The following is a 107,222-nucleotide window of genomic DNA, read 5'->3' as shown; positions in this document are numbered from 1 at the left end:
AGAGAGATTCTTGCAATGTTTTTCTTTTTATAGATCCATAAAAGCAAACTTAATGTTTTGAGTTACCTGTTTTTAATTTGTGAAAAAAGGCAAGAAATGAAACAGTATAAACTTCTGAACTAGAAAGGGATGAAAGGGAACATTCCCTATCCGGTATGTATATATATATTTTTTGATGGGGCAAAGGAAAATAAGGACACAAGAATCATAGCATTTGCTTGGAGTTGAAGTGGCAGGAAATAAAAATCTTACAACTAGTAGCAGAGGTTCTTTGGTCTGCATTTTCTTAGAATAGGAATACAAACAGATTCAGAGTTAAGGCTTGTAACAAAGTGTTCCTTTCTTAAGTGGACTTATTTTCAGAAATAACTGTTGAAGAACTGATAAATGAGGAGACTGTACAAAAATTGTTTATCCTTCCTTCATGGATTTTTTCCCCTGCATTTATACAGTTTCATTTTCTGGGTTTTTGTTTGCCATGGCCACTGACTTCTTAACTTGGCCTCTGACTTTCTTTTTAACGTTCATTCCTCAGAGTTTTCTAATGTCTCAGTCCTCTACTCCCGGATCTGCCAGTCTGCATGGTGTTTTTCTAGCAGGTAGAGTAGGGCTTCCCTGGTGACTCAGTGGTAAAGAATCTGCCTGCCAATGCAGGAGACTTGGGTTAGATCCCTGGGTTGCAAACCAGTTGGATACAAGTTAGTGACTAAACAACAACAACAAAGAGGAAATAGAGTGATCATACTTCATTTATAGTGTTGTTTAGTTGCTAAGTTGCCTCTGACTCTTTACGGCCCCTTGGACTGCAGCATGCCAAGCTTTCCTATCCTTCACTATTTCCCGGAGTTTGCTCAAAGTCATGTCTGATTGAGTCAGTGATGCCTTCCAACCATCATTTAACTTAAAAATTGTTTCTCTTTCTTTGATAGTATTCCGTTTGCTTAAAGGGTCTTTTTTCTTTTGTTCTATCTCTCATACACTTGCTAAAATGCTCTTCATTCCATATGATACATCTCCTACATGAAAAAACATCCAGACTTCTCAGAATTATTCTCTTTTGATGTACACTTCATCCACCTGCTATAGGAATAATTATATTTTATCTTACTGTTTATTTTTTTGCTTATTGAATGACAGCATAATGTCCAATGCAATAAAAAAAGTGGCTCCTGCCATGGCTGTTTTTATTTTGCCTGGAAGATAGAAACTTATAGGATCAGGACAGAATTAGGGATGTTTGGGCTTCAAGTTGGTGAATACCTTTAGTCTATGTCCTGGAAAGAAAATAATTACCAAATCAAACAAAAATATTTAAATATTATATAAAACCCCCACTTTGTGTTAAAAATCATAATACCTAATAAATGAATTACATTATTGTTTTACATAACCAAGAAGAGTTCAAAATACTCAGTGCAGCAGTGGAATAATAAAATTTTTCCAAATTTTGTCCCTTGTATACTTTTGCATAGCAAAGCTGAGTATTGTAAAGTTAGTTGTAAAGCCACAGACCAGGTTAAAAGGAACACAGCCATGTGAACACACATTCCTAATCAGCCATGTGTCCTGCCTTGGCTCTGTTACAATGAGCTATGTTCCTTAAGCAAGTCCCTTAACCTCTTTATGTCCCTGTTTCCTCTGGAGAAAACCAATGATCCAGACTGGGAACTTTCTAGTATTTTTTTTTGTTTGTTTTTACTTTCTAGTATTTTTTATTCATGCTGCTGCTGCTGCTAAGTCACTTCAGTCGTGTCCAACTCTGTGTGACCCCATAGACAGCAGCCCACCAGGCTCCTACATCCATGGGATTTGCCAGGCAAGAGTGCTGGAGTGGGGTGCCATTGCCTTCTCCAATTTTTTATTCATATGGTGTTCTATTAATCCTAAACAATTCACAAGGCAGACTATTAATGGATATATGGTCTTTATTGTCCTCTGACAATTCCTTCTTTTTTATTTTTTCATAATTGGGGGTGACTGTAGATACTTTGGTGAGAAAGGTCCTGACCAAATGAGTTTGTTTTGTTTGAACAATTTTAATTGAAAGGCATTGGTATAATATGCATATAACCATTAGGACAATTATTAGTGTTATAATTTCAGATCCAATACTGTGTATAATGCTTTGTAACCATCCTCGAGGGTCTAGCCCAGATAATTGATCAGACAGTTGTTCAGCTAGTTTCCAAATTAGTGGAAGAGGGAAGACTTTTAGAAAAGGTTTCAAAGATTTCTTTTTGTAGTAATTGTACATTCAGAGAGGCATTATCATGTATGTTTTGTAAATGAAATTTGATCCATTCCCTGTTGTAGGCACGATGATTGAATTCAACAGGAGTAACACAAAATTGAGTAGACCTCCAATCACATTTTAGTATTATTTGTTTTTGTAAATCTGTTAATTGATCTCCAACCCATTCGATGGCTGTTTTTAGTTCCTGTATTTCATCTTGAAATCCTCATCTATCTGAGCCTGAGTGGCCCACATCGTATGAGCATCTTTAGTCCAATTTTGGAAAAAATTATGTGTTTGAATTGAAGTTTGTAAAGCAACACCAGTGAGGGCAGCAGTTGTGCAAATAGCTATTAATTCCCAAATGCCAAGAATCAGCCATCCAATGAATCATTTAGATCATCAGAGTATTTTAGTAAGTAACTGGGAAGCGAGCCCGGCCATGGGGCCTTCTTTCCAGGGCTGTTGGAGATTTACTGGGAACCATAAATTACATTGAGATCGAAGAAATCAAAAGGTGCCAGAGTCCAGCTCCAGCAGCCAGGGAATCAGCCTGAAGGGATGGGTGGTGTCGGCGAGTCACAATGCAGCCTCTCATTTAGCTTTTTTGGACTTCATCTTTATTTCAAGGTTAAGATTCTCTTTTATACTTTTACAAAAGCATTAGGTCAGAGGTTTGACAGTTTCAGTTCCCCATGACCCAGATTTGTTGTCTCCATAAATCATTGTTGCCCCTCAAAAGGAGTTCCTGCCTCAGCTATTCTATCTACTTCTCATGTGTCCTTGTGAATACATTGTAACTCATGCTAATGCCTGGGCTGCATACCACATTCCTCAATTTATTTCTTATCTTTCTAAACCCTGTTTGCCTCTAGTATCCTGAGCTCACTTTCTCTAAAAAGGCTTCTAACCTCTAATATCTCCAAAATTCCTGATCTCTATAAGCTATAGTAAAATATGCTAACATTACAACATTCCTTAAATCTTTAGCTTCTAACTATTTAAATTATTCCTAAGCCCCACCCAAATTCAGCAAACTCCTTTGCCATAAATATTTCCCTCACAAACAGGTTTCAGATAGCAATCCCTCCCATGGCCTCAAGCTGTGGCCTATGTGCTCATCCTGGAACACTCTTTTGTAAAGGTCCTTGAATGAATGTCAATGATTAACTTTATGAATTATTCTCTGAGCACAGCTGCAGAAGGCTTTGTGTCTTCTCATGCTCCTCTCAAGAACAATAAGCACCTTAATATTCTTTTCAGTCAACCCAGCCAAGGAGAGGGAAAAAAAGTCAGAATCACAAGGCCTAACTCCTTCATCCTGGGTCCGTGCCTGCGGGACAAGGAGAGGGTGTTGGGGCCACGCCTCCACTTTGTCAGTAATGCCTAATGTGGCTCCTGACAAAAAGGGATTCATTTCTTAAGGAAATAGAAGAGTTAAGACAGGTATATAATTTGCAATTTATAGAAGTTACAGAACATAAAATCTTGTTGAATTGTAAGTTTCCTATAGCTATAACAAAAGGAAGGGGAACACAGCTTGTATGAAATATGGCTGATTCCAATGAAAGGAATAATGACTAGAACTGCGACTAGTCTCTGTAAAATACTCAGTCCAAGTTACAAGATTTTTTGGTGCTCGCGGCAAGCTTCCAAATGTCTTATTGTTTAGGTTCAATCCATTTACTGAGGATGATTCAAGGGTGAGGGGGTGCCATTCCTCCATCAAGCCAGCCAAGAAGTCCTTGTTCATGGTAATATTCCATCATAATATTGGTAGTCTTCCATGATACTTGTGCAGCATAATCACATATAGTGCTATTAATATCATCTGAACAGTCAGATAACCACATACCATGGGGTCCCCAATTGACAATGTTGTAATTGGCCACAAACATTAATTTTCCTGATTTGGCTTGACACTTGTACCAATGAACAGGAATATACTTAAAGTTTTTATAAGTAAACCCTTTGCATAATGTTTTTTGTCCTTTTCCTAGAGTTTCAGTAGTGTTGACATGGTTCTCATAAAAAGAAAGGGCAGTAAATAATCCAAGCAATGTCCGAAAGTCCTTTTTTGGAGGCAGGACAAAAGCCCAAGTTTGTCAGCTACCATTTATGCATAATTCTGCTGGGCGCATGCATAAAGGAAGGATTTCATAACCTAGAGAGATATTAATTAGTCTCTCTTTCTCCTCAGAGTGTGAGGGCCCTTTCATGCTCCAGGGAGAAGGCATATGTATGGAATCATTGGTTGATATGATCGGTCCCTTTTCTGTCCATTCTACAACCTGTAATAAAGGGGGGTTGGGTATATAAGCCCAATAAGTATGATTCATTAATTCAGCTTGAGCAGGGGAAAGAAAAGCAAGCAAAACAAGCATAGCAACAAAAATATTTTCTGGATTCTGAGGCATTGCCTGTTGAGAAACCAGATTTTTAGCTTGATTAGTAAGGGTTTTTATCTGTCCCCAAGAAGGGAGATCATAAGGTTGATACCACCAAGGACGGTGCTTTCTGGAGATCTTTAGAGCCTCCATGGTTCGTATTGGAATTTCTTCCTCCTGGGGTTTTTGCTGTTTCGTCTCTAGTTTGAATGCTGTGGGCCCCCTTAGGTCAAATCTTCCGAAGAGGAAGCCATGTGAGTTCGTTGGATCCATCTGGAGAAATACAAGCATACCCCTCTCCCTGTAAGATTAGTTTCCCAGATTTCCATTGATTAGTTAACCCATCTTGGTACCAAATGGGCAGCGGAAGAGATGTGACCTTCAGTTTCTTGAGATGTTTTTCTCCCTGCAGTAAGTTTAAAAAGTTTAAAACAAATAAAGCTGTATTAACAATAGTTATAGGTTTAGAGAATAGCTTATTTTGGAATCTAGTAAAGTCTGTTTTAGATAAGGAAGGTAGTAGTGTTCCTGTGTATTCTCTCCTTTTTAAATTAATTTTTTAATTTGTAGTTTCAGTGTGTGATGTGCTTGTTTGATTATATCTTGTGCTTGTGGATTAAAAGGAATACCTGTAACATATTTAATAAAAAATGATTGTAAAAATTGTTTGAAATAACTTGAAGTATAGGAAGGGTCATTGTCTGTTTTTATAAAACCAGAAGTTTTTATTATAGCAAAACAAGCTAATAGGTGAGTTTTAATGTATTGTGTAGCTTCACTGCGAAGAGGTGTGGCTCAGATAAAAGAAGAATTTATGTCGATACAGATGTGTAGGAGAGAAGAAGGAGAAAGTTTAGGGCAATGAGTTACATCTATTTGTCATAGTTTATTAGGTTGTAATCTCTGAGGATTAATACCTTGGGTAATGGGTCGAAGATGTAGGGGTCTACAAGTAGAGCAATTATTACTATATATATATATATTTTCTTTTTTTTTAGCCTGGTGGTATGGGATTTTTTATAGCTGGTGTAGAGAGCCAGCATTGTTGTGTAACAGAGCATGCTGTTTTTCTGGAGTAGCAAAGGAAACAAATTTATCAGCCTATTCATTACCATGAGTCATAGGACCAGGAAGACAGGAATGTGCTCGAATATGTGTAATATAAACGGGAGAAGTGTGGCTTTTAATAATGGATTGCAGTTTGAAAAAAAGTTGTTGAATAATAGGTTGATTGGAGTTTATGGTGGAGGTTTCTATATTTTTTAATAAAAAAACTGAATATAAGGAATCAGAGACTATATTAATGGGGTAGGGATGTAGGCAAATAACTTTAATAAGGGCATATAATTTGTTTTGTTGAGCAGAATGGAATTTAGTGTAAAAGACTTTATATTCTTTGAGAGACCAGAATAAGGCTTTAGTGTTTTTAGTCTCATCTATGTAGAAAACTTTAGCTTGAGGTATAGGCTGTGGGCTGATAATGTGGGAAATAATAAATTCAGTATTTTTGAAGAAATTTCATAGCTTGTTAGAGGGATAATGAAATGAAAATTTCCCGAAATATTCTAGAAAAGCTAGTTGGAAATCAGTAGAAGTTTGTAATGTATTCTCAAATTGAGATTTATTAATAGGTATTACAATTTTATGGGGATCGGAGCCAATTAGAGTTTTAGTTCTAGTCTATTGATAATGATTAGAGCAATTAAATCAAGGTAAGGTATAAGTGAATTTATTTCTCTAAAATGGGTATAGATCCATTTTATTGGGTATTCTTATTGGGCAAGAAGTCTCATGGAAGAATGAAGAGAGGGGAATACAAATAATTTTAAAGGTAAATCTAGTCTAATGCAGGTAAGAACAAGTTTCTGTAGTTTGTTTTGCACTAAATAGAGTTTCTCTTGTACCTCTTGAGAAAGTGATTGAGGGCTATTTAGATTAGGATCGCCTTTCAAAGTATTAAATAGATTAATTAGTTGATAATTAGCAATGCTGAAAGAGGGCCTAATCTAATTTATATCACCTAAAAGTTTTTGAAAATCATTCAAGGTTAATAATTTATCAGTATGAATCTGTGTTAGTTGAGGAGTAATGTGTTGTCTACTAATAATAAACCCTAAGTAATGGTAAGGTATAGAGGTTTAGATTTTTTCAGGGGCAATGATTAATCCAAAGTTGTTTAAGCATTGTTGAGCTATATCAAACATGTGTTGAGTTTTTAAAACAGATGGAGCCGAAAATAATATATCATCTATATAATGAATAACAAGAAAGTCAGGAAATTGTTTTTTCATAGGCTCAAGGGCTTTAGTTATGTAGTACTGACACATGGTGGGAGAATTTATCATTTTTTGAGGCAGTATAGTCTATTGATATTGTTTATGAGGCCCGATGTGATTAGGAAAAGGGAGGGAGAAAGCGAATTTTTCTCAGTCTAAAGGGTGTAGAGGTATATTAAAAAAGCAATCTTGTAAATCAATGATAATAATGCATCAATCTTGAGGAATAGCGGTAGGCGATGGGATCTCCGGTTGTAATGTACCCATTGGTTTCACAGATGCATTAACTTTTCTAAGGTCTGTTAAGAGACACCATTTGTTAGATTTCTTTTTTATAACAAAAATAGGAGAGTTCCAAGGAGAGCAAGATTTCTCAATATGTTGTAATTCTAATTGTGCTTCCCTGGTGGCTCAGAGGTTAAACCGTCTGCCCGCAGTGTGGGAGACCTGGGTTCAATCCCTGGATTGGGAAGATCCCCTGGAGAAGGAAATGGCAACCCACTCCAATATTCTTGCCTGGAGAATCCCATGGATGGAGGAGCCTGGTGGGCTACAGTCCATGGGATCACAGTCAGATACGACTGAACGACTTCACTCACTCACTCATTCAAATTCTTTAGCAGCCTGTAATTTTTCTTTTGTAAGGGGCCATTGCTCTGTCCAAATAGGCTCGTCATTCTTTCAAGTTATTTTAATAATTGTTTTGTTTGTTAAATAAGCAGTGGCCCCTAGGAAAAATGTGGAATGTATATCTGAGTTTGTCATTGTATAAGTAAATCCCTTTTTATTAGATTAAGGGGTGTATCTATCACATAAGGTTGTAATGTAGCAGGCTGGCCTTCTGGTCCCTCATAAGGATAAATTTGAATACTTTGATAAACTTCTTGTATTTTGGTTTGAGAAACTCCTGTAATTTGGCAAGAAACTTTCAGTATAGGCCAAGATGTGGGCCGTAAGTGTTTTGAAATAATAGGGAGGTCAGATCCAGTATCGAGGAGACCAGAAAATCTTTTATCATTAATTTTGATATTTATATTTGGTCGGGTATATTCAGATACCAATGATATTCATAAGGATTGTTTTTGATCTGTATTACTTGACCCATCTGTCTGTATATCATGAGAGGAGTTAATAGCAGTATAAGGTCAAAGAAGTAATTGAGCAATTTTGTCCCCCTTTTTGAATTGCCATAGAATCTGAGATGACATCATAATTTGAATTTTTCCTTTATAATGTGAATCAATTACTCCAGGGTGAACAGTAATTCCTTTAGAAGTCAAACTAGATCAGCCAAGTAAAAGGCCGAAAGTTTGTGGAGGTAGGGGTCCAAAAAGTCCAGTAGGTATTTTAGAAGGGATTGTTTGACGGAAAAGGAGAAAATCATTTAGGGTTGATATATTGATGCCAGTACAGCTGGATGTTGAGGATTTGAGGGAAAAGATGGAGTTTGTCCCTGATTTTTGTTGAAAGGGACCCGGGGAGTCCTGTTTGAAGTTTCCCGAAATAAGTTTTCTTTCAACATCATATTTAGATTGGCAGTCTTTAGCCCAATGCATCTCTTTATGGCAGTGAGGGCAAAGTTTTGAAAACCTTTTATTATTTTTGTTTTTTCCTGTATGTTTCTTAGGGCAATCTCTTATATGGGTCTTATCCCCACAAGTAAAATAGCCTTCATTTCTCTTTTTAAAAGCAGCAGCCATTGTTTTAGCTAACATTTGCATTTTCTATGTCTTAGACCCAAGATTGTGGCAAGCCTTCAAATAATCAATAACAGTCCCGGTCTCACATATTGGAGTGATAGCCCTTTGACATTCTTGATTTGCATTCTCAAATGCAAGCAGTTTTCCTAGTTGTATATTGGCTTCTTTTCCAATCACAGTATGGGAAATAGCAGTTTCTAGTCTAGCTAGAAAATCAGCATATGTTTCATTAGGTCCTTGTAATATCTTAGTGTAAGTACCTTTAGGTTCTCTTGAGGAGTAATTTGATCCCAGGCTTCAAGGGTAACTTCTTTCAATTATTTGTGCATTAAGGAGGGCATAGTATTGAGCTTCTATTGCCTCAAAGAACAGAGAAAGCTTCTGTCATAGATATCAAAAAGGGGCTAGAAAGAGTATTTGTCTCATTAGTTTAAGTGGAACCTTATATATTTTTCAATTAGTTGTTGAGACTAAGTAAAAAGAATACCTCAATGTTGTAAGAGTTCTGTTAGGCCCTTTCTCAAGACATTCATCTGGTGATAACTTTGGCACAAAATTAGCCAGGGAGAACAGGTTCCAGATAATGTCTCTGGGCAAGATATTTTGTTGTTGTGTAATCAGGGGTACAAGTGTTGAGATACAAGTTCTTAGGCAAGATTTATTATAATTATAATCATTAACATAGAGCCTAAGAAAAGCATTTCCATGAGTAAGACATTGTGCTGTGTAAATCATTAGTTCTGGACCAAAAGAAAGGTCAGTTTTCCAGCAAGATTCATTGTTGCATAGGGTTTAAGGAAAGCATGAGTGAGAATGTTTGTTTCCTCTTTATAGGGCCCTGGACTGTCTGCTTAAGTTTTGAGTCTTTGATTTCCTCCTGCTTTTAGGAGAATATGGTTGTCAGGGAAAGGGGTGGAGAAGTCATTCTGTAACCTCTTCCTGCTGGGAAGGGGCATAGGCCTTAAATTGTTGAGGCAATATATTCTCCTCATCTTTATATAGAGGGTCTCTGATCTAGGGGTCCTGAGTAATAGCTAGAGGAGGCAGTGGAAACTGCAGGAGCATGAATAATCATTTGTAACTTAAATGACTAAGCCATTTAGATATAAAAATCATTATATAGTTACAGATATAAAAAGCAAACAGCAAGAATAAGATGACTACAATTATTACAGTCAAGATAGTTTCCACCATTTGGAGATAAGCCTCTATTTGCTGATGTGAAACTGAACCGTCCCTGAACTTTAAACAAATGGTGAAGTAAAGTAGAGAAACAATGGGGTTTTCCAGCCGTTTGACCTGTGTCTTAGTACTTACCAGCCTCAATAGGTCCTGACCTCAATAGGTCCTGAGTCACTCCGTCCGAAATGCCACATATACCAGATCCCTGTTTGGGCGCCACTTGTTGCGGTCCTTTAATGGACTGGAACCGGGTGGTCCAGAGTCAACGATAAGAAAGCAAAAGAGAGAAAGAGGCTAGTATTCCCTGGGTTACGCAGAGAACCAGTAAAGCCCTAGGACAGGGCTTGTACCTAGGAGGAACAGGGGGTCCTCTCGAAGAGGTCTTGAAAGCCCGGGCAGGAAAGTGAGCTCAGCAGGTTTCTGCACGCCAGAGAATTAACCAGAGGGAGAGAGAGAAAGAAAGAATGACACGGGGACCCAAGTCTCTAGTGGAACGAGGGTATTTTATTAGCAGAAATGTAGGCTTATATATCTTTTGTAAAATGATTACTCAGCCATTACAAAGCCTGCTGCTGCTAAGTCGCTTCAATTGTGTCCGACTCTGTGCGACCCCAGAGACGGCAGCCCACCAGGCTCCCCCGTCCCTGGGATTCTCCAGACAAGAACACTGGAGTGGGTTGCCATTTCCTTCTCCAATGCAGGAAAGTGAAAAGTGAAAGTGAAGTCGCTCAGTCATGTCCGACTCTTTGTGATCCCATGGACTGCAGCCTACCAGGCTCCCCCATCCCTGGGATTTTCCAGGCAAGAGTACTGGAGCGGGGTGCCAGAAATCCCATCAATTGCAACAAAGTGGATAGTCTAATAGACACAAGGTCGCTGATGCTGAAAAGAGTCATTGAAGGGAGCTACTGAAAACAATCCAAGTAGGTACCCTTTCGCATGATCTCAGTCCTGAGAACTGTGTGTGGCTCTACTCATTCCCAGAATAGGGACTGCTAAGGAATAGAGAATCCTTGAGAAATGGCAGACAAAGGAAGAAAAGTGCAACATATTGATTCCTTAAATTTGAATGTCCCCTGAACAATTTATATAACTAGGTCCTTCCCACACTCCCAGTGTTGCACCAGAATGGTGACAAGTGTAGAAAGAAGGTATTAAGAGCATTACAGATACTAGACCCTGTGACTCTGGGAATTTGAAGATGAAACAAACCATTCTTACATGGAACCCCGAGAAAACATTTTCTGAGACAGGCAGATAACTGTGTAAGTGCCAAAATTAATATTTGATTTTATATCTTGGGGAGCAAACTCCCATGAAGTGCGTTCTTTAGTGTAGCTCCATAAGATTTCTCTCTTTTTTGCCTCCTAGTCTTACTATTACAAGTTTTAGTATTGTCCCTTGAAATCACTGCTATAATTTGCTAAATCATTCCACTATACTTAGACATTTAGATTTATTTCTATTGCTATAAATTATAGAACATTTAACATTTTATTTGTACTTATTTTTCCTTCTTTGGGGTTATGTCTATGCTAATTTCTAAGGAATAAAAATGTTAAATCAAAAAGAATGTGCATTTTAGAATTTATGTACATGATCACACAATTTGTGATAAGTTGAAACTTGACTATAATTATTTTGATTTCCAGGAAAGTGGTTTTTTATTTGTATCCAGTGGACACTGCACATTCTTATTTATTGCCAGTATGTTTATTCCTACACCAGCTTTCTGGGGTGCTCTGCTTGAGAATGGGAAAACAGGTTAAGAGCATTAAAACAATATTAAAAATCTCTTTACAAAAGTATTGGTGGTAGTTTAGTTGCTAAGTCGTGTCAGACTCCTGTCACCCCACAGACTGTAGCCCTCCAGGCTCCTCTGTCCATAGGATTCTCCAGGCAAGAATACTGCAGTGGGTTGCCATTTTCTTCTCCAGGAGAAATACAAAAAGGATTACATACTCATTACAGGAATTAGAGAAACTATGAGAGCAGATCGGAGAGGGCGATGGCACCCTACTCCAGTACTCTTGCCTAGAAAGTCCATGGATGGAGGAGCCTGGTAGGCTGCAGTCCATGAGGTCACGAAGAGTCGGACACGACTGAACGACTTCACTTTCACTTTTCACTTTCCTGCATTGGAGAAGGAAATGGCAACCCACTCCAGTGTTCTTGCCTGGAGAATCCCAGGGACGGGGGAGCCTGGTGGGCTGCTGTCTCTGGGGTGGCACAGAGTCGGACACGACTGAAGCGACTTAGCAGTAGCAGCATGAAAGCAGATATAATAAAATAAAATCACTAATAATTTTACAACATGGTGATCATCACTAAGTATTTTGACATATTTTTGCTTTTTTGTACTGACTTTACTACAAATACTTCACTGCTGCTGCTGCTATTAAGTCGCTTCAGTCGTGTCCGACTCTGTGCGATCCCATGAATCTCAGCACGCCAGGCCTTCCTGTCCATCACCAACTCCCGGAGTTCACTCAGACTCACGTCCATCGAGTCAGTGATGCCATCCAGCCAACTCATCCTCTGTCGTCCCCTTCTCCTCCTGCCCCCAATCCCTCCCAGCATCTGAGTTTTTTCCAGTGAGTCAACTCTTCACAGGAGGTGGCCAAAGTACTGGAGTTTCAGCTTTAGCATCATTCCTTCCAAAGAAATCCCAGGGCTGATCTCCTTCAGAATGGACTGGTTGGATCTCCTTGCAGTCCAAGGGACTCTCAAGAGTCTTCTCCAACACCACAGTTCAAAAGCATCAATTCTTCGGCGCTCAGCCTTCTTCACAGTCAAACTCTTACATCCATACATGACTACTGGAAAAACCATAGCCTTGACTAGACGGACGTTTGTTGGCAAAGTAATGTCTCTGCTTTTCAATATGCTATCTAGGTTGGTCATAACTTTTCTTCCAAGGAGTAAGCGTCTTTTAATTTCATGGCTGCAGTCACCATCTGCAGTGATTTTGGAGCCCCCAAAAATACAGTCTGACACTGTTTCTACTGTTTCCCCATCTATTTCCCATGAAGTAATGGGACCAAATGCCATGATCTTCATTATCTGAATGTTGAGCTTTAAGCCAACTTTTTCACTCTCCACTTTCACTTTCATCAAGAGGCTTTCTAGTTCCTCTTCACTTTCTGCCATAAGGGTGGTGTCATCTGTGTATCTGAGGTTATTGATATTTCTCCTGGCAATCTTGATTCCAGCTTGTGCTCCTTACAGCCCAGGGTTTCTCATGATGTACTCTGCTTATTTAACATAAGCAGGGTGACAATATAGAGCCTTGACGTACTCCTTTTCCTATTTGGAACAAGTCTGTTGTTCCATGTCCAGTTCTACCTGTTGCTTCCTGACCTGCATACAAATTTTTCAAGAGTCAGGTCAGGTGGCCTAGTATTCCCATCTCTTTCAGAATTTTCCACAGTTTATTGTGATCCACACAGTCAAATGCTTTGGCATAGTCAATAAAGCAGAAATAGATGTTTTCTGGAACTCTCTTGCTTTTTTGATGATCCAGCGGATGTTGGCAACTTGATCTCTGTGAAAAGAAGAGAAGGGAAAAGCAAAGGAGAAAAGGAAAGATATAAGCATCTGAATGCAGAGTTCCAAAGAATAGCAAGAAGAGATAAGAAAGCCTTTCTCAGCGATCAATGCAAAGAAATAGAGGAAAACAACAGAATGGGAAAGATTAGAGATCTCTTCAAGAAAATTAGAGATACCAAGGGAACATTTCATGCAAAGATGGGCTCGATAAAGGACAGAAATGGTATGGACCTCACAGAAGCAGAAGATGTTAAGAAGAGGCGGCAAGAATACACAGAAGAACTGTACAAAAAAGATCTTCATGACCCAGATAATCACGATGGTGTGATCACTCACCTAGAGCCAGACATCCTGGAATGTGAAGTCAAGAGGGCCTTAGAAAGCATCACTATGAACAAAGCTAGTGGAGGCGATGGAATTCCAGTTGAGCTATTTCAAATCCTGAAAGATGATGTTGTAAAAGTGCTGCACTCAATATGCCAGCAAATTTGGAAAACTCAGCAGTGGCCACAGGACTGGAAAAGGTCTGTTTTCATTCCAATCCCAAAGAAAGGCAATGTCAAAGAATGCTCAAACTATCACACCATTGCACTCATCTCACATGCTAGTAAAGTAATGCTGCAGGTCATGGGGTCACAAAGAGTTGGAGATGATTTAGAGGTTGAACAACAACCACAATCCTTTCCTTCCTTCCTTCTCTTTCCCATCCACTTTTAAAAGATGGTGCTGATGAATTTACTTTCAGGGCAGCAATGGAGAAGCAGACATAGAGAACAGACCTATGGACACAGGGGTGGGGGGTGGGGCAGAGGAGAAGAAGGAGAGGGTGAGATGTATGGAGAGAGTAACATGGAAATTTACAATACCACATGTGAAATAGAGAGCCGATGGTAATTTGCTGTATGACTCAGGGAACTCAAGCAGGGGCTCTGTGAGAATCTAGAAGGGTGGGATGGGAGAGAGATGGGAGGGAGGTTCAGAAGGGAGGGGACATGGGTGTACCTATAGATGATTCTTGATGTGTGGCAGAAAATGGCAAAATTCTGTAAAGGAATTATCCTTAAATTAAAAAATAAACTAAAAATATAATGAACTAGCTTATCTGAACAAGTTCAGTTTACATACCCAGATTTCGGATTTTTAATAAAACAAACAGACATATATGATGATCTCTTGTGATTTTAACTGCCCTCTTGTGGTCAAAGTCGATGATTGCCCTGATATAAGAATTGCTATATTGTCACCCTGCTTGTTTAAGTTATGCAGAGTACATCATGAGAAACACTGGGCTGGAAGAAGCACAAGCTGGAATCAAGATTGCCGGGAGAAATATCAATAACCTCAGATACACAGATGACACCACCCTTATGGCAGAAAGTGAAGAGGAACTAAAATGCCTCTTGATGAAAGTGAAAGTGGAGAGTGAAAAAGTTGTCTTAAAGCTCAACATTCAGAAAACGAAGATCATGGCATTTGGTCCCATTACTTCATGGGAAATAGATGGGGAAACAGTAGAAACAGTGTCAGACTTTATTTTCTGGGGCTCCAAAATCACTGCAGATGGTGACTGCAGCATGAAATTAAAAGACGCTTACTCCTTGGAAGAAAAGTTATGACCAACCTAGATAGCATATTGAAAAGCAGAGACATTACTTTGCCAACAGAGGTCCATCTAGTCAAGGCTATGGTTTTTCCTGTGGTCATGTATGGATGTGAGAGTTGGACTGTGAAGAAGGCTGAGCACCGAAGAATTGATGCTTTTGAACTGTGGTGTTGGAGAAGACTCTTGAGAGTCCCTTGGACTGCAAGGAGATCCAACCAGTCCATTCTGAAGGAGATCAGCCCTGGGATTTCTTTGGAGGGAATGATGCTGAAGCTGAAACTACAGTACTTTGGCCACCTCATGCAAAGAGTTGACTCATTGGAAAAGACTCTGATGCTGGGAGGGATTGGGGGCAGGAGGAGAAGGGGACGACGGAGGATGAGATGGCTGGATGGCATCACTGACTCGATGGATGTGAGTCTGAGTGAACTCTGGGAGTTGCTGATGGACAAGGAGGCCTTGCGTGCTGGGATTCATGGGGTCACAAAGAGTCGGACACGACTGAGCGACTGAACTGAATGGAACTGAAGAATTGCTGAAGTACTCTGTCCAAGGTCATTCAGAGGGTATTGAGTTAAAGACTGCTCTTTCAGGTTTTTGCCTGTTTTATTTTTAAATGACCAATCCTGGGTAGAATCTGTTATCCAATCACTTATCTTGTTTCTAGAAAAATTCTTGTGTCGTTTTGACTTTACTCAGATCCCTGAATAGTGCATTTGTGGTGAATCATTCCCTTTGTCACCAGACATTTTCAAACAGAAATCTAGGATCATTTGATTAGTCAGACTGCTTGTACACTGTATTCAGGTCACTGCCAGTTATCAACTCTAGTCCTGAATGACAGTGACTAGAGTGAATTCACTAGAGTGAATAAGAACAAAAAACCTAACATTAAGTGGCAAGGAAATTAAAAGTATCAGCAGTAGCACGTGTCAGTAATGAAGAAAAGAACAAAAGAGGATAAAACAGAAACACATCATATTTTTAATAGAAAGGTGACAGTTGATTACAGAAAATGAAGCTTTCCAAAAATTAAGAGAGAAAGGAGAAGATGCAGGTAGAATCAAGTGCTAATCTTGGTATCATTTTGGAATGGTTCATAGTCACATGCGCTGTGTCATTTCACTGTATGGCACAGGGACTTTCCTGGTGGTCCACTGCCTAAGACTCTGCGCTCCCAATGCAGAGGGCCCAGGTTTGATTCCTGGCTGGGGAACTAAGATATTACATGTCATTCGGATGGCCGAAAGGTTAAAAAAAAGTGCATCTAGTAGATGGCACAGAATTATCATAAAGCCCCTGATGTAGTGCTAGGTCCCCAGGCTTTTTCTGTCCTTAATAAACGAATGTCATCTAATCCCCTACCCCATTTGGAAAGACAAAAACCATGCTGTCCATTTTTCTGTTTAAGTGCCTTCTGTGTTGGGTTATCCAAGTCAGGAAATGTTAGTGTTCTGCAGAGAACACTAGACTGGAAATCAAGAGCTTTTTCACTATTTGCCTGAAACGTAGCAATGAAGTATTTGGAATGTTAGCTAGCTCTTCTGTTCTGTGCCTCCCTCCCAGGCCTACATCCGGCATTCAATATTCCTAAAACTTATTTTCATTAGAGGGCATTTCATCTGAATCGCTTTTTATACTCTGTGTCCTTATGTACATCACATGGCTGCTGCCAATGCAGCATTTCCTAAAAGAGTGCCTCACCATTGTCTCTGAGATTGGTTGCCAAGCTGACAACCGTTTGGTAGGTCTTCAAGCTAACACTTTTTTGACCTGACTAGGAGTTGTTCAGGGAGGGTTTCAAACAACAACCAGAATTCCAGTTCCTTTTTCAATTGACTCACTGCCTAAAACACTGAGAGATTAAAGCTGTTTAATGGGAAGGTCAATGGGAAAGCAGCCAAGTTCATACATGAAGAAGGAATGTTGACTGCCTGACAGCTATTGTGTAAAACGCTGTGTCAGACTTGTTTCCCAAGATGGCTGCCCGTCTCCCATCAAACATGATCTTTAAAAACAAAGAAGCAAATGCCTTCATTGAGTATAGCTGATGAACCATGAACTACACCTATTTGAAGTGTATATAATAATGAACCACAGGCTCTTTTGTCCTTGCCACTCCCTCATCAAGAACTAGAGTCCATTTTCCCTACTCTTCATTCTGGACTGAATATTTATGGCACTCACCTTTCTTTGTCTCCTCATCATTTATTGAGTTTGTGTACACATGTCTTGTCGGAGAAGGCAATGGCACTCTACTCCAGTACTCTTGCCTGGAAAATCCCAAGGACGGAGGAGCCTGGTAGGCTGCAGTCCATGGGGTTGCTAAGAGTCGGACACGACTGAGTGACTTCACTTTCACTTTCACTTTTCACTTTCGTGCACTGGAGAAGGAAATGGCAACCCACTCCAGTGTTCTTGCCTGGAGAATCCCAGGTTTTGGGGAGCCTGGTGGGCTACCGTCTATGGGGTTCCACAGAGTCGGACACGACTGAAGCGACTTAGCAGCAGCAGCAGCAGCAGCAGCAGAGGAAGGAGCCAGAGCAGTAGGAGAAAATTCAGATAATATGGTATCATGAAAATAAAGGAAAACCAAGGCATGAAAATTTAAGAGGTATAAAAATGAATAAAGATTTTTACAAATTTGGGCAATTGTAAAATTTGTTTATTTTCAGTTTGGGTCAGATTTAATGAAGGATTATTTACATATAGAAACTTAGTCCTTTAGTATATAGTTCTGTGTCACTCAGTTGTGTTTGACTCTCATGCAACCCCATGGACTGTAGCTTGCCAGTTCTCCACTGTCTCTGGGATTCTCCAGGCTAGAACGCTGGAGTGGGTAGTATTCCCTTCTCCAGGGGAGCTTCCTGACCCAAGGAGTGAATCCAGGTCTCCTGCATTGCAGGAGGATTCTTTACCTTCTGAGCCACGAGAGTTCTTTTAATTTTTAATTCTTCTAGGGTTAATTATTACTATTTATTATTTTGGTAAAATACTATAAACTTTCCTGAAACAGGAAATTCCTTGCTTGGAATATTGCTCTACTAAGTCAGATCCTTCTTCTCCTCAGGGGTGGAATACACACTGCTCTGAGTACCACACTGAACTGCAAGACCAAATGGAGTTCTAGTCCTGTTTTTATACTGGATAGTTTATTGAACTCTATTTGAACTCTTATGGTATGCTAGGCTGTGTTATCTAATTTAACACTTCCAATTACCTCACCAAGTGGGTCTTATTATTGCCCCCACTTTAGAGATGGAGTACCCAGAGGTTAGGTCACCTACTGGGGACTCACAGCTAAGCGCAGCAAGAAAATCTGAACTCAGGTGTTCTGGGCCCAGGGCCCCAGCTTTTCTTCACCACTATGCAGCATTGCCTCTTTTGTGTGCTTCTGATGAAGTCACCTTTGCTTCTAACCTAAGCTACAGCTTCCTGAGCACTAACACTGGGATAAGTAGATTTTCATGAGAAGAAGCCTTAGAAAGAACACTGAAGAGTTCAAGACTCGCATGATGATTGAGAATGTCTGGAGTTAGAATGCCAGGGTTCAAATCCTGAGTTCTCTGGTTTACTTAAGATTGCAAAGCCTCACTTTTACATCCTTAAAATGTGGATACTAATAGTATCTGCTCATAGGATTACTGTGAAAGTACAGAAAGAAAGCTGTGTAATATGTTCATGACAGGGCAGGATGCAAGGTGAGCAAGGATAAGTGTTAGAGCACCTCCCTTTTCCCCACCCTTAATAATAATAATAAAACAATAACAATGATAATAATCACTCTTCCCAAGATGTGTTAAGGGAAACAGTTATAAGTCTGCTACTGATATGAATGATGTAGGGAAGAAATTTATCAATCTTTAGACAATACAGCTACTAGATTATCTTTGTAAAGATTCTGTGAGGAACAGAGCTGCTATGACTTTAATACAGATTCTACAGCTTTTCAATACTTATTTCATCATGTAGTTTCTATAGTTAAGAGGAAGAGAGAAAAAAGGTAGAAGGAAAGAAGAAAGGGAAATCAAAGACAAGAAGGCAGGGAAGCCGGAGACAGGAAAATGCACAATATTTTTTCACCTTTTACAGGTTGCTGCATAAAAGTGAGCCTCTCCTGGAGGCTTTCCTGTTTAGAGATGTAATCATTTTCCATTTGTACTCACACCTTCTTCCCCTGTTTTGCTTCCCATAGTGGGAAACATTTCTTATACGCAATTTAGCTTCCTCATTTATCTTGCTTTTTATCTTTCTCCTCACTCTAGAGCATAAGCTCTCTGTTGTTCAGTTGTTCAGTTGCTAAGTCTGTCTGACTCTGTGACGTCAGGCTTCCCTGTCCTTCACTGTCTCTCGGATTTTGCTCAGATTCATGTCCACTGAGACAGTGATCATATCTAACCATCTCATCCTGTCACGCACTTCTCCTGCTCTCAATCTTTCCCAACATCTGGGTCCTTTCCGATGAGTCTGCTCTTATATCAGGTGGCCAAAGTATTGGAGCGTCAGCTTCAACATCAGTCCTTCCAATGAATATTCAGGATTGATTTCCTTTAGGATTGACTGGTTTGATCTCCTTGCAATCCAAGGGACTCTCAAGAGTCTTCTCCAGCACTACCATTGGAAAGCATCAATTCTTTGGCGCTCAGCCTTCTTTATGGTCCGACTCTCACATTCGTACACAAGTACTGGAAAAACCATAGCTTTGACTAGACAGACCTTTGCTTGCAAAGTGATGTCTCTTCTTTTTAATATGCTGTCTAGGTTTGTCATAGCTTAAGCGCTTTAATTAAGCTCTCTGAAGATGGGGATTTTTGTCTGTTTTACTTCCTAGTGGGCCAGAGTGTAGTTGCTCAATAAATAATGGTTGAATGATTGATGGACATGAAACAGAAAGCAAAAGCATTTGCAATTGGAGACAAAATAGGGATGATGAGCTAGAAGGCTTGAACCAATTTTATAAAATGTTAATTTCCTATAACAGTTACGGTATGACTGAAGAACTTACCTGTCTTCCCTTGGCATCCCACAAGTCTCCTTCTTGTATTTGCACTCTATCCAAATAAATTACACAAGAGTACATTTAGCTGCACTTTGCCTGAGTCCCACACCTTCTGAGGACATTTCTTTTGCTTAAATATTAACCTGCTTCAAGTACAGGAAGCCCAATTACTGGATATGACCAATTTTTTCTTCTCAGAATCTGAGCCCAACTATGTTTTGACATAACTCTTTTTACTAGTTTTTAATCAGAAACTAATCAGAATACACAAAGTGAAAAACATAACAAAACACTTTAAAAACTATCATTATCCACAAAGTTATAATTTGTTTCTTATTTTTAGCTGAACTTGATAGTTTAGGTAATTTTTTCATTTTGAAAAATGACCTGAAGAATAAAATACATTGATAATAACTGTCAACATCTGAAAATTAAAATCTTGATCCTTTAATGTTGTTCCAGAAAGGTCTCCAGCTCATTGTCCAGTGAAAATAATGGCTCATTTATTTTCCTGCTAAATTTCTCTCTATGGGGATTCTGATGTCTCTGCCATCCTGCATTTTTAAAAAGGATACATGAAGGACATCTTTTAAGACAGTCAGTCCACAAACATAAAGCCAGTATAGAGGAATTAAAGAAAAAAAACTGGAATCCAAATGCAGGCTTTACTATTTTTTAAACCGTTTTTTCTAAATTGTAAATCAAATTGACTCATTGAACCCTTTAAATGAAAGTCAATTTTTTATTGCCTAAGGGGTTGTATCTCCTCTCGGCCGCCACCCCTAACCTCGGACTCCGGGTAGCTCCTCTTGGCTGCCGCCCCTGACCTCGGACGTGGGGTAGCTCCTCCAGGCCGCCACCCCTAACCTTGGACGTTGGGTAGCTCCTCTCGGCTGTTCCTGCGCCGTCGCAGCCTGGCACTCTCGGCCGCTGCCCCTGACCTCGGACGTGGGGTAACTCCTCTTGGCCGCCTCCCAATTGCCAACATCTGCTGCATCATCAAAAAAGCAAAAGAGTTCCAGAAAAACATCTATTTCTGCTTTATTGACTATGCCAAAGCCTTTGACTGTGTGGATCCCAATAAACTGTGGAAAATTCTGAAAGAGATGGGAATACCAGACCACCTGACTTGCCTCTTGAGAAATTTGTACTCAGGTCAGGAAGCAACAGTTAGAACTGGACATGGAACAACAGACTGGTTCCAAATAGAAAAAGGAGTACGTCAAGGCTGTATATTGTCACCCTGCTTATTTAACTTCTATGCAGAGTACATCATGAGAAATGCTGGACTGGAAGAAGCACAAGCTGGAATCAAGATTGCCGGGAGAAATATCAATAACCTCAGATATGCAGATGACACCACACTTATGGCAGAAAGTGAAGAAGAACTAAAAAGCCTCTTGATGAAGGTGAAAGTGGAGAGTGAAAAAGTTGGCTTAAAACTCAACATTCAGAAAACGAAGATCATGGCATCTGGTCCTATCACTTCATGGGAAATAAATGGGGAAACAGTGGAAACAATGTCAGACTTTATTTTTTTGGGCTCCAAAATCACTGCACGTGGTGACTGCAGCCATGAAATTAAAAGACGCTTACTCCTTGAAAGGAAAGTTCTGACCAACCTAGATAGCATAGTGAAAAGCAGAGACATTACTTTGCCAACAGAGGTCCGTCTAGTCCAGGCTATGGTTTTTCCTGTGGTCATGTATGGATGTGAGAGTTGGACTGTGAAGGCTTGAGCACCGAAGAATTGATGCTTTTAAACTGTGGTGTTGGAGAAGACTCTTGAGAGTCCCTTGGACTGCAAGGAGATCCAACCAGTCCATTCTGAAGGAGATCAGCCCTGGGATTTCTTTGGAAGGAATGAGGGTAAAGCTGAAACTCCAGTACTTTGGCCACCTCATGTGAACAGTTGACTCATTGGAAAAGACTCTGATGCTGGGAGGGATTGCGGGCAAGAGGAGAAGGGGACGACCGAGGATGAGATGGCTGGATGGCATCACTGACTCGATGGACGTGAGTCTGAGTGAACTCCAGGAGCTGGTGATGGACAGGGAGGCCTGGTGTGCTTCGATTCATGGAGTCGCAAAGAGTCAGACACGACTGAGCGACTGAACTGAACTGAAGGGGTTGTATAAACTTCCATTGATTTTGCTGCAATTTTCTCCTTCCTTGACCCAACTGGGTAAAATCTGCCATTTATCTGTAAAGGATTAAGAATTTTATCTAGTGGAAGAAGAGTTTTTGCATGTTCTAATTCAGAGCCAGTTAATTTATTTTATCTGCTCTCTAGTATTTTATTGCACAATACCACATTTTATTCTACCCTTTTAATATTTAAACTGTGGTTTCTAGGTTTTTCTGATAACAATGCTGTAATGAGTGTTCTTGCATAGGCTCCTTATTTACATGTGGGGATTTCTTTATGGTAGATACGCAGAAGTGGAATTGTTACCATACTGTATGTATATTTTAGAATCCTAACAAATTAGCCTTCAAGGTATATATTCCCCTTCTGCAATCTTGCCCAATTATAACAGTGCCAAACTTAAAAAAATTTTCCCAATGTGTATAAATAATGTTTTAATTTGTATGTTTCTGATTACTAAACAGGCTAGGTAACTCCTGTGTTTACCAACCACTTATATTTCCTTTAGTTGTTTCATGTCTTTTGTCGATTTTTCTATTGATTTGTCTTATTCATGGTGATTTATAGCCTTTAAAAGATATATTCAAACACTAATATTTTTAAAATTGAAATACAGTTGATTTACAATGCTGTGTTAATTTCTGCTGTACACAGTGATTCAGTTATATATAGTTTATATATATGTGTGTGTGTGTGTATCTATCTATCTATCTATATATGGTAAAAGGCATGGCAACCCACTCCAGTATTCTTGCCTGGTGAATCCCATGGACAGAGGAGCCTGACGGGCTACAGTCCCTAGGGTTGCAAAGAGTGGGACATGACTGAAGCGACTAAGCAGGCAGGCACACACACACGCACACACACACACACACACACACACACACACACACATATATATGTTCTTTTTCATTATAGTTTATCCCAATAGGTTGGATACAGTTCCTTGTGCTGTACAGTAGGACCTTGTTGTTTATCCATTCTATGCATGTAACAGCTACATCTGCTAACCCCGAACTCCCACTCCATCCCTCTCCCATCCCATCTCCCTTGGCAACCACAAGTCTGTTCTCTGTTAGAGACGAATACTTAATTGTTTATTTGAATTAAAAGTATCCTCTCCCAGTATGTCTTTTGTTTACCTAAAAATTTTTTGACCCTTGTTTGTAAGTTATCTAGGTATATATTTTTAGATTTGAAGATATTTTCTCTCAATATTTTGTTATCTTCTGGCTTCAAGTACTGTTTTTGAGTAATCTGTTCCTTCTAATATATGTTCTTTGTCTTTGTTTTCTGAATTTCACTCTGATATGCCTAACATTGGATTTTTTTGTGTGTGTTTTTACTATACTGAAGTATATAAAGTATAAAAATTGTCATTTCAACCATTATTTAAATGCATAATTCAGTAGCTTTAAGTATATATGCAATGTTGTATAATCATCACCACTATTTTATCTCCAAATCCTTTTTGCCACTCTTAAGAGAAGCGTTGTACCCATTAAGCAATAGCTCCCCAGTCTTCCACCTATCCCCTGTCCCTGGTATCCTCTAGTCTACTTTCTGTTTCTAAGACATCTTCTCTTTTAGATATTTCATATAAGTGGAATCATACAATATTTGTCCTTTTGTTTCTGGCTTATTTCACTTAGCATAATGTTTTCAAGTTTCATCCATGTTGTAGAAATGTCAGAACCATATCCCTTTTTTATGGCCAAATAATTTTCCACTGTAGGTACATACCACATTTTATATATCCCTTCATCATCTGTTGATGGATTTTTGATTACCAGCTTATTGTGACTAATGGTGCTGTGAACAATGGCATACAAGTATCTATCTGATTGAGTTTTCTTTTCCAATTCTTTGGAGGTATATTCTTAGGAGTGGAACTGTCAAATCATATAGTAATTTTATGTTTAACTTTTTGAGGCTCCACCACACTTTTTCACAGAGGCTGCACCATTTTACATTCCTGGTAGCTGTACAAAGGCTATAATTTCTCTACATCCTTGACAACACTTGTTGATTTTTAAAACAATTATAGCCATTTTTGTAGACATAAAGTGGTATCTCATTATGGTCTCAATTTGTGTTTCTCTAATCAGTAATAGTATCAGGGTTCCTTCAGGTCAGTCAGTTCAGTCATTCAGTCATGTCTGACTTTTTGCGATCCCATGGACTGCAGCACACCAGGCTTCCCTGTCCATCACTAATTCCCGGAGCTTGCTTAAACTCATGTCCATCGAATTGGTGATGTCATCCAACCATCTCATTCTCTGTTGTCCCCTTCTCCTTCTGCCTTTAAAATCTTTCCCAGTATCAGGGTCTTTTCCAATGAGTCAGTTCTTTGCATCAGGTGGCCAAAGTATTGGAGTTTCAGCTTCAGCATCAGTCCTTTCAGTGAGTATTCAGGACTGATTTCCTTTAGGATGGACTGGTCTGATCTCCTTGCAGTCCAAGGGACTCTCAAGAGTCTTGTCCAATACCACAGTTCAAAAGCATCCATTCTTTGGTGCTTAGCTTTCTTTATAATCCAACTCTCACATCCACACATAACTACTGGAAAAACCATAGCTTTGACTAGATGGACCTTTGTCGGCAAAGTAATGTCTCTGCTTTTTAATATGCTGTCTAGGTTTGTCATAGCTTTTCTTCCAAGGAGTAAGCATCTTTGAATTTCATGGCTGCAGTCACCATCTGCAGTGATTTTGGAGTTCCAAACATAGTCTCTTACTGTTTGCTTTGTTTCTCTATTTGCCATGAAGTGATATGACCGGATGCCATGATCAAAGTTTTCTGAATGTTGAGTTTTAAGCCAGTTTTTTCATTCTCCTCTTCCACTTTCATCAAGAGGCTCTTTAGTTCTTCTTCCCTTTTTGCCATAAGGGTGGTGTCATCTGTGTATCTGAGGTTATTGATATATCTCCTGGAAATTTTGATTCCAGCTTGTGCTTCATTCAGCCCGGCATTTCACATGATATACGTCACATTTAAGTTAAGTAAGCAGAGTGACAATATGCAGCCTTGAGGTACTTCTTTCCCTATTTTGAACTAGTCTGTTTTTCCATGTCCAGTTCTAACTGCTGCTTCTTGACCTGCATACAGATTTCTCAGGAGGCAGGTAAGGTAGTCTTGGTAGTCCCATCTCTTCAAGAATTTCCCACAGTTTGTTGTTCTTTCAGGTACTTATATGTCATTTATATATCTTTGGAGAAATACCTATTCAAGTGCTTTGACATATTTTAACAAGTCTTCTAGGTGATTCTGATGCACACTAAGCTTTTAAAAATCAAGTGACTAGAAACTAATAAACTACTACCACAAATAATGTATTAACATAATCAGAACCAACTGGAATAAAGGTGTTAGTTTTTTTTTGAAAAAATATTTATTTATTTGTGCTGAGTCTTAGTTGTGGCACACGGGATCTAGTTCCTTGATCAGGGTTTGAACCTGGGTCCCCTGCATTGGGAGCTCATTGTCTTAAGCACTGGAGCACCAGGGAAGTTCCAAGTGTTAGTTTTTTGTTGTAAGACTATTTAATAGATCACAGTGAATATGTGCTATTCAGTTTTCAAAAGCTTGTCTCTTGTCTACTTAAGTAGACAAAGGCTGAGGAGAAATAGATAAACATTTGGGGAAAGGAAGAGGAGAAATCGAATAAGTGGTGGATAAACAGAAACAAGAGCAGGAAAATACTTTCCACAAAACCAGATATGTGGAGTATTTAAGACCCAATGAGGATTATGAAGTAAGATGTCTTTAGTTGTACTTGATATAGTAAGTATTCTTTTTTCTTGTACAGAAGGGCAGGTACTGAATTCAAGGACTTCTCTGTAGCTCAAATGGTTAAGAATTTGCCTGGGATTCAGGAAACCAGGGTTTGATCCTGGGCTGGAATATCCTCTGGAGAAGGGAATGGCAATCCACTCCAGTATTTTTGCCTGGAGAATTCCATGGACAGAGAAGCCTGGCAGGCTATAGTTCGTGGGGTCGCAAAGAGTCGGACATGGCTGAGCGACTAACACATACCTTGAAGTGAAGTGAAGTTGCTCAGTCGTGTCTGACTCTTTGTGACCCCATGAGCTACAGCCTACCATGCTCTTCCATCCATGGGATTTTCCAGGCAAGAGTACTAGAGTGGGCTGCCATTTCCTTTCCAGAGGATCTTCCCGACCCATGGATCAGACCCCGGTCTCCCGCATTGTAGGCAGATGCTTTACCATCTGACCCATCGGGGAAGTCCAACAGTAAATATACTCATGTGATTCAATAGTCAAATAATTTTAAATGGTACTCACTAAGTGGTCTCTTCCTATCCTTGAGAACCTCTGCCTACTTTTTCCTGTTCCTGTAGGTAGGTAAGTGCTTCCCTTTTTGACCGTGCTGGGTCTTCATTGTTATGCATAGGCGCTCAGGCTTAGTTGCCTGGTGGCATGTGGGATCCTAGTTCTGTGACTAGGGATCGAACTCGTTTCCCCTACATTGGAAGGTGGATTCTTAACCACTGGACCATTGGGCAAGTCCCAGGTAAATACATTTTTAGTAGCTTTTTTTTCCCATTTCTGGTGGACATCATTCGAGTCTTAGTTTATGTAAGTGCAAAAAAAAAGGACACTTTATTTCCTTCCCCTCCCATTATTTAAGAGCCTGTATTATGTACCCTGTCCTTTGCTCTATTGTTTTCTCATAACAGTATAATCCTGGAGATATTTCTGTATTGATATGTAGAATGCTTTTTCATTCTGTTTCCAGCCACATATTTTGCCATCGTTTAGATGTTTCCTAATATATTCTGAATTCTTGTGACCACTTTCATACAGTAAACTGTTATACCCTCACCTCCCAGTATTAACTTTTGATTTTTCAGTGGTGTTTACATGAATATAAAAGACATTTATTCTTCAGAAGTAGATCAAGTATTCTATTTCTTTCTCTTTGAATTCCTGCCATAATCATGCAATCAACCTCTGACCTCTCTATCTCTTTTACTGTCACGTCTCCAAATACTTTTACAGAAAGAATAAATAGTTCATGAAATTTGATGTTGTCAAGGTATATCATTCTTTAAAAGTCTGCTGAATTTTAATTCCATGATTCCCAACCAGTAGGCTGGTGGCAGATCTATTTTCAATTATAATTAGATCTTTTCTTCAGGATAAAGAACACGATGTAAAAATTCATGACTCAAGAGCGTCCAGGTCTCTCTGGTTATGAAAATAATGTCCAAAATCCTCTTACAATGAAAGGAAAAGTGAATCGAATTATAAAAGAATTCATACAGAGTGCCTGGTAATTACCAGAATATCAGAATTTGAATGTAGTATGTCAAAACTTGAGAAGGTCATTGTATCTGGAGTCCATCCTAGTAATAAATAGCTTGCAATATTTATCATGTAGTATTACAATAAGCCAAATATGAATCTGTTTGTTTTATTCTTCAATGTAATTTCTCTAAGGAAAGAATTCCAATGTATTCAATTTTGCATCATAGCATGGAATATAGTGCCTGACACGCTGGAATGAATGAACAAATGTTTCTTGAGTGAGTCTTCTTGGTCCAAGGAGATACAGTGATTGATTTGCAACAAGCATACCCTTTAAGTACATTTGCAGTCATGACTTCCATAAGAACAAAGGACTAGACTAAGTGATAGAATTTATTATAATCCTGTTAGTTTATTTCCTTTAGTCATACATAGCATATTGAAAAGCAGAGATATTACTTTGCCAACAAAGGTCCATCTAGTCAAGGCTATGGTTTTTCCAGTGGTCATGTATGGATGTGAGAGTTGGACCGTGAAGAAAGCTGAGTGCCGAAGAATTGATGCTTTTGAACTGTGGTGTTGGAGAAGACTCTTGAGAGTCCCTTGGACTGCAAGGAGATCCAACCAGTCCATTCTGAAGGAGATCAGCCCTGGGATTTCTTTGGAAGGAATGAGGGTAAAGCTGAAACTCCAGTACTTTGGCCACCTCATGTGAACAGTTGACTTATTGGAAAAGACTCTGATGCTGGGAGGGATTGGGGGCAGGAGGAGAAGGGGACGACAGAGGATGAGATGGCTGGATGGCATCACTGACTCGATGGACACGAGTCTGGGTGAACTCCAGGAGTTGGTGATGAACAGGGAGGCCTGGTGTGCTTCGATTCATGGGGTTGCAAAGAGTTGGACATAATTGAGCGACTGAACTGAGGAGAAGGCAATGGCACCCCACTCCAGTATTCTTGCCTAGAGAATCCCGTGGACAGAGGAGCCTGGTGGGCTGCTGTCCGTAGGGTTGCACAGAATCAGACATGACTGAAGTGACTTACCATGCATGCATGCATTGGAGAAGGAAATGGCAAACCACTCCAGTATTCTTGCTTGGAGAGAATCCCAGGGACAGAGGAGCCTGGTGGGCTGCCATCTATGGGGTTGCACAGAGTTGGACATGACTGAAGTGACTTAGCAGCAGCAGCAGTCATACCCCTAATTTCTTTTATATTTCATGACTTAGATTGATCTAATTATAACATTTATTCAGCTCTGAAATGTTGTTTTCTTGGCCTTGTTGTCTGGTGTGGGTTGGAGAGGCAGAATGGTTTGAGGTTATGAGTGTAGACTTGGAAGCCAGACTTCTTGATATTGAATTCTGGTTTAGCCATTTACTCCCTGAATAACTTGGGGAAATTACACCTCTCTGTGCCTCAGTGTCCTCACTTGCTATGAAAGTGAAAGTGTTAGTCACTCAGTTGTGTCCCCAACTCTTTGTGACCCCGTGGACTGTAGCCCACTAGGCTCCTCTGTCCATGGGATTCTCCAGGCAAGAATACTTGAGTGGGCTGCCATTTCCTCCTCCAGGGGATTTTCCAAACCCTGGTATCCTGCATTGCAGGCAGATTTGTTTATTGTCTGAGCCACCAGGGAAGCCTCAATTGTTATAATAATACCTATTTCATAGGGTTGATATATTAATACCTATGAAGTGCTTAGAGTAGAATCTAGCACAAAGGTGATTAACTTTCTTAAAGATTTTTTTGATGTGGACCATTTTAAAAGTCTTTATTGAATTCATTATAATATTGCTTCTGTTTTATATTTTTTGGCTAAGAGGCACATATGATCTTAGCTCCCTAACTAGGGATCGGACCCACACCCCACTGCATTGGAAGGCAAAGTTAACCACCGATAGCCAGGGAAGTTCCAGGGTGATAGCTTTTAGCTTTTACTTTTGCCTAGCCTGGAGACAAAGCTAAGGGTGCTTGAACTTCAAAGACCTTCACAGTTCTTTGTTTATAGCATCCAGGCTCTGTCAGACTCAACCAAATGAAGGCTAGGACACCTAGGACTTTCCAGGGACCTTCTCTTCAAACTCTGGAAGCTTCTACTCCTCCATCCATATGATGGATGATTTAATGCATATGAGTATCTCCTTGAGTTTGTATTCATCCTTTGATTCTGGCTCAAAGTTCCAAAAAAAGAGATGTTTCAATGTAACACTCTTATTTAGGCTTTGAGCCCTATGTATTCTTTCTTCTAGGAAAACTCACTTCTCTTTGAATCACCTCTTCAGTATTTTCAATCTGTCATCCTTCACTGAATCTGATACCCAAGGTTAACTAACTGATCACATATATTGATCAATGGCAGATTTGGTTCTCAGGACACATAACTTTCAATTCAAATCAAGTCCCAATTAATATGCTGCCTCCCTATGTTGGACAGTCAACTTTCTATTTCATTACTTCCCTTTAATGTGGAGTCTTTCTTTCTCCAGACAGCCTTTTGTTCTCTCATAAATCCACTCTTTGGCTTTTTCTTAGAGTCCTGCCATAACCAAACACACTTTAAATGCTCCTAGTATATAATCCAATATTTTCTTCTTTTCCCGGCAACCTTTAAATGAAGCCTACTCAGACTACCATCTCTGTAATGTTTCTCATTTTTGAAGTCCCTTAACCCTTGACTTTTTAAACAGTAATTTTATTTATTTATTTTTGGCTGTGCTGGGTCTGTATTGCTGCACAAAGGCTTTCTCTAGTTGTGGTGAGTGGGGGCTACTCTCTACTTGCAGTGTGCGGGCTTCTCGTTGCGGTGGCTTCTCTTGTTGCAGAGCATGGACTCTAGTGTGTGCAGACTTCAGTAGCTGCAGCGTGTGGGCTCAGCAGCTGCAGCTCCTGAGTGCTGGAGCACACACTCAATAGTTGTTGCACATGGGCTTAGTTGCTCCACAGGATGTGGTATCTTTCCTGATCGGGGATCAAATCCTTGTCTCCAGCATTGGCAGGTGGATTCTTTACCACTGAGCCAGCACGGAAACCCCTTTCTATGAATTTTTATCTCAGGAGTCCATGGGAATCACATGGAAGTGTAATAAACATTTATTGAGTAAATGAGAAAACAGTGATAGAGACCAGGAAAAAAAAAAAAAAAAAAGGTTTATTCAACAAGCCTTCAGAGATGTTAAAAATTGTCTTTCTTCCACGGAGATCTGAGTCTGTGGAACAGGGAATCCAGCAAAGCAGTTTTCATTGACATGGTCTTTAAGCATTTCCAATATCTGTGATAGTGGAAAGGACAGAAAGTTCAGATGGACATGGGTTTCTGGAGCAGTGGAAATTCCTTCCCTGAGATCTGGGTGGCATATTGCCAGAGGAAATCCAGTTAGTATAGTGGAAATGAGATTCATTACTTAAAATGATTCAACTTGCAGTTCTATGAACCGTCTGAGATTTGACTATCAGGGGCCCCTTTTCAATAAAGGTTTTTTTTTAACAATAAGTTGCACCTTGAGCAGTATGATATCCATGAAAAATATTTAGCCAGAATTTTATGGAGGAGATTTGAGGGGAGACAAAGTGGTTCTCATTCCATCTGGAAGGAGGTTTGCTTACCTTTGCTGCAAGGAGCACTGTACTCAGCAACTGCAAACTCATCTGAATAAAAACAAAAACAGTCAAACAAAGTGAGAGGGAAAGCAAACATCAATGGGATATAGGTTAGTGAGAGAATCTTTATTGTGGGCAGAATTGTATCAGAAACACCAGCATCATTCATTTGATGTGTTCTCACTGCCTTGTATCTTCAAATACTTTATGTTATGCTTTCCTTTACCCTAAACTCTTGAAGGGCAGCAGTTTAGATATCATACTTATTTAAATTTCATATTGTCCTATAGTTGATTTTAACTGAAGAAAAAAGAACTAGATATCCTACAGGTGCTTTGTATTAGGAATAGTACAATTATACAATAGGTAATTTCTACAATGTTTGTGTAGAAGACAAAGACAGGAGAATCAGACTTGGTGGAGACAAAATGAACTGATGAGAGCAGTTAGTTTAATGAACTGGCCCAACACATCTTTCAAATATAAATCTCTGATCAAGAATTTAATTTCTGTGTGAACGTTGCTCTCACTCACCTGTCTCATAATAGTCATAGACTTTCACTATGGCAGGTTTCAGATCCCTTACTGGGATGTCTTGCAGAACTGTGAAGGTCAAGGTCAGGGTCTCATTTGTCACCTATAAAGCAAAAAGGAATTAAATGACCCTCCAGGGAGCTTCTGTCTCTCTTCTTTGAGTGAGTTTAAGTATTCACCTCTTTTGGGGAAAAACTTTTTGTCAACTAACAGGGTCCTTAAATTGGGTTAAAAGCTCTCAAAGTAGATGAAAACTTCCCCAAACTGTTTCTTAAATAGCTAAAACTATTCATACACTCCCATTAATATGAGTTCATGGCTCTGTTTATCGGGGTGAATGATGTATGCTTTTTATTGTTTGAATACCTATGTTTATTTTTAAGTATCAGAATTCAATATTTTCAGTTCTCTATCATGCAGAAATACTTGTTAACTCAAAATACGTGTATATATATATATATATGGCTGAGTCCTTTCGCTTTTCACCTGAAGCTGACACAACATTGTTAATTGGCTCATGTATGCGTGCTAAGTTGCTTCAGTTGTGTCTGACTCTTTGCGACCCTATAGACTACAGCCCACCAGGCTTCTCTATCCATGGGATTTTCCAGGCAAGAATACTGGAGTGGGTTGCCATGCTCTCCTCCAGGGGATCTTCCTGAACCAGAGATTGAACTCTTGTCTGTTATGTCTTCTGCATTGGCAGGTAGGTTTTTTACCACTGAGCCACCTGGGAAGCCCAACTGGCTATACCCCTGTATAAAATAAAAAGTTTAAAAAAAAAGGAATATAAAAGGCAGATCGCTGCAGACTTAAGTTTCATAAAATTGTAAGCTATAATATCCATCAATATGGGAACAAATAAACTATGTAACACACAACTACAAAACCAGATTGGTTTATTGATGGACTGATCTTATATTTTATGGTCTAAGTCCTTCCTGAGATTGGTATTACCCTTTTGTCTTACTGATGTGATGTTGAAATGTGTGTGTGCTGAGTCATGTCCAACCCTTAGCGACGCCAAGGACTATAGCCCACCAGGCTCCTCTGTCCATGGGATTTCTCAGGCAAGAATACTGGAGTCGGTTGCCATTTACTTCTCCAGGGGATCTTCCTGACCCGGGGATCAAACCCTTGTCTCTTAAGTCTCCTGCATTGGCAGGTGGATTCTTTACCATTGGTGTCACCTGGTATATGATATTATGTTGATTATGTTGATATAATAATTGACTAACCCCAATGGTTGCTTCCTTCTATTATGCAGTATTTGCAAAATAACTTGTGCACATAAGTCAGCACCTTTTGTGGAGAATTTCTTGCTTTTGGGGGGTCCTAGAAATATTCATATCCCAATATTATATATAAGTCATTTCTTCCCATAGTCCCAGATGAAATATAAATAGAGGAGAGGAGAATATTTATTGGAACTAATGTTAGAATTCTCAAATTTTTAGTATGGAGATGATGTCTCCAAAAATGTCTTATCTGTATATTTTGCAACTAGACTGGTAGGGCACTCACCTTATCCAGATAAATCAAAACATGGTTGTTGCTAACTTCTGTTCGGCTCACGTTAGATCTTTCTAGCTGAAGAAAATTAAGACATTGTAAATGTTAATAAACAGATGAAAACCCTGGGGAACCAGATAAAAGAATGTTTATTACCAAACTAAGCCTGAGGGTGAAATTTCTTGAAATGCTTTTTATAAGCAAAGACAATAATGTGGCAAAATTAAAGAGGAAAGGTAATTGGGATGCAGGGTTTAATATTAGTATGATACAGGACCTATGTATAAAGTTGATTTATTTGAGGAACAGGGAACAAAAAAGCTTAGAAATTACCCATATCTCAAGGTTCAATTCACATTCCATTCCTTTATGGAGGCTTTTTTTTTTCTTTACTTTTTCTTATTCTCAGTTTTCTCTGTACTTCTGCAATAGTTCTACTTTGTTAATCTTTTTCATATTTTTTCACTGGTTCATGTGCTTATGCTTTATTTTCTGAAGATTCTAAGCTCTGTTAAAGTAAGAGCCTGCCAACACTTTTTTTCCTAGTAGATGGGGCTCCTACCATAGTGCTGTTCATGACAGGAGACAGACTGCTGCTGTGTCACTAAAGCAGTGGACAGGAAGGATGCTGGAGCTGGCATCCAGCATCCAGGTCTGCCCAGGAAGCTCAGAAGACTAAATTAATATGATCCCTAATAGCTGCCACCCCAGTATGATCCATGGTGGAAGAACAGTCTCAAAATTGTCTGAGTTGACCACTGAAGTTAGTAGTGAAAGACTAGTTAATGATAACAATGCTTCATAAAACTAGAAGAAAAGGAGAAAGTTTTACAGACCATTTGTTTTTCATGGGTGGCAGTTTTGGGTTATTAGTACTTAAAATTAATATTTCAAATTAATATCTTAATGGAAATGTGACCAAAAAATCCATCACAAAATTTTGAGACCCATTAAAGCAAAGTTTAATGGGAAAACAAACAACTCCCCATACAAACATACTAAATTATATTTCTGCATTTGGTGAAAGTAATGTCTTTGGTAGGAGTTGATTTAATAGTATTTTATATTAATGTCTTAGTCTAGAGATATATAAAACATTAAATAAAATAGAGTCTCCTTGGCTTATTGTAAACCTACCATTTTCACTGTTGGTTTCAAGGGAATGAAGCCAGATACCATCTTCACGTCAACAATTGCCATATTGGAGGCTGGACGGCTTCCAATATAACTAAAAATCCAGGGAAGAAAGGAGTTAGGATTTTCTGTGTCATTAAATATTCTTTTTCTATGTCCATTAAGCACATAAGAGTCCTGAAAGGTACCAGAAATCTTCCTAAATTTCTTATCAAGGAGCTAAAAAAACTGGCTGTGCATTAGAATCTTCAGGGGAGACTGTTGAAGCCACAGAGACCAGGCCTTACTCCAGACCAGATGAATCAGAATTGCATGGGTGTGACCTCTGAGCATCTGCCTTTTAAGAAAGCCCTATAAGTGCTGTATAGTTGGGCAGTTCAGTTCAGTCGCTCAGTCATGTCTGACTCTTTGCGACCCCATGGACTGTACCATGCCAGGCCTTCCTATCCATCACCAACTCCCGTCCAACACCATACTCAAACTCATGTCCATCGAGTTGGTGATGCCATCCAACCATCTCATCCTCTGCCGTCCCCTTCTCCTCCCACCTTCAGTCTTTCTCAGCATCAGGGTCTTTTCATATGGGTCAGTTCTTCATATCAGGTGGCCAAAGTATTGGAGTTTCAGCTTCAGCAACAGTCCTTCCAATGACTATTCAATACTGATTTCCTTTAGGATGGACTGTTGGATCTCCTTGCAGTCCAAGGGACTCTCAAGAGTCTTTTCCAACACCACAGTTCAAAAGCATAGATGGGCATGAGATTGCTAATCTATCCAGTTATTTGTTACATGTACTTTGTCTTTTTTCCTGAATAATATCCCCAACCAGGTTATAATATTCTTGTTGTTCAGTCACTAAGTCGGGTCTGACTCTTTGTATCCCATAGACTACAGGATGCCAGGCTCCCTTGTCCTTCCTATCTGCCAGAGTTTGCTCATAATATCTTGTGGACAGATACAAATAGCCCAGTAGTTATTTGAAAATGGCTGCATATGTATATATTTCCCCCAGATTGATTATTTTATATATAATCTGAGATTTAATTATCACCAGTAGGAATTTTAACTAGAGAGTCACTACTCCCTTCTATTCATACTTTGCAAGAGGTCTCCACCTTTGTCCTGGATAAAGCAAGAATAATATCGGATTTCATGACAATAGAATGAAATCAGGATGAATCATTATATTAGAATAAAATCAGGAATTCAGGTTAGAGGCAAGGGGTAATGTTCTTTATGTAATTATTATTGAGGGGGTTAATAAGCTGTAAATAAGGAGATTAGACATTAAGAGATCCTGCAGTGGGGGATATACAATGTAAACTTCATCACTGAGAAATTCTGTGTCAACATGGGAACAGGTTGCTTTTTCAATAAATGCAGAACAGACATTCACCGTCATGCTGCTCTGCTTAATGCGGAGTTCTAGTGAGAAGATTGGCTGTTATACCCAGAACTACATGATGCAGTCAGAGGTCTTACCTGACACTCAGTGAGATCTGGAAGCTGGTGTGGGCTTTGGGTCCATCACAAGTTTGGGGCAGAGTCTGCACCTCCAAAGCAAATGGGAACTCATCTTTTTTCGGGAGAATATTGTATTTCAAAGATGTCTGTGGAACAGAGAAAAATCTGTGATTTTTCCTTCTCCAGGACTCCTCCCAGATACCTCAACCCTTTCTCTCATTTGCGCCATCGTTCACTGAGTTACGACTTTTCATTGACCGTGGTGACTCTGGATCTTCTGTGCCCAGAATCTCACCTGGAGGTAAACACATCCTTCTCCTGTGACTGACATGCTGTACTCTCCAGGCACCTCTGGCAATGAAACCTGCTGTAGTAACAGGCGGTTGCTGTTTTCCACTTGGAATTTTGTGGAAAATGTCCCTGAAGACTGGATGGTCACCTGTGCAGCCTTCCTAGCGCTGGTGAAAGTGGCTGCTCCGTATCTGGACAAGGCGTGGAGAGCTACCACTGTGTCCTGGAAGAGACAGGTGAGAGGACCCACTTAGGCATGACAGCCCTTGAAAGACCCATAAGTCCATGTTGTTAATAGTGAAAGTCACTCAGTCATGTCTGACTCTTTGCGACCCCATGGACTGTAGCCCGCCAGGCTCCTCTGTCCATGAAATTCTCCAGGCAAGAATACTGCAGTAGTTAGCCTTTCCCTTCTCCAGGGTATCTTCCTAACCCAGGGATTGAACCCAGGTCTCCCGCATTGCAGGCAGATTCTTTACTGTCTGAGCCACCAGGGAAGCCCAAGAATACTGGAGTGGGTAGCCTATCCCTTCTCCTGGGGAACTTCCCAACCCAGGGATAGAACCAGGGTCTCCTGCATTGCAGGAGGATTCTTTACCAGCTGCATTACCAGGGAAACCCAAAATCCATGTTAGTTGCCACAAAAGGAGCTTCGGTTTCCTATTTCCTGTTCCCCTCACTACTTTAGTAGTAGAATCCTCATTTTAAGATTGATTATAATCCTTACATAGATGACAGAACCATATCCTTTGCGTATCTACCTTGGACTGTATGGTTCTGTCATGTATCTATCCTTATTTCTCACCATCCTTGAATACTAATAACATTTTTCCTCATTTCAAATTATTCTTATCTTCATTTTCTTCTTCTTATACATGTTTGTATCTCGTTCAAACATTTTGCTACCTGAAGGTGAAGTGAAAGGTTCTGGCTAAGCACGGACCTGGGTGGAGGAGAAGCCCCCCTGGCAATTCTGCTGCTTTGAGATCCACTTCACGATGCTCGTGGCACGTTTGAGGTCCTCTGGGTTCGGGGCCGGCTGGGCCGTGACGTGAGCAAGGATCACGTAGGCCGTCATCTCCACCTCCGCAGACGGAGCCCTGGGTTGGTAAATGTCCTCCGTGAGCAACCTGGGTTTCTGAGGTCGTGTCCAGTGGATGGTATTATCTGGATGTGAGAAAAAGATTTTTTCATGTGGTATGTAAGTGACCACATACTCATGTTCAACTTCAAGTAAAAGTACAGGAGCCAGACCTGCAGTGAGGGTTTCCTTCCAATGATAGTCTGTTAAACCTTATCTGGATGCTTTTCCTTATGGGACAAGCTGAACTTAACTTCTCATAGAACCTGGGCTAAGGCGGTCATGTTGTTGGAGTCCAAAGCCTACAGCCATCCAAGTTGTGAAATGGTTGCTGCAGTTGTATTGGTGGAAGAAATAGCCGACCAAGTTCTCTGATTGGTTGTAGTAATTTCCTGTATCTGATGTTATTCTAACCTTGTCTAGGGTTTGTTCCCGGAGAAGGCAATGGCAACCCACTCCAATACTCTTGCCTGGAAAATCCCATGGACAGAGGAACCTGGTAGGCTGCAGTCCATGGGGTTGCCAAGAGTTGGACACGACTGAGCGACTTTACTTTCACTTTTCACTTTCATGCATTGGAGAAGGAAATGGCAACCCACTCCAGTGTTCTTGCCTGGAGAATCCCAGGGACAGAGGAACCTGTTGGGCTGCCGTCTATGGGGTCGCACAGAGTTGGACACGACTGAAGTGACTTAGTAGCAGCAGGGTTTGTTCAGTTTTCTATAAAGCCTGTCTTTGGAGATTGCTTATGAGGATCACAAATCACATGAGATAATGGAGTTTTCACTGATTAGATTAAAAAAGTAGAGTAATTCTCAAAATACCAAACGCTGACAGGGTGTGAAATAACAGGTTCTGATTTATACTGCTGTGGGAAGTAAACAGCTCTTTGGAGAGTAATTTGGCAGTAATCCAGCAAAGGGGAAAATGTACTGAGCTCATGAATCCACCGGTTATGCTTTCCAAGTTCAAGTTAGACAAACTCAGGTACTACCCCCTCAAGGAGAATATGAGTATTCATTGCATCATGGTTTGCCACAGAAGTAAATAAACAAGAAAAGATCCATGAGAAGAGACACTCTATATAAGTTACGACCTTTCAGTATATTGTAATGTATTATGCTAGTCAATCTAATAACACGGACCATAGCCTTGTCTAACTCAGTGAAACTAAGCCATGCCCTGTGGGGCCACCCAAGATGGGTGGGTCATGGTGGAGAGGTCTGACAGAATGTGGTCCACTGGAGAAGGAAATGGAAAACCACTTCAGTATTCTTGCCTTGAGAACCCCATAAACAGTATGAAAAGGCAAAATGATAGGATACTGAAAGAGGAACTCCCCAGGTCAGTAGGTGCCCAATATGCTACTGGAGATCAGTGGAGGAATAACTCCAGAAAGAATGAAGGGATGGAGCCAAAGCAAAAACAATACCCAGCTGTGGATGTGACTGGTGATAGAAGCAAGGTCCGATGCTGTAAAGAGCAATATCGCATAGGAACCTGGAATGTCAGGTCCATGAATGAAGGGAAATTGGAAGTGGTCAAACAGGAGATGGCAAGAGTGAATGTCGACATTCTAGGAATCAGTGAACTAAAATGGACTGGAATGGGTGAATTTAACTCTGATGACCATTATATCTACTACTGCAGGCAGGAATCCCTCAGAAGAAATAGAGTAGCCATCACGGTCAACAAAAGAGTCCGAAATGCAGTACTTGGATGCAATCTCAAAAACGATAGAATGATCTCTGTTCGTTTCCAAGGCAAACCATTCAATATCACAGTAATCCAAGTCTGTGCCCCAACGAGTAACGCTGAAGAAGCTGAAGTTGAATGGTTCTATGAAGACCTACAAGACCTTTTAAAACTAACACCCAAAAAAGATGTCCTTTTCATTATAGCGGACTGGAATGCAAAAGTAGGAAGTCAAGAAACACCTGGAGTAACAGGCAAATTTGGCCTTGGAATACGGAATGAAGCAGGGCAAAGGCTAATAGAGTTTTGCCAAGAAAATGCACTGGTCATAACAAACACCCTCTTCCAACAACACAAGAGAAGACTCTACACATGGACATTACCAGATAGTCAATACCGAAATCAGACTGATTATATTCTTTGCAGCCAAAGATGGAGAAGCTCTACACAGTCAACAAAAACAAGACCAGGAGCTGACTGTGGCTCAGATCATGAATTCCTTATTAAATTGAGACTTAAATTGAAGAAAGTAGGGAAAACCACTAGACCATTCAGGTATGACCTAAATCAAATTCCTTATGATTATACAGTGGAAGTGAGAAATAGATTTAAGGGCCTAGATCTGATAGATAGAGTGCCTGATGAACTATGGATGGAGGTTCATGACATTGTACAGGAGAAAGGGATCAAGACCATCCCCATGGAAAAGAAATGCAAAAAAGCAAAATGGCTGTCTGGGGAGGCCTTGCAAATAGCTGTGAAAAGAAGAGAAGCAAAAAGCAAAGGAGAAAAGGAAAGATATAAGCATCTGAATGCAGAGTTCCAAAGAACAGCAAGAAGAGATAAGAAAGCCTTCCTCAGCAATCAATGCAAAGAAATAGAGGAAAACAACAGAATGGGGAAGACTAGAGATCTCTTCAAGAAAATCAGAGATACCAAGGGAACATTTCATGGAAAGATGGGCTTGATAAAGGACAGAAATGGTACGGACCTCACAGAAGCAGAAGATATTAAGAAGAGGCGGCAAGAATACACAGAAGAACTGTACAAAAAAGATCTTCATGACCAAGATAATCACGATGGTGTGATCACTGACCTAGAGCCAGATATCCTGGAATGTGAAGTCAAGTGGGCCTTAGAAAGCATCACTATGAACAAAACTAGTGCAGGTGATGGAATTCCAGTTATTTCAAATCCTGAAAGATGATGCTGTGAAAGTGCTGCACTCAATATGCTAGCACATTTGGAAAACTCAGCAGTGGCCACAGGACTGGAAAAGGTCAGTTTTCATTCCAATCCCAAAGAAAGGCAATGCCAAAGAATGCTCAAACTACCGCACAATTGTACTCATCTCACACGCTAGTAAAGTAACGCTCAAAATTCTCCAAGCCAGGCTTTAGCAATATGTGAACTGTGAACTTCCAGGTGTTCAAGCTGGTTTTAGAAAAGGCAGAGGAACCGGAGATCAAATTGCCAACATCCACTGGATCACTGAAAAAGCAAGAGAGTTCCAGAAAAACATCCATTTCTGCTTTATTGACTATGCCAAAGCCTTTGACTGTGTGGATCACAATAAACTGTGGAAAATTCTGAAAGCAATGGGAATACCCAGATTACCTGACCTGCCTCTTGAGAAACCTATATGCAGTTAGAACTGGACATGGAACAACAGACTGGTTCCAAATAGGAAAAGGAGTACGTCAAGGCTGTATATTGTCACCCTGCTTATTATTTAACTTCTATGCAGAGTACATCATGAGAAATGCTGGGCTGGAAGAAGCACAAGCTGGAATCAAGATTGCCGGGAGAAATATCAGTAACCTCACATATGCAAGTTGTGGCTTTCTTTGTGGCCTAAACGGTAAAGCGTCTGCCCACAATGCTGGAGACCTGGGTTCAATCCCTGGGTTGGGAAGTTCCCCTGGAGAAGGAAATGGCAGCCCTCTCCAGTATTCTTGCCTGGAAAATCCAAGGATGGAGGAGCCCTGTACACTACAGTTGCAAAGAGTCGGACATGACTGAGCGACTTCACTTCACTTCAGATACGCAGACTACACCATCCTTATGGCAGAAAGTGATGAGGAACTAAAAAGCCTCTTGATGAAAGTGAAAGTGGAGAGTGAAAAATTTGGCTTAAAGCTCAACATTCAGAAAACTAAGATCATGGCATCTGGTCCCATCACTTCATGGGAAATAGATGGCGAAACAGTGGAAACAGTGTCAGACTGTATTTTTGGGGCTCCAAAATCACTGCACATGGTGATTGCAGCCATGAAATTAAAAGACGCTTACTCCTTGGAAGGAAAGTTCTGACCAACCTAGATAGCATATTGAAAAGAGAGACATTACTTTGCCAACAATGGTCCATCTAGTCAAGGCTATGGTTTTTGCAGTGGTCATGTATGGATGTGAGAGTTGGATTGTGAAGAAGGCTGAGCACCAAAGAATAGATGTTTTTGAAGTGTGGTGTTGGAGAATACTCTTGAGGGTCCCTTGGATTTCAAGGAGATTCAACCAGTCCATTCTAAAGGAGATCAGGGCTGGGTGTTCATTGGAAAGACTGACGCTAAAGCTGAAACTCCAATACTTTGGCCACCTGATGCGAAGAGTTGACTCATTGGAAAAGACTCTGATGCTGGGAGGGATTGGGGGCAGGAGGAGAAGGGGACGACAGAGGATGAGATGGCTGGATGGCATCACCGACTTGATGGACATGAGTTTGTGAACTCCAGGAGTTGGTGATGAACAGGGAGGCCTGGCCTGCTGCAGTTCATGGGGTTGCAAAGAGTCGGACATGACCGAATGACTGAACTGAACTGAATGTATTATGCAGCAGTGAAAATTAACACACCTGTACAAGGGACTCCTTTCAGCCTAACATTGAACTTAAAATACAAAAGGTAAGCAGACAGACAAGGATCAAGTAGAAATACTTAGAAGGATGATAGTTCTTATCTAAAGATGAAAAATGTAAACATTCTGAATATTATTTAGGATTACACATGCAATAAAAAGATAAATCTATGGAGATTGTAATGACAAATTCTAGATCAACTACTTTTTAGAGTAGGAGTGGTACCCTGAGGGTTTTTCCAGCATTGGTAATATTCTGTTTCTTAAGCTGAAAGGGAGGTATTAAAGGTATTTGCTAATTGTTCTTTACGCATTTTTGTATATCTGAAATATTTCTCAGTGCATTATAAGAGTAAACAACTAATAGCACTGTCAAGGGAGAAAAGCAGGATATGTTTTATTGGATATCTTATTATTTGCATTTTATTTTTACTTCTTCTACCTCTCATATAGACCATTACATATACAGAAATATTGTGTGGATAATGAATAGACTTGTCCAACATCATCAGTTTTGTGAAATGAGCATAAAACACTAGAATTTATTCATGGGATTACTTCTTTCAGTCTTATGTTTAAAATGATATGATACACTGGGTGTGGGTGGGGCATATATTGAGAACTGATATCTTAACCAATAGCTAATACTTGTACAGCACTTGCTCTAGGCCATATACTTTTTTAGCACTAGTCTTCAGAGGCCAAGCTTCTTACTATTACAGTCTACTGCCTTTTAATCTTTGGATGTGTAACTTGAGTAAGAAACTTCGAGTCTATAATGATATAGAGGGACTTCGTTGCTGGCCCAGTGGTTAAGACTGAGCCTTTCAATGCAAGTGGTGTGGGTTCGATCCCTGGTCAGGGAACTAGGATCCCACATACTGCATAGTGTGGCCGAAAATTAAAAAATAAACAAAATGTAAATATAATGATATAGTTAAAGAAGAGAGGGAAAGGGATCCTGAGAGGTAGTCATGGGAGACCTTTGGTGTGGAATTCTTGATCCCGAGAATATGGGATGGGAGAAAGTTCTCGGGTGTGCTCTCACCTTCCTTCACGGCTTCCTCATACAGTGACGTCAGTACCTCTGTCCTCCTTTCCTGGTTACCCGCCAGGGCAAAGGCATAGGCCAACAGTGCCTTGGTGTAGACGTGGCTGCCTTGGGATCCTTCCTTGGCTGACTTCCAGGCTGAGTCCAGGCAGAACAGGGCATTGCGGACGACAGGGTGCTGGCGAGAGAGAACAGGAAGGGGGTGTGCTGTGTGAATAGGGAGGTTGGGGCCCCCAGGTAAAAACGGACCACAGCACAGAGGTCAGGTTGTTCAGCATTTATCCCTCTAGCCTCATTCTTAGGGAGGGAGAGAATAGTATTTTTTAATCTGTTAGTCTACATTCATAGTGCAAGAATATAATCCATATCTTTAGAATTTTAGATTCTATGTGTGTGTGATGCTGGTGGTGAGGTTGCTAGGGAAGAAATAGACAAGGGCCATCACTGGGAAAGTGTAAATGTATCTTAGTGGTTTGATCAAATTCTCTAATGATCTGGGAAGCACTGGCATTGCGTAGTGGGAAAGCTGAGTAAGGTGACATTTCAGACAACATGTCAGCAGTTTCATGGCATCCAGAGCAATGCTTTAGCCAGGACACGTACTGTAACAGGGAGAGGCATCTCTAGAAGGGCGATGGTGATGTAGGCAGAGAGGGTCACTTCATCGTCCACCCCACCCTGTAAACATGAGACAGAGAGAGATTTGAGTAAGAAGGACATTTATAGTGATCCAGCTTACCTTAGGAAACAAGAAAAATCTCAAATAAACAATTTAATCTTATGCCTGAAGCAACTAGAACAAGAAGAACAAACAAAACCCAAAGTGTGTAGAAGGAAAGAAATCATAAAGATCAGAGCAGAAATAAATGAAATAGAAACTAAAAATTAAAAAAAGGGTCAGTGAAACTAAAAGCTGATTCTTTGAAAAGACAGACAAAATTGATAAACCTTTCACTTGACTCGTCATGAAAAAAATAAAAGGGAGCGGGCCTAAATCAATAAAATCAGATGGGAAAAAAGGAGAAGTTACAACCGACACTACAGACATACAGAGGAGTACAAGAGAGCGCTATCAGCAACTGTATGTCAATAAAATGGACAATCTAGAAGAAGTGGACAAATTCCTAGAAGGTGCCATCTCCCAAGAAATTGAACCAGGAAGGAATAGAAAGTTTGAACAGACCAATTACCAGTACTGAACTTGACTCAGTACTGGTCAAGTTCTGAGTCGTTTAAAACTCCCAATTTAAAAACTCCCAATAACTAATTGAGTTTTTAAAATGATTTAAAAACTCCCAATAACTTCTGAGAATGCTCTTCATCAGCTCCTTGTATTCTGTTGTCAAGGGATTTGTCCTAATCCATATTTATCACCGTGGGGCAAAGTATCACATTCACCCTAAGTTCCATCCCCTCTTTCTGGTGCTGCTATCCAGGTTTTATTTTCATCTGATTTCCTTAAGGAATCCTTAGGTTATCACTTCCTCTCCTTATCCTTGTGGACAGTATACTGGACAAACAAAAACTAGCTCTGGGAACACTTCACCTTGATGGCATTGTTAAGCAGAGTCCCAGTACTCCTGAAACAGCCATTGCTCTTTTGCTTTTGGGCCAGCCAGGTGAGAGCTTCAGTAATATGTGCTTCATCAATGAAGATATAGCCTCGAGCCTGGGCAAAACTCTTCAGTACAAAGGCCGTGAGCCTGTGGGGGAGAGGAAGTGGTGATCACATCTATGTTGGTACAGTGGTTTCATAACCACTTCACAGCAGCAGCCTGCACAGGACACGTCTCATACACTGATGTGAGTCATCTAATAGACATACTCGTGTACTCAGAGCTTCCATTGCCTTTACTTGATGAATCTGCTGGATTTAGTACGGTTGACTCTTGAACAACATGGTTTGAACTGCATGAGTCCACTTACTCAATGGTTTTTTTGTTTGTTTTTTTAACAAATATGTACTGCAGTACTACATGATCCCCATTTGGTTGAATCTGTGGATGGACAACTGGGTTACAGAGGGCCAACTGTAGAGTGACAGTGTAGAATTTTCTACTGCTGAAGGTCAGCACCCATAACCTGCATGTTTTTCAAGGGTCAGCTGTACTCCTAATGTTACTTCTTTTTTTTTTTCTGTTTGATTAAGGCTTTAAATCTTTAGTGATTTTCCTTTGTAGATGGTAGAATTTTCTCATATACAGCTCTTACATGTGGTACCTTTTGACACTGTTTTGCCTGAGGTATCTCTTTTTTTGATTTTTTTTTGATGTGGGCCATTTTAAAGGTCTTTATTGAGTTTGTTACAATATTGCTTCTGTTTTATAAGGCTTGTGGGATCTTAGCTGCCCAACCAGAGATCGAACCTACACTGCCTGTGTTAGAAGGCAGTCTTCACCTCTGGACCACTGGGGATGTTCCTACCTTAGGGATTTTAAAATAATGTTTGATATCACTGGGACCATCTCATTTCTTTCCTCACTATTAGTTCGCTAGTGATCAAAATGAATCTGATCTAAAAAACATAATCTGAAGTTAACACAGTTTATTTGGAAGTTATGTGATATGGTCACTGGCTATCTCATTTAAAAAGTCATGGTTATGGAGGCTGTTTTAAAAAAATAGCTATTTCAGAAAGAATACCTTGGTGTATTATGAACAGGATGAATTCTGGGGACAAGTCTAACATATGTGTATTCAAATCTCAGCTTTTTTGCTTGTTGCCTTGCTAGTCTTGTATATTTATCCAGTATAACTATAGGCTTAATGATAATATCTGATAGGGTTACTGGGAATATAATTTTGATTATATATGTAAGAGAGCTGACACAAAAATAGAAGCTTGAAAAAGCTTTCTTTCCCTTACCAAGTATTGCCCTCACTGTTGCCACGATGCTCCCCAAAGGTGCTGTAAGAGCCATCGAAGTGCTTGTAGAGCAGCTGTCTCTGGTAACCTGGAGTGAAAGGTTCATAAGCAACATGAAAGATTGTACATTGCATGCCCAGACAAATCATCAAAACGCCCTGGCATCTTGTGCTATTCCCTAAATTTTGCTGCAATATGTTGGATGGTTCTGAGTCCTAAACATTTTATTGGAGGTTGGACACTGGATAGGTCCCATGAAATTGACCGTCATAGTAGTCTTATTATTGTAAATATCCTAGAATGATACATTTACATATCATAGAATGGATAAGTAACTCAAGCCTACTGGATAATCCAGTCTGTTATTAAAATAACACTGCAAAGTTTTCATGCACTTATTCAGTCACTCACCAGTGTTGAGGTAGAGGATAGCCTTGGACTTGAGCTCTGCAGTCAGCTGCTGTGTCTCATTTAGATAATCCAGAACATAGATGTTAGGGGCAAAGCGGGCCATATTCTGTTCTCCACAACCATAGGGCATTTGGAGGAGATTTTGGGTGTTTCTCATGGCAGAGCCTAATATGTCTCCTAGGAAATGGGAGAGATGGGAAGTCATAAAATTTATAGATTATGATGTATCAGAATCATTAGGAACAAATGAATAATTAGCTAAGGTAAAGAAAGGAGGATTTTTAGGAAGGGTGGGTCTTTTAAGAATAGAAGTATGATTAAAAGCAATAAATAAGTCCAAAGGAGAAGAGAACAAAGAAGTTAAAATTAGATGTTATTTTCAGAAAATATTTATGGAAAAAATAGTAGCTATTGTCTAATACCGTTCACTAGTCCCCTATAGTCCCCTAGGGCTGGAGACTCACCTAAAACTGAGAAGGAGGCTCGGGCAGATTCTTCCACCACATTTGGTGGCAGCTTCAGAGATAATGATTCAGACACCTTGGCACCTAGAGAAACAAATCAGCCATGATGAAAATGACTTCTACTGTGCATCTTCTTAAAGATCTCCAAGACCCAGAAGCCAGAACTATGCCTTGAACCTAAACTTCTTCTGAAAAGTTGTCCCTTTTTTAATATTCCAGTTTTTTAATATCTTCAACATACATGAATGGGATTCTGAGATTTCTAGAATCTTTCCTTTCCCGGCCTCTTTGTATGTGAAATTGTAGCCAAAAGAAGGCTACACATTGACAAGAACCTGACACATTGTAATTCTGTGTAATTCCCCACAAGGGAAGCCCAAAATCTGTTTTTTTGGGGCTTTCCTGATAGCTCAATTGGTAGAGAATCCTCCTGCAATGCATGAGACCCTGGTTGGATTCCTGGGTCGGGAAGATCCGCTGGAGAAGGGATAGGCTACCCACTTCAGTGTTTTTGGGCTTCCCTTGTGGCTCAGCTGGTTAAGAATCTGCCTGCAATGCAGGAGACCTGGGTTCAATCCCTGGGTTGGGAAGATCCCCTGGAAAAGGGAAAGGCTACCCACTCCAATATTCTAGCCTGGAGAATTCCACGGACTGTGTAGTCCATAGGGGTGCAAAGAGTCGAACACAACTCAGTGAGTTTCATTAAGACCAAACCATGGCCAGAATATCTTGGTGGTGGTTTCAGCTGTCACTCAAAAGTTCCTGAATTCTACCTTAATGCTCAGTCTTTACTTCCATCAAATTTCACCAGATATAAAGACAGTATTTTTATGGAAACCCTAGACATGGGGCAGGGGGTGAAGATGAACAGTATTTGACTCACTGAAAAGAAATTAATAGTTGCTGATAAGCATACATTTGCTGGCCTTTTAATTGGTGAATGACATGAAGAAGAAAAGAAAAAATTGTAGTATTTATCATCATACTGAATCCCATCTTTATAGACTAATAATGAAACTTTGTCAAAGGGCACAAAGTATCAGTCATACAAGATGAGTAAATTCAAGAGGTCTATTGTAAAGCATAGTGCCTAGAGTTAATACTGTATTGTATACCTGCTGCTGCTGCTGCTAAATCGCTTCAGTCATGTCGGACTCTGTGCGACCCCAAAGATGGCAGCCCACCAGGCTCCCCCATCCCTGAGGTTCTCCAGGCAAGAATACTGGAGTGGGTTGCCATTTCCTCCTCCAATGCATGAAAGTGAAATCTAAACATTTGCTAATAGGATATATCTTATATTACAAAAACATAATAATAACAGAGTGAGAGGAAACTGTTGAAAGTGATGGATAAGTTTATGGTATAGATTGTGGTGACAGTTTCACAAGTGTATACTTCCTCCAAACTCATTAAGTAGGATATATCAATTATGTATATACTATCAGTTATATTAATTACATAGTCATGTAGTTAAATTTAATCCTGTAGTTAAATATATAATTGTGTGCTAAATATAGTTATATTAATTATATATTACTTGTATATGAATTCTCTTACATTCAAAAAACTTTTTGTAAGAAAACATGACATAAGCAAAGCAAAAAGACAAATTACCAGGTCGGGCGGGGTCGTGGGCGTCGGCAGCAGTGTCGGTGGCGGCGGCGGGTGGGAAATGGCGGAGTACTTGGCCTCCATCTTCGGCACCGAGAAAGACAAAGTCAACTGTTCATTTAAAAAAAAAAAAAAAGACAAATTACCAAATGAAAGGAAATATTTACAAATTACTCAATAGATATGTATACAACTGAATCCAAAAAACCCCAAACTACTCCAACATATTGAAAATGGTCAAGGATATGAAAGCAATTCATAAGTGTGCAAAAATAAAGTCATCCTAATTTTCAGCTAGAGAAATGTAAATTAAAGCAACAATGCTTTTTTTTTTCATCCACATTTTTGGTCAAAATTTAAAAACTTTGATGGTAACAAATGCTGGTGATCATGCAGGAAAATATAAACTGGTGGAAACAGAAGCATATTTAGGTAATAGACTTTGTTTAGTTCTATTAAGACTAAGAATATACATTACTGGCTCTTAATTAGGAATTTCACATTTTGGTATCTACCTTAAGCATCTATCTATCTAGTCCAGCAAATAGTTGGAAAAACCAATTTGGGAAATGCTATAAAACCAAGCAGAACTGTGATAGTTTGAAATTAAAAGGAATTATCTAAATCTATAATTTAACATGGAGAGTTTTCTAAGCTAAAAGTCCTTGAGTGAAAAAGAAAGCAAGTTATATGATTAAACTTATCCATTTATGTAAATCACACATACAGAAACAAATTTATCAATGTGTTATTTAAAAATGCACATTGATAATCATTAAAGTATTGAAAAAGATTTCAAAGTGATGACAATAGCCTTTAATATGAGGTTTTGGTTCTTTTTAAGGAGAAAGTATTTTTTGCATTATGTGAGTAATTAAAATTAATTTTAATAAAACTCTGATGATTATCCCTAGACACATGAGAGAGAAATCAAAATGAAAAGCTCAGAAATAGAGGAAAATCTATGATGGATTTGGTAGTAAGCAGTAAGTTCACTTAAATGTATAAACAAGGCTAAATAATAAGGCAATTATGTTTTTTAGAATACATTTCATTTATTAATATATTAAGTCTTGACATGACAAAAAATAAAGGGAAGTGAGTATGAAGAGAAAGGCAAGAAATGATGTTGATTAGACATTAGTTTGAGATAAGAACACATTGCATTGATAAATTTCTTATGTACTAAGTTTCTATAAATGTTTTTATTTAAACTAGGGAATTCTCCACAAGGATAAAGCTATATCTTTTACTGTAAGCTTCTTTAGTTCCTCCTTGGAATGACTGATAGGATGTCAGAATCGACACCAAAAAAATATTGACAGGACAAATGGTACAGGCTATGGAAACCTTTTCTCAGGAAGTACCGTAGCCTCATTCTCTAATGTGGTTAGCTATGCAAAACTCGGTGTTGCAGTGGCTTGAATTCAGCAATTCAGCTACTTGTATTGTATTGTATATTATAATTGTATTATATATATGCATCCCATGTTGTATTAGTAAATATCCAAGAAAATATCCCCTTTGGCAATATTCGTTTTGAATCTACCCACTTTCTATTAAAACCTATAACCACATCATACACTAGTCAGAAGGTCATTTTGATAGTTGCATAGGTGCTTAAGAAATAAAGACTCAGAATTCATGGGATAAGAATAGTCCCCTGATCAAATTACTTGGCCTCTTTAAGAAGCAGTTTCCTCACTTACCAAATGGGTTGATGGTTCTTCGGGTCTTACCTCATAGGGACAGTGTAGGAAGGGTTTATATAAAATACTTTGAACTTCAAATATTATACTCTAGTCAATGTCATTTTAATTATGATGAATGAGTCTTACCTGATGGACAAAGCAGGGAGTTGAATATTACTTCCTTCTCTAGTCCTTCAGGCTTTAGGTGGAAAGAAAAAAAGTTAGAAATGAGAGACTTTCAGGACATAGGGGAACTAAAGGTTTCTTCATGAAGAAAAGTATTGGAACTGATTTTCAAATGTATTATATAAACAAATTGTTTAAGTGTAAGCAAAAGCCTCTTGATGAAAGTGAAAGAGGAGAGTGAAAAAGTTGGCTTAAAGCTCAACATTCAGAAAACTAAGATCATGGCATCTGGTCCCATCACTTCACGGCAAATAGATGGGGAAACAGTGGAAACAGTATCAGACTTTATTTTTTGGGGCTCCAGAGTCACTGCAGATGGTGATTCAGTTCAGTTCAGTTCAGTCACTCAGTTGTGTCCGACTCTTTGCGACCCCATGAATTGCAACACGCCAGGCCTCCGTGTCCATCACCAACTCCTGGAGTTCACCCAAACTCATGTCCATTGAGTTGGTGATGCCATCCAGCCATCTCATCCTCTGTCATCCTCTTCTCCTCCTGCCCCCAATCCCTCCCAGCATCAGAGTCTTTTCCAATGAGTCAACTCTTCGCATGAGGTGGCCAAAGTACTGGAGTTTCAGCTTTAGCATCATTCCTTCCAAAGAAATCCCTGGGCTGATCTCCTTCAGAATGGACTGGTTGGATCTCCTTGCAGTCCAAGGGACTCTCAAGAGTCTTCTCCAACACTACTGTTCAAATGCATCACTTCTTCAGCGTTCAGCTGATTGCAGCCATGAAATTAAAAGATGCTTACTCCTTGGAAGGAAAGTTATGACCAACCTAGATAGCATATTCAAAAGCAGAGACATTACTTTACCAACAAAGGTCCGTCTAGTCAAGGCTATGGTTTTTCCAGTGATCATGTATGGATGTGAAAGTTGGACTGTGAAGAAAGTTGAGCACTGAAGAATTGATGCTTTTGAACTGTGGTGTTGGAGAAGACTCTTGAGAGTCCCTTGGACTGCAAGGAGATCCAACCAGTCCATTCTAAAGGAGATCAGTTCTGGGTGTTCTTTGGAAGGAATGATGCTAAAACTGAAACTCCAGTACTTCGGCCACCTCATGCAAAGAATTGACTCATTGGAAAAGACTCTGATGCTGGGAGGGATTGGGGGCAGGAAGAGAAGGGGACGACAGAGGATGAGATGGCTGGATGGCATCACCAACTCAATGGACATGAGTTTGGGTGAACTCCGGGAGTTAGTGATGGACACGGAGGCCTGGTGTGCTGCAATACATGGGGTCGCAAAGAGTCGGACATGACTGAGCGACTGAACTGAACTGAACTGAAGCAATATATGAAGGAGACAAATTGATAGATGGGAAAGGGAGGGGAATTATAAAGTTAAATCAAGAGAGGTAAAGATGAGAGAGAGAGAGACAAAGAGAGAATCATATTGTGAAATATCACATGATCATATATTATTTAGTCCTTCTTACCCAAAATCAGGAACTCCAACTGGATTCACCACTGTTTTTCCTGACTCATTGTGACCCATCCAAAAAAAAAAGCAGGCTTACTTACTTCAACCAACAGGGGCTTGATGATTGTGTCTTTCCTTCCATGCTCAGGGACCACAGGCACTTCACTCCCACATAGCTCTTGAGACTCCACTGCCTCTGCACTCACTGTGAAATTCACATTCCCTAGAAAATGGGGACCAGTAGAGATGAGCCCCATCTCTGTCTTCTTCAGTGACTCCAAACCCCAAGGTTTATACATGTTTAATGCTATGTGACTTTTTATTTTGGTTTATAAAAATATAGGAACAGGAATGTAAGTAGCATAGACTAGAGGCTAATGATACTGAGAATCCAAGGTAGAGATGGAGGTGAGGGAAAGGGGGTATCCTTCTAGACATCCTAGAATGAAAGAGAGAAAAACATTCTACCATCTGGTGGAGAGGGGGCACATTCTTTGCTTGGATATAAGGATCCCATATATACATACAATCTTTAGGTACAGAATTGCCTATGAGAGGCTGTCTCTCACCTAAGGACTTTGGAGTTACCGCCCAGGACACAGTCTGCCGGCCATTCCCACAGATGCAATAAGTCTCTTGTTCCTTTTCTGGAACAGCTAGGAATGCAGGAGAGGCTTCTAGTTGCACACTGACCTGAAACCATGGGTGAGATAAAGAGACAAATGAACCAGAGGAAAAGGGAACCAAAGAGGGAATGGCTTAAAATAAAGCACATTGGGGGATTAAGTAGATTTCAGGTTGCCTAACACTGAAGATAATATAAATGAGGACTGTGCATCTTATGGGTGGATCTGACACCTAAATCTTAGTATTTAGGAGTAATCTGCTCTTTCACGTGGTAGGAGCAGAGTTGAAGAAAAGTCATGATAGTAGGTTTGTTGCCTGTGGAAGCTCTACTCCTTTGGCTTAGGATTTTTTTTAAAAATTTATTTTTAATTGGAGGATAATTGTTTTACAGTGTTGTGTTAGTTTCTGCCGTACAACAATGTGAATGAGCCTTAAGTGGAATCCCCTTCCTCCTGAACCTCCTTCCCACTCTCTTGGCTTAGGATCTCAACCACACCTTCAGGTCTCCCAGCAGAGTATATAAGATTTATAAACAGTTATGGTGAGATTTAAAAATTAAGTTTAATATAATTAATCATATATGAAAAGTTAAATATTAATATATAGGAATGCATAGGTTGAAATCTTTGAGAACAGAAGACATGAGGATTATGATAAGGTCAGAACCTTGTCTTACATTGTCATTTGGTATTTGGAGCTATCAAAAACTGCGGTCATATAATACCTGAATATTTCTGACAGTATTCTCTCCTGGTGAGCCCATCTTATAAATAGGAAGTTTGTCAATATTCCCAGGAATGCAGTTTTTAATTTATTGGATGGTTATCCTGTGTTCAATTTAAGAAAGAGAGGTCATTACCCGGATGCATTTGGGAAGGTAGTTTAACACTGTGGCCTTGAGTGTGAAGGCCTCTCCACGGATCACAGAGTAGGGCATTGTAAGCTCCACAAAGAAGGGCTGGAAGACTCGGAGAGAGGCGGTCGGAGAGAGACCAAGTCCAGTGTCTCTGGACAGGCAGAGGGCCCCTGCCTTCCATTCAGTGATGGTATCAGGGACTGTTACTTCTACTTCATGCACACCTGAAGAGCTGGGGACGATGGCCATGTGAAAAACAAAAAGCAGGCAGTTAAAATACAGGCCTTGTTGTTGTGTTTAGTTGCTAAGTTGTGTTCAACTCTTTGAGACTCTATGGACTATAGCCCACCAGGCTCCTCTGCCATGGGATTCTCCAGGCAAAAGCACTGGCGTGGGTTGCCATTCCCTTCCTCAGGGGATCTTCCTGACTCAGGGATTGAACCTGTGTCTCCTATACTGGCAGGCAGATTCTTTACACTGAGCCACCAGGGAAGCCCCAGTACAGGCATACCTCGTTTTATTGTGCTTTACTTTATTGTGCTTTACAGTTCTGTGTTTTTAAACAAATTGTGGCTATCCTGTGTCAAACAAGTCTATTGGTGTCATTTTTCTACCAGCATTTGCTCACTTCAGGTCTCTGAAGTAATTCTCTCAATATTTCAAACTTTTACATTATTATTATATTTGTTATGGATCTGTGATCATTAATTTTTGGTGTTACTATTTTACTTGTTTTGGGGTACCATAAACTGTACCCATATAAGACAGCAAACTTAATAGATAAATGCTGTGTGTGTCTGACTGCTCCACTGACCAGCCATTCCCCCAACTCTCTTCCTCTTTTCAGGCTTCTGTATTCCCTGAGACATAACAATACTGAAATTAGGCCAATTAATAATCCTAGGATGGCCTGTAAGTGTTCAATGAAAGGAAGAATTGCACACCTCTCACTTTAATAAACCAAAAGCTAGAAATAGGGTTTCCTTGGTTTTCCAGTGGCTAAGAATTCACCTGCCAATGCAGGGGGCCCATGAGTTTGATCCTGGTCTGGGAAGATCCCACATACCCCAGGGCAACTAAGCCAGTGCGCAACTACTTAAGCCTATGTTCTAGAGCCCATGTTCCACAACAAGAGTAGCCATTGCAATAAGAAGCCCACACATCACAACAAAGAGTAGCCTCCACTCGCTGCAACTAGAGAAAACCTGCATGCAGCAATAAAGACCCAGTACAGCCGAAAATAAATAAATGCAATTTTTAAAAAAGCTAGAAATGATTAAGCTTTGTGGGGAATTCAAGTTGGAAGCTAGGCCTCTTGCACCAGTTAGCCAAGTTATGAATGCTCGGGAAAGTTCTTAAAGGAAATTAAAAGTACTACTTGGGTAAACACTTAGATGATAAGACAGAACATCAGCCTTACTGCTTGACAGAGAAAATTTGAGTGATTTAGAGAGAAGACCAAACCAGCCACAACATTTCCTGAAACCAAAGCCTGATCCAGAGCAAGGCCCCAACTCTCTTTGGTTTAACTCTCTTCAATTCTTTGTGGGGTGAGAGAGGTAAGGGAGCTGCAGAAGAATTTGAAGCTGGCAGAGAATGGTTTATGAGGCTTAAGGAAAGAAGTTAACTCTATAACATAAAAGCTCAAGGTGATGTAGCAAGTGCTGATATAGAAGCTGCTGCAAGTTATCCAGAAGATAATTACTGAAGGTGACCACACTAAATGACAGATTTTTAAATGTAGATGAGACAGCCCTATATTATAAGAACATGCCAACTAGGACTTTCATAGTTGGAGAGGAAAAGTCAATGTCTGACTTAAAATCTTCAAAGGATGGGCAGACTCCCTAGTTAGGGGCTAATGCAGGTGGTGACTTGAAGTTGAAACCAATGCTCATTTATCATTCTGGAAATCTTGGGGCCCTTCAGAATTATGCTAAATCCACTCTGCCTGTGCTCTATAAATGGAACAACAGAGCCTGTATGATAGAACATCTGTTTACAACATGGTTTACTGAATATTTTAAGCCCACTGTTGAGACCCACTGCTTAGAAAGAAAAGATCCCTTTCAAAATACTACTGCTCATTGACAATGTACCTGGTCTCTCAAGAGCTCTGATGGAGATGCTCAATGAGATTAATGTTGTCATCATGCCTGCTAACACAATAATCATTGAAGTCCATGGATCAAGAAGTAGTTTTGACTTCCAAGTCTCATTCTTTAAGGAATATACGTTGTAAGGCTTTAGCTGCCATATATGGTTGAGTCCTCTATGGATCTGGGCAAAGTCAATTGAAAACCTCTTGGAAAGGCTTCACCATTCTAGGTGCTATTGAGAACATTCATGATTCATAGGAAGAGGTCATACTATTAACACTAACAAGAGAGTGAAAAAAGTGGATTCCAACTCTCATGGATGACTTTGAGGGGTTAAGACTTCAGTGGAGGAAATAACTGCAGATGTGGTGTAAATAGCAAGAGAACCAGAATTAGAAGTGCAGCCTGAAGATATGACCAAATTGCTGCAATCTCATGTTAAAACTTGAATGGATAAGGAGTTGCTTTTTATGGATGAGCAAAGAAAGTAGTTTCCTGAGATGGAGACTACTCCTGTGGAAGATACTGTAAATTGTTGAAATGACAACAAAAGAGTTAGAATATTACATAAACTTAGTTGCCAAAGCCATGGCAGAGTTTGAGAGGACTGACTCCAATTTTGAAAGACATTCTACAATGGGTAAATGCTATCAGACAGCATTGCAGGCTACAGAGAAATTGCCTGTGCATAGCAAGGAAGACCCAGTAGAGTCAATAATGAATAATAAAATGAATGAAAAGTGAAAATAAAGTAAATAAAAAATAAGTAATTTAAAAGAAGTTGCTTACCTTACAACCACCAAGTCCCAGATCCATGTCTCAGGGAAGTACTTTCGTACAGTCTCTGTGGGAGGCTCTGAAGTATCATCAAAATGCACAAAATCACGATTTCTTCCCATTTCAGCTCTGACTGTGGAGGAAACAGTAACAGTATCTATAAAGATAAAGCTTATGAGAGATTGTAATAAGTGCAACAAAAGAAATAGGGTGATGAAAAAGATAGGAACTGGGAAAGGACACTTGGGTTAAGGGAAAGCTTCTTGGAGGAGGTGATATTTTTAGGTGAATTCTGAAGTATTACAATAAGCTGTAAGTGAGCTGGGGGAAGCGAGTCCCAGTCAGAGAACAGTGAGACCCAGAAGCAGAAAGAGTCTTGGATAGTCTGTGAAAGGAGACCTAGAAGCAGAAAGGACGCTCTGCAGCTACTGCATGTTGTTCTAAGTGGTGAGGGTTATGACTTGAGATCTGGATTTGGTCTGCTCCTCTGCACGAGCAAAGAAAAACCATACTCAGACATTATGACAGTGTCTTTGAGAAATAGTTTATAGGAGTGAGAGGATCAAGAATTTTAAAAGTTCTTCATTCCCCAATTTTTATCCATCCTATATATAATAGTTTGCATCTACTAACCCTAAACTCCCAGTTCACCCCTCTCCAACCCTTCCTTCCCTCTTGGCAACCCAAGTCTGCTCTCTATGACTTGAATCACAAGTTCTTTTTGGTTAATTTCATCACATTTTACCTTTTTTAAAGAATTATTTTATTTGGTTCAATATATTAGGCAATTAATTAATTTTTTACCTGGAGAAGCTAATAGTGTGTGATGCTGTATTCTATGTTCTTCAGGCTGTGGACATATCTTGGGTTTATGAATCTTTGAGTTGGTAAATGCCTTCAAGCCCATATCCTGTAAAGGAAATCATAACTGAATCAGTACATCCATATTTTATACCCATTCTTCTTTTCATAGAATTAAACAAATAATCCAACTAGGTTAATACTAATTTTTATTTTAATTAAAAATTTTTAATGTTCACATAGTAGAAAGGAAATTGATAAACAGATAATTTTATTCTGGCTTTAAACCTCTTTCAAAGGTAATTATTTTACATATATGATATTTATAAATATCACAAGGCAATGAATTTCGGTAAAAAGACAAAACAAAATTTGCTTAATAGTCCCAGAAGTTCCAGTCCTAGTTATGTTGCTCTTGCAGATCTGCTACTATTAGTAGATGTTGGAGAAGTTACTTGACCTCTCTATGTTCCATTGCCCTCAACTATGATATGGAAGCATTAAAATAAATATTCTTCCTATGGATAATATTTTGTGAACCTTAAGAAGTGACCATCAGCAGTATAAGGGACTTACCTGCAGGAAGCTATACATATCTTTTTCATTTGTATTTGATACTGGGAAATACATGATTCCATTGATATAGACATTGTCATGACTGATGCAGTCTTCATTGTCTTCCTCCTGTTGATTTACACTTGAGGGGAAACTGCTGAGGTCCTTGACTGGTAGCAGGTTATAAACCTGTACAAATGCAAAGGACAAAAGGACAAAATTAAGGACTTCCGTGGAGGCCCAGTGGTTAAGAGTCCATGCTTCCAAGGCAGGGGGCTCTAGAGTTTGATCCCTGGTTGGGGAGCTAAGATCCCACATGCTGTGCAGTATGGGGTGGGGGGCACCATCTCCCCACAAAAGGATTAAACAATTAAAAAAAAAAAAAGGCCAAAATTATTTGTGGCTTATTTTTCTTAAGTTCAAGGAGAAAAGAAAAGACTAATCACTGCCAAACTTTCTTTGAGTGGCTCTGTTGCTTAGACAATTTATAGAGAAGATGATTTTGAAGATGTTTAACAGTGTTAGGGGGAAAAAAACCCCAAAACATTCCTATCTAAATACCCAAAGATCATAATCCTTTGTTACATAATTCAGAGACAAACCCTAGACTCTATGTTGGAATGAAATAAAATTTAATTAAGAGAAATTGAGGTTTGCTGTACTTGAGAGATTGTGTAACACTTTGGGATGAGAGAATTAAGTAATAGTTTTTTTCTCTACCTGGTGGTTAGCAACAGACTCAGTGTATAACAAAGTAATGGATGCATGTTCCAAACAGGCACATGGATAAGCCTGTATCCTCTATATAGGTCAGGATGGTATTTTCTTAGTATTAATGATGGGAACAAAATGCTCCATATCTTTATAAAATACATAAACTTTTATTGTAGAATACTGAAAATGATACTTTGAAGAATAAAACAAACATGAAAATCCTGACAAAATTGTTGACAAGACTAAATTAGCAAAGTGAGTAGCACAATGAAATGAAACACTTTCTCAAGGGCAGCTCCCTCTTAGCATCTCTGTCTCCTTGCTCTGCTTTATTTTTCTTGAAAGCGTATAATGTAATTATTGTCTATCTCATCTACAAAAATGTAAGATCCATGACTGCATAGATTTTTTACTTTCTAGTAGTTCACTATTGAGATCCCCAGAATTTAGGCACACAGTAGGCACATCCAGAACTCAGTAGGCACTAAATAAGTATGTGTGGACTGAATGACTTATGCTACTGCTGCTGTTGCTGCTAAGTCGCTTCAGTCGTGTCTGACTCTGTGCGACCCTATAGAAGGCAGCCCACCAGGCTCCCCTTCGCTGCAGGCATTTCAATACTGAAACATTATCACAGATTGAGAGGAACTCTTGTTCTAACCCAGGTCTGCTCCTAAATACCTGAAAGCGCCTGGTTTATTATTAACAAACTAGTAGAATCTTCTGCCTTATCTATCCACTGAGGTTGTTGTAATTTAAAAAAATTTTGAGAACTATGAAATTATGTTATATAAGCTTAACACAGTAATTTAATTTGCCCACATATTTCTTGCTTCCACTATGCATTTAAAATTTCCTTTAGAAGTATCTTAAGATTTTTAATTAAATACCGTTGGAAGGACCAAAAAGTCCTTTACTTATAAGTTTCTCTTGTAGGGAAGAAAAAACATAACTTTCCCTTTATAAAATTTTGATAGTAAAAAAACCTTCAGTAAGAGGTATTCCAATTGGCCTCATTGAAAATTTGAAGAAATGGGCAAACTACTATTAGGACATATTAAGTAGTTTCTTGTTATTACACTCAGCACATTCTTTTGTTATTTTTCCTATTAGCCCAATATTTTATTTCATTTAATTTATTTATCTATGTATTATTTTCTTTTTTAGTATTTATTTGGCTGCATTGGGTCTTAGTTGCGCATGAGGGAATCTAGTTTCCTGACCAGGGATCAAACCCCAGACCCCTGCTTTGGGAGGTTGGAGTTTAGCCACTGGACCACCAGGGAAGTCCCCTAACTCAATATTTTAAAAGGTTTCACTTATTAATGTCGTTTGTCACACAGCAATTAATTTTTCCTAATTTGTATTCATCAGAGAAAATATAGCTCTTCCTTCAGAAACTGTGTTCATCTTGGAAAATGCAATGTTACAACAGATACAATTCTTTTTTTTAAATTTAAATTTATTTATTTTAATTGGAGGCTAATTACAATATTGTATTGGTTCTGCCACACATCAACATGAATCCGCCACGGGTGTACACGTGTTCCCCATTCCGAACCCCCCTCCCACCTCCCTCCCCGTACCATCCCTCCGGGTCATCCCAGTGCACCAGCCCCAAGGATCCTGTGATACAATTCTTATAAAAATTTGATATTTCGTTTAGCCTGTGCAGTCTTAGTGCCCGTATATGTACCACTTATGTTAAGACTTTTTGAAATATTGAAACTAGTTTGAAAATTCTTATTATTGGGTTCATAAAGCTCTTCAATATCAGGGATTTTGGAGTACATCATTTATACCTATATATTCATATGTATTATCTTCCTTACCAAAAAAAAAAAAGGTGCACATGAAAGAGCTCAAAATGATTAACTCCTAGATAAATATAAGTTTAATAGAACCCACCCCACTCTCCTTGCTCTGAGTTGCCCGTGGGGCCCTTCCTGGCCCCTGGGGCTCACAGAACTCACCGTGGCTGCTGAGAGCTCAGCTTCGGGCCTCATGAGCAGCACACTTTGGTCCACGGCGCGGAGGGCGCAGAGGGACTGAGGGGAAGCGGTGACTCGAAGGTGGGCCTGGGAGGCCGGGAAACTTTGTCCGGGGCTGAAGTTCAAACCCACCTGTGGAATTGGGGACAAAGTCAGAAGAAGAAATTTCCTGATTGATCCATGGATTCACCAGCCTTTCCTGGCTGTTCCTCAAATTTGGTGCAAAATCACTTTGACTTTGTTGATGTTTGGCGCCACGTGAGTCTTGAGGCCTTTGATTCCCTATGTGTCACTCTGATATTCATCAGTTGAGCCATTATAGTGATATCTATTTTTATAAGTTATTAAATTTGAGACTCCACTGTCCACCTTTGATACATGATGAGGTGTTCATTAACTGTGGCTAGAATGCAAATGGTTCTAGACACTCTTGTATTTTTCTTTGGCTCTTTTGTAGTCTTAAAACTTGGTTGCATATTTCCCAACACTTCACCATAAAAGAAGGGAACAAGGTACTGTGAACTGGGTAAGAGATAATGCATGGGGATTTTGTGCTAGGAGTCAAGTGACATGGCTTCTTTCTTTCTTTTTTTAAATTGTGGTATAGTTCCTTTACAATGTTGTGTTAGAGTCTGTTGTGCAATGAAGTGAATCACCTATATGTATACATATATCCCTTCCCTCGTGTACCTCCCTCCCATCCTCCTCCTCCAACACCCATCCTGGTCATCACAGAGCACCAAGCTGAGCTCTCTGTACCTTACAGAAGCTTCCCACTATCTGTTTTACACATGCTAGTGCGTATACATCAATCCTAATCTCCCAATTCATCCCACCCTCATTACCCCCTCCTTGTTCACACATCTGTCCTCTACATCTGCAAATCTCTATTCTTGCCCTGCAAATAGTTCATCTGTACCATTTTCCTAGATTTCAAAAATATGTGTTAATATATGATATTTGTTTTTCTCTTGACGTGGCTTCTTAGTGTGATCTGCCATTACCTTGCTGAAAATTTCTGGAGAATTCATTTAACCCCTTTGACCCCAATGCGCAAGTGTAGAAAATAATTGATAGTGATAGTAACTTCTAGTTTTAAATGTTGAAAATTTTACCATATGAAACACTCACCTTGTTGGCCAGACAGTGTTCAATTTCATATCTTGCAGAATCCCCTACCACTTCTCCATCAGGTAAAATGGCATAGATGAGCAGCCTAGCGACAGGAGCAATGTCTGACTCCACGGGGACTGACATGGAAAAATGGCCTTGCACTGGAGCACAGAGACAATAAGGAAGTGATCATGGGTGAGAATTCAAGGCTAAAATAATGCTTTTCTGTTGTATCAGTACAAAGTCATTTTAGAAGCCTGGTTGGGCTAATGACTATTAGTAATGTTATTTAGTCGCTAAGTCCTGTCTGACTCACTGCAACCCCATGAACTTGGTCCCACCAGGCTTCTCTGTCCATGGGAGTTCCCAGGCAAGAATACTGGAGGGGGTTGATATTTCCTTCTCCAGGGGATCTTCCTGACCCTGGGATTGAAAACAAGTCTCCTGTTTGGCAGGTGATTTCTTTACCACAGAGTCACCAGGGAAGCCCAGTAGATGTACCAGATATAAGAAATAGTAGATGCAATAAATGGATGACTACCTCTAAGAACTCTGGCTTAAAAAAACGTTATCAAAGTCTTCTCGTCTCTGAAAATCACAAGATGATTTCTCCCCAGGTTTAAGCTTGAGTTAAGCTTGAATTCATCTGTATAAAATTCTGATGTTATCTAAGGATGTGGAGACATCTGCTTGGCTTCCATTTGATCTAGACTTCACAGTGGAGAAGGAAATAGAACTTGAAGTTGTGAGATATAATAGTAAGAGTTTAATGCGTTGTGTTTACCCTTATATCCTCTAACTTTCTATGAACCAAATATTCTATTTTTTCTTCTTAAGAGGAGTACTGAGCTCCTTTGAAAGTTGTTTTTTGACACATACATAGATTTGTCTGGAGAAGGCAATGGCACCCCACTCCAGTACTCCTGCCTAGAAAATCCCATGGATGGAGGAGCCTGGAAAGCTGCAGTCCATGGGGTCGCTGAGGGTCAGACACGACTGAGTGACTTCACTTTCACTTTTCACTTTCATGCACTGGAGAAGGAAATGGCAACCCACTCCAGTGTTCTTGCCTGGAGAATCCCAGGGACGGGGAAGCCTGCTGGGCTGCCATCTATGGGGTCGCACAGAGTTGGACACAACTGAAGTGGCTTAGCTTAGCAAATAGATTTGTTAGAAGTTACATTAAGCTTCTCTAAGTCTACTGTAGCGCTTCTACGTTGCTACAAAGAAGCAATAAAAGAGTAGTTCACTGATAATTTTCTAGTAAGGGATCTTTTAGATTCCCTTGGGCTGCCGTCTATGGGGTCGCACAGAGTCGGACACGACTGCAGCGACTTAGCCACTTTATGTAAGTGAAAAGTTCAGAGATTATATTGTTTCATATATGTTCCTGTGGAAAGACCAATTCAATGTTGGAAAAACTCAATTTATCTCTTCATAAGTCATAAATATCTTCAAAAGGGAAATATAATGTGAAAATGTAAATAACTCAGCACAGGACCCAATATATAAGAGACACTGCAAAGTTTTAGCTTCTTTCCATTGTCTAAAACAATTTTGAAATGTCGTTTTGAGAAGGTTCATGAGTATTTATTTTGGGAAATTTGGAATAAGCATAGATTATGAACCAACTCAACATTTTAAATCTGAACAGATTAACCTGAAGGAAAAGAAAATATTTGATAAAGGGTTTTTTAATCGCTTTCCCCTTCCAATTTTTTTTTTTCTTTTAAAGATTTTTTTTTGGGGGATGCTTACCATTTTTGATGTCTTTATTGAGTATGTTACAATATTGCTTTTGTTTTATGCTTTTGTTTTTTTTGGCCATGAGGCATGTGGAATCTTTGTTCCCTGATCAGGGATCAAACCTAAACCCTCCACATTGGAAGCATGGAGTCTTAACCACTAGACTGCCAGATAAGTCTCCCTTTTCAGCTTTTTTCTGAGGGTAAGATGAACAGTCTCTCTCTATTTGAGACTATTCCTGGTATTTTTGCAGCATAAGGCTGCATGTGACAGAGGAAGGCAAGCATGAGGAATTATAGAAATACTCACTGTCTCCCTGCTCCACGGGCAGTGTGTGAGTCCCAGATCGGACAATGCCTCCTTTTGCCATTATCTGCAAACAAGGAAATGAAAAGGGATTTAATTTGCCTGAAAGAGCTCTTAGCTGAAGTTCTTGCCCTCCATGTAATATGCCTGTTTCATTAAGCCGCTACTGGCAATAATTAGATTGGAGAGAAGTCAAACTTTCAAAAGGAACGTGCATAAGAGGTCAAATAAGTGATATGTAAAAGTGGAAGTTGCTCAGTCATGTCCGACTCTATGAGACCCCATGGACTGTAGCCTGCCAGACTTCTCTCTCCATGGAATTCTCCAGGCAAGAAGACTGGAGTGGGTTGCCATGCCCTCCTCCAGGGGATCTTCCTGACCTAGGGATCAAACCTGGGTCTCCCGCATTGCAGACAGATTCTTTACCATCTGAGCCTTCGGGGAAGGAATGTAAAGAGCTTCACAAATGCTTGCCCACACAGTGCTTTTATCTACAGACAGTGAAGGTGGCCCTCCTTCTCACCAGGTAATAGAACACGAGCTCCTTTAGATCCTTTAGGACCTGTCCCTTCAGCACATAATGTGCTTGGACTGTCTGAGTTTTGCCACAGGGCAGTTCACGAGGCAAGGGCTCCAGGTAGACAAAGCTGTTGCTTCGGGAGAACACAAGATTAGCACTGTGATAAGCGTCTTGATGCTCTTCTGACAGCCACTGGTAGCCGTAACAGGGGCTGTGATCCTTGTATTTGACCTGATGAATTAGAAAACCAGTATTAGCTTATAGATTATATATCAGAGAGAATGGCAGTGTGCTCACAGAATTGGTTTAGTTTAGTATCCTACCTTAACTAGTGTACCTAGAAATCTTTTGCTCCACACTAAAAAGTGAGAGAGAAGTGTCCCTTATTTTGTTTATCTATATTGCAGACCCTTTACATGGCAGAGGCTTCCTGGGTTGGTATTTATACTTCTGAAGAGCATATGAGGAGGCATCCTTGACTCTGATTAGCTCCCTTGCGTTTCTGTAGCCACTTTATGTATTCAGACAGAGATACTGGAGCTATGAAACCTCACTGAGGAGACTAACTGATTCTCAGAAACTGAAGAATTGCATTTCGGAGAGGAGATGCCTCATTTAGGATGGGTTTCAAATGGATACTATGAATAAATGTAATATTGCAAACTTAGACGTCTGAGAACACTTTCTGTAACTAGCATTTGTTCAAGAGTTGAGTTTATGTTTGTTTATGTTCAGTCACTCAGTCATGTCTGACTCTTTGTGACCCCATGGACTGCAGCACGCCAGGCCTCCCTGTCCTTCACCATCTCCCAGAGTTTGCTCAAACTCATGTCTATCGAGTCAGTGATGCCATCCAACCATCTCATCCTCTGTCGTCCCCTTCTCCTCCTGCCTTCAATCTTTCCCAGCATCAGGGTCTTTTCCAATGAGTCGGCTCTTCATATCAGGTGGCCAAAGTATTGGAGCTTCAGCTTCAGCACCAGTCCTTCCAGTGAATATTCAGGGTTGATTTCCTTTAGGATGGACTGGTTTGATTTCTTTGCTGTCCAGGGGACTCTCAAGAGTCTTCTATAGCACCACAATTTGAAAGCATCAATTCTTTGAGTGAAGTAATTGATGCCTGCCTCTCCCAGGCTGTCTTAGGCTCCATGTGTCGAAACCCCACCCCCCACCGCCACCACTTTAACCACAACTCTGTGCTGCCTCCTTTTTAATAAACTGTTTCAAAATTGACCTAAAATTAGTTTCTAATTTCTCATTTTTTCCCTGTCTTCTTTAAGACTAAACACAACTTGGAAATGCCATCACTTTCGGTTGCAACCCTTTTTCCTAAGACTTCTTCATGTCATTGGTAACTTCCTTACAAACTTACCCTGATACTGAGGGAGGTGCCCTTGATTTTGGTGGTGGTGATGGAGAACTGTGCCAGGCCGTGCTCATCAGTGGTGGTGTTAGAGTTGTGGTTGGCTTCATTTGCTGTGATGAAGATGACTTTATTTGGCATGGGGACACCTTTCCCGTCCACTAGGAGCACCTGAAGATTAAAAGCTGTAGATCAGTTTTGTGGCTAATATCCAATAGGCAGCAAACATTCATTTTAGCACAGATATTTATTGTGTCCAATATGTTGAAGGTGGTTCCAGGCATTGAGGCTACAGCAGTGAACAAAACAAAGTTCCTTCTGTCTTTGAGCATCCAGTCCAGGAAAAGAGATAGCTGCTAAATAAATGTGTAAGTAATGGGTTTCCCTGGTAGCTAGGCTTCCCTGGTGGTTCAGTGGCAAACAGCCCGCCTGCTAATGAAGAAGACGTGGGTTCGATTCCTGGGTCAGGAAGATCCCCTGGAGAAGAAAATGGCAACCCACTCCAGTATTCTTGCCTGGAGAACTCCATGGACAAAGGAGCCTGGTGCACTATAGTCCATGGGGTCACAGAGTCATACACGACTGAGAAACTAACACTTTCAATTTCAACAAAATCTGAGTTTGCCAATGAAATGTCAGTTGCATGTATGAAGACCAGAACACCAAAATTCTTTCCCTTTTGATTAGAAATGGGACTAATGGGATAGTTATTTAGCAGGAATAAAATCTCAAAAAGTACAATATATCTCTGAGAAATCTGAAAAAGTGAACTTTCATTTTAGGAAGTGACCAAAGTTTCTGAACATGTGTGCTGTCATAACAAAATCAAAACATTCTAAAATTTATTCCACCACTCCTCTATAGCCTGATCCTTCTGTTTTTTACACTCTCCACAGCTGACACAACGTTTCTATTGAAGACGAGATGCATGGTGATTATACTTGTAGGTACATATGACTGTCATCTTAGACTTCCGTAGTCTGAAAACTCCATTAGTATTTTTACATATAATAGAAAAATAACAGGAGAAGTTTTTTTTTTTTTTTTGTAGATTTGAGAGAAAGAATTTGTATCTTTAAAATCTGGTGAAAGTTAAAGTATTAGTCACTCAGTCATGTCTGACTCTTTGCAACCCCATTGATTGTAGCCCGCCAGGCTCCTCTGTCCATGAAATTCTCTAGGCAAGAATACTGGAGTGGGTTGCCATTCTCTTCTCCAGAGTATATTCCTGATCCAGAGATCGAACCCGGATCTCTTGCATTGCAGGCAGATGCTTTATCTTCTGAGCCACCTAAGCAAATATTTTATAATATTTCATAACTCCAGGGGATCTTCCCAACCCAGGGATTGAACCTGGGTCTCTTGCATCTCCTACATTGGCAGGTAGATTCTTTACCACTGGCACCACCTGGAAGGGTAAACCTTAAATAGCAGTATTTTACCCCTCTATGTAGTGTTTTTAAAATATACTTGCTATTATAGAAAGAGTAATATAAATACAAAATCCATGAAAGAAACAACAGGTACAGTGATTGCCATGTGCTCAGTCATGTCCAACTCTTTGCAACTCCATGGACTGTAGCCTGGCAGGCTCCTCTGTTCATGGGATTCTCTAGGCAAGAATACTGGAGTGGGTTGTCATTTTCTCCTCCAGGGAATCTTCCTGACTCAGAAATCTAACCCCGATCTCCTTCTGCATTGCAGGTGGATTCTTTACCGGCTGAGCCATCGGAAAACAGTAGAACCTCTTATATTTCAAAATAAAAATAAAAGCCACCTATCCATCATTTCCATACAAAATTAATGTTGGAAAGATAATGTAATTGGCCAGCATGAATTTTGAGATGCTTATGGAAAAATATAAAAATCTGAGACTGTATGGTAAGCCATGGGAAAGAGTTTGAATGGTAACACACAGGGCTGTTTTAAAAACCTTCTAATTTTAGCATGGTTTTTATAGATTTGATATACAAATTTACCGAGGAACAAATCTATTTTATGCAGTTTTATACCTTTGACTAGGGGCTTCCCAGGTGGTGCTAGTGGTAAAGAACCCCCCTGCCAGTGCAGGAGGCATAAGAGATGTAGGTTCAATCCCTGGGTTGGGAAGATCCCATGGAGGAGGGCATGGCAATCCACTCCAGTATTCTTGTCTGGAGAATCCCCATGGAGAGAGGAGCCTGGCAGGTTACAGTCCATAGGGTCGCAAAGAATTGGACACAACTGAGCACACACGCACATGCTTTTGATTATACTAATCAATGGATAATACCAGCCAAATGTGGTTTTAGCAGAATATGTTGTGTGTATTGGGGGAGACTATGGTTTGACACATGAATTGAAAAATACTTCACCTTCCCCGTGAAAGGAATTCCTCGTCTAAGGTTTGAGTCCACTGTGACAAATGAGAGTTTGGTGATGGTTGTTGTTATTTCAGTGGCCCCCTTTCCAGTTAATTCCACCTCTGAAAAAGAAGGAAAAAATACATTCTCATTTGGAAGGATTTTCTCCCTGAACTTACACCACCACCTCCCTTTCATAATTTGGCAAAGGAACTAAATCAGTGTCCGTTGTTCTTTTCCCATACCCAGGAAGTATACACACCTGTTCCTTCTTCTTGGATCTTGGCTTCCACTTCGATTTTCATTTCAAACTCTTGTCTCTTCAACTGGAAGATCTTGGTGTTTACTTGCTGAGAGAAGCAGCCCTCATTGTTCAGCTAGGAGGGGATGAAATAAAACACATAAACGTAAGACTAGACAAATGAGTGGTCAGGCAGTCTGGAGGGATTTTTTTTTTTTTTTTTTTTTTGAGGCAACAAGACTTAGGAATCTTGCATAATAAAAACACAATAAATATTCTCTAGGAATTAATTATTATTACATCTCACAACAGTCTCTGCCTTATAACTGATAGGTGTATTCCTTAGTATCTGATAATCTCTAGAGTGAATGAGGTATAGAAATTTAAACCGTTAAAATTGGAGTTTGATCCCTGGGTCAGGAAGATCCCCTGGAGAAGGAAATGGCAACTCAGTTCAGGACCCTTGCCAGGGAAATCCCATGGACAGAGGAGCCTGGTGGGCTACAGTCCATGGGGTTGCGAGAGTCAGACTCAACTGAGAAACCAAACAATAACAACAATCTTACTGCAGGAGGCAGCTAACTCTTCACTGAAATCTGGCTTCCCTTAGTTTACAGCTGTGGCTGGGAGGTAGCTGCCCATGTGGGGACTGTGTTTCCTCCCTCCCTGACATCTAGGTGGGGCCATGTGAAAAGCTCTTGCTCAAAGAAAGAGGGAAGAACTGAAGCCCTTCTCAGCCAAGGTGGTTAAGATGGGTATATTCTGTCTCTTTACTTCCTGCAGATACTCAAAGGGGTTTTAGATACCAGGTTCTGGGTCCCTGGTGCACAAAGCATACCTACAATTGACAAGAAATAATTCCTATTAGGCTAAGTCACTGATTTTTATCAATAAAAACTATTATAGCTAGCATAGAATTCTTTTATAGATTGGTCTGTTCTTGCTTGAATTGTCACCATGATATAACTCACTACTTGTCAATGGTGCTTAGGCTGTTAGTCCTTAGGAGTGGCTTCCCACGTACCTCTCCACTGAACTTCTCACAGACAGCATTGGATTCTTCACCATAACAATTAGAAGGGTTCCTGTACTTTCTGCACATGTTCATAGTCACACGTCCTGGGACAGGCTTCCCATAAGTGTATCTGTCATAAAAGCATTGCCACAAGGATCAAATCAGACATTGAACACCCTCATTTTTGACCTGTTTATATTTCCCCTTTAGCTATAGCATATTTTTACTCTACGTATTTCCTTCTAACTTCTGCAGGGCTCATGTAGTGTTGAGGGCAAGTAAACTAACTGGTTTGAGCTCCCTAACATACATACAGCAAATTCCCACTGGCTATCTATTTTATATATGGTAATGTAATTGTTTCCATGCTGCTCTCTCAATTTGTCCCACTCTCTCCTTCCCCCACTGGGTCCACAAGTCTGTTAAAACCTTCTCTTTTAGAAATTTACAGTGCAGCGTGCTGAAATTTACTACCATCTTCTTTTATCATGTCTTTCCCCCCCCGCCCCGATATCTAATTTTCAGTTTCATCTTTTTAAAAATATTTTTCTTATTGTCAAAGCTACACCAGATCTTAAGAGAAACAACCATACCAACAAAACAAAGATAAGCAACGAGTGGTTTCAATTCTGCATGGGAATATAAACTATTAATATGATGGTGTCTTTCCTTCTGCCATCCTCTTCCTATGGGCAGCTATCTCTGTTTATGTTGAATTTTACTTGTTTACTTTTTACAAAAACTGTGGTGTTTAAACTGTGGTGTTGGAGAAGACTCTTGAGAGTCCCTTGGACTGCAAGGAGATCCAACCAGTCTATCCTAAAGGATCAGTCCTGAATATTCATTGGAAGGACTGATGTTGAAGCTGAAACTCCAATACTTTGGCCACCTGATGTGAAGAGTTGACTCATTTGAAAAGACCCTGATGCTGGGAAAGATTGAAGGCAGGAAGAGAAGGGGACAACAGAGGATGAAATGGTTGGATGGCATCACCGACTCAATGGACATGAGTTTGAGTAAACTCTGGGAGTTGCTGATGGACAGGGAGGCCTGGCATACTGCAGTCCATGGGGCTGCAGAGTTGGACACGACTGAGCGACTGAACTGAGCTTTTTACAAAAATGGGATCGTGCCATAAATATGTCATTGGTAATTGCTGTGGTTTTGAGAGTGTTTTCTTCCCAATTTAAATATCCTCAGGACTTCCCAGATGGTATAGTGGTTAAGAATCCACTTTCTAGACATACAGATGGCTAACAAATACATGAAAATATGCTCAACATTGCTCATTATTATGCTCATTATTAGAGAAATGCAACTCAGAACTACAGTGAGGTATCATCATCAAAAAATCTACAAACAATAAAAGCTGGAGAGGGTATAGGGAAAAGGGAACCCTCTTCCATTGTTGGTAGAAATGAAAATTGATACAGCCACTATGGAGAACATTATGGAGATTCCTCAAAAAACTAGGAATAAAACTATCATGTGACCCAACAATCCCACTACAAGGCATATAACCTGAGGAAACCACAAATGAAAAAGACACGTATACCCAGTGTTCACTGCAGCACCATTTACAATAGCCAGGACACGGAAGCAACCTAGATGTCCATCGGCAGATGAATGGGTAAAAAATCTGTGGTGCATATATACAATTCAATATTACTCAGCCATAAAAAGGAACACATTTGAGTTTTATATATATCCTTTTCCTATTATACAGAGTGAAGTAAGTCAGGAAGAGAAAAATAAATATCACATGTTAATGCATATATACAAAATCTAGAAAGGTGCTACTGATAAACCTATTTGCAGGGCAACAAAGGAGATGCAGGCATAGAGAACAGATTTGTGGACCTAGTTGGGGAAGGAGAGTGTGGGACAAATTGAGAGAGTAGCATGGCAACAATTACATTACCATATATAAAATAGATAGCCAGTGGGAATTTGTTGTATGACTTAGAGAGCTCAAACTAGTACTCTGACAACCTAGAGGGGTGGGATGGGGTGGGAGGTGGAAGGGAGATTCAAGAGGGAGGAGACACATGTAAACTGATGGCTGATTTATGCTGATGTATGGCAAAAACCAGCATAATTTGTATAGCAATTATTCTCCAGTTAAAAATAAGTAAATTAAAAAAATAGAATCTGCCTTCTAATGCAGGCAGGGTTCCCTGGTCAGGGAACTAAAATCCCACATGCCTCAGGGCAGCTAAACCTGTATGCCACAACTACAGAAACCTGCAACGAAGGCCCAGTGCAGCCAAAATTTAAAAAAAAAAAATCCTCTATCTCTGTATTTGTAAGAGTATTGGTTCATTAGCTCTGTGGATCAGGAGCTTGGTGGCCTTCCTCTGAGAGACTGCTGGAAGGGACTGAAGAGGGACCCAGCTAAACAGCTGCTGCTGCTGCTGCTAAGTCGCTTCAGTCATGTCCAACTCTGTGCAATCCCATAGACAGCAGCCCACCAGGCTCCCCTGTCCCTGGGACTCTCTAGGCAAGAACACTGGAGTGGGTTGCCATTTCCTTCTCCAGTGCATCAAAGTGAAAAGTGAAAGTGAAGTCGCTCAGTCGTGCCTGACTCTCAGCAACCCCATGGACGTAGCCCACCAGGCTCCTCCGTCCATGGCTCCTCCGTCCATGGGATTTTCCAGGCAAGAGTACTGGAGTGGGGTGCCATTGCCTTCTCCGGCGAAACAGCTAGTATATTACAAGTGTGGTCTTTAGGCGGGACTTGTTTCTTCACTGCCTGTTCTTTCTGTTACTGCTGCTGCTGGGCTGGCTACTGGAGATGGGAGCATAAGATCCTAGTAACATTAATTCTCAAGGTTGGAAAAGCCTGACTGAGAGACCATGTCCAGTCTCATCAGTGACAATGGCAGTGCCAAGAAGTATGTGACCTGCCTTAGGTAGATGGATGAGTTAGATGAGATTTCTGTAACACGCTTATCTTTACAAATTCTGAATCTAAGTTATTTTTCCACTATGTCTGCAAGGTCAGGTAAATGATCTGTTGATGATTGACTTTCCTGTACAACCTGGTAGAGTGAAAGTCACTTCCCTTCAACACTCTGTTATTTGTGTGCATGTGTGCGCGAGTAGCTTTATTACTTTCAGAATCAACCCTACTAGCATAGCTTCTCTAGAAACAGTTGCCTATCCCATGATAGTTACAATAATTCTGGTAAGGACAGGAAAGAAATTAAGAAGGAAAATAGAAAAGCAACAGGAAAGTTCTAGAGATGGGAATGTTCCCATGTATTTAAGGTGTTTGTGAAGCACTCCTCATAGACAAACTAGCAAGATATCCCAAAGGGTGAGTCTCTTTTAAATAATACACCCACCCCAAAAGAAGATTTTTGGAAAGTATAAACTCACAGGCCGCACACGGACACTTGCACCTCTTCTTCCAAGATGGTGATTATCTTTGGCATTCTTACTTGTACTTCAAACTTAGGAAGCACTGTTGATTGGAGAAAAGGAAGTTGATGATTGGTTTTCAACTTTTGGGGAATTGGCATTTCCAGATTCTCAATAGTAATTCCCTGATAATATTTTAGGGCCCTGAAAAGGTAGCCCTCTTCTCCAGTATATTCACCTTCCTTTCAACTGGAGATCTTGGTTAAAGGACTGTGATGGATCAACGTAATCCTGGTGAATTATGGGAGACCCCACTAGACTATGAATGTTTTACATTTTTTAAGGTTAAAATTGTTACAAAAAAGGCTGTATGGCATCCTATTCACAAATCCCTGATAGTCCTCACTGGATTTAGATATAATTTGGTCCACTCCAAGTCTAATCTCACCCATGGGAAATAGGAGGATTCCAAAGAAACTTGAATTCTAGGCCTTAGAAGTTCAAATATGAAAAAAAGAACTGCTTGGTGATTTTTCTTAATGGCATACCGAATTCCTCCACGGTGAAGGGGTGCTCTGCAGTCCCACCTGATCCCTTCTGTACCACCACCTTATAGGAGCCCTGAAAGGGCTCTGATGAGAGGGGGAAGGTCAACTGCTGGAGGCCATTCTCTACCTCGAGGTTCTGCCACTGTGCGATGCGATTTCCTTTGGGGTCCTACAGGCACAATAATCGTAATTTACAAAAGAGCCTAGGGTGTTAGACAGTATAGGAAATCAATGGGGACTCCGATGTTATCCACAAAGAGGAATTCTGATGTTATCCACAAAGAGGGGTGGGAGGAGATGACTTGGAACAAACCAGTGTTACATGAATTTGAAGGCTTCTCCCTTAATGATAAATTTCTGAAATACTGTAAGAATCTCTTAAATAAGAACATTTCCCCTAAGTTTATTATAATTATGGAATGTTTCACGTTGCTTACCTCAACATATACTAGTGGAACCTGAAAGACAAAAGGATAGTCAGCAGTTTAGAACTGTTCTCACATAGCCTCAATTCTGATTTATAAGCAAAATAGTTTTATGCAGATTAGTTTTATCTGTAGTAAAACACAGAAAAATTCTAGATTAAGTTTTGTAGAAGTTTAATCCATTACAAGGAATTAATGAGTAATGTTAAGTACTTACTGGACTGTCAGCAACAAATGCATGTGTGCCATTCATTAGGAATGGTATTTACTAATATTACTTAAATGCTTATAGCACCCCAGTGAAGAACATTCCTTTGTTATGCTATTTTACAGATTGAGAAATAAACACCAATGAAACAATGAGTAAACATGTTCAGATCCAAATATTAGGTGGACCACAGAATTCTTAAGTAGTTCTAAGAATAAGAAGGAGTGGGAATAAATCCTCTACTATTAATGCATATTCATTTTAAAAACTGATATTTATTAAGTGCCTACCAGGTGCCGTGTATAATCCTAGTGTAAAGAACCCACCTACCAATGCAGGAGATGTAAGAGATGTGGGTTCGAGCCCTGGAGGAGGGCATGGCAACCCACTCCAGTATTCTTGCCTGGAGAATGGCATGGACAAAGGAGCCTGGCAGGCTATAGTTCATGGGGTCTCATAGAGTCGGACACTACTAAAGTGACTTAGTATGCACATTAAGTGCCTACCAAGTGCTGTGTATCATCCTAGGTGCTATAAATACAGCAATCCACAAAAGAGCAATAGATCTGTGTCTCATGGAGCTTGCATTCTAATAGGGATGGATATATGAAAAACAGACATATATGCAATATATATTTTTGATATGTATAGATATACATTTGATATATATGTTTGGTGTATGAGATACACATATTTGACATATATATTTAAGTTATATATATATATATATGTTTGAAGTAGTGTCAAGAAATGAAAATAAAGCAGAGTTCAGCTGACAGAGTGATGGAAGAAGTGTTTAATTTTAGATAGAAAAGTGTAAGTAGAAACCAGGAGACCCATTTCAAGGCTACTGCAATAGTGTCATTTAGAGGTGATATTGGTGAGAACAAAATTGTAGCAATTCAGGTGGTAAAGCACAGTCTGGATACATTTTAAGCTAACACGATTTTCTGATAAAATAGGATGTGGCTGTAAGAGAAAAAGATGAAGGATTATGCCTTAATCTTTTGCTTTAGGAGCCAGAAGGAAAAAATTGCTCCCTCCCCGCCAGTCCTCCCTGCTCCTTCCGCCAACCCCCTCCTCCATTCCCACCCCATTCCCCAGCAGAGATGGATTTAATCAGGATCAGCAGGGAATTGCAACCCCCCATGGCCTGGGAAAGTGAGTGTTTTTAAGAGGGGAAAAGGAAGTTGGGAGGGGGAGGGACTATAGTAAACAGAGTCTGTGGCTTTTAATTGAAAAGTGTCTCTTTCCAAGATTAAAAAAAAATGTGGTTGAGGACTAGATTTGGGAGAGAAAAATTAAGACTTTGGTTTCTTGTCTACATCAAAATTGAGCGTTAGTCTTGAGGAACAAACATCGATTATACTCTCCTTCCCTTATAGGAGCGGTTTTGGTAGGTGTGTTTAGAAAAATTTTGGATCTTTGAAAAGTTATTTAAACCTAAGTTTTTTGACAGTTTATTTATTTAGTGTATCTTTCTAGTTTGCGTAACTGAGAATTTTTCAAAGAGTAAGTTTAATTGTGTGACAATCAAGTACCAGTAACAAGAATCAACAACTCTCTTGAGCCAGGGTACTGTTTTAAATGAGGATTTTGCACAATGGCCATGCCAGAAAATATTGTTATCAGCAGATTCTTGCTTTCTCTGGCCCTCCTCCAACACCAAAAACAGACTCCAAGCCTGTTTATACAGATAATAATAATTCTAGATAGATATTAGGAGACTTACCAACTCATTCAGGGGGTGAAAGCTTTCGTCCAACAAGACAATACGAAATTTCACTGAAACAGAAATATTTTCCGTGAGTCCCAGAAACCTTATGCCAGGTCCGTAGGTTAGTAAGACAAGCTATTAAGGAACCAGAATTCCTTTGACTGGGAAACATGCAAGAGAGGAAGATCTTTCTTTTGGGAAGTTGTCCTGACTATAGGCCTCTGTACCTGTCTGCTCTGGTTTATAGATGGGTTTGTCTGTCTGGACAAAGACCAGGCTCTCTTCGTTTTTAACCAACACTGTGGTCCGCTTCTTGAATTCTTGGGTTGGTCCTTTCACTTGGATGGTAAGGAACATTACCTCTTGACTGGTTGGAGATCTTGGGAGCTGAAATAGAAGAGAGACCCTGAAAACCCACTCATTTCCCAAGTTTCCTCTCCAAGTCCCTCTCCTACTTCTCCCTAGGGGTCTTGCCCCTTTTAATTTCACTGGCCCATTCTCATCGGAGAAAGCTGTCATGGACAGAAATTCATGGACAGGATGACCTCTGTCACTTGTGAATGGGAAGACAGAACAAAAGGTGGAGGAAAACATAACAGTGAGTGAGGTCATAAATGAGATTCACATCTCCTTGTAGATCAGCCAGAACAGTTTTTAAAAAATATTTTTGCTCAATTTATTGTTTTTAATTTTTATTTATATTGGAGTATAGTTGATCAACAATTTTGTGTTAGTTTTGGGTGTACAGCAAAGTGATTCAGTTATTCATATACATGTATCTATTCTTTTTCAAGTTCTTTTTCCATTTAGGTTATTGCAGGATATTGAGCAGACTTCCTTATGCTATACAGTAGATCCTTATTGGTTATCTATTTTAAATATGGCAGTGTGTACATGTCAGTCTCAAACTCCCAATCTATCCCTCTGCCGGTAAGTCTGTGAGTCTGTTTCTGTTTTGAAAATACGTTTATTTGTATGATTTTTTTTTTAAGATTCCACATGTAAGCGATATTATATGATATTTGTCTTCCTCTGTCTGATTTTCTTCACTTACGCTATTAGAAAGGAAACTGCAATATTTTATTGGCTGGATGCTGTAAGGATTCTATACAACTCTGAAGAGATACTGGCTGTACATTCATGGTGATTTCCACAGTTTCACGCTTAGAAAGAGTATGGGATGATGTGTTCTGTGTTCCAGTCAGCCCACCACTGGGGCTTATGTTGAACATTGGCCTAGTATGTTTTATTAGTCTTTTTTCCATTTTCATTTTAAGGAGAAGTCACACTTTCCCTTTGTCTAGTTTTTACTGTTTTTTTTTGTTTTGTTTTGTTTTGTTAAGAGGAATTTTCTTCAATCATTAAGCTCATTTTAATATCTCTATAAATATTTGTCTACCGTGGTTGGAAATTCACATGTGGCTTCTTAATTTCTACACTTAGTCGTTACATTTAGATTCCTTCGTGAAGTCCATGCCAGCCTCGCAAAGTCTTATCTTGACTGAATTCTAGATCCCTGTGCTTCTGACCCATAGAAACAAGTGTATTAAGTCAAACTGTCATACTCACAGTGAAGGAGACACAGTGGAATAAGTCCTTCTCTGCCACCACGTCAGTGAAGAGGCTCCTGTTCTCTCTGACGGACTCCAAGGAGGCGCTGACGGTCACCGTCTCATTCAGGTGGCTCAGAAGGAGGCAGCCCTTCTCAGGGGTCTCCGTATGGAGCAGGGAGGGGACCAGCACCATGTATTGCCTGGGGTTGGGGGAGTCCAGTTAAAGGAGAGTGTAGGAGGTGAGGCATTGTTATCAGCAGCACTATTTTCTGCTGTAATTTTTGTTACTATCCTTAGTTCTATGCCAAGAGAAGACATATTGATAAGCAGGAAATTGATCCCTGCCACTGAAAGGCATGCAAGAGAATTATTCTCCTTTCCATAGTCAGTGCCATGTCAGTGAACATTTTACTTGAAGTGAGCCTTAATGAGGAGAACATTTGCAGGCATATCTCATGCTGAGGAACTCAAATCTGAATTCAAATAAAGACATGATAATTATACTTAGTCAAGCTGTCAATCTATTTTACATTAGGATTACTGAGGAAAGCAAGCAATTCTCATGTGAGACATTACAAAAGCCAATCCACTTATAGAACTTTTTGTTGAATACATAGCAAGCCTGTAAAAATGGAATGGCATGTTCTTGCTTTCCACTTTATGGATATGGAACCTGAGGCTTAAAGAAAGTCATTAGTTTAAAGTCTCAGTGTGTTAAGCAACTAATGACATCTTGGTGTGTTACCTAACCCTGAATGTTTGTACATTAAATATTTGTCTTTCAACTCACGGCTGGACAAAAATGGTGTACTCAAGGATGGTCTTCTAAAGATTGAATTTGGAGTCCTGGTAACTCATGAGCAGAAAAGAAACTTTCCCAATACCCTCATATATAATTTTATTGACTCTCAAATTTTCAAACATTTTTGCTCACAATATCCCTAACATAATTCTTAGACACTATGCACTCCTTACATATACTCAGGTAAATATCTATTTTTTTCCCCACAAGTTTAAGTAATAGCAAAATATATTATTTTTGATGATACTTTAAAATAAAACTTAAATTACTTTTTTTTTTTTTTGCTACCTGGATATAACTCAGTTGGTAGAGAATCTGCCTGCAATTCAGAAGACCTGGGTTTGATTCCTGGGTTGGCAAGATCCTCTGGAGAAGGAAATGGCAACCCACTCCAGTATTCTAGCCTGGAGAATCCCATGGACAGAGGAGCCTGACTGGCTGCAGACCATGAGGTCACAAGAATCAGACACGACTTAGAGACTAAAGCAAACCACCACCACCACATTACTTTTTTCTAACTTTCTCATGGAATCTTAAATATCATATTGATAAGATATTCAATATGATCTATTTAAAAAATACATCAAAATGTTCTTTTTGTAATCATCAGAAATTTAGCAGCTTTCTCCTTTTCCCTCTTGAGCTTGAATTTTCATGTCACCATACAGAAGTCTGTCCTAACATTTCTATGCTTTAAAATATTTTATGGATCACTCTAGTGTCTTTATTTTGTATGGATATACATATGCATATGTATGTGTGATGTGTGTGCATATGTACTGTTTGCATATGTACATGTATGCATGTACTGTTATGTGTGGGTATATAAATTGAATTTTAACTCTTAAATTTAATGTGATCATAAAGTTGTAAATGTTAAACATTTTCTTCTGAATTGTTTTCAAAAGCCTTAGTAGTATACAACAGATCAAAACAAAATAAATATATTACAAGCTATGATTCATATATTTTACATATTAATATAAAATCAAAATACTTTTGAAGCACATCTTTGATGAAAATGATGAACTGTTCTTAAATATTCATGGACAGATATTCCTCACTGCAAGAATTAAACAAAGGTCTACCATGAACTCTGTTGCTAGTTTTGGTTTGTGTATATGCAGTGCTGTGAAAAATTGTTCACATAAAAGTAAATAAATTATATCATTTTTTTTATCAGCTCTTGTAACTTCTGCATTACGTGCCAAAAATCACAGTGCCCTATTATCAAGAGTTGCTTCTTATCATCTATCAACTGGTATTTCCCTTAAATCCTCCTTCAATTCTGTTGAAACAAAGAATTCATCACCACACTATCTGCAAAATGATTTTCTCTTCTGTCATTTGAGTCTTTTGTTTTCTCAACATCAACATCAGTTTTTCAAATTGCTCCTTTATTTGGAACTCTAGAGACTTTTATATTCCAGAACAATGTTCCATGGTAACAACTAATTGAGGGAGGTTTGTCTCTTTTAAAGTGGAAGATGGGAAATTAAAAAAGGGGAGGTAAGAAAGGGTAGATAGCATGGTCTCAAGCTGATCAGCATGAGTGTGAGGATCTAAAAGCTGATTCTTTTCAAAGTATCAATTTCCAGTGCCCTTTAGAACCTCTTTGTATATCCCCAGAGAATTTAGAGATTCAGAGATCCAGGAAGTTGGAGAGAAATGTTTAAGAATAAGTAAAGATTTGTAAAATCTCATTATTGAAAGAGACCTTAAAGATAAGGAGATGACAGTTCCATAGGGGGGACAAATAAATGAATGGTAAGCATTTAAAATAAAGGAAAGGACTCTTCAAGTTTATGTTTTATGTGAAACTCACGGTTTTCCAGAGACTGAAGCATCTGTCGGCAGCAAGAGCAGAAGAAGAAGAGTAAGACTTGGATAAAGGAGTTTGTTCTTCCCCATGCTGCAGGGAGAAGGGACCGGAGGAGACCAGACTGTGTTGCACCTTTCTCCCTGCAATTGGTCTGGTCCCAGACTTTCCTCAGAGCAAGTAGGCTTTATGCTGCTCTCTGTGTAAACAGGAAGTTCCACCCACACAAGGTGTCTAAACAAAGTAGAGGTCTCTGAACATTCTCTGGAAGGGTCATTGCTCTAAGGGACTTAATTACAGTCAAGGTTAATTCCTGGCAAGCTAAATAGGATTCCTGGAGGGATAAAATCCACATTCCCATTAGTGCTCATTTTCCCTGGGTTTTCCCGTAAAGCAGCTAATCGGCTTTTCAATCCCTTCTCTCTCTTGCTCCCTCCTTCTGCTTCCTCATAGTGCCTTTTAAGGCTTTCCTCTCATCTCTTGCATGAATAGCTGGCAGGGGAAGCTATAATTTAAGCAACACTGGAAGGCTCAAAATAGATATTTCACTACAAGTCCGTCTCCTGCAAGTCCTCCATCAGATATGTCTACCTCAGATATTGAAGCAGTTTCAGAATTTAGTTGTCGTCTATGGAAATGACAATGGATTAAAAGAATACCTTTTTGTCTGGAGGATATTGCTGGATTGCAGATAAAGAGCTAGGTTCTGGAAGAATGATAACAGAAATATTTCCCTGTATTAAGGAAGTGAAAAGACGAAAGGAGAAGTAGCAGGACCTCAAAAACAAGTTTGATTTACTCTGCCCAAGAAAGACTTTAATTGCCTTTACCATCTACTTACGTGAACATGAACACATTTTGTTCCTGCCTTCTAAATATGCAACTCCCCTCCAGTCTATATTATCCTTCCATCCATCCATCCATCCATCCATCCACTCATTCATTCATTGATCCAATTGATTGATTGTTTTGTAAGTTTTATTGAGCCCAATTGGTCTAGGATCATACAAAATCATGGAGATGGAATGGTCAAATATGTAGAAACAGATTGCACATTCTTGAGGGTATGAAAGCAGACAAATAAGCAATAAAAAAAACAGTAGCCAGACATTATTATTGGAGAAGTTCAGGTGCTCTGGGAGCACAGGATTGGGGCACACAATTTAAACTTGGGTCTTGGAAAGGAAATCAAAGGGAAAGAAAAAAGCAAATTAAGCACCCACCCACACTTGTGGGTGGTGGCTAGCCAGGGGAAAGAGGAGGTGCAAAGTGCATTCGAAGCACATAAGGAATGACATAAACAAAGACACAGGAGGTGATAACCATCATGACACATTCATGATAAACATCATGACAGTAAAATGAAAAATTTTTGGAATGGAGAAAATGCTTGTCCACTTAGAAAAGTGGTGAAGTAAGCTTGCTTCAAATAAAAAAGAAACTTGCTGGCAGTACTAGGGTACTTGGGGGGTAATCAGTGAAATGACTTCCCCAGATTTATTTCTTGAAAAGATCACACTCACTGAAATTTAAGAGAGTGATGGGAAGGAGACAATCCAGGAAGCAGGGTGGGAGTTGGCACAATTATATGGATGAGAAATGATGGTATTTGAGCTAGGGTTGGGGTTTCCCAAGTGGCTCTAGTGGTAAAGAAACACCTGCCAAGGCAGGAGACATAAGAGATGTGGATGCGATCCCTGGATTGGGAAGATCCCTGGAGAAGGGCATGACAACCCACTCCAGTATTCTTGCCTGGAGAATCCCCACGGACAGAGGAGCCTGGTGGGCTACAGTCCATGGGGTCACAAAAAGCTGGACACAACTGAAGTGACTTATGCATGCATACATGCATTTATAATGATATTGGTTAGAGGTTGACAGATTAATATCATATTTAAGAGCTAAAATTACAGTACACAGTGAACACATGAATGTGGTGGGTAAAGGACAATGTGCCTTCCAATTTTCCTGGCTATTAACTGAATGACTTGTGTTGCTTTTAAGTGATTGAGTGAAACACAGGACACAGGCTGAGAACAGAACGAGAACAGAGGGCTGAGAGTTGGGAAGATAGAGTCTCGTTTTAGAAAGTGCTTGTGCTTTAAGTAATAACATTTGTAGGGAGTTTTACATTAGCTTTTGAACTGTGGTGTTGGAGAAGACGCTTGAGAGTCCCTTGAACAGCAAGGAGATCCAACCAGTCCATCCTATTGGAAATCAGTCCTGAATATCCATTGGAAGGACTGATGCTGAAGCTGAAACTCCAATACTTTGGCCACCTGATGCAAAGAACTGACTCATTTGAAAAGACCCTGATGCTGGGAAAGATTGAAGGCGGGAGGAGAAGGGGACGACAAAAGATGAGATGGTTGGATAGCATCACTGACTTAATGGACATGAGTGTGAGTAAACTCTGGGAGTTGGTGATGGGCAGGGGGGCCTGGTGTGCTGCAGTTCATGGGGTCGCAAAGTGTCAGACACGACTGAGCGACTGAACTGAACTGAACTAATATTAGCATCTAGAACTTAGAGCATTGTTGTCTAGAAGAAATGTAAGGTAAGCCTAAGTAATTTTACATTTCCCATATTGAAAAACAAAAAGCAGCAGATTAAATTAAATTAATTTTATTTTTATACTGATTTTTATCATTTTTATTTTTAAATGAATTTTTATTGGAGTATAGTTGCTTTACAATGTTTTGTTGTATTCTACTGTAGAGCGAAATGAATCAGCCATATATATACATGTATCCCCTTCCTTTTGGACTTTCTTACCATTTAGGTCACTGCAGTGAATTAAGCAGAGTTCCCTGTGCTGTACAGTATGTTCTCATTAGTTATATATTTTTAAATTAATTTAATAATACCATTTATTTACCTCAGTATTGCCCAAATATTATCATTTGATCATTATAAAAATTGTTAATGAGATACTCTAAATTTGTTTTTCATACTAAGTCTTTAAAATCTAAGGTGGATTCTACACTTACAAGAAATAGCAATTTAGAATAGCCACATTCAAATGTTCAACAGCCCGTGAGGCTACTGGTTACCATATTAGACAGCAAGCTTAAAGAAACGTTTTTCAAATTGTGGATCACCATCTAAAATGAATTATAATATCATGATCAGTGAGTCATGACCAAGATTTTTAAAAACGTAATAGAATACAATAAAATAGAAAGCACAGTGTACCAAACAGAATACGTGAAACTATTGAGTTTGGAAATATTTATTTCACTGTTGTGCACTAGAAAATTTGGTCATGTCCTATTACCCCTTCTCTGACTCTACCTTTATTACTCAAACATCTGAGTTCTTGCTGGGCATAAACTACCTCACTGAAAACTTTTATTTCCTAGTCTTCTCCTTGGAGGCTGGGTATGGTATACGGCTAAATTCTGGCAACTGGAGTGTAAGTGCAAGTTCGGTATGCAACTTTCAATTCATGACTTCGAAGGGTTAGGTTCTGTCCTTCCCTTTTCTCCCTTACTACTGTCTGGAACGTGGACACGTTGATGATAGTCAGATCTTTCATTGCAGGTAATAAGATGGAAGCCATGTGTCAAGGGAGGCAGAACAAAAAACAAGACATCGACTGAGCCTCTGAGTCATCCAAAGGCCATTTTAGCTGGCACTTTCATGTAAGAGAAAAACATTTTCTCTTATTTAAAGGCCTTTGTGTTTTGAGATATCTTTGTTCAAGCTAAAACTTGTATCTTAACTCATATAATTTCTCTTTTTTCATTACAATCTCTATCATCTCTAAGTGTCCTGAGTCACAGTGTAAAAGTTACATTGTGAAATGTGATTTCATTGTTACCTTGCAAACTGCCTAATGAAAATATACAAAATTTCTTATTGTAGGTTAGAGTTAAAGCAATCTGAACACCACCAGTTAATGGAGATCTGGCCTATTTATTACAGATTAATAATTTATCAATTTATAGGGAGACTTGATGCCATGGAAATAGATAATATGGGATGAAAATAGAAAAGAGTCCACAACAGACCTCCGAGAAACACTAGTATCTAGGCGATGGACATCTAAGTGGAACTGGAAAGGCCAGAGAGAAAGAGAAACATGGGAGAGAGTGGGATTTCTGAGCCCAAAGAAGAGACATTTTAAGAAAATAGTTGAGAAGGTTTTTACTAGTCAGAGTGATTGGGGTTTTATAATGAAATATCAAGGCTTGTGATTGGGCTTCCCTGGTGGCTCAGATGGTAAAGAATCTGCCCGCAACGTGGGAGACCTGGGTTTGATCCCTGGGTCAGGAAGATCCCCTGGAGAAGGAAATGGCAACCCACTCCAGTATTCTTGCCTGGAGAATCCCACGGACAGAGGAGCCTGGAGGGCTACAGCCCTGGGGTCTCAAAGAGTCAAACACAGTGAGTGACTAACACTTTCATTTTCTCTCGTGAAATGACTCTGTGCTATTACACACATATGCGCACACACACACGTTCTTTATTCACCAAAGGAAAAGAAACCCTGCAATATATTCCCTATCGAGTCTCATATTCAAAAACAAACTACATAGAGTTAAAGACAAAAATATAAAGCACAAATATTTAAATTAGGAAAAACATGTAAGAGAATAATTTTACCATTTGGGGGGTACAAAAAGACTTCTTAATCAGAAAATAAAATCCCAAGACAAAGTAAAGTATAAGCAGCAGAGTTCCTACAAGTAACAATGATACAATACATCACTAGTAATCATACATTTGGAAAAGAAAAAAAGATATGCAATGCTGTCTATCAGACTGGGAAATTCTTTTAAAGGCGTGGGAAAAATGCAGTCTTGGGCACTGCTGGTAGAAGATAATTGGCAAAGTCATTTTAAAAAGGTAATATGACAGGATGTATAAAAGCTTTAAATGTGTACACTCCTTGACATAGCAAATTTACAGTACAAGTTAATCATACAAAACAATAAAGTAACTGAAAAAAAAATCAAGTAACTGAATTTTAAAAAAATGAGCAAAAGGTAAGCATGTACAGTTGACTGTTAAGAGTAGGTTGAGAGGTCTTGGCACTGTTGAAGATCATTTTATCATATACATGAGGAGTTTCTTTCTGGGCTCTCTATTCTCTTCCATTGATCTATTTGTCCATCTTTATGCCAGTACCACTGTATTTTGGTTACTTCAACTTTGTAATGTTTTGAAAATAAGAAGTGAGAACCCTCCAGCTTTATTCTTTTTCAGAATTGTTTGGCCATTCAGGGTCCTTCAAGATTCCACATGAATTTTAGTGTGGGTTTTCTTTCAAAAGTATGATTTTACTATACCATACATTTTCCCCTTAAAGTATACATGGTATTGAAGATACTTTTCATGTCAGCATAAGGATGTATATTAAAAGAGATATATTCTCTTGAATAATTACCTTATATGTACATGCTGTAATTAATCAATACCATAAAGATAACTAATCAGTTTTTTGTTTTCTAGATGTTGCATCAATGAACATGCTTGTCTTGGCAAAGTAGTCCATATGGTAAATTGTTCGAAGTAGAAATATTGGATCAAAAGGGCAGGCTGGGATGGTTTCACAAGGGGAAGGATTTTGTTACTGTTGTATCCCCAGTGCTTAGAACAGGGTCTGGTGTGTATGAGGTGCTAAATAAATAGGAAACAAACAGTAAACCCAACAAGCAAACAAATAAGCAAATAGATAAGATAACTCTTGACCTATGTGTCAAAAATTGAGAAGATATTTGCCAAACTATGATAGACAATGCTCATTGGCTTAACTACTCACACAGCGTCTTTCTCCCTAACCATCTTCAAACTATGGGTAGCTGTTTGATCTAGTCTGGCCAGTGACATATAAATGGAAAACTTCTGGGTGGGGCTTGTAGAAAACTTTTGGTTTCTTAACAAAAAGAAAAAGTTTCAGAAGACACAGCAATGAACGTTTTTATTTATTCTTTCTGCATGCAAATTGAATGTAACACTTAAAGTTTCAATGACCGTCTTGAGTTGACAAAGCAACGAACAGGATGATCAAGGTCTGCGTGCTAAGCAGGTCCAAACGATAGAAAGGGCCTTGGTCTCTGTCAGTATTATTGGGTAATTGTGTCAACCTTGGAATGTCAACCTATGGACTTCTTCCCTATTTGTTCAGCAATTGCTAGTTGCTTTTCTGTTATTTATTGCCAGAGAAATCCCTAGCTGATTCACAGACAGGTGCAAAATGCATTTTAAAAATATAGAGAAAATTAGAACTTAAAGTAACATTGCAACAGTGGGGAGAGGATGAAAAATGTGGATTTTAAGTGTATTGGACATGACAATTACTAGTTTAATATTGATGAACGTACGAAAAGAAAAGTTACAGTACTCCTTTTTTACCTTGTTTGATGCAATATTGATATAAAGGACACAATTATTTAATATATTACTTAAAGAAAAAGCTCTTCCAATTAAATTATGTAAAATATGTCATGATATGAAAAGATGTGTATGTTACAATCACTGAATGCCAGAAATAGCTAATAATTGTAGGTACTATATGTTAGGCATTGTGTTAAGTACTTCATTTCATTTATTTTGCTCAAAAATGTATAAACTAGTTATGGACTTTTCCATTTTGGAGATGATAAATAGAGAATGACTCTAGGTTTCTCACTGGGGCTCTCGTGGGTGATCTTGCTAATAAGAGACAGGAAATTGTCAGGTAGAATCTCAGGTGTGTTTGTTGGCTTTGAGGCTTTCTTGTGAAATTCAGGGAAGCTGTTCAGTAGGGAGTTGGGGGTAAATTTCAGAAGTGAAGGAAAAAAAAAAGAGATTGATTAATTGGCTCCTTCGTCTGTTCAGTTAATATTTAAGCCTACTATGAACCAGGCTCTGTATTAAGTACTGGGGATATTGTGAAGCAAAGCAGTCAAGTGGAGAAGATGGATATTATTTAGTCAGTCCACATATATTCTAATGCATATTTTGTACCAGACACTGTCCTGTGGTTAACAAAAACCATATGTTTCTGCCATTGGGGAGTTTACATTCCTTTGCATCGAAATTAAGAAGGTGACTGGTGAAACACATGTGACCATGCCAACAGATCCACTTTAAATTCACGACTGCAGACTTGGGTGCAAACACAGTCTCCATGCAGTGCAGCTGCCTTGCTCAAGTGATTTTATTTCCTCACTCTCCCAGTCATCGTTTCTATAAACAATGCCCTTTCTCTCTTTTCTCTCTACTGATGACATAGCTTCTTATTTCACTGAAAGAATAGAAATGATCACAAGTATAATTCTGATCATCTGTCTCCAATTCTGAAATGGCCAGCTCGTCTGCATCTGCACCCATGGACTCTGCATTCTCTTGTGTTGCACCAGATAAACTTGTGTGCATCTAAATGCAAACCACCATTAAAAAAAATTTTTTTTTTCTTAGTGTAACTTACTTTTTTCACATACTCAAAAACTTTTTTTACTAAATTGATTTACCTCTCTCTGTGCTGTGCTTAATCACTCAGTCGTGTTTAACTCTTTGCAACCCCATGGACTGTGGCCTGCTAGGCTCTTCTCTCTGTGGGATTCTCCAGGTAAGAATACTGGAGTGGGTTGCCATGCCCTCCTCCAGGGGATCTTCCCAACCCAGGGATCGAACCCATGTCTCCCATATTGCAGGCGGATTCTTTACTGTCTGAGCTACCAGGGAAGCCCTTGGCTCTCTCTACTATACCATAAAAATCTCTCCTCTCAACCTCATTATTCTCATCAGCATATAAATATATATTTCACCTGTGAAAAAAACAAAATCTTTGACTATACATATCCTTCTACCAATCCTCCTTCCCCCACTATTTTTTGGTTCCTTTTCCCACAAATCTCCTATCAATATTTGTCCAAACTTACTACTTCCACTTCTTCTTCTCTCATTATTTCATTAACCCACTCCTAAGGCTTTATCTCCATCTGTCAGTTACCAGCGATCTCCATGTTGCCAATTTCAGTGGTTAATTCTCAGTTCTCATTTTATTATGTCTTTCAGAAGCAACTGACTTAGCTGCTCACTCTGTTCTTGAAATTCTTCTGGAAGTCATTTCTTACTTGAATTTCAACGCCCTGCCCTTATTTGATTCTGTCAATCATTTTCAGAATCCTTTATTATTTGTTTTCCTGACACTTAAACATTGCCGTGTCTCAAAGTCCAGTCTTCTAACTTAATCTCTTTTCAAGTCATATTGTCTCTAAAGAGTCGCTTTTTGTCCTAGGGTTTTAAATGCTGTATTTAGAGAGTATTTAAACTCTCATTCTCAAACAATTTCTCATTGCAAAGCATCTATCCCTGATTGCTCCCTTCTGATTGAAAATTGTATTTATAACTGCTTCCTCTGACTCTCTACTGAAGTCTTACCGGCACCTCAAATTCAACACAGGATTAAGCATCTGATTCCTCTTCCCTTCCTGGGACTTTTCCTCTAAGTGGTATCTCCATTAAACCGATTGCTTGGGCCAAAAATCTGTGGATTCATCCTTGGTTTCTTTTTTTCTGCTATTTCCAATGTTAAGTTTAACAACAATCAGAATATATCTTTAGTATGCTGATGTCATTTCATCTACCACCGTCTAGTCTAGACCACCACCATCCTTTGTCAGTCCCATGCAAGACTAGTTTAACTTGTCTTCTTGATTCTCCCACTGTTCTCTGACAATTCACTGTCTCACACAAAAGTAAAAATAGATCCTTTAAAAGAAAAATCTATTTATGTCACCCCCTGGGAAACTCCTCTGACAGCTCCGCATGATCCTGAAAATAAATAAATCCAGATTTTTTACCAAAGCCTAGAAGATGTCCAGGACTTGGTGATTCCCTCCCATGTTCTGATCTCATTTTTATGGCTTCACCCATCCTGTTCACTCTGCTGAAGTCATGCTGGTCTCTTTCCTGTTCCTGGAATACACAAAGTCTTTTTGCTTCAGGGCCATGTACTCCCTGTTTGCTCTTCTTGGGGCACTTGAAATATACATATGGCTTTCTCTTCTAATTCATTTCTCTGTTCCACCTCACAAAGGCCTTTCTTGACCATTCTACCAGAATAGCAATCCTCCACATATTGTCCTCTGTTTCCTTATGCTGCTTTTTATTGTTCCTAGCGTATTTCATTCGGAGAAGGCAATGGCACCCCACTCCAGTACTCTTGCCTGGAAAATCCCACGGGCAGAGGAGCCTGGAAGGCTTTAGTCTATGGGATCGTGAAGAGTCGGACACGACTGAGCGACTTCACTTTCATTTTTCACTTTCATGCACTGGAGAACGAAATGGCAACCCACTCCAGTGTTCTTGCCTGGAGAATCCCAGGGACGGGGGAGCCTGCTGGGCTGCCGTCTATGGGGTCGCACAGAGTCGGACACGACTGAAGTGACTTAGCAGTAGCAGCAGTAACAGCATATTTCATTACACACATATATGTGATCATATGACATTACATAAAAATATAAATGACCCCTGGTGGCTCAGATGATAGAGAATCTGCCTGCAATGCAGGAAACTCAGGTTTGATCCCTGGGTTGGGACGATCCCCTGGAGAAGAGAATGGCAACCCATTCCAGTATTCTTGCCTGGAGAATCCCATGGAGAGCATGGACAGAAGAGCCTGGTGAGCTACAGTCTATGGGGTTGCAAACAGTTGGACACAACTGAGCAACTAACACAGAGTGTACATATGACAAAATATATTACATGTAACCATATGATGCTATGTATATGTACATACAATTTTTACAGTATATATACATATTAATGCCCAGAACAGTGCCCATTTGTTCATATTAGGTGCTCAATAAATAACTGTTGAAAGAACAAATGACTAAAATTAATATGTAAAAGAATACTATGTTGGCAAATATTGGCCTTTATTTTCAGTTTTTCAAAAGTGATTCCAGTGTTCATAAAGTTGTCTTTTGCAGTACTGTTATTTACAAAATTGATAAGCATTCCTTTTAAAAAATTATTTTTATTTATTTATTATTTTTTGTTGTGCTGGGTGTTGGTTGCAGTGCAAAGGCTCTTTGCTGCTGGGAGGGTTTTCTCTAGTGGGGAGTTGGGGCTGCTCTCTAGTTGCAGCTCACGGGCTTAGTTGCTCCATGACATGTGGAATCTTCCTGGATCAGGGATCAAACCCATGTCTCCTGCATTGGCAGATGGATTCTCAACCACTGGACCACCAGGCAAGTCCCTGATAAGCACTCCTTTTGTGACAGAACATGAAGAGCTGAAAAGGCTAAATATTAAAGACTTAATGTGTTCTCAGTTCAGTTCAGTTGCTCAGTTGTGTCTGACTCTTGCAACCCCATGAATCGCAGCACGCCAGGCCTCCATGTCCATCACCAGCTCCTGGAGTTCACCCAAACTCATGTCCATTGAATCAGTGATGCCATCCAGCCATCTCATCCTCCGTCGTCCCCTTCTCCTCCTGCCCCCAATCCCTCCTAGCATCAGAGTCTTTTCCAATGAGTCAACTCTTTGCATGAGGTGGCCAAAGTACTGGAGTTTCAGCTTTAGCATCATTCCTTCCAAAGAAATCCCAGGGCTGATCTCCTTCAGAATGGACTGGTTGGATCTCCTCGCAGTCCAAGGGACTCTGAAGAGTCTTCCCCAACACCACAGTTCAAAAGCATCAGTTCTTTGGCACTCAGCTTTCTTAACAGTCCAACTCTCACATCCATACATGACTACTGGAAAAACCATAGCCTTGACTAGACGGACCTTTGTTGGCAAAGTAATGTCTCTGCTTTTGAATATGCTATTTAGGTTGGTCATAACTTTCCTTCCAAGGAGTAAGCATTTTTTAATTTCATGGCTGCAGTCACCATCTGCAGTGATTTTGGAGCCCCCCAAAACAAAGTCTGACACTGTTTCCAATGTTTCCCCATCTATTTGCCATGAAGTGATGGGACCAGATGCCATGATCTTAGTTTTCTGAATATTGAGCTTTAAGCCAACTTTTTCACTCTCCTCTTTCACTTTCATCAAGAGGCTTTTTAGTTCCTCTTCACTTTCTGCCATAAGGATGGTGTCATCTGCATATCTGAGGTTATTGATATTCCTCCTGGCAATCTTGATTCCAGCTTGCGCTTCTTCCAGCCCAGTGTTTCTCATGATGTATTCTGCATATAAGTTAAATAAGCAGGGTGACAATAAACAGCCTTGACGTAACCCTTTTCCTATTTGGAAACAGTCTGTTGTTCCATGTCCAGTTCTAACCGTGGCTTCCTGACCTGCATATAGGTTTCTCAAGAGGCAGGTCATTTTCCAAGTTAAAATGTATTTATTAACATTCTAGTATAGTAATTTGACAGTGAATTAAGCTATGAATTTACTCACAACTGTGTAACTCACATTTCTCTATTTTTAAAAATGTATTTATTTATTTATTTGGCTGTGCTGTTAGCTGTGACACGTGGGATTCAGTTCTGTAACCTGGGATTGAGACCAGACCCCCTGCATTGGGAGTCGTAGCCACTGGGCCACCAGGGAAGTCCCTCTCTATTTTTTTAAAGGCACTTTCTACCCTCCTCTGCCTTTGTCAGTGGTGTTGCCCAGTGCCATCACTGTCACTGCTCTTGTTGCATCCAGGATTGTGGGTACCTTGCTGCTCCAGTGTCACCGGCAGCACCACCTGGGGCACCAGGATGACAGGTGCCTATGCCTCGTCCAAGGCCTCCTGGGGCATAGGCTCTGGTGCTGTGTGCTGTGTGTGTGGGGAATCCAGAATCATGAGTGTCTCTACCATGACCGGAGTTGTTGGGTCATGGATGCTGCCACTGTGTGTGTCAAAGGTGGAGTTACAGGTACCTCTGTGGCTGGAGGGAGAGGATCTCAGGCCCTGCTGCCATGCTGTTCAGTTCCCTGTGGCCATGGGCGCATCTGCACCCAGAAGGTCAGTGTCATGTGCACTTCTCCTGATGCTACCAGCTTGTGTGGGGCTGTGGGCTCAGCCATCAAGTCTGGTGATCCAGAATGGCAGGCACGGCTTCCAGTGTTCTCCTGGCTTTGCCTCCTCTATGTGCCCCAGCCCACCCACCTTTAACGTACAGATGTGTGAAATCCTCTGATGTCCTGGTGTATTGGATGGAGGCACCTTTGCTGAGTTGCAGATGTTTTCCTGGTGGTAGACTGAAGGGGAGCGATAAAGAGAGCATCTCAACCACCATGATGCTGATGTCACACCAAAAAGATTATTCTTGCAGTGGTGGGAGACAATGGTGCTTCAGATTAGGATTTAGAAGGAGATAGGGAGAGCATATTTAGCTAAGTGATGATAATGCCATTGCCAAGACAGTTCATACGTGAGGAGAGGAAAAGTGAGGAGGCGGCAAGAGTTTGACGTGGTTGTAAGACATCCAGGTAGAGGTATCCAGAAGGCATGTACATCTTCAGATGGGATATCCCAGGGTGGTGCTGTGTTCTTATTATAACCCTGTCAGGTAGCACATGGTTAAGTTTCTTTCATTTGGGGCAATGTTAAATCCAATCACTTGATTAAGGTGTTATGTGCCATACTTCTTGTCTGTGAGTTTATGTTTTGCCTTGTAACTAATATTTTATGGGGATACTATCAGACTGTATAAACGTCCTGCTGTGTGCTTAGTCGCTCAGTCATGTCCGACTCTTTGCCACCTACCTACCTACTTCTCAGGGACAGAGAAGCCTGGCAGGCTATAGTCCATTGGGTCACCAATAGTTGGACACAATTGAGCAACTAACACACACATACCTACTTCTCATCAAAATTTCAATGTGTTTGTTTCTGCCAGAAGAGTCATGTTTTCCTCTTTTGCATAATGGGTTATAATCTATTATTTCATTGTTTATTTTGATGCTCAAATAGTCTCAGATTTGGCGAGTAAAAATCCATTTAAGCTGACTCCTGGGTCCTATTGGCATGTCCTCAATTAATCTTGGGCAACTACTTATCTTCTGACCCAAGATATTTCAAGCTCATCTTATAATTTTCCTTTACTATGTTTTTTTTTTTTTCTTTTAGCGAATGGCATTAGAAATCAAGAATTGGGATGTAGGTATGCCCTTTATTTTTAGGGTGTCCCTACTCCTAGACTTTCTTAGCAAAAGAGCTATGGAGTTATGCATGTTTAAACATACATACACATGTAGATAAATTGATACATACTCTGTTAGGCTTCTGATGCCCCACACGTAGACTAACCCTCCATAAGGACACCCACCTCATCTTGCTCCAACTCTAATATCACAGGAGTGATATTTATTCTTTCTCAATCCGTGTAATTTTAATTTCCTTTTATTGTCTTATTGCATTAGCCAGAACTTCTAATATGCTATTGAGCCAGGCTACTTTCTTTGTGAACATTCTTTTCATCCTTTTAGGAGCTGTACACCGTACTATCTACTATCTTAACTCTCTTCAACTCAGTGTGACATGTCTTACCTATCTCTATCTACTGGTGTTGGGCTGACTTATTCAGAAAACAATGGAAGAGGTAGAGACATGATTTTCACTGGCCAATCCAATACTTCTTTAGTGGTTTGCTACATTTTTCAAATTTACTTTAGGAACCAGTGCTGCTTATAAAATAAACACAATTAAGGAAAAATAAACAGACAAGTCTAGACAGATAAATAGGATTATCTTGCTAAAATGCTATTTATTCTGTGAGGATAAATTCCTTCAGGGGTTGCTTAATTAGTATTATATCTAGTTAAAATAAATAGATAGGTCTGTTTGTAGCTTGTCTTCTCATTTTCTTGACAGAGTCTTTCACAGAGCAGATTTTTAATCATAATGAAGTTTAGCTTATCAATTATTTTTTTCATGGATAATGCCTTTGCTTTGTTATCAAAAAAGGTCGTCAATATAACTAATGTCACCTAGATTTTCTTCTGTGTTGTCTTCTAGGGTTTTGAAGTTTTGTATTTTACATTTAGGTCTATGATACATTTTGAGTTAATTTTCTTTGAAAAGTGTGTAGATTCCTTCATTTTCTTTTTTTTTTTGCATGTGGATGTCCAGTTGTTCTAGCATCATATGTGTTTATTTTGTTAAGTTTATACCTAATTATTTCATTTTGGTGGGGTTGTTAATGTAAATGGTATTGTGCTTTTAAATTCTAAATTTTATTTGTTCATTTCTGGTGTATAGGAAAGCAATTGACTTTTTATATTAACTTTGTATCCTGCAACCTTCTTATTACTGCTGTATGTAGTGATCTGAAAGAAATAACAACAACAACAAAAAAAACTCCCATGACTAATATCACAGGAGTGATATTTATTCTTTCTCAATCTGTGTAATTTTAATTTCCTTTTATTGTCTTATTGCATTAGTTAGAACTTCTAATATGATATTGGAAAAAAGTGATAAGAGGGAATATACTTCCTTTGTTTCTCTTAGTGGGAAAATTTTAGTTTTGCACCAGTAAGTGTGATATAAGTTGTAAGTTTCTAGTAAATTTTTTTTTTTTTTTTATCATGTTGAGGAAGTTCTCCTCTGTTTCTGTTTTGCTGAGTGGTTTTGTTTTTTAGGGCTTCCCTGATAGCTCAGTTGGTAAAGAATCTGCCTGCAATGCAGGAGACCCTGGTTTGATTCCTGGGTCAGGAAGATCTGGAGAAGGGATAGACTACCCACTCCAGTATTCTTGGGCTTCCCTTGTGTCTCAGCTGGTAAAGACTCTGCCTGCAATGAGGGAGACATGGGTTCAATCCTTAGGTTGGGAAGATCCCCTGGAGAAGGGAAAGGCTGCCCATTCCAGTATTCTAGTCTAGAGAATTCCATGGATAGTCCATGGGGTTGCAAAGAGTTGGACACAACTGAGCGACTTTCACTTTTGTTTTTTTTATCACGAATGGGTGTTGGATTTTATTAACTGCTTTTTTCTGTATCTACTGATACCATGTAATCTCAATTTCTTCTTTAGCCTATTGATGTAATGGGTTACACTAATTGATTTTCAAATATTTAACCAGATTTGCATAACTGTGATAAATTCCACTTGGTTATTGTGTATAATTCTTTTATACACTGTTGGATATGATCTACTATTTTTTTTTTAAAGATTTTTGCACTTATGCCCATGAGAAATATTGTTCTGTAGTTTTATTTTATTGTATTGCCTTGGTACAGTTTTAGTATTATGTTAATCCTGGGCTTATAAATTGAGTTAGAAAATATTTCCTTGTCTATCTTTTGAAAGAGACTGAAGATAATTGGGATAACTCTTTCCTTAGATGTTTGATAAATTCACCAGTGAACCTATCTGGGCCTGATGGTTTCTGTTTTGCAAGGTTATTAATTATTGATTCAATATCTTCAATAGATATAGGTCAGTTTGAATTGTCTATTTCTCCTTGTAGGAGTTTTGGGAAAAGTGGCCTTTCAAGAAGTTAGTCCATTTCATTTAGATTATTAAATTTGTGGGCAATGCATTGTTCATAGCATTCCTTTGTTATCCTTTTACTGTCCTTATAATCTAGCAATTCCATTCCTGAGTGTTTATCTATTGAAAACAAAACCACTAATTTGAAAAGATATATGCTCCCCTATGTTCATTGCAGTATTATATACAATAGCCAAGATATGGAAGCAACCCAAGTGTCCATTGACAGGTGATTGGATAAAGAAAATGTGACATACAAATACAAAGGAATATTACTCAGCCACATTAAAGAATGAAATATTACTATTTACAACAACATGGATGTACCTGGAGGATATTATGCTAAGTGGAATGTGTCAAACAGAGAAAGACAAATGCCATATAATTTCACTTACATGTGGAATTTAAAAAAAGAGAGAAGTGAACAAACATAAGAAAACTGAAACAAATTCATTGATACAGAGAGCAAACAAGTGGTTGCTAGGGGAGGGGAGTAGGGGGAATTAGTGAAGCAAGTGTGGGAGATTAAGAGGCACAAACTTCTAGTGAGAAAAGAAATGAGTCTTGTGGATGAAATGTACAACATTTATGGGGAATATAGTCAATAATATTGTAATATTTTTTTATGGTGACAGATGGCAAGTAGACTTATTGTGGTGATCATTTTGTATAGAAATATCAAATCACCGTGTTGTGTGTCTGGAACCAACATAGCATTGTAGGTCAATTGCACTTCAATCACAAAAAGAAATATAACATTGCTTTACTTGCTTTGTGTGTTTATGCTAAGTTGCTTCAGTTGTGTTTGACCCTTTGCTACCGTGCAGATCCTAGCCCACCAGGCTTCTCTGTCTGGGATTCTCCTGGCAAGAATACTGGAGTGGGTTGCCGTGCCCTCCTCCAGGGGATTTTCCTGACCCAGGGATCGAACCTGTGTCTCTTAAGTCTCCTACGTTGGCAGGCAGGCTCTTTACCACTAGTGCCATTTGGGAATTGAATTAAATCTGACTCTGCTTTCATTCTTCTAAAATTCTTAATGAGACTTAATCTTCATTTTTATTAGAGCCTTCCCCACACTGGGGTTTGTCAAACAGAATATTTGGGAAGCTGCTTTTGTCTTTGCATGAAACTGGTTACTCCTCATATGACCACGCCATTGTCCAGCCCTTCAGCCATTTTGAAGCCTGGCTACTTGGCTGCTTCTATGCTCTATCTGGACGCGGGAATATTTCCTGAGACTGAGAGCTCTGTGGTCCAGAATGTGCCTCACACAGCTACTTAGCTCAGAGGTCCTGTCTATTACCCTGAGTGCAATGATGGAGGTGACCCAGTGCCCACTCCCCTGGGTCCCATGAGCTCCACTCACGTCCTGGTTTTGATTTCTTTCTGCCAGTGGGGCTTCTCTCTCTCTCTTTTATAAAAAAAAAGAAAGATTTTGATTTTGTATTGGGATATAGCCGATTAACAATGCTGTGATAGTTTCAGGTGAACAGCAAAGGGACTCAGTCACACATATACATGTATCCATTCTCCTGCAAACTCCCTTCCCATCCTGGCTGCAGTGGGGCTTCGCTTTAACGTCTCTGCAAAAGACTTCTTTTTCTTCTTCCTCAGGAGCACCTCGAGTGATTTGCCCAAGTGCCAGGGCTTTTGCATAGTATCTTTAAGCAACCTCTGCTTCTAAGCTTGAAAATTCTTAAGGAGAAAGGCCACAAGGACGTGGCTACACTTGGAAATAGGGAAGGGGAAAAAAAAAAAAAACCATAGGATAAGAATCAGCACAGATTACAATCTTTTCAAATCCTTTTCAGTCGTGAAACCAAAATAGTCTTTAACATTTTCGTAAATTATTCTTCCACATTAAGAAGGGAAAAATGCTGGGAAAACAGAGGTATTTTGCTTACTTTGGGAAAAGAAATGTGAACTTGTATAGTTTCAGTTAAGATTTGTCCATGTAACTGTTTGGGGGGAAAAAGAAAAAAAAAAAGATAAAGGAAAGGGGAAAAGCAGGCTGATCTTGTTATTATTTGAGAAATTCCTGTTTTCATATATATAGTTCCATAACCTCGTATTATTGAATAAAAATTAATGTAGAGACTTCTGCTGATCTGTGTGATTTTCTTGTACAATAGTTAAAATGACCCTTCTTCCAATTTCTTCTTCGGTTCTTGTTTGGAAGTGCTGTTACTGTCCCACACACATATCTTTCCTGCTTCTGCAAGCAAACATATGGTTCTGGAAATCTGGAATTTTAATCCCAGGATTCAATAAAGAGCACTAGTATTGAAACCTAACTGTTCCGCCCCACCACCCCCGCCCCCACCACCTGGGGAGTAGTGATATGTTGGGAGAATGTGACTATCTTTGCTTCCTGTTTCTACCATTTCTACCATTCCTTATGAAAAAATACATGAGCAATCTTTCACCTTATGAGAAAGGGATCAAAATGCGTAGTAATAAGTGGTATTAAACACATCATTTGAGGAAAAAGACCAGAACACAGCTTCTTCTCTCTTTGGAAAATATGAAGACGAAATTTAAAAAGTGGTCTGGATTAGGGAGAGAATTCTTAGACTTCTAACTGCCCTGCCCTCCTACCCTGTCTCTTGTCGGCCTATGTATTCTCTATGATTGAGAAATCCCTTGTTTCAAACAAAATTCTTTCTTACATTCTAATTCAGATCTTTTGGATCATTTTCAGAGATTTCTTTCACGTTTCCCATTGTGAAATTCTGTGTCTTGTGATTATGGTCTACAATAAGGCTAAGTAGAACAGTTTCTCATGCTGCTGCTGGCTTTTTCTCTGCAACAGTTTAGAAAAAAAAATGAGATGTATAGAAACATCTCTGAGATGTTTAAAATACCATGCAAATATAAAATTATATCAATATTTTATTTTCCTACCAAAAAAGAAAGAGAAAGAGAAGACCTCACATAAAAATAAAAAATGAATGGACAAAATTCCTTCACAAGTATATTGTGTAGGTTAAGAATTCTCTGACCAAAAGGCCTGCAATGGAAACAAAACTGAGTTTCTGAATCAAGTGAAACTTCTCTCCTTTCCTTTGCTTAATGGGTCATTTAAAGGATGCTGAAAACAGAGATGGGCTTCCCCCGTGGCTCAGCGGTAAAAAAATCCACCTGCAATGTAGGAGCCACAGGAGACTCGGGTTCGATCCCTGGGTCAGGAAGATCCCCTGGAGGAGGGCATGGCAAACCACTCCAGTATTCTTGCCTGAAGAATCCCATGGACAGAGGAGCCTGGTGGGCTACAGTCCAAAGGATCGCAAAGAGTCAGACACAACTGAAGTGATTTAGCACGCATGCACGAAAATAGAAACCCACAGTAGGGCTGAAAAGGAGACACAACCAGCTCAGGTTGATAGATGATTCTTGCAAATTAAATGCAATTAACGAGGAATTATACATACATAAGGATGAAACAGCAGGGGGTGTGGCAGCCCAGAACACTGAGATGTAGACAGTGAAGCCATTATTTTGAAGGGAAATAGATTCTAATCATGGTTTTCTCTTTCTGGTGCCCAGCTCCCATTCTGAAGCTATCCAGGAGCCCACCAACAGTTGCCTCTTTAGAAGAAAATATCTCTTATCTAAAAAATCCCAATGGATTTAGGAGATCTGTGTCAGGAACTTGGGTCAAAGGGCAAAACTTCAAATAAAACATGCTCTAAGTACTCTTATCACTTAGGAAATTCCAAGGGGATTTTTAGGAGTGCTATGCTGGGAACCAGGGGTAGACAGATAGACACATAGGCAGACAGACACACATATATAAAATGTCACCTATCTTAATGGGGTTTTTTTAATGTGGATTTTAGAATCAGCATCTCTGATCCTAATGGTTTTTGAGCTAAGATTACATAAAATGTAAATAAATTTAGGAAGTATTGACATTTGACATTTTCATGATGCTGACTTTTAACCTATCCAAAAATATAGGATGCTTTATTAAATAACATTTGTTCAAGTCCTTTTTTTGTGTTCTTCATTACTATTTAAATATTTTTCTTATATATATTTTAAACATTTCTTTCACATTTATTCCTGGGTATCATGAGAAAAATCAAACCCAAAATAAAAATCAAAGTACAGAATCAATGGACTTTGGGATAAAAATAAAGTCAAAGTTTTGACTGTAGCATCCAACATTAAGGTTCAGAACTAAATAAAGTTATGCCTAGCAGTTACTTTTGAATAGAAAAAAAATGATTTCTGAGAAATTTAAGGGTATTCCTCTCTGACTGTATTTGCTAGACAACAGGAATTCTAATAATCTAGTTCATAGGAGCCTTGTAGGTGACCTAAGGAAGAGATGTGCCTTTTGGAGAGGTTTGTGGGTATTGGTTTTGTCTCATGGAATAAATCTCATTAAAACTAATATGTAACCATGACATTTAAAAGAATTGTACTAACAGAAGCACTTCCAGATGGGACTTCAAAGGACAGAGATGGTTCAAAGGGAAAAGGAGATTTCAGAGCCCTCAAACATCTACAGACTAGAAGAAGACTGAGAGCATATCTCAGCTGAAAACATATGCCTTTTCTCATGGGAAATAAAGGATGAATTAGAGTGTAGAGTGGATTCCAGAGTCACAGAGAACCACTCTGAGGAAGCAAGACAACCCTAATCAGAGAACTGGTGACAACTGCCTGGTCAGATTTCAGAGTGCTATGGACCATGAACTGGAGTGGCCTCCCGTGCTCCACCTTTTTGAATAGAAGTATGTGTCACAGTTGTCCTGGGATTGTCCCCAGAGTGGTGGTAGATAACTAACATTTCTGTTTAGTTCACAGAAGCAGCATGAGAAACTGTTCTACTTAGCCTTATTGTAGACCATAATCACAAGTGTAGTGAGAACTACACTAAAGGAACTGAAATTGAGCAGATGACCCCCAAGGAGTCTCATCTATAGCTGGACCTAATTTAGATGCTGGATTTCAAGCCTGAGGCTGATGTCATCATATGACAAGACATCAAGTGTTGGAGGGGAACATGGATGAGTTTTTTTTTTTTTAACATGGAAGCAAGATGCAAATCAGTGGGGGGCTTATGGAAGATTATGAAAGCTTAGTGGTTAGAGATTGTTCCTTAATAAACCATGCCTTTCAGTATTCTCAGGCTTATGTGGTTCCCTCTCCTTGCCCTATGCCTTGCTTTTGAAAAAGGGTAGTGACGGAAGTGGTACTATGTGACTTCCAAAGCTAGGCACAAGAAGCTCTTCAGGTTCTGCCCCATTCCCTAGAATGCTTATTAATACATGGGACACAGTCTCCTGGAATCCCACTCCAAGTCCTGAGCCATTTGGAGAGGACATGTGCCAACACTCTGGGCAGCATTTCTAGATGAGCCACCAGGTGATGGCCAGCACGAACTGCATGCCATCTGAGGAGCCATCTTGGATACCCAGTCCAGTTGAATCTTCAGAGGACCAAAGCCCTAGCCAACATCTGACTTCAACTGCAAGAGAGAACCAAAGCAAATAATGCCCTGTTGGGTGAACCTGGTCAAACCGTAAAACCATGAGAGAAAAATGATAAAGTATTGTTTTAATTCATTACACTCTAGGTAGATAACTGGAACACATAGCAACACAGCACACATACCCACACACACACATGACTTGTAGCAGAGACTGGCTAGTGTTGCACTGAGTTTCTTTCCTTTTCCTCCTGAATACACAGAAAGACTGTCTCATCATGCAACTGAGTTCTGGCTAATGGAGCATAAGTAAATGTCATGTATGTCATATCCAGGTTTGCTGTATTAAAACTTCCTGTGGGCACCTTTATATCACTGTTTGATGGATAAGTATTTGGAAGTGACACACATGAAAATGACAAAGTTAGGTTATTGTGCTTTGTCACTGAGTTTTAGGGTTTATTGTTTTAGCAGCTAATGTAAAATCAACTAAATACACAGCTGTAACAAATTGGCAGTCCATACATGAGATTGATATTTAATTTTCTTTTTTGTGTGATTCTTATGATATTAAACTTAAAATAATTTATATAGGTATTCTTTTTCTGCTCTCTAAATATTGTTTTTAGGATTGGGATTATCATTTCCTTGAAAGTATGATGAAATTTTTCTGTAAAATATTGTTATGCTGTCTTTTGTAAGTGAAGGATTATTTTTTACTCCTAATTCACTTTCATTTCTGGTTTATTCAATTTTTCAAAATATTCTGTCCTCACTTTTGATAATTTGTATAATTTTTGTTCTTCTCAGTTCAGTTCAGTTCAGTCGCTCAGTCGTGTCCGACTCTTTGTGACCCCATGAATTGCAGCGCGCCAGGCCTCCCTGTCCATCACCAACTCCTGGAGTTCACCCAAACTCATGTCCATCGAGTCAGTGATGCCATCCAGCCATCTTATCCTCTGTCGTCCCCTTCTCCTCCTGCCCTCAATCCCTCCCAGCATCAGAGTCTTTTCCAATGAGTCAACTGTTCACATGAGGTGGCCAAAGTACTGGAGTTTCAGCTTTACCCTCATTCCTTCCAAAGAAATCCCAGGGCTGATCTCCTTCAGAATGGACTCGTTGGATCTCCTTGCAGTCCAAGGGACTCTAAACATTATATTTTTCATTGAGGCTTTCAAAATTTACCATTTATATGTTTTATTAATCTTTAGAATACAGACTTTTGTTTTCTTGATTCTGTCATTTTGTTGACTTTCATTTTATTAACTTCTGTTCTTCACAATTCGCTGTCAACACTCTTTATATATTGCTTTCCCCCCCATTTTTCTAGCTCATTTCATTCATATAACAACCTTTCTTGATTTTTTAATTCATATAATGTTTAGGTTTTATAAAATGTACTTCCATGTGTACTAGATATTTAAACAAATAAATCAGGTATTTTGACATAAAATGTTTTAATTCTTGTTCAGTTCTAAATGTTTTGTAACTTTCATTGTTACTTCCTTTTAATTTTAAAGTTTTTATGATGGAGCATTTCAAACATACATAAAATTAAACAAAATAATAAATGAATCCAAATATATACACAATATTATTATTTTTATAATATGTTTTTAATAGGCTTTTATCCTGCTCTCCTGACATAGGTTCCACTCAGAAAAATAGTAGTCTTTAAAAGTAGTGGTAGTAGTAATAGTTTTTAAAAGCATCATTTGAACAGAAATGCTAAAGTTACCCTCAAAAATAATCCTAATGATTGGCTACCAGTCACCCATGACCACATTGAAAATCTTTCTGGTTTATAATTTATCTGCAAGGCATCTTTTATATGTAAAGTGAGAAATCACCAATCCCGTGTAAATTTTAATGGGGAATATTTTTTGTAAATATATAAAACTCTCCATGTATATATGTACACATATTCTTTATCTGTTTATCTAACTGTTCTAAATATACTAAAAGTCTATATCCACAATATTGTATTAATATAATGAACCACTAGACTCTCAATACCCAGTTCTAACATCCAAGGACATCTACGTGAACTCTTGCCTTAGCTATACCGTATCCACATTCCATCTACATTCACCTCCTAACCACCTCACCTTTCCCATTATCATTTTGAAGCAAAACTCCAAAATATTTCAACATATATTTCCAGAAGGAAAGGATTATTTTTAAACTAAAACATGCTACATTATGGTACCTAAACATTTAACAAAATTTTTTAATATCATCCGTATTTAAATATTCAGCCAGTGCAAATTTATAATTCTTTATTAAAATGTCATGTTTTTTTATTGGAGTAAATTGCTCTACAGTGTTGCATTAGTTTTTGTTGTACAACAACATGGATCAGCCAAATGTGTACATATAACCCCTCCTTCTTGAGCCTCCCTCCCACGCCCCCATCCCACCCCTCCAGGTCATCACAGATGTCATTATGTTTTAAAAGATGTCTTTGAAATCATTATCAAAATTAGGCCTATACATTGTGATTAATTGATTGATATGCCTTTTAAATCTTTCTAATTTTATAGGTGGTCTCTGCTTCTGATTCTGAGACAATTTATTTGTTGGAGAAATCAAATTGTCAGTTTTCCATGGTATGAATTGTGAAAATTATATACCTGTGATATAATTTAACACGTTCCTTACCTTCTGTGTACATATAATCTGCAATATGAGTTTAATTACTCCCAACTGTACATTTTAAATATTTTTATACTCCATACCTTTCACCTGAAAGAATGATTCTGTGAGGGTGGGGTCTGAGGTTTGTCATGCTTCCTAATGACTACTTATTGTGTTTATGACTATTATTGACCCCATGAAAAACATGACTTCAAGAATATAGAATAAGTGAAATAAAAAATATAATACTTTCTTATAATTTTAAGGTATCTTAAGGAATGAAAGGGTAGCAATAACTAGGAAAGGCAAAGCAAAGATATAAGGGAGAGACTGAAATAAAAAAACATTATTGAGGAAGAGATGTTGGGTGAGACTTACGGTTCCACAGAATCTGAGGCGCTGGTAGCAAACCGAATGACGAGAAGTAGCAGGAGACATGAGTGAAGAAGTCTGCCTTCCCCCATAGTGAGGGACAAACCGCAGGCACCGTGTCGTGCCCAGCTCCTGCCCTCAGCCTGGTCCTTGAGACCTTTCAAATTTAGCAGACTTTATATGCTATTTGCAGACAAGCTCCACCTAGTGCCTCCAAATGGAGTTCATGGTTGGACACAGATTTCCCGAAAGGGTTGATGCTCTCAGCGATTGCTTCATTAGTCTCAAGGCTAAACTCTGTCTGACAGGCTCTGAGTCATTTCCAGACAATAAAAATTTATGTTCCAGGGAGAATTAACCTTCTTTAACTTTGACAGCAAAGCTCCGGAGGAGGAACTTTCAACCCATCCTTCTTCAACTCCTTCAAAATTCTTGCAAGTAGGTGTCAAAGAAAGCTACCTTTGAAGGTCAAGGGATGTGTCATTATGCCAGTAACTCATTCAATGACTTTAGGGGGACTTCTTGACAGAGGATTGAGTAAGCAGCTCTGGAGAAAGTAATTCAAAAGAAATGCTTGTGCTTGACTAAAATTGCAGGTGTTCTCCCCGTCTTCTCCATCCCCCTCACTTCATCACGACCCACCCATCTACCACTCTCTTCTAGCCTTCCTCAAGCTGCAGCCAAGCCCTGCTCCCAACATACTTCCCCTGTATCACTAACACTGTGGATCCACCCCACCCTCAACATTTTTCTGCAGACTTGCTAGGGCTGGGCAGTAGACACAGTTCGCACAGGGCACCTCTTGATCACCTGGTGCTGGTGGCCGGAGGGACTAACCTCCCCGGGCCTCACAGGTCTGTAATGGTTGGAAAGATAGTTCTAGGCAGGCTGTCACACCCAGGGCATTGCGCAGACAGCAGAAAAAAAACTACCCATAGTCTGCCTGTGAAAAAGACATTTACTTGTCCCGGAGCTTCAACCTTAGGGACAGGCTTCAGCACTGCCGCTCATCTAGGGGCTGCAGACGCACTTGTAGGGAATATAGGCAGGAAGATGCAGTCTTTGCACCCTCCCATTGTTGCATTGTCCCCTGACCTTGCCATGGCTTGCTGGGATCTTCCAGCAATGAGCTTATAAACTCAGAGGAAGGCTTAGTTCTGGCAACTATTGCCCAGAAACACTCCCGGATCTCCTGGTCTGGAGGTCAGCAGGGATTGCAGACCCACAGGACTGTATGTACTTTAACAGCTGTTGCCTGAGGATCTGGCTTTCGATCTGTCTGAAACTAGGCACTGACTCTGGGAGCAAGCTTTCTGGAACACTGACAGGTCTTAAAACACCCTCAACAACTGGGACCCGTCAAGAATAAATCAGCCTGCTTAACACACTGATTTGAGACAACCAAGAGCTAGGGTGAGGATAAATGATAAGTTTCACTTCATACGCAGGACACTCTTTCAGTGGGAAAGTGGGCTGTTTTACTTAGCATGCAGACTCAAACACAGAGAGTCAAGCAAAATGAGGAAACGGGGGAAGATGCTTCAAATGAAAGAACAAAACAAAACTTCAGAAAAAAAACTTAACAAAATGGAGATACCTATGGCTGATTCATGTTGATGCATGACAAAAATCATCACAATATTGTAAAGTAATTATCCTCTGATTAAAATACATAAATAAATTTTTTAAAATGGAGATACGTAAATTATCTGGAAAAACAAGTTCAAAAGAATAGTTGAAAAATGCTCACTGAACTTGAGGAAGAATGGATGAACACAGTGAGAGCTTCAGCAAAGATGAATAAGAAAGTGCTGAACAGAAGTCATAGAGCTGAAGAATATAATAACTGAACTGAAAATAGGCTCGAGGGGTTCAACGGAAGATGAAGTGGAGCAGAAGACAGGATCAGTGACCTGAAAGAGCAGTGGAACTCATCCAAATAGAGCAGTAAAGAGAAAAAAGAATGTCGAAAGAGTGGAGGCAGGTAAAGAGTTCCTATGGGACAACATCAAGCAGAATGACATTCACATTAAAGGAGTCCCAAAAGGAGAAGACAGAAAGAGCTTGAAAACTTGAGAAATAATGGCTGAAAACGTCCCTAACAAAGGGGAAGAAACAGATATTCAGGTACAGGAAGCACAAAGAGTTCCTTATGAGAGGAACCAAAGAGATCTCTATCAAGGCATGTTATAATTAAAATCAAAAGTTGAAGAGAGAATCTTAAAAACAGCAAGAGAGAGAAAGAAAAAAAAAAGACCTTGTTACATACAAGGGAACTTCCATCGGACTATCAGCTGAGTTTTCAGCAGAAACTTTGCAGGTCAGAAGGGAGTAGCAAGATATACTTAAAGTTGTGAAGGAAAAAACTCACTAAGAATCTCTACCCAGTAAGGCCACCATTTAGAACTGAAGGAGAGAGAAAAAGTTTTCCATAGAAGCAAAAGCTAAAGGAGTTTATCACCACAAAACCAGCTTTATAGGAAATGGGCTTCTTTAAGCTGAAAATATACTAATAACTTGAAAACGTATGTAAGTAAAAATCTAACTGGTAAAGGCAAGTAAATAGTAAAGATAGTGGTTAACTGTGGTTATTTGTACTAGTACAAGACAGGTTTTCTAGGACATGTTTAACTTTAAAAGCAAATATACTTCATGAAAAAGAATGCTTCGCCTAAGATCAAGCAGAATAAGAATTACTAGGATTGAATGAACAAGGAGGGAAATTAAAATGTGGATATTTATTTAGAATATGATAAGTCTTTATCCCCCTGGAGGAGGAAACAGCAACCCACTCCAGTATTGTTGCCTGAAAAATTCCATGGACAGAGGAGCCTGGCAGGCTACAGTCCAAAAGCATTGCAAAGAGTTAGACACAAGTGAGCAACTCAACACACACACACACACACATATACACACACATATACACACAAAGGTATTTTTTAAATGTATTTTTAACAAATATTGGGGAAAGTTCTTCCTCTTTCTTTTTAAAAAAACTTTATTTAGTTTTGGCTGTGCTATGTGGGCTTCTCTTTAGTTTCAGTGAGTAGGGGCTACTCTTCTGCTTGAGATGCTCAGACTTCTCTTGTTGCAGAGCACAGGCTCTCAGGCATGTAGGCTTCAGTAGTTGCGGCTCCAAGGTTTTAGAACACAGGCTCAGCAGTTGTGGCACGCAGGCTTGGTTGTTCCTCAGCGTGTGAGATCTTCCCGGACCAGGAACTGAACCTGCATCTCCTGCATTGGCAGGTGGATTCTTTACCTCTGAGCCACCAGGGAAGCCCTTCCCCTTTTTGCTCTGTATCTAGCACCCAATTTAGTAGATTCTGTTTCTGTATGTAGATGGAGACAAAGCATTTAAAAACGGTATCTGATTTGCACTAACTCTCTTAAAATTCAGAACAAAAACTTACTGAAAAAGTAAAAATATATCCATAATTTTCATGGCAACATAGTTAATTGCATTAGTTTAATAAGAATATGTCTTTTTTTTTTTAAATCTAGACATAATTTAGACAGACTGATTGTGTAATTAAGGCCTACCAGAAAAATAATTTTTGAAAATAATTCTTATTTAATCAGTCATGACAAGCTCACAATAGAGAAATATGGGTGGAGTCAATATTTACAAAGTCCTCAAAGGAAACTGACATGGTGTATGACATATAGGGTACCAGGCTCATACACAAAGAAAATTGTTTCCTGGCAGGCCAAGGATCTTGGGAATTTGGGCGGGGGAGGCTTCTAGAGGAGAGGAATTCCTCTGACTTTGTAGTTACTGCAGGTAATAACACAAGTTTTCAGTTCAGTCGTTCAGTCGTGTCCAGCTCTTTGTGACCCAGTGGACTGCAGCATGCCAGGCTTCCCTGTCCATCAGTAACTTCTGGAGCTTGCGCAAACTCATGTCCGTAGAGTCAGTGATGCCATCCAACCATCTCATTCTCTGTTGTTCCCTTCTCCTCCTGCCTTCAATCTTTCTCAGCAGAAGAGTCTTTTCCAGTGAGTCAGTTCTGCGCATCAGGTGGCCAAAATATTGGAGCTTCAGTTTCAGCATCAGTCCTTCCAATGAAAATTCAGTACTGATTTCCTTTAGGATTGACTGGTTTGATCTCCTTGCAGTCCAAGGGATTCTTGAAAGTCTTCTCCAACACCACAGTTCAAGAGCATCAGTTCTTCTGTGCTCAGCCTTCTTTATGGTCCAACTCTCACACCCATATATGACTACTAGAAAAACCATAGCTTTGACTAGACGGACCTTTGTCAACAAAGAAATGTCTCTACTTTTTAATATGCTTTTAATCTGTTTTTAAATACGTCATAGCTTTTCTTTCTTCCAAGGAGCAAGAGTCTTTTAATTTCATGGCTGCAGTCACCATCTGCAGTGATTTTAGAGCCCAAGAAAATAAACTCTGTCACTGTTTTCAAATTCTAGAGGTTCTTAAAAGTTTAAACCAAAATACTAATTTGAAAAGATATATCCACCTTCATGTTCACTTCAGCATTATTTACAATAGCTAAATTATGGATTCAATCTAAATGTCCATTGATAGATAAATGGCTAAAGAATGGCATATTACTTGGCTAAAAGAAAAAATGAAATCTTGCCATTTTGACAACACGAGTGAACTTAGATGTATTATGCTAAGTGAAATAAATCAGACAGAGAAAGACAAACACTGTATGATCTTA

General features: G+C 39.5%; 1 protein-coding gene across 2 annotated transcripts; it reads right to left on the bottom strand.

Annotated features, from left to right (window-relative positions):
• Positions 1 to 30,427: 30,427 nt before the first annotated feature.
• Positions 30,428 to 102,838, bottom strand: A2M (alpha-2-macroglobulin). Of its 2 annotated transcripts, none has more exons than XM_005207056.4 (37): positions 102,543 to 102,838; positions 76,112 to 76,295; positions 74,770 to 74,929; positions 74,558 to 74,610; positions 72,630 to 72,650; positions 72,193 to 72,361; positions 71,663 to 71,747; positions 68,291 to 68,411; positions 67,288 to 67,402; positions 67,038 to 67,147; positions 64,693 to 64,854; positions 63,324 to 63,551; positions 62,804 to 62,867; positions 60,767 to 60,909; positions 59,618 to 59,767; positions 56,952 to 57,119; positions 56,379 to 56,484; positions 55,587 to 55,707; positions 52,702 to 52,930; positions 51,785 to 51,908; positions 51,317 to 51,438; positions 49,756 to 49,807; positions 47,921 to 48,028; positions 46,307 to 46,390; positions 45,843 to 46,019; positions 45,432 to 45,519; positions 44,112 to 44,268; positions 43,169 to 43,243; positions 42,563 to 42,743; positions 36,829 to 37,052; positions 35,890 to 36,108; positions 35,613 to 35,740; positions 34,134 to 34,224; positions 33,009 to 33,074; positions 31,485 to 31,587; positions 30,957 to 30,998; positions 30,428 to 30,622 (listed from the first exon to the last, which is right to left on the bottom strand). In XM_005207056.4, exons 1-37 carry the CDS (start codon positions 102,626 to 102,628, stop codon positions 30,606 to 30,608), a joined length of 4,533 nt encoding a protein of 1,510 aa, XP_005207113.1. In that variant the 5' UTR covers positions 102,629 to 102,838; the 3' UTR covers positions 30,428 to 30,605. The 2 variants fall into 2 exon arrangements, with proteins under 2 accessions (XP_005207113.1, NP_001103265.1); NM_001109795.2 differs by lacking the exon at positions 102,543 to 102,838 and adding an exon at positions 78,723 to 78,878 and having other exon boundaries at positions 30,430 to 30,622.
• Between the last annotated feature and the right edge of the window lie 4,384 nt (positions 102,839 to 107,222).

The sequence above is a fragment of the Bos taurus genome, chromosome 5, assembly GCF_002263795.3.
Source record: "Bos taurus isolate L1 Dominette 01449 registration number 42190680 breed Hereford chromosome 5, ARS-UCD2.0, whole genome shotgun sequence".
In the NCBI taxonomy this organism is placed as follows: Eukaryota; Metazoa; Chordata; class Mammalia; order Artiodactyla; family Bovidae; genus Bos; species Bos taurus.
The sequence above is the reverse complement of the archived record's forward strand: the minus strand, read 5'-3'. Positions and strand labels throughout refer to the sequence as shown.

Excerpts from the sequence above, each read along its gene's own strand:
- A2M (XM_005207056.4), bottom strand. The coding sequence starts at position 102,628 with ATGGGGGAAGGCAGACTTCTTCACTCATGTCTCCTGCTACTTCTCGTC. Across the intron at positions 56,485-56,951 it reads ATATGTATAGCTTCCTGCAG|GATATGGGCTTGAAGGCATT; the intron begins GTAAGTCCCTTA and ends TTTCCTTTACAG. Across the intron at positions 52,931-55,586 it reads TGGGACTTGGTGGTTGTAAG|CTCTTCAGGTGTGCATGAAG; the intron begins GTAAGCAACTTC and ends CATCGTCCCCAG.